This window comes from Ambystoma mexicanum, chromosome 4p, assembly GCF_040938575.1.
Source record: "Ambystoma mexicanum isolate Mex_15411 chromosome 4p, UKY_AmexF1_1, whole genome shotgun sequence".
NCBI lineage: Eukaryota > Metazoa > Chordata > Amphibia > Caudata > Ambystomatidae > Ambystoma > Ambystoma mexicanum.
This window is the reverse complement of record NC_090927.1, coordinates 116,718,043-116,834,071: the sequence shown is the minus strand read 5'-3', so window position 1 is coordinate 116,834,071 and position 116,029 is coordinate 116,718,043. Positions and strand designations below refer to the sequence as shown.

Here is a 116,029-nt window from a genome sequence, read left to right as displayed (position 1 = left end):
AAAAGAAAAAAGCTTTGCGTAAGGCAAAGCTGTGACGAGTATTCTTGGGAAGCCAAGAAAAGTTGTATTAGTAAGTTCCGTACACGGTACAAAAACTGGCTATTTCATTACAAACATAATTTGGATAATGCAAACTGGAAATTTATTTTTATAATATTAAAATCAAATGATAGCAAAACATTCTGGGGGCATTATAGAACATTTCTTGCAGAAGCCGTGCCGGTGGCTCTTAATCGACTTCCTGAAGAACAATGTGTCATATTTCTTGCCTATATTGTGATCACAACACAAGCGATCCTTTTATTGAAAACTATAAGCCCTCACCAAGTCTAAATTCTGGTTTTGAGAGGGAAGAGGTACTGCCAGTTATTAAACAAATCAAGGTATCGCGGGCCGCGGGGCCAGATGGTCTGGCAACTCAGTAATTAAAGAAAATCCTGAATGATGCACTTGCGTCCTTACCTTGGACTATGCTTGCATCCTTAATGATGGAATGATATCAGCCAGGTGGTGGGGATCTGTTTTAGTACCAGTCTTTAAAAAGGGTAGTCGATCTGACCCTATAAATTACAGGCTCTTGGCAATGTCTTGCGGGAAAACCTTCTCAACTATCCGATTGCATAATTTGCAACAGTGGGTATCTAGCCAGGGGCTTTTATATAGGTTACGAACAGGGTTTAGGTCTGGAAATAGTACTTCTTTTAATATTTGGCCACTTCAGTATTTGATGGCGGATGTTTCACGATTTACAAACAAGAATGTATACATCTGCTACATAAACTAACCCAGCACATTCGATTGTGTAACCCTGCCACTTGTATGGGAAATACTCATCCGTCGTGGGCATTGACCTGTTCTGCTGTATTTCATTACGTCTCTGTACTCGAATGCATCAGCCGAGGTATGGGTGCATCAGGATGGACATACCACGCAACCTATTAAGACCAATCAGGGACTGAAACAGGGATGCGTTCTTGCACTTTTTAACACCATTTAGACAGAAACAATTTATTCGAATTACTTAATCCTATGGTCTGAGTCTCTATGTCTAACTAGATATCCCTATATTCGCTAATTGGCACTCTCAACAGGTAAGGGGCTCGCTCTCAGTGGTTACTAATATTACACCTGTCAAGGGTACAAAAAAGGAGGTGAAGTCTATCCATATCCTTGCTCACTACTTTCCTGTCTGCTAAAATGTTGCACACATCATCAAGGTCAATATCTTTACTTTATTGTCATCTCCTTGGATCTGTGTGGCTTACAGTACTCAAAGCCTTGATTTTACTAATCAATTAATTTCTAAAACCAAAAAACAGCTACCAATCGTGTTGGGGCTGCTTATCTTAAAAAGATGCTACTATGTCTGTGCCGTGTCTACCACTTCTGTTTGTATCGAACACAGGATCTAGGTCATCACTCCTGGATCTGTTGTCAACTGGTTTCAGCGGTATCGCATTACTTACCGCTTTCTTCAGGACATATACTGATTTTAGCGTTACTGGTCTCAATTATTAATAACAGAACAGCAGAGCAGAAAAACAACAACAACAACAAGAATGGTGACTATTCTTGTCCTGTGTGGCCACATTCATAGGCTGTGGATACTTTTCCCCAATTTTCTTTAGGCCGTTGCATTCTGGTCACGTGCCCTGTCTTCTCTTTAGTACAGATGATCTTATGTGTGCTTTTCCCAAACGTGTAATTCAGGAATCTATATCTTCCAGGCTCTGTAAATTCCTATTCTCCAGTTATTTTCATCTCCCTGCCCATGTGTGTGGTTATGGATAAGCCAGGCTACTGCCTTCTCGCTGTGCTTCACACTGACTAGCGTTCTTGCACCCCTGCTTTTCAACCTATATGTCACTGATATGGACATCACCATAAGATCCTGCTGCAATGCTCCACCTTGTATTGGGGATGAAAGTGTTCCTTGGATGGCATATAATAATTATAATTTAATTAATTTAGTATTTATATAGCGCTACAAACCCTCAGGTATCTGAGCGCTGCTTATTATTACCCACGGTGTGTGGTGCTCATTTATCGACCTCGGAAGGATGAAAGGCTGAGTTTGGCCCTGTCGGGATTCGAACCTGCGTCAGGCTCTGCACGGATGTCAAAGCGAGCGCTCTACTCGCTGTGCCACTTGACCGGCGAGATGATGATACCATCTTGCTAGATCAGACGCCTATTGGCCTTCTGCGTTCACTGGACGCCTTATTCAGCTATGCCACCAGGAACATTATGAGAATTAACTTTAAAAAAAATTAAGATAATGATTACAGGCAACGGTCAAAAAACAAAAGAGCTTTAACTGGAGGCTAGATAATGAATCCCTTGAAGTCGTGAATACTTATGTATATCTGGGCATCCCAATGAAACATTTAACATTTTATGAAAACTTAATTTCACATAAAGTTTGTAAAAAATGGTCACTTGTAAGGAGCTTTATCGCCAGGAAAGGGGGACACAATGTAGCCGGATATTAGCAAATTTACAAGATCAGTATCATCCAAGGCATCCAATATGGGTTGGAACTACTGTCCTCCCGTTTAGTCTCCCGGTTAGATCGTATTGATGGCAGACTGTTAAGATCTATTCTGGGTGTGCCCAGGTCAATATTTGTTAAAGCACCGAGGTGTGCGCTAGGAAGATATTATTGGCAGCCCTGTGGACAATTAATCCTTGCAAATTCTATACTAAATTAGGCTAGGCTCAGAAGGAGACTAAATCTTTAATGAGTATACTGGCCAAGGGAGTCAGAACACCCTTTATTGGGACTTGGAAGTTTCAGTAAATAACGCACCATAACAATATCGACTTAGCGATCCCTTGTCAAAAAAATTCCATGTTGTTTGTTCAGTTGCTTAAGGCTAAAACGAAGGTGTGTGACCGTGTACGTATCTGGTAAAACCTTGTCTTGTATTTTTGAGGTGCTTTATCTTGGATCTATGTGTAGGCATCCAGCCTACTTTTAAATATTTAGGCACCTGGCAGGGTGTTGAGCGTGATGCGAGATTGTGCCGCTTGTGTGGCCATGGGATTGAGTCTAGTCGACACATTTGACTGGAATCCCCAGCCGTACAGGAAAAATATTGGAAGCAATATGGTAAATTGGTTTTGTGCTCAGAAGGGTGGTCATCTAGCCAATTCTGAAGTTTGTTATACTCGTCTGAGGATTTGGTATGCACTGTGGTTGCCTACCATGTATGCAAGATTGCACTTGCAAAATGTAATGTGAAGTGATGGGTATCCGTAGGGGGTAGGCGGTCCCTATAGAAATGTTCCCTTTTAGAACTGTTTTATTTGTATGTAAATATAGGGGTTAGTTTGTGGTAATATGTAATTGATCTTAAGCAATGTAATTTAGTCTATTGTGAACATATTGAATGTATATTGAATACATTATGTTGATGAATTTATTCAATATATAAAGAATATATTATTTTGATGATATTTTTCTTTTATGATCATATGGAAGTTATGCATTATTTTAGTATTTTGCATATAGTGTGACGGTTTTCTTAGAAAAACTAGAAGCTCTTAATTAAAAAAAAAAGATTAAATAAAAATGAACTGACCCTAACAGACACCATTAGACACACATAACACATAACTGATTCCAAAATATACTGAAATTAAGTGGAATTTCACCATATATGCCAAAAATGGCTGGATTATTTATGTTAATCTTCACTACCCCTAATCCTGCTCTTCCTCGTCGCAGTACTTACCCCTTTGTGGCAGCTGCTTCCATGAAGGCAACACACTTCCAATTCCACCCTCTCTTATGTGGGGGTTTAATGCCCCCACTAACCCACAATCCCTCAGTTACCTTTCCCAAGTAGGATCATAGGCCCTTCCATTCACTGGTACGGTGATAGGGGACATCAGTAATGTGACTAGGAAAAGAAGGACTAGGAGTAATAAATATTACTTGTATGTAAACCAGTCATTATCCCAACATCCCCTTCTTCGTCCCAGTACTTACCTTTGAGGTATGCCAAAGCGCTACAATGCAAGGGCCTCATGACATACAAAACAGACTAAATGAATACTGTTGCACAGCCCTCCGCCAACTCATTCCATAGGAGTTTGCTGCTGGGTCATATGCATTTAACCTATAATATCTGATGAATGCATTAGGATTCACTAATGTGAATGCCTTACACATCTTCTGCAAGAGCACTCCCTGGAAATGTGCCTAGGAAGCTGCCATACCCTCCATGGAACACCCATGCATAGTGCCTGCAAGCTTATATCTTGCTGCTGCTTAAGCTGTCGTAATCACCAGTCTGATCCACCAATTTATGGTCACCACTGATGCCTTTCTTCCAGCTCCTGCTGCCCCAAATATTACCAAACAGTTGTCAGTCGGTTTCAAATGCTTTGTCCATCTGAAATATGTCTAATTCGTGGCATGCCTCATTTTCTGGGTAGGAAATCTCCTGGAAGAAAACTGGTGAGACTATTTCATTGATTTATGTAACTTGGAAACCAGCTTGGGGAGAAAAGCTGGGTTACACCTTAAACGCAAGGCATCAGACAGCATTCTTAGATATGAGAGTCTGCATAGTAGTGCTCCAATCTCTGCTAGTCACATAGCAGAAGTGATTGGTAGCCAAAAAGGCCGTCAAGGGTTTGATATCCGCTTGATATACATTCACTATAAAGGTTTCAAGATAAAAGATCTGGTATATGGGGATTCGATATACAGAATTCGATATAAACACTGCATAGCACTGAGCCCTTGATGACGATATTACCAGTACATTTCATTAATAGAGGGGATAGCCCAAAAATCAAGGGTCCTGTGGGCTACACATGCAATACTATACAAAAAGTGAATACAAACGTTTTTAATAATATTTAAGACCTTGATTGACACTATCTGGGGAATAAACCCGTGTGAGTGCCGTATTGAGGCGATAAACAAATTATTTAAAAGAAGGACATACGCACATGTTGAAAAGTGTAATTGGTAATGGTGGTCCAATATAAAGATATTGAAGCCCATATGAGCGTACAGTTGGAGGAAACATGAGGAGTTAGGCCGGATACATGATATACAGAAATTGTCCTGTTTCTATGCCCATGATGCGAGACTAGCGGATCAGCTGACTTATAAATACGAGTGGATTGTAGTCGTGTGTGGCGTTTACCTTTACAAGGAGGCGTTATATGGCGTTACACAATGAAACAGGTAAGCAAGCGTGTGGAACGCATAACAAAAAAGAGCGTTTTTAAAAATATTAACGCTATAACTAATAGCGGATTGTTTTGAATTCCGGTAAGGCGGGTTGCACTGCTTTAGTCTTTGTATACTCGATTATGATATATCGCCACTACGGAAAAAACCACTGTGATGATATTAAGAAGGGTGCACATGGAGCCCGGGAACAAAAAGTGTTTCTATAGAATAGGAAATAGGCGATCTTCTGTAGATAAATTAAATGCAAATCATTAAAAAGGGCTATCTTTTAAAGAAACAAATGGACAAACTTGTTTGATTGACAACACAGCTTTGAGACAGTTGTGCTTGTTTTCTTCTAGAATACATTTCTGTGAGGGTCACTGATTTCTGGGAGCCCGGTGTGTATTGAAAACAAGGAAACATTCGGTAATTTGTTGCTATCTTTGCAAGATGCTGTAAAAACTAGGTGAGAATGAACAGAGAGACAGGTTGAATTAACTCCCTATTGCTAAAACACCTGACTGACTGATTAACTATGTCCATGTAGGTGTGCCGGACAAACTGGTGACTGGGCATGTGTCCTGCGGACTGAAGATACGGTTCGCACGCGTAAAAAAGATTGTTCAGAAGACGGGTCGGTGGGATTTCCCTTTGGGAATCTCTGCCTGTGTTTTTGGAAGTAAGTGCATTTGCAGGTCAATGAAAATAGACCACATTTATGATTAATAGTTTCAACTATATGCTGTATGGTATCCTTATAGAGTTGTTCTTAGGTTAAGGGACTCTCTGCAAGGGTATGGACAGGATTTATCAAATTTTTGGTTTGTTTTCCATATCGCTAATTATAAGATGAAGATGGAGACGACACTATGTTCTATTAATAGACATTGTTATACAATAATAGTGTGTGAAAAATAAAGAGGATGACAGAAAATAGATATTTAACAAAGGTCTTATGTTTTATTGTTTTTAGGCAATTTGATCCACCCTACTAGATCGAAAAGGGACGCTATTTTTGTTCCTGTTATATGTCCTGAAGATGGTTGGCGTACATAGTGAACTGAGTAAAGTCTAAATACAACCTGAAACACGTGTCGACTCACTGCCTAATTATAGAAGGGCAGTTATCTATATGTGAACATTGTACAGAGGGGAATTAACATTGAACAAAACAATGGATTGTGATCTAATTGTTGTGGTTACAAAGTACATGTATGAATGGTAGTGTGATAAAGTGAAATGAATGGTGTGTAGGGTTGAATGATTGTGTGGATCTAAAGAAGTGTAATTCGTGTACTATGTTTTTAAGCATGTTGCACACCTTTGGGTGCATTTTAGACATGAAATATTACTAAAAACTTTTGTATTGAAGTAGAAAGATTGAATCATTTGTGATTATTTATTTAAAAAAACAAATGTATACTCTGTCATCCTCTAAGGGTTCACTTTTTGTATTGTATGACGATATTACCAGACACTTATGGAATCTGTCTAGTAGAGCCTGTAGAGCCTGTAGGTCCGAGGGAAAACCACACTCCAAGGCTGCTACCTTATTCCCTCAATAGCAAGCTCTGAAGTTTGCCCAATGCCTGCCATAGGTTTTGAGAGTTGAAGGGCACTGCAACCATTGTATCGTCTCGGCCTCTTGACCTAAGAAAATTACCTTCTGCAGCCGCCACCTTCCAATTTCCATCCCAACCTTTAAATGGCATTTGGTGTGGAGACCCCTGACCCTCCCTGTGAAGAGGAGGGAGGCCATTTCAGGCCGTTTCCGACTAGAGTTCTGGCACCCCTGGGAACCAAACCCATATCAGCCAGTATGGAGCCACCATGATCACCTCTGCCTGGCTGGCCTTGATTTTCCTGTGCACCCTGGTTATCAGCGGGATGCAAGTGAATGCATACAGAAACCTGTTGCCCAGTCAAAGACATTGCATCTCTCCCCCGCCCCTCATCATCTACAGCAGGATCTGACCACCTCAGCTGTTCCTGGTGTGGCAAACAAGTCTATTAGCGGGCTTCCAAACCTGCTGAATAACGGAAGGGGCAGTGGTTTCTGCCACATTCTTTTACCCTTTGAGGTTTACTGCCTTCAAGGACCTTAAGTGGATTTCTGCTCATTTCCCAATGTCTCTCGGCTGCCCTTCCAGAGGTGTCCTGCACTGCTGATTTATGCAGGCCAAGACCACTAAATTGTCTGTTCAGACCAGTACTGCCTGATTACATGACACCCTGAAAGTGTCATGGCAATTCACCCCATCCTGCCCTGCGGGGTCCAATTTCTGAATACCCCTCATAACAGTAAGATTAGCATTGGCTAGGCCAAGTAGAATGTAGTGCCTTGAAGGGAACAAGTAAGTGTTTGATACATGCTTAAAGGGCAGTCTAAACTGCAATACTTAGAATAGCAACAGTAGTGCTTCAACCAGCAAAAGTATACTCAAAGCGCGTTAATGTTCAAAAGGGCTCCTAGAGGCCTATATTAGCATTGTATTGAAGAGTAGTGATGTAGCAAGAGAGCTTTAATCTTAGTGTCACACACACATATTGAGGATTGTGTTTTAGTTTTAACACGCATTCATCCATTCATTCATTTATGTAACCATTTATATAAGCGCATAGCAGTTTGATAGCTTAACCATATCATACATATATGCATGCATGCAAAAACGCTTACAAACTTAGTTATGAGCAGGCCAGTGCATTAACCCCCATATGCATACATATAGCCTAGAGCTATACTGAGTAGGCCGTATAGTCAAATACACTTAATTTCCATGTTAGAATAAGTGAGATTTTGCTTAAGAGCTAAGACAAAACAGCTTGTGACGTTGAGTTAGGTCCTTGAACTAGGGACATTTAAAGCATGTAGTTAATTAAGCCTGAACCTTCAGAGATAATTCGGCAAGAAGCTGAGGCTTGAAAAATCGGCAGCAAGCTAAGGGGAAGTACTTACCACATTGTCTACCTACATCACACAAAGGAGAGGAGGACCGTACAAGTAAAAATTAGGTTGTATACTAATTGACCTTTTCACATTTGACCTCGGGAGAATTGACCTTGGGAGAATTGACCTTGGGAGAATTGACCTAATTTAGAAGGTCAATTAGGACATATATGTGGGGGGGACCCTCCCGCAACCTCCCACCCAAACCAAAAGCCCCTGCAACCCCCCACCCAATCCCCTTATATTATTTATAATACAAAACCAACCCAATACATATAAAATAACTAAAATAAAATAAAGGTCAATTGTTCTGAAGGTCAATTAGGACCACTATAATTAGGTCAATTGTGCAAAAAGTCTATTGTAAAAAGTCAATTTGGGTAATACCAAAAATTAGAGTCAGAGGCAGGAGATTTGCCCACCAGGTGACACTATTTTTATGATAAGGGGGATTTCCAATCTAAGGACCCTATACGTATGCTGCCCGCCCCTACACAAGAACTGGCTGGATTGCTGTGGCTGGATTTGCTGAGACCCTGTCAGGGATGTGATAAATCCAATGGAGTCATTACAGATTCTCGGCAGGGAGTTCCTCCCATGTGGCCTGGGGACGGCAGCCGCTGCCTGATCCGGACCCTGGGGGGGGACCTATGGGAGAGGATCACATGGGAGGAGACAACTACCGGGGACACGCTTTGCCTTCATTGGATAAAACCCAGCATTCCGCCCTTTTCCCTGAGGAGGATCCTCTAATACCCGAGTTCTTAATGGTCTATTGTTATTCTGGCCAGGCTCCCACGTGTAACCCAAACACCCACAGCTCACACACAATACCTTTTGCTTCTATTGTGCCTACAGGTGAAGCCTTTATGAAAAACCACCTCAGAGCAAAAAGACCCACGACATCTATGGCCTCCAACTCCCATACCCACTCAGGTACTGAGACGAGGAGGAGGATGAGGGAGTGTGTGCAAAATGACCGGAGCTCAATGTTCAATATGCAGACTAGTTGTTTTCCCAATCTCTCCGTGCACGGAACATTTAAAAATGGCAACCGCACTGTTGGATGTATGAGTGCAGGAGAGGACATCAAACCTCACCGGTGAGTCTGTCCAAAGCAGCTGGTGGCCCCTGGGGCATTGGAACAAGCGCACCACCAAATACTTCAACAATATGGGATTGCTAGTGTAGAAAATATGAATCTAAGTGATTTTCCCGCAGCTGAAACGTTTGCATGAGAAAGGTGTGAACTACCAAAAGTTTGCCCCTTTCTCATGCGAACACACATACATACTCACACCCACACACACAACACACCCATAACACCCCACCACCCACACCCTCAGCACATGCCCACCCACACCACCAACATAAACAAACCCCACTTACCTTCATCTTCACGCTGGGTTCCTGCAGTGGCAGTTCCTTTTCACTTCTGTGATCGGGAACCAGCGCCACAGGGTCCTTTTCTTTTTTTTTTTTTAACGGAAGGCTGCGGGTTGTCCCCCACAACCCCTGCTCACTATACCATGAAGTGTAGTGAGCGGGGCGATGCGGAGGACACCCCGCAGCCCCTGTTTTTTTTTTACAATGCTACCACCAAAGGTTTGAACTTTTGGTGTTCGAACCTTTGGTGGTAGCATTTTTAGAACTTTTGGTCATTGCAACAATTTTGTTTCAGTAAAATCGCCCTATACCGAAAATATCTGGTATCCATTTAAATGCAATTAAGACACAGTAAAAAAACAAACCCCAAACAAATATAGATGCATGCGATGCCAGTGTGGGGGAAGAGTTATCCAAAAGAATAATATTTGAATGCAGACAAGACAAAGCATAAAGCCGAACTCCAATGGAGTAGATACATTAAATGCCAATGTGGGGAAAACGTTTCAACTACTCTAATGATACCAAGTACTCACAGTATGTGCTACTGTGATATAGCTAAAGAACTGTGAAGTTGAATAAAGATACCTGGCAGGGGAGTATACCGGGTAACCCAGAAAACCATAAAAGAAGTGCTGGCATGCGAGTACACCAGGCAGTTGAAGTTGATAAAGATACTTGGCAGGGGAGTATACCAGGTGATTCAGAAAACTACAAAAGAAGTCGTGGCAGGCGAGTACACCAGGCAGCTAAAATTGTATGAAGATTCCTGGCAGAGGAGTACAGCAGGTGATCTATTAAGTTACAAGAATCACTACAGAAAGAGGGCTACAGAATTTATTGTTTAAATAAGAACTCTGTAAGTCCAACAAAGGAGCTGTTATTTACAAGAGGCATCTTTTGCCATCCTATCAAGAGTCCAGGGGAAGGGGGCCAACCTGTGGTTCCAAGGACATTTACCTTGGAGAACATTTTCATTGGAACCATTGGCTTTGAACACATTTTGGGGACGATTCAATGCCTTGTATGATTATATAGGCTGTGTATATATATTCGAGGAGTGGGTAAAGGTATATAAATGTTTTTTTTTCTCCTTCTCTATTTCATTCACCGTTATATCTTTTGGGGGTTTGGTCTGGTGTTGTATGTGTGGTGTTGGTGATTGTGTGTGTGTCCTATATTGGATGTTTTTATTGACTGTTGTATTTTGCTATTTTAATGTCTGCATAAATTGAAAGTTTCTTAGTATGTCAGGGGAGTTACTTGATTGTGATGTTTGTTTATTAGACATGTAATTAGTTGAATGATTTTTAATTGTGTTATTTGGTTTACTATTCATTTCTGTATTAGACTGTTCTGTAATTTATTTGTTGACATACTAATAAAATGATGTTTTAAAAAAAGAGATATTTCCTTGCACACTTTATGTTTTGTTTATAGTGTGAGGGTCAGGTTTGGCTGTTTTGGACACAAGGACAGTTTTAATGATCGACTTCCTGACACAGACAGATCCTTAGTTTTTAGTTCATAGGCAGGGAAACCCCTCCTTAGCATAGGGCGAGAGAGGTATTTTTCAAACCCATTTTTCTTCAATAAATCTCTTCTTGTTAAAGCATGACCTCCTTGTGTCCTGCTCTAATTTCTGACTCCACACAGGGGTTACGTTAGAGAGAGTGTGCGCTCTGCGCTACGCCATAAAAGCTTTTTAAGATGCAATGGGTTATAGCTTGATGAAATAATGTGCAACAATGGTACTGGCTCTTTAGTATTTTGATGCAGGGAATGTGTGCTTTAGATTGAAAATGGTCATTTATTGAAATGCATATGATTGCCTTATTGATTTAAGCTTTTGGTTTAGTTTGGAAATAGCAGGAATATGTTTGAGTACCTTTACATAATATTGCGCCAGACAATATTGCTTCAGTGAAATGAGCAGAGTGATTTTGACTTTAAAAGTGTTGTGCCTTTTCCTTAAAAGAAAGGATGAAGGATGGACAGGGCTTTTGTATTAAAAATGTGAATGTGAATTAAGGCCCACATTGGAATGTCTTGTAATGTGTCAAACAGATGTTTTAGAATTATTTTGTGTGGCATTAGCCAGGAGTATGGAGAGTCATTCAAGACGACAAATGTGTCTTTAACAAGGTTTTGAATTAGCGAGAAGTACTGACGGTTTATGAATGTAAATAAAACACTTATTTTATATACAGTGGTGCTCGTTCTTGACTGTGAAATATATTAGCACAGTGAAAAGCCTATCAACAACATTGCATCAAAGGTTATGTTTTGCCTCTCTTCAAAGGCTTTCTGTTTGGTCTCTCTCTATATACCTACGTGTGCTTCAGGAAACGACACAAGAACTGGCGTGGAACGGTTGCAGAACCAGTGAGTAAACCGTCAGGTTTTGAGGGTTGTAAATTGCTGTGACAGTGAGTTGGCAAGGTAAATACACTTTGAGGCCCACGTATTCTACATGTAATCATTGTAGCAATAGCACAAAATCAGCTCTGAAATGGTCTAGGGGAAATGTCCTGTATGATCAGTCCTCTTGCTGATAGCTTCATCCGTTGCTTTAGAAGACTTTTCTCTGAGGTTAACAGAGAAAAAGGGCAGAATTCTTACTCACTGGGGTGATCTCGTGAAGACACGCGACAAAGGCTTTCAGGGCTCTGCCAATCACTGCCATCTCCCTCCAGTTGGAGCAATGGTGATTCCCACCCAAAACCCTTCCCTCTTTTGTGGACTTGCCCCAAAGGGAGGCTCCCCCATCCTATCTTGCAGGCGTCTGTGGTAAGAATGATCATGGGCGCTTGAATATACTCAACCCCCTTCCTGAGATTGGTCGAACTGAAACCCCACAGTAGCATGGCCCTCGATGCTGGATCTATGGTTTTTAGTAATTCACACTTTTGTGTTTCTGATGTCCAATGATCGTGGGTCTATGTGTCATGATCAATAGCAGAACACAGCGCACACTTGCACACAACAGTGGGGGAAGGCATAGCAATGTGGATAAAGCATGGACATTACAGGTTGCTGGCTGACGCAGAGACCCATTTACAAACACTGGCAGCCTCCATCAAGATGGCCACCAATTCAAGACTTTGTATAGAATGCAAGCTGGCCCCCAGGTAGCCCATTCTGCAAGCATCCTTGGTAGTCTAGTGGTTCAGGGTGCAGCCCAGAGTTATAAAAGCACACCCTGGGGCACACCCTGTGCTTAGCGTTTTCTCTGGCTGACTTTCACGCAGCGTAACGCTTGCCGCTCTGTTCGATCCACATGCTACGATCCACTTGCTACAGAACTTCTGCATTTCGGCCGTCTCCCGGCCTCCTGCTTACCTGATTAGCGGTCTACTCTGATTTCTTTCCGGCTTTCATACTTACCCGGACGCGTGCTTGGAACAGGATGTTTTCCTCGCTCCGCCACAGCGCTTTATTCCTGGAAGTAAGAAAACCACAGTAAGCATTTCGGAGCGCAAAACCACCCGCTTTAGGGCCCCCCTTTAAATCCTGCTTACCTTTGGCTGTGAATTCCGCAAGTCCCGCACTTCATCTTCTAATCCTCCAGTGACTTCCATCACAGCAGCTGTTAGGCTGTTAGTAGATACAGCACCGCAACGCCTATAAAGACAAAAGAGACAAGAACGTTAAGAGGACAAAACAACACGCTTATCGCAGCAATACCCATAAAGACTAGAGCTCAAGCTGCAAAGCAGAAAAGGACATTTGCAGCACAAAACAAGGACACTTACCTTCAGAAAACATCACGTGCGCCGCAGCTGACTCGGCCATCGATCACCAGTGAAGGAACTGGAACTGGATGCTTACCTGACACTTTGGTTCACAACGTTGGTATAAAGGTGAGCCAGTTCCCTCGTCCTGCCAGCCATCATACCTTAGGGGAAGCAAAGGGAGGAGGTGGGAAAAGTAGGAAAATGGATACTTACATTCTCCACTTGCTTACTCTTAGGTTCATCCAGATTTCCTATCATCATGCTTAACACACTGAGGGGTCTTACATCACTCCCAACCATAATGTATGCTGGGCAAGTAGTCTTTCAGCTGACAGGGAGTGGTTTGGACTAAGCATCCCATCGCAGAGGACCACCCATTCCGGCAATCCGGACCAGGCACTCTTGTAGGGCACCAGAAGTAAGCGTTAAAGTATGTTACCGGAGGCCACCGTTGGCATGACAAAGGTTCAAGAAGCCATGTGCTCCTGTATCCTTAAAAAGTGTATTACTAGTAGGACCTCTTTCCTGCAGGTCTGGGTCAGGGAAGGATGTAATTTCCTGGCCCTCACCAATGGAAGAGGCACTTTCACCATATCTATCCCTCTAGAGAACTTAGCCCAAATGAAAATCAGTTATTGAAGAGAAGCCTGATGAGATTTCTCCCAATTTATAAGAACCCCCATTGCTACAGACAATGACAGATCCTCTTGACATGAGTGGTTGTCTCGTTGAGAGCAGTCATGGCCAACCAATCATCCAGGTATGGAAAGAGTAGGGACTGCTCCCTATGCATAAGTCAGACTGGGAGAAGTCCCTTTGTAAACACCCTGGGGGGCGTCCTCAGACCACAGAGCAGTACCCTGAATTGGTAATGCACCCCTCCAAAGTAAATATGAGGAATACCTCATAATCTGCCTCATCAGTATGTGCTAGCATGCACCCTGTAAATATATTATTAATAGCCAGTCCCCTCTTGAGATAAATAGAAGAACCTTCTTTAGGATATACATTTTGGACGGGGTCTGGTCCAGTGACTTATTCAGTAAATTCAAGTCCTGAACCATCCTGTAGGCGCCGATGGTTTGGGCACCTTGACGATCATGGAGTAAAACATGTTCCCCGTTTGTGCATTTGTCACCTTAGAGATTACTTACTTTCATCTTTAGCAATTCCTGGTACTTCTCACTCATGGACTTCCGCTTGGTCAGTTCCACAACGTTGGAGTCACATTTGTTCTTGATGGGGGAGTAGGCCTCTTGAACTCGATATGAGAACCCCCAATTTATTGTCAAGTGACGCAGGCCTCTGGGGAATGTCTGCACTTTCCGCTACCTAATTTGTGCCTTTAATTTTCAGGACTTCTGAGTCTGTACCGGCGAGCTTCCCTTGGCTGAATTACGCTGGAATCTGTCTCTCTTTTTCTAACTTGAACGCCGATTACCTAGTTGTAGGGGCAGCACCGCTATTTATTCTCAGTTAATCGGCATGTTTGTCTGCTTTGAAAACTTTACGGATGCTTCCTCAACAACATCCTTCCTTCTATTGGCAATTGTGGGGCAATGGCCCTCTGTGACCCTTCGGTATGTCAGTCCCTTATGTGAACACAGTGCTGGCCAGAGATTGACAATCTCATTGCCATGGTTGTTCCTCTCACTCCCGCAAAGGAAAGATCTGAAAGTAATTCTACTTGTTCCTCTATATATGACAGAATTGGAACACAGTCTCCACCTTCAACGATGGCTTTCGTCAACTGCTTGGTTCCTTCCAGGACCGTTTTGGAAGAGTAGAAGTAATAGGTATTTCCCCTCAAAGCTACATGAGAACCTGCATAGACCCTTTTTAATGCAGTCTCCATCTTTTTGTCTACTAGGTACTTGACCACTGCCTCTTCAACCACCATAGATGGCCTTCCGACCAGATGGGGCATAATAGGATCCACTTCTACTGCCTCTGGTAACCTTGCTTGTTCCTCCTTTAGAGGATATACTTTGGGCAGTAACCAATGCAAGTAGATGTGTTTGGTATCTTTCCATTCCTTGCAGATCTTGTACTTGATGTTGGCCAGTTTTAGGGGAATGCTTATATAGACGAATTTTCAGATCTTGAGATATGAATGGGATATCCAGCTCAATGATCGGCATGAATTCCAAGACTTGTCTTTAAACTTTTTCGACTGCTTCCCAAACTGGGTATTTGCCTCTCGGATTAGGGTCTTCCTTGGAACTGGATGAAGAGGTAGACGATATGGGGGAGGAAGATGATGTTAAGTTTGATGATGATAAAGAGGTTGATGAGGAAGGTAGAGTCCTCTGTATAACGTTTCTATGCCCCATCATAGATTTCACAGTCTCCTTGACTTCTTTTCTGCATATTCCATGCTTATTATTGTTTTGACTCTTTTGCTTTTTGATTTGTGGGGTTTTAAGTCTCTCAGAGGCCTCTCCCTCTATGTCCTTCACATGCTTCCCGCTTTCTATTTTACCGATTGCGGTATTTCCACTTCTCCTCAGCAGTATCAGCTGAAAATAATGTATTTCGCACTTTGAAACACTTGCGTATAGGCACGTTATACATTTCATATCATATCAAATGCCATATCATACGCAACCAGGTTATCGTGTTCCATTCCATTCATGCCAAGAGAGCCCTGAACTTCCTTCAAGCATGCTCTCTTTCCCAGAGAAACATAGCTGTCACGCATGCAGTCTTTCTGCACAGCCTGCCATGGCAAACCTAACTGGCATACCAGTGCACCACTGCCTCTGGAGCCGTACAATATACCTGCCAGCACCTTACAGTGCCTGTCTGACATGGTACACCCTGATTGGAGCAGTTTGGAGGCAGAGACTCCCGCAGCAAAACCAAGCAAGAGTATTGCGCTAATGAAGCGCTTGGAAAGCGCAGTCGCGTGGCATTATTGGTGAGCAGAGCACCTTGCAGTACCTGTCTGGCATGGTACACCTTGATCGGAGCAGCTTGGAGGCAGAGATTCCTGCAACAAAACCAAGCGAGATGTTTACGCTAATGAAGCGCTTGGAAAGCGCAGTGTGCGTGGCAGTTGAGAGCGAGGAAGAGGTAACCTCTCCAGACCTAACTCTGACCTACTTCTTTGCTAATTCCAAGGTACTACTCCTATTCATCTGCTGAGTGAGACCTTTATTAACTGCAAATCTGACATATAATAGTTTAAAGGACCATGGTAATGTATAACATGAGGAGTAGGGAAGAGACGATAAATGCAGATGCTGTAGTAGGCACCTTACCAATGGGTAAAATTGAGAAATGATGTGCCCCTTTTGGTTTACATATGAATGTGTTACTATATCCGAATCAAGCCCATGAAGATGTCAGGAAACAAATCACAGCACATTTCTATCAATGAAGACGTGTCAGTGATGGAGACGGGCCTACTGAATCAAAATTCGACCCTCTGTTTACAAGAAACGTACCACCGAGACTGCAAATATCACGATAAACGATCTGACACTTCTCCACACGCCACAGCAGGCAGGTGTCGTTACACAGACTGAAGGAGAAACAGGTAGGCTCTGATTTTTTGTCTGCCCCCGCCCCCCCAGATAGATTTAATTCTCCGGTGTCAGAACAGGCCAAAGAAATGAGACCCTCAATGCTGGCAGCGCTAAATTTCATCCTGAATGTAGTGGGCCTGGTGCAGGTAAGGCCAGGAGCAATATATAAAGACACAGACACAGGCTTGTGTCTCAACAAGTCCCCTTCTCCAACTGACGCATGCACCGCAGGGGCCCACCTTTATTGGGCGAACACCATGAATCCCACAGTCCCTTAAAGAGGTACACTACACTATTCCCTTTTCATATTTTCAAACAAACAAATGTAAACCATGCACTTATTGCACAACACAACCATGATATGATATATGATATGGCATTTATAACGCGCCTATACACAAGTGTTTCGAGGCACAACGAGGCAAGGGAGGGGGAACAGAGGGAAGACAGACAACAATCTTACTAGGCCAGGTGTCATTCGGATCGGGCAAGTGCATGGGAAGGGGGAAAGGGAAAAGTGTGTGGGGGAGGGGAAAGTGCAATACATGGGATAGTAGAATAAATAAGATAATAGAACGGCCAGATGGTGGCAAGTGCAAGGTAAGTGCAGACATAAGTGCTGGTAGGGGGACTGTAGGGATACAGAACAACAGTCCCCTGGTGCAGGGGTTGCTAGGGAGGCAGTGCAGGTGTGCAATTGCGTGGCCTGGGCCCAAGATCAGAAAGGGTGGCCAGGTAACCAGTGCAGTTTCAGCCAGGAATTCAGCAGGGGAGAGGGGGAGAGAAAGCAGAAGCAAAGAGGAAGGTTTTGAGGTACTTCCATGTAACATAAGTAACCAAGTCCAACAATTCCATCTGGATAGCTGCACCAACGGGTGCCCGCAGGCATCAGGGGAGATTTACTTGAAAGTCACACAGGTAGCTGGGCTGCATGCAGCACTCTCATACAGGATAGCGCATCTTGCTGCCATTATCGTCCTCTGCAGAGTCCAAGCCTCCTCTTTGGTCAGTCGGGGCGTCTTCCCCGCTACTGGATGCCGATCCTTCCTGGCTGGTTCCTTCTCTCTGGCTGTCTAGGCTCAGCCACCTCGTTAGAGTCTCAGGTCTTCAGCGTTGTTCGGGGGCTCATCCCAGTGACTGTCCCATCTTCCTGAAGATGCCGGAGTTCCTGGTCACCATACTGTTGCCATCCGATGCGGTCACCATCGATCCCTTAATATCCATCATTCTGAGTCTGATCGGATCGTGGGGCAAGGACAACTTCCCTCTCACATTTCTGGTTCTCACCAGCACCCGGTCACCTATCTACAGGCGTTCACTCATCAGTACCCTCTATCGTTGGCTCTTCTTTTTCCCTCGGATACTTCGTCATCATCAATGACTCCGGGTGTTCGTGGTGTGTGATCTGGCAGAAGTCCTCTTGGGCACTGTTGGAATAGTGCCTCAGCTGGGGGTACCCCTGTGGAACAGTGGGGGGTTGCACGATATTCCGCCAAGAACTGCTACAGGGCGTGCTTCTCATACTCCCCTTGTCCATGGGCTAAACTGAAGACCTTGTTCAGTGTCCGCATCAGGCTTTCGGCCTCCCCGTTTGCCCTCAGCCACAGCAGCGTGATCTTTTGGTGAGTAATGCCATGGTCCCACAAGAATTCCGTGAACCCTCAACCGTGAAACATATTTCCACTGGCAGTCCATGCATGGCAAACGCCTTCTCCAACACTGGTTATACATCCTCCAAGGACGTGGAGCCAATGAACTCGACCTCAGGGTACCTCGACCACTGATCGACCACAAAGTGATTGTCCTGGTAGATTGACCCGATGTCCATGTGTATCGTGCCCGAGGGCACACAGCTCCTCTCCATCGACTCAATACGGGGCTCTCGTCAGGATGGCAGCGCCGCCTGGCACCAAACACAGCTGCGGGTGAACTCATCCACCCACTCCTCTAGGCCCGGAAACGGCACCTTCATGCGTACATGCGCCTTGGGTCTTGGCCACGCCTTGGTGACCCTTGTGTGCCAGTTCCAAGGAACTGTCCACAAGGCTAGCAGGAACAACCGTCTCAAAGCCTCTTAACACCAGGCCATCTTCCATGAACATGAGCTGCCCCCATCACTCTCCACATCTGCTCTAGTGCCTTTCTCGCCTCTATGGTGCGTTTGTCAAACCTTTTAAGGACTCTTCACCACTCACTCTTTGTTCCAGCTGCCTGGATTATCTTGAAACACTCATCCTCAACTGAGGCTTTTCTAATGTCATCAATTAACACTGAGATTGGGGGGGGTCACTGATTCTGCAAAGCTGTGCAGGTATTCCTCTGTTTCTGCCCCTTATGTACTCTCGTTCCCACGACTAGGGTGGCATGACAGGTAGTCTGCCACGTTGGTGTTCCCAGGGCGGAATGTCAGTTGGATGTCGTACTCCTGCAGAGCGAGTAGCCACTTTTTGATCCTCGCTCACAGCTTGGAGAAGAGACGGTCCTGCTCGGTATCAGGGGCTTGTGGTCGGGGACGACCTTCACGGGTTTAATGTAGATGCATAGGTGGTAATGTCTGCATCCCCATAGCACCGCCTGAGCCTCCCATTCAATTTGTGAATACCTCTGTTTGGTCGCCGAAAGCGCTCTGCTGGCGAATGCCACTGGTTGATCCGATCCACTCTCATCTGACTGCATAAGCACAGCTCCCAACCCAAACAGGGTGGCGTCAACTGTGATTTCCGACCTCTTCTCCAGGTTGAAAAACACCATTGTGTCCTCTGCTGTTCGGGCTCCTTTTATGTCGTCAAACGTGCTCTGTTCAAGAGCTGCCCACGCACATTCCTTCTTCGTGAGGCTCCTGAGCGGTTCAGCTATGGTGGCTGGGTTCTGTATGAATCTGCCACAAAACGTGGCCATCCCTAGGAAGCTACGCACCTCCGACATGTTCACCGGGGCACATGCCTCTCGTATGTCCTTTACTTTCGTTGGGTCTGGGGAGGTGCCACCTTCCTGGAACACGAATCAGAAGAATTTGCTCTTCCTCTGCATGAGCGCACACTTGTCCCTGTGTAGGGTGCAACCTATATGTTGGATGCTCTTTAGGACATTCTTGAGTCTCTCCAGGTGTTCTTTTTCATACTCTAGACCATAATGTCATCGCTGATATGTATCGCCCCTTTCAAGCCAGCGAGCACCCCTCTGATGGTGGTCTGGAAAAACTCTGCGGCTGACGATATTCCGAAACTCAGGCGCTTATACCGGTACAGGCCGTTGTGTGTGGTGATGTAGCATGATTCGGGATCCAGCACCAGCTAATGGTATCTGGCACAGATGTCCAGCTTGGAAAAGTAGCGTGCGCCCTGGAGGTCTGCCAGGATGTCGTCTAGGTTGGACGTGATGTGTCTCTCCCATCGGATGGCTCTATTCGGGAGGCACATATCCACATAGATGCGTATGGAGTCGGGTTTTTTGGGTTTTCTTGCAACCACAACGGGAGAAACCCATGGGGCTGGTCCATCTACCTTCTTGATGATGTCCAATCTGACCAAATTGTCCAGTTCCTGCGTTCCCTCAGATGGAATGGCACCCCCCGATGTTTCAGTGTGACGGGCTGTACCGTACTGTCAATGTGCAACCGCTCAGGGTCACCCACCAGCTTCCCGATACCGGTGCAGACACTTGCATACCCTGTGAGCAGGGTCTGGACGTCCTCCACGTACACCCCAAATGCAAAATTCACTATGCGTAACGCTTTAGCAGTGGGGCATCCCAACAGGGCCACTTCAACCCACCTTGGTGACAAAGAAGCTGGCACTGATGGGCGCGTCCTCATGACAGACACGGGCCACAAACGCACCTTCCAGGGGCAGTGGGTGTTTCCCATTGAATGTGAATATGCGTACATTAGTCTTGCTTAGGGGTTGGGTATTGTTCAATTTCCAGCAGTGGCCCTCCGCCAAAACGCTCACAGAGGTCCCAGTATCAATAAGTAGAGGGATCGGAGAGTCGCAAATGCGGACCATGCACTTGGGCTGGCGTCGTCTTGACTGTTGCAGCACAGACATGCTCGAGATGAAGAACACATCCTCCTCATCTTCTTCATGCTCCTGTGGTTCGTCCTCCTCCCCCGTCAGTTGTTCCAGTTGGGCCACTTTGCGTTGCGCTCTCTGCAGATGCGAGCAAAATGGTTGGCTATCCGCACACGTGACCCTTCTCTGGGAAGTCCTGGGGATGGGGCAGGTCATTACCGCAGTTGAAGCATGGAGCCATCTCCCCCACTTTTTCTTTTTTGCTGCTTCACTGCTGGTGTCTGTCCCCTCTCTGAAACTGCCTCCGCCCTCCTGTGCAGGCATTGCCCAGACATCCGCCAGCTCGTGGGACCTCCCTAGTCCTAGGATGTGCACTAGCATAATTCCGGGCTTGCACAGTATCTGGCAACTCAATTTGACCGCGAAGCAGCCCTGTATAAGTTGTTGGCGCACCTCATGCTCCACGTCAGGCCAAGCACACGCCACTGACATGCGCCATAGTCTGCTGTGAAAAGCCTTGAGAGACTCCCCCTCCTTCTGTACAGTAGTCCTCATGAGGGCTCTCTCATAGTCCACTTTGCCATGTGCGCAAAATATTCCAGCAGAGCTGCTTTGGCAGCAGTAAATTAACTTTCTGTGGGCCGCAGATTCTCAAAAATGTTGGGGACACCCAGGCCAGCCGAGTAAAGCATGATGGACGTCATTGTCTCATCGTCGTCCTCACCTGTGGGCTTGAAGAACATGTCCAGTCTCTTCACCCATGCGATCCATCTGGGACCCAGCGGCGACAGGGCCCCAGTAACGTCCAATTCTTGCAATGGGGGGAGGTGTGCCGATGTGCGTGGTCTTCTGGCAGGTGCCTCGTCTTCCTCTCCATGACGCACTGCGTTAGTGATCCCTGGCAGGAGTAGGCCCATGGGGGTGCCTAGGCGAGAAATACACTGGCAAAGTCAAGTGTGGGGCCAATGGTGCACAAGCATTCACCTCAGGAGCTGCAACCCTCTGAGATCCTGGCCACCGCTACCTCCGGTGTGGTGGTGGCCTGCTTGGACGCACAAGCACTCCTTTAAAGAGCTGCAACCCAAGCTGTGGTAGAAGCACGTGGTGCTGGAGGAGAGACTGTCCCCAGCGGAAATGCTGGCAGCATGTGGTTCTGGTGGAGGGGCTGTCCCTCCGAAGAAAAGCTGGGTGCCGCGTGATGCGCGCACCACAGAGAGCATAATGGAGAGAGCCTGAGGTCCTGCACACATTCCAAGGCTTGAGCACTGCAATCCAGCATTCCCGGAGTAACTTCACTTTTTTTGTTACATTTTCTTTTTAATCCACGCTCCGGAGACCGAAGTGGGGTGATGTTCCCCACCCCTCAGTCTTCTCCTGGCATGTGGTGCCGAGCCAGGAACCTGTGGCAAGCAGGTATGTGCCACCAGCACACATGCGGGATCACCCGCCTCGTCGCCATTGTAGTGGGCCTTGTCCAGGTCAGGCCAGGAGCAATAAATAAAGACACAGAGGCTTATGTCTCAACGGTCCCCTGCTCCAACTTGCGCATGCGCCCGCCTTTAGTGGGCGAACACCACGTGACCGCGTGCGTCACTCAGTCCCTTAAAGGGGCAGAGTACACTCAACTCCCTGGTCACAGTTCATGACCTGATCAAAGAAGAAGTCATATTGAACTCTACCAATCTGGTGGATATCCAGGAGAAAATGACCAGCTTACCAGTACAAATTGAGGCAAAAGAACTATTGGAAGCGTCAAAGGCTCCGGATTGCGAATTAGTAGTCAATCAGAGAGGAAATTAAGGTGAACTCCCTAAATATGAGCGACATCCTGGAGAAGCTGGTACTTTTACTCGCTGATAGGAAACCGGAGGATAGAGGAAGAGTACGTGGTGATTTGGAATCCCTGTTACCATCAACTTCACAGCCCCAGGTTTACGCACTCAACACTCTGCCATTTCAGGAGTTCTTAGAAGAAATCGAAAGACTGGGGGCTATTTCGAACAAGTTGATGGGACTCCAATGGACGTCAGAAACCCTGAAACATCAGAGTAAAAGGCAGAGAAAGAAAACAGATCATAAACTAGAGAAAAACATCTAATGGAAGTACTTCATTGACATTGTTGCGCACTGTTCATGTACACAAAGAAATGGGGAATAACGCTAACACCAAGGGCACAAGACCCCCAGGGAAAGAGCCCACTTAAAGCCCTGTGTATATGGGAGAAATCAGATTGGGATGACCTGATTATGTGAGAGAGGCTTCAGGCAGTTGGAAAAAAAGACTTGGCTCATAGCAGCTGATCAGCCTTTAAGGAGCCCTAGCAGCAGCCCCGCCTCAGAAACACTTTTTAGACCCTGCTGTGCTGCACCCAGGTAGCCCTGTCCCACTTAAAGCCATTATAGTAAGAGGAGGAAGAGGGATATGGAGGTAATGTCCATTTCCATTTTGGAGACTGCGCTGGTCCGGTTCTTTTTTTCTTTGCATTCTTTCTGGCGCTGAAATTCACTAGAACAAGTCCCAGAATGCAAAAATAAAACCCAGGACTGACCTGGCCTGAGCAACTCGCAATCCAAACCCCGCATGTCATCAAATGGGTCCAGTGAAAACCACGCGCAAGGGTCAGTTCATCGCGAGCGTGAACGCTGTGCAGTGTTACTGGGAGGCTCAGAGGCTCTGCCCCTCACAAAGATGGCTCCGCCAGGAGCAGAGCTGCCCGGGAGGAACGCCTGTCACCGCCGCCTGCGCTGCTTCCACGCTGAATTATCCGGGGCGTGGGGGGAGCACGGTGCACCGGTGAGCTTGCCGCGACAGGCGCCGCCAGTGAAAGAGGCGCCGCATTAGGAGCGGGGAGTCAGGCGCGTTCCGGGAGGCAGCCTGCGGCTCGGCGCCGGTGCGTGCCGTGCAGAAGCGTGCGCTCTTCACTGGCGGGGCTGAGAGGGGGAAGGATGCTCGGGTACTCGCAGATCCTGCACGACGCCCTGCTCCAGAACTGGGGCAAGCCTTTCCCCCTGATTCTGGGGGTCAGCACGGCCTACCTCTGCTACTACTGGACCTGCGTGCCGAAGGTCAGTGTGTGCCTGGGTGCCCGTGGTGGTGGTGGTGGCGGCTCCTCAGCTTCCTGGTCCACTCCCAGCAGTGAGGCCAGTGTCTGACTGTGCAACCTCAGGGAGCAGCCATGGGGGGTGGGGTGGGGTTGGGAATTCAGACCCCCCCCCTTCTCCAGGGCTGAATCCAGCACGTGCACCAGTGGCCCTCTTGGGGGGAGGAAGTGGGAATACAGTATCCGGAAGTTTCGCGATGATACAAGTAGGTAGACGAGGTATTCCGTGTCCTCTCTGGGGGAGTGTAGGTTAGTGTATGTCCCCACACGGCTGTAGTGTATAAGAATGGCACTCCTTGCTCTCTTTTTAGGAGCGAAGGACAGGAATACAGTGCGTAAAACTGGCAGAGCCTTGGGAGCTGGCATCAGTTTCCCCCTCTCGGGACGAAGGCATGCTTCCATCTAGTGTAAGGTTAGCTATGATTGCCACGGTTACTTGCAAGTAATCTTCATTACACTCCTAATCTTCCTGATCACAGTCCTCCTTGCATGCATGTAGTCCCACCTGCCCAGTCTCCAAACCCTTCCCACCATCCTGAGGGATATGGCTTCAATCCCTACTTCCTTATACCACCCCCTGCCCCACCTATTTAATACCAAGCTGGCTGGGGACAGTGAATGGTGAGGGGTCAAATAGGACTGCGACGAGGAAGACTAGGATTTGGTGTAATGAAGGTTATGGCCAGGTAATCTGACCATACCCCCCCTCGTGGTTCTTCCTTGTAACAGTCCATTCATACATGGAAATGAACCATGCACAACCTGTGCTTTCATAAAATAAAAGCATGTAGCTGCCCATAGGACTGCCACACCAGTGTTGTATTGTACATAAATAGTAGAGCTGCTGTAGAAAGGACAGCAGACCCAAAGTACATTGAAAGCAAGTCCTTCACCAACAATTTGAAGAGCCTAATAAGTGTGCACGTGGTTGCCTAAGTGGATGCCTGATACATTTCCCAGGCAGCAGTTCCCCCTCCAAACTCTGCCCCAGAAGCTGCCACGCCCCATGTGGACCTTTCTTCGATCGAAGAGGACAAAGAAAGAAGCGGTGATCAGACGCCTGATCCACATGCTAAGAGGTGAAGGCGAAGGACAAGCACCTTGTTCAGCTGTACCAGAGGTAACAAAAACAGAATCGCCCAAGTGCAGTCTAGGTATATGGAAACAGCCGTGCCATGTTCAAGGGGTGAGGATCTGCCACTTGCTCCTCTCATCCCCCGACGCCCCTGAAATGGCTTCCGTACAATATTCAAGGAGTCGTGAAAGAAGGACACTGCCTTCCCACTAGAAGAGGGAGGTAAACAGAGGGCTAATCCATTTGCAAGTAATTGAGGTTCGAGACATAGAAATGCCCTCAACTTTAAAATGCCGCTCCTTGAAGTTATGGCTACCAAAATCGCCACTCTTGTGGAGAGGAACTTCAGGGGTCCTTCCGCTAGTGCTTCAAATGGAGCCCCCTCGCAGGACCAGTGGAAGAGTCCAAGGGGGAAACGATGGACCTGGTAATGGAGATGAGGTAGCCAGGGCCTTCGAGGCCATAGTCGAATGATTGATACAACTGTTGCCTCCTCCTGCTGGACATTCCTGAGGAGCCTTGGAATGAGGGAATGGAAGGGAAAGCACACCACAGCTCCTTGGGCAAGGGGATTAAGATGACACCCACCATCCATGCCTTCAGAGACGGATGGAAATGATCGTCCTGGTCGGAGGCAAAGTGATCCACTATTAGGCATCCAAACTGGAGACTGAGGAGTTGAAGCAGAGAGGGGTGCAGAGGATAGTGGACTGAGGTGGGAAATAGCCTGTCTTCCAGTAGGCTGCTGAGAGGCTCTCTAGACTGGCTTCCGCCCCAGTGACAGATCTTAATGACTATCTGCTCTAACGATTTGCATCCCAAGGACCCCCGCCCCGACAATAGAGGTCGCTGTGCGAGACCAGGTTGTCGGTCTGCACCGTTGTTGCATGGTGCAGCAGGGAAGGAGCAAAATGCAACAGAACCTCTTGGACTGCTTCGGCTCATGTCAATTTGAAGAATGGGCTGCCTCCACCCACGGCCACCTCTCCTTGACTGGCCCTTTTTCCAAATTTGCCTCCAACCCTGACATACTGGTATTGGGGGATGCGCAGGAATACACCGCTCAACTCAACAGATTGGCTTGGGAAGAGCCACCAGAGGAGGCAGCTCTTGATGGCTCACCATTGGACCCGAGTTTTGTTAGAGGTAGGAAGAAGACCATTGCCCCTGCAGATGAAATTCTACGGCTTCAAATGATGACACGTCTAGGGGATCGCCTTTGTCATTCCTGACATATCAATTTGGACTCCCGTCTATTCATGAGTTGATGGACAGTCGGTCCGGAAGCCTGATCATCCTGCTCAGAGGCAGGAAGACACACGCTAAGGATGTGTTGAACGTGGCTTAGATAATGAGGAGACTGGGAGGGGATATCTGGCACTTATTACAATTGAGGAGAATGCCTACTGCTGGAGAGTTGCACACACAATCATCACATCCTGAGCTTAAAAAGTGGAGATTAGCTGGTCATCCAGGTAGGGAAACTCATTGCTCCGCCACTTACGCAATACATCTCACCTATCAAAGGGGCAAAGATCTTTGTGAACACCCTGGGGATGAAGAGCGCCTACATGGGAGGACCGTGAGCTGGTAGTGTTTGCCGTAGAAAAGAAAATGCAGGAGGGTTTGGTGTTCCCTCCGGACTGGTACATTCAGAAAGGTGGACAGCAAATCGATGTAGGCAAGCCAATATCCTGGATGAATTGGTGGGATAATGGCCTGCAGTGTGACCATCTTGAATCTGTGGTAGGTCGCAAAACCGGGTACCAAATTCAGGTCCATTACTTGCTTGAAGTCGCCAGGTAACCTTTACACCAGAAACCATATCGAATGCACACCTTGTCCCTGCCCTAGTCCTGCGGAGTGACTTTTGAAATTGCGTTAATTTGAAGCAGCTGTGCTGTCTCCTGCATCCCTACCTGGTGTTTGACCAAATTCTGGGAGACTGGCATAACAATCTGTCTTGAACGATGAGGCAAAGATAAGTCTATGATGTACTTTTCCTAAATCACCTACACCATACATGTATCAGTGTTTGAGTCGCACGTACCAGCCGGAACCACTGCAGGTGACCCTCGGGTCGGCCCCTTGTCCCCCCACTGCAGTGTGACAGAATCTCTAGGTCCAGACTTTAATTCTGATGGGATTGGGACAAACCGGGGGTGGGAGGAGGTGTCTGACCAGGATCCGTCCTCTGTAGGGTCCCTGAAGCCACTGCTCCCACCTCGAAAGTCATCTTCCCTAAACATCCTGCTCTGATCCCAACCTCCGTGCCTGAAAAGGTCTCAGAGATGTTGGCCGGAGTGGGTTCATGATGATGATGTTTTCATGAGATCCTCCATCTGTAAACCATGGAGGCCGGAGCGGGTTCATGATGATGATAATGATGATGATGTTTTCATGAGATCCTCCATCTGTAAACCATGGAGGCCGGAGCGGGTTCACGATGATGTTTTCATGAGATCCTCCATCTGTAAACCATGGAGGCCGGGGCGGGTTCACGATGATGATGATGTTTTCATGAGATCCTCCATCTGTAAACCATGGAGGCCGGAGCAGGTTCACGATGATGATGTTTTCATGAGATCCTCCATCTGTAAACCATGGAGGCCGGAGCGGGTTCATGATGATGATGATGATGATGTTTTCATGAGATCCTCCATCTGTAAAGCACACAGTCTAGGATTTAGGAAAGGGAGATGCAGGAGGAGGACTTTCTGATCTGCCTCCATTTTCCAGGGTTGCATCCATAGTTGGGGCCATGCTGCTGAAGGGGAACCTGGTGCTTCAGCCAAGGTACATAGACAATCTCAAGTTACATCTGACAATAATCTGAAGTGTAGCTCCAAACCGGACAGGATCCCCAAAGGGTCCCCCTAGTTTAGATCCATCTCAAACACGTGATGGGAGTCCCTAATGGGGGTTTGCACAATGTAGGCCGAGTATGCTCCTGAGGGTTTCAACTCTACCTCAATCTTATCTGCTGTATACACTGCCATGGCCTTTTCTGGGACAGAAGTCTGGGGCAAGAGATTGCAGGATGAAAAGTGAATTCTTGGGACTCGAGGACATTCAGCCCAACAAAGGGTGAAGCCTCGCCACAAAAAGTAGAACTGGTCTATCTATCACCTTCCGTTCTTTAAGGTGGAGGAACTGTACACCATTGTGAATGGGGCAAATAGGTCATCTATAGGCTTTGCAGCAGGAGCCCCAGGTGTGTGCAGCACCCCTCTTATGTGCTAGAGGGCCACAGTCAATTGTTGCCCTTAAGGTGTCACAAAATGACTGCTGCTCTGCAGGGGTGAGTATTGGCTTAACTGCCTACTCAGGCCCTCGCTAGTATTAAACCAGCAGTGACCCCAATCCTAAAAGTGAAACCGGGAAACCTTGAAGGTTAGAGTAGGCCAAGGGTTGGCTATATCTTCAGGAGGGGTGTAAGCTGATTGACAGTAGGAACCCACAATACAATGGTCCAAAATAAAATAATGTTCAATCAACATTCTATATTATAGAGTTAAATAAATATTAAAATGCGATCAAACAAACCACACCACAGAGAATGCAGACTTTTGTAAAAGGGTACTCTGGGTAGATGAGCTGGGGTTTTCAGGCAATAGACTGGCAACACTATCCCTGTTCAGTTTTGTCTTGGAAGAAAAAGGTAGAGGAAGGGTGTTTAAAAGTCACTATGGTCCCAAAATGCAGACGAAGTGGACAGGGCCTCGTCAGAGCACCTTACTTCTTGTCTTTGTGACTCAACTCCATTGAGCCAGACTTTTCAGCATTGAACCTGGAGTCTGGGCATTTAAGGCACCAGGCCATAGTCATGTTGTGGAGCAGTGACGACAATCCCCAACAATGCGAAAAGGTTGATTACGGGTGCACACCTCAAATTCAATGAAGATTATAATATAATTTGAAAATTGTTTAAGGTTTGTTTTAGGTGCGGGGGAGGAACTGGGGCCATGGCACAAAACCCCAACATTAAAAGACAAAAAAGCAGAGGATTCAGTCTAGGAACCCTCCCGTCCCCTGCGCACTTTCAAATGTGTGGACTGGTTCCACTACTAAATTTAGGTATTAATATCAAGAAAGAATATAAACCAGAGGATCCAGTTCTGTAAGATAAAGTAAGAATTTATATGTTAAATGTTAAAGGTATTTGTACCGCGCACCGTCACCAACGGAATTAGTCCCCATGCACTCTGGCAGATCTGTAAACGATAAGGGGGGGATGGGTTAGTAAGGTGAAGAGGGAATAGGATATTGAGAGGAGTGGTGTTCTGTTGGCAGCTTCAACTCGGTATACACCAGATGCTGAGCTTTGGTGCAGGTATTGGATCGGTGTCAGTCCGCGTGTGGTGTTGCTCCGGCTTATGTGTTGTTGCAGTGTTGTGAAGTGCATGCGGCTTGTGGTGCGAGAGATGGTTGTGTGAGTTTTTGAGTGAGATAAGTATGCAGAGTTTGAGGTTATATTGGTTAGTGGGTTACCTGACCTTTTAGCATGCTAACATTCACAGTATTGTCTAAGTGTGGCACTTGTTGGCCTTCACAATCCTATCTAGATGCGGCGCAGGCCAATGTTCAGAATTCTATCTAGGTGTGGGAATTCCAACATTCACAGCCCTATTTACATGCGGCTCATGCTAACATTCGAGTTTCATCTAGGTGCAGGTATGCTATCCTTCAGTCAAAATCCTATCTAGATGCAACGCAGGCTAATGTTCACAATTCTATCCAAGCGTGGACATGCCAACCTTCACAATTCTATCCAAGTGTGGACACGCTAGCATTCTCAATTCTATCCAGACGCGACGCAGGCTAATGTTCACAATCTATCTAAGTGTGGGCATGCTAATATTCACAATTCTATCTAAGTGTGGACATGCTGATATTCACAATTCCATCTAGATGCGACGCAGGCTAATGTTCACAATCTATCTAAGTGTGGGCATGCTAATATTCACAATTCTATCCAGACGCGACGCAGGCTAATGTTCACAATCTATCTTAGTGTGGGCATGCTAATATTCACAATTCTATCTAAGTGTGGACATGCTGATATTCACAATTCCATCTAGATGCGACGCAGGCTAATTTTCACAATTCTATCTAGGTGTGGACATGCTAATAAGGGAGGTAAGATAGAGTGGCATGGGTTTTCTGGAGTAGAGTGATTGCTCTACTCCCCACCCATGCCACACTCACGGTTTTTGTTGGTGTCTGTTAGCTGGCGCCCCCTGCGGACACCTGCAGACACATCTTGGGGCCGTCCTTCGCCGCAGGGCTGCAGGGCAGAGGGCTGCCCTTGGATGTCCTTGAAGTGGGGTATGAGGACCAATCCGGATGGAGTGGGCGTGTTGGGAGGCGGGCAGAGGGGAACCGGGAAGCGGGTGGGCTGGGGAGAGGGACCACACGCCGAGTGCGCTATGGGGCTTTAAGCAACTTTGCAATGTTGAATTGCAGGGGTTGGGGAGGTGGGGGTCAGGAGACTCCTTACCTTTGGCCTTGGTCCCTGCAAATGGCGGAGAACGTCGGCTGCAGACCATCGCCACAGCCTCTGTTTTTTTTTTTTTTAAATAAAAAGGACCAATCGGGACAGTGGGGAGGCGGGCAGAGGGGAACCAGGAAGCGGGTGGGCTGGGGAGAGGGAGCACGCGCCGAGTGCGCTATGGTGCTTTAAAAACCTTTGCAATGTTGAATTGCAGGGGTTGGGGAGGTGGGGGTCAGGAGACTCCTTACTTTTGGCCTGGGTCACTGCAAAAGGAATGAGAAACATGTTCTGAGTGACAGCCCAGTGCCAAAGGTCCTGCGCCTCGGATCTGGTTGCTCCCCCCCCGATGTAGAACATCTTAGTGGTATTGTCTGTGAAGACCTTCACCACCTTGCCCTTGAGGGGCGAAAGGAACAACTTGAGGTCCCAGAACAACGCTCACAACTCCAGGATGTTAATGGGGAGACCCTTCTGCAGCAGCCACAGGCCTCTGGCGTGGAGATGTCCGGTGTGGGCTCCCCAGCCCTCCAGGGAAGTGTCTGTGGTGACCGTCTCCTGGTAAGGATGACTCTGGAAATCTGTGCCCCCAGCAATGTGGGAGCGCACACCTCGCCACCTTATCGCTCGTCAAAAACAATCTTGTCACCAAAGCTTCCGGACACCTTGATCCAGCGAGCATCCAGGAACTCCTGAAGGGGTCGCATCCACAACCTGCTTTGCCTGATCAGGTAGCTACACAACATTATGCCGAGCAGCGACTTAATGGTCCTCACTGTGGCGATCTTCATTGCCAACAGCTTTCACACCTTGCCCAGAATGGACGCTAGCCTGTCTTCTGAGGAATGCCGCCAGGTAGGACGCCGTGTTGAGCATGGACCCCAGGAACGGAGCGACTTGCGATGGAATCAAGCAGGACTTCGGATAGTTTATGGAGAACCCCTAGCTCTGTCAGCAGCCAGACAGTTCTGATCGACTGCGATCTCCCTTGACTTGGCACGGAGAGCCAGTCGAGGTATGGGTACACATTTATCTCTTGATGGCGCAGATAGACCGCCACTGGTTCCAGGCACTTCGTAAAGACTCTGGGCGCCGACTTCAGTCCGAAGGGAAGGGCCTTGAACTGCTAGTGCTTTCCATGTACGAAGTGTAGGAACTTCAGTTTCTCATGAATGGGGACGCGGAAGTACGTGTCCTCTAGATGCAAAGACAGGAAGTCTCCCTCCTCCAGTTGGCCTAGCACATGTTGCAACGTGACAAGCCTGAATTTTTGGAACTTGATGTACTCGAGTCATCGGTCGAGAATGGGCCTCAAGCCCCCGGTTGTCTTTTTTTACTAAGTAGTAAGAAGAGTAAACCCCAAAACTCTGTAGCCGCTTTGGGACCAGCTCAATTGCCCCCTTTTTTAACATGGTCAGAACCTCCACCTGCAGCCGAGGGATGTGTTCCTGCCGAGCCACCGGTGGCATCTGTGGACACATCACTGAAATTCTAAAGTGTGTCCGTGGGCACGAAACTCCAGCACCCATCGATCGGTGGAGTGTTTACCCACATGTTGACGAAGCTCGCCAGCCGGCCCAATGATTGTGTGGACAGAAACCATGTCCTCTTCATGAGTGCCCTGGAGCACTTACACACACAAACCTACCCCCCTCCCCGCACTGCTCTGTGTCCAGAGGGGTCGGTCTCATGCTTAGGGATGCCATCCTCATCTGCAGAGTCTTTTCTACTCGTTTGGCCGAAGCATCCCGCCTAGGAGGAAAAGCCACTCTGGCCGCCGTCGGAGCACCCTGGACCGGGTCAGCTCCTTTCGCCTTCGAAAGGGTGGCCACCCACAACTCGATAGCCAAGACACCCTTACCCTGTGGCTTGGCCTTCGCTGGTTTCTCCCACAGCTTCCCAGGGGAAGCAGGGGTAGCAGACTTCCTCTTCGACGAAGAACTGGAGTGATGGCTAGAGATGGAGGCCGATGGAGGATATGACCACGCCCTGATCATCACGGGACATGCTTGCGCGGTGACCAACGGAAACGGACTTGCAATGCTTGGCCTGGTCTTTGCCCCCCTCCTCCCCCACGGATGGAGTGTCCTGAAAGGATTTAGAAGCCTGCTCCGACTGGCCGGATCTGGGTGTGGCATGCCCCTGTGAACCACACAGGGTAGAGGCATGCCCCTGCGAACCACACGGGGTAGAGGCCTTGACATTGAGTCATGCTCCCAATCTGTGGCGATACTTCATAGTGTGCTTGGTAAAGCCACAACAGATCACGCAATCCTCCTTGTGCGCCATGTGGAGACCATAGACGCAGTGGGAATGCTTGTCCTCCACGAACACATTCCTCAAACCACAGCTGGTACAGAGCTTAAAGAGGGAAGCCCCCGTAACGCTCTGACAGGGTCCAGCGAACGGTGTAGGCCAGATGGCCTTCTGGAATCTAAGAAAAGACACACTGATTCTGCCCTTGAGGGGCGTTGAAAGATGCCGGCAAACTGATCCCCGTTTGCCGGATGAAGAGCCAAAAAGAGCATACAGGGTCCATCAAACAAAAATTGAAATTTCCTAGCAAAAAAAACAAATAAAAGCACAAAAACACAGAAATAGCTCTAAGAGCGACACACGAGGACTCAACACTTGAACGTGCGGTAAAAATCTGAAGATGGCTGGCAGAGGAGGGGCTTAGGGCGAGGGCAGTCATTGGCTGGGGGCAGTATGACTAAGAGCTTAGTGATTGGTTTAGAGGAGAACATTGATTAATCCCTCCTCCCACATAGTACTTCACCGCAGGACGAAAGAATCCATAACCAAGATATGCTTTACTGTGGATGCTCATACAAACGGCACAGCAGGGTCAGACATCTTGGAGTAATAAATACCTTCAGCAAGCCAAAATACCCACCCTGCAGTCTAACTCGGCATAACTGACATTTTATAAGTAGTAAGGAAAGGCTTTCTTCCTCCTTTGTGTAAGCTCTCACCAGACCCACCCAACATCACAAGGGAGAAAAGAAATCTACGAAGTGGAGACTTCCACCAACAGACTGTAGACTACAACCCAGGTCAGTGGGCTGGGGATAGGTGGGGCTTCACATTTTCTTGTTGCAGTTAGGGATCATGTGGCAATTCGCTCAAGACGACGATTTGACAGACAAGCAACATGAACACCCAGTGACTAGAAAAGTTTCAAGGTGAGTGTGTCTGTCCTAAAGATCCATATAGCCCACATTAAGGACAGTGAGGGATAGTTATGGAAAAGTCTAATTACCAACAAAGGCAGTGTATTCCAAACTCAAGGTGCAGAAAAGATCGAGAATGGTGATTCAGGTAGTGTGATTAACCTCCGCGGGTAAGATCCTCCAACTGGAGAGCGTTTAATTACTGTAGCGACAGGAGACCTAAAAGACAATAGATGGTATGTAAGTAGGAACAAGCTGATGAACAGTAGGAGTAGAACGGCTAGTGCATATCCAAAAGGTATACCTGAAGAATGAATGTAGACAGTGGATTGGTCCCTAATAACGGGAATAGTGAGAGACGGACATTTTCAGATTCAGGCACTCACAAGGCAGCGGTGCTTCAGAAGAACAGCCTGTTATAAGTAGACTGGTCTGCAAGTACAAAAAATATCAGGGGCGTACCTTAACAACCTTATATATAAAGTACAACGATAATCTGAGATAATAACTTCTGGAAGTCGGTAAATAAAATACCTTGTGAATTTGTCCTCAAAAAAATGATTTAGCACGGACTGTCACGCTCCACGAGCTGAGTATAAAGATGCTCGGTCAGGCGGTCCGGTGGCTGTAAATGCGCCGATCAGATTATGTACACATTCGGACGTTAAGCAGCTAAGTGAGAAAACTCACGATATGCCCGTATTAAACCCTGCAAGAATGAAACAATTGGTTAACCCCGCTAACAAGGCTAACGGGCCAGATCTGTGATGGATGTACTATCCCGGGGAGGGAATAGTGTAGTACTGCTAGCGCTTACCTTCATCGAGGGGGACCGATCTGAACAGCAGCTGCTGTGAGGTTAAGCGTCTTTCCTTTGCAACTATGGAGACGGCGCAAGTTCTAAGATGTCTGATAACAGATATGGCGATAGAAAAGGGACTGTAGGAGTCTCATCGGAGTTCGGCCATCTATGACCGGTCTAGTAAAGTTAGAAAACGGCCATCTTAGAGTGGTCTATATCGTCATAGACTGATCTAGTAACGATATAAAGTGGCTATTTTAGGAAGGTCTAGAGCGGTATAAAGCAAGATGTTTGCAAACGCAAATGTGATAAAATAGAGAAGTAAAAGTATGAAAAGAGAACAAGAGATGGTACGTAGTATGGGTACCAGGATAAAGATCAGATAAAGATATATGAAGTTCTACACAAGATGGAATGAATGACTGAAAATAAGAATAGGATTAGATCGATATATGTCATGCTGTCAAATCGTCGGGGCGAGGAATTCTCCAACCTCTGTGGGGCTAACGAGAATTTGTTTTGGACAACTCAGAGGGTCATCTATTTGGTGCAAGAAATGCAAAGATTCACCAGCATAGACATGGATCTAGTGCATATAATGCAAAGCAACATGTCAGAATAATTTTACACAATTTAACCATAAGTAAGACATATCTTGAGAGGATATCGTGGTAAATCAAAGATTACAGTACAAAGTTACTTATTGACACAAAGTTCACAGTGGAATGGTATGCACATAGTTTGATCATCCCAAAAACCATAGGTCTAACACTGGTAGTCTAGTGGTTCCTGTTTACAGGAAACAATTTAAAGTAAAGTCTTCATTGAGGCCCCATGGTTGTAGAGAGCCCATTTTGTTGATCCAATAAGCCTCTCTTTGTAGTAGGAGGGACTGGTAATCCCCACCCCTTGTTGGTCGTTTAACGACTTCAAGTATCTGAAATTTGATTTGTGCAATTGAATGTTTCTCAGGGGTGTGGGTTGAAGATGCTGGGAATGGCAGGCAGTATCGGGTTGGTGGCACTGGAAGACTCTATAACCTCGGAAATGGAAGAGAGAAGATAGCTGGTTGGGCTGGTTCAACATTCCATCGGGACACTGCATTGGCTGGCAGCTCAAAGGTGCTAGTGATGTGGTGGTGTCGAGTTGGGGATACTAGAAGACTCTGCTTGTCTCTGATGTGGAGATGGCTGAGTTTCGTCACCAGCGTCACGCGAACTTAGAGATGTGGAGACTGTTGAGTGTCAAGGATTACTCTGACCGTTTCCGTGCCGCAGCTTTGATGGTATTGAAGGTCCAGCATTGAAGCCATTTCGAAGACTCGGTGAGAGCCAGATATCTCTTCCTTGTTTCTGCAGTTGATGTTCTGCACTCCCACTCCAGGGAGCTTGGCTGGCCCCTGCAGGGATCCTTCTCCAGTGAATGGGTCCTGGTTCCAGTGCATCTGCAGTGAGATCTTGGTCCAATAGCAGTCACCCCCACTGTTACCTAGAGACTGTAAGGGGACACAGCTCCCTACTGCTTTCTGTTTTCACCTCTATAGCAGAGGACTGAAGGAGTGGGTACTTCCAACAGAGGTCCAGTGAATCCTCCTTTTCCTTGTCGGAGTCCAAAGATGAATCAAAGAACGTGTGGGTGCTCCTCTCCTTCTAAAGTCAAAATGCTACAGGGGACTTACCCAAAGCAAGCCTGCTGTAAGGGGTACAATCCCTTTTGTTGTAACAAATGCCCTTTTCCTTATGACATCACACCAAGAGTACTGTGCCAGCAGGAAAAGGAGGGTATAGGAAATGCAAGAGAGCCCAAACAGAAACTAAGATGGTGGGACCCTCCTCCACATCTACCTTCCCTCTGGCTACACTAACTCTTCTCCCTTCCCATTCCTGCTGGCTTCAAGTCGACTCCAGTGGTCTGTACCCTGCTGTGAGTGTGACTTTGTTATATCATTGCTGCCTTTTGAAGCACAGACTCCCAGGAAATTTCCCGGGGGCAGTGTCTATATCCTGAGAGGAGGTGTTGCCATTCCTAGAGGGGAGTCAAAGGCAGCAGCCGGGCCATTGTTTCACATGGCAGCTGTGGAGACAGACCAGACACGAATACACATTGCCTTCACATAGCTGAGCCCTGCTCGCAGAGCTGACACATGTATGATATCAAATTTCTGTGGTTCTATAATTGTGTGCTCTTGGTAGCCACCATGCCACAACCAGGCCGATTTTATGTTTGCAGATTTATGTGCCACCAGGCTGAGTAAGGTACGCAATTACTACAATTTAGAATCGGAGGTCAGTTACAAATCCGCCTCTGCATGCAAGAGCTTAGTGTTTCAGCATCTTTCAGGCGTGAGCATATGACCTTTTTACCCTATCCTGTGCAACTGCAGCACCTTTCAGAAACCGAATTAACTGCATCATTTTATTTTTGAAAATCATAAAAACCAGGCCGTTCATGCCCTCACCAGATGGGCACCTCGTCTTCTTTTGGGAGTGTTCAGCTTGCTCCGTGAACCCTGGATCTTCAGGTGCCAGTTCAGGTTACATAAGTGCCTGATCCCTTAATGCTGTAGCCCCTGCTGAGGCCATTGGTCACAGAGTATGTACCTCTTTCAATGTAATAAATCTGCTGCACAGATGCTTGATTCACTACTCGATGAGGCGTGGCAAGAGTTTCTGCCTCCTGTTCATTGTGCTACTTCCCCATGCGTTTTCTTCTCTCTATAGGCTCCATGCTGCCTGCTACAATCGCACTGGCCAATATTCCTGTTTATAGGTGGTTTCCTAGTAACCAGGCATAAAACTTGCTTGAACCACCAATGTGATTGAGCCCTGCATTCGGATCTATGAATGGTAAGACGTCCTTTCATCACAGGATGTTTTTTCACTGGTTTTCTTTACCACACATTTTTTGCCGAAAAAACTCCGATTGGGTTAGAAAGACTTCGATGAGTTTTTTTCATAAAAAAATCTGCAGTAAACAACCCCACGAAAAAACATCCAGCGATGAAATGACATGGAAGCCTATGAATACGACCCCGCCCGTATAATTTCAACCACCTCAAAAAAATCAAATTGGGGGGAAAAAAGGGCATTTTCTTCACTCCTGCCTGTGCCCGCTCAATAAACACACACACATTGATAGAGCCCCTCTTACACTCCCCTCGTCACTATGGTTAAGGCATATTCCGCTAACTGGAAATGATGTGCCGAAAAGAAGACTTGAGTCATAAAACGAGTATCTCAAGTTGGCCTTTTCTAAACTAAGAGAAAAATGGAGACAAGCGAAATACTCTGATCAGTGTGCGGGGAAGCTGTACTGTTGCACACTTCCTTAAGACGCCTTTATCGCATGAGGGCTGCTTGATGGTGGCAATTAACCCATTGCCTTTCAGGCAGGTGAGTAGCAGGCAGAAATGGCTGGATTTATTCACATTTGAAGGCTAGAAAAGTTCAGGAAACAGAAATTGGGTCTGACCATGCTACAAAGTTACAAGCCAACATATGTTTTCTCTATGCCCATAGTTATTTCTCCTATAGATGGCTGCTGCTGATCATTTGCAATGTTAATTTGTATTCTCTAGCAGGAAGAGTGTATTCCTGAAACTCTAGAGTATGCACTCAATGCACAAGATATACGGCCTCATTAAAACTGTGGTAAAACGGCAGTATATCAGCTGATTTACTGCCACTAATTTCCGTGGCATTATCAAGTGATTACGAGTGGTGGTACAGTGATGTAAATCCCCATTTTCAGAGTCCACAGGGATTTTTGGCAAATTTACTGCAAGCGGTAATCCCATGTGGTGAACCAGCTGATTTTGGAGATCAAGTGGAGGAGTTTACTCCACCTTTCGCCCTGGAAGTAAATCCTCCACTTTACCTCTAAACTCTGAATTCTGTGGTGTGGTAAAAGGTGCCGTAATTCCATTAATGTCCAAAAAGGTGTCGGTAACAGAATTTTCACCACTTTTCTTACAGCACTGCTGAACTTGTAACACAGCCCATTGTACTGAACAGGTGTTTATCGTATGAAGGTGGCATAAAATATGTGGATTTTTAACACAATCGTGTAATAGATTCACTTTTTACGTTTCATTGGTAAAACCGAAGACCATTTGCTGCTTGGACTTGTAAAATGAGGAATGGCAACAAATACCATAGTGATTTATAATCCCTTCCTGGAGTCAACAAGCAGAACTCTACACCTCTACAATCATCTACCAAACCACTGCCCCAGCCAATGCACCTTAGCACGCAGGGGTACACTAGCAAACAAAAGCAGTCCAGAAATAATTCTCAAAGTGACCCTATTTCCCACTTTTACAGCCAGCCCAACCCTTTTCCTATGAGAAAATGTGGAGAGGCCTACTGGGAAATGTCCAGAGTTCCCAATAGGCCAGTCCACCCCTGCTAGCGCGATGGACACACATGGGCCGTCCCAGGTGTCCAGGCCCACACCCCGCCAAAGCACATCACAAAGTGTTGCGGTGGCTGCGGTTTGGGCCGCGGTTAAGGTGAAAGCATTTTGCATCCTGTTATTTGTAGTGCCTGTATTATAATTTAAAAGACTAACCTACAAATCCAAACGGGCAATTGCTTTTGGCAAAAAATAAAACGGGACAGGATTTCAATGATCCTTATGACATTGGGCCAGTTGGCAACTCTGTACGTGTCAGCACAGTCATTCCCTTTAACAACTATCCTTGAAGAGAAGGGCAGGATTACTGGCATTCCTGGAATGCTTTACTCCTTAGGAAGTCACTCAAAAATGGCCCAGTGGAGGTTTGATGCTTTCCAGGAATATGCATAGAGTTCTGGTTGGGATCCAACATTGGAAAAGAGCCGGCCTTGTATGAAACATGCATCTGCAGTTGTTCGTGTTTACGTTGCCAGCAACATCAGCAGTGCCAAAGTCGTGTGTGACTCATTCAACTGAAGAGATGGGGAAGCCTACCACCCCCTCCTACGAAATTCATGACAAGGAAGAAGGCCAGGAAATACTGCAAGCATTCTATTTCGGACGCTTCCCAGTGGTCCCATGGTTGACAAATATGTCGAGAGATACCCCCCTCAGCCAACCATACCCCCTCAACCAGCCCTACAGACCAGGAGCGGTACAGATTTAGCCCAGTGTGGACGCAGAGCCACAGGCCATGGCCAGAGACACCCCTATTGACAGCCTGGACTAAGCACCAAGAATCCCTGTTGCTGATGTCGTTAGAGACATCACAACCAAGCAGCGCTAGACGCAAAGCACATTTGCCATCCAAACTTCAGGACACAAACACACACTCGAATACACAAAGAACATGAGCGTACAGTTCTATAGTTAGTGGACGAAGACATATACAAACTGTCATTGCTTTTATTATTTTTGCCATTCGCCAAACGCAGCAACGCAGAAACCGCAAGAAACGAGAGATCCTGAACATAGCTTGCAGATGCTTACATGCAATTAACCGTATGGAACTGCAGGAGCACATACGGGACCTGACCGAGCCACGTGTGACTAACCTATGGAAATCTAGTATAGTATAGACCCTGTAGAAACTGCATTATAAGGTTTAGGAAAAGTACAGCAGGCCCCGAGAGACAAGCTGAGCTGATTCAGCCTGGACAAAGAGCAAGACGTGTGAGAAAGGACACACAGCCAAGGCCAACAGATACAGATAACATTCCAATCCACAGATGACAAAGGGACTCGCTGCAGAAAAGACTTATAAATATTCATAATTCAGAGCTGAAGCAGACAATGGACAGCGACCAGCGGTGGGAAACTAAACTTGTATATAGGCGCGTTATAAATGCCATATCATATCAAAGGTGAGCTGGTCTCAGGCTCCCAGACACGAACATGCAACAATATGTATCAAGAGTTGCGTTGGTTAGGAGTGCACTCTCATGAGCTAAGGTGGTGTATACAAGTTACAATGCAGACATAGTCATTCTTGTTACCTTGAAAATGTACACAGTGAGCTGAGAACTCTTGCAGATCCCAGGCCTGGATAACGTCCGCTCTAGCCAATCACAGTTTAGTACCCCTGGGGTCGGTAGCAATGGGCAAGAATCAGTGGTAAGCACACCACACTGCAACTTCGTTATAGATAGTAACTCAGCTCGGAAAGTGGTTCCTTTCACAGAAAAGATCTCACTTTCTTTCAGAGATCACAATCTATCAGTCGATGGATCAAAAGCATCCTCTGCTACCAACTTGTTGGGGATGGACCCCCAGGTATACCAGTCTGGAAGTCTGCGGACTTGGAAAGCCCAACTCCCTCATTCCCGGACACACGGAAGACTCAGTCAACAGCAAGTTCAAACTGTGGTTTATTACAGACAAAACCAACAGGGATCAGCACAGGAACAGAGAAAATCCATGCACATCCCGCTCTTCCTCAGCTCGCAGGCAGGTTTTAATGCATTATTTTGTCGGCATGATGTCACAACCTGGGCCTTTCTCCAAAAAACCTATCTCGCCACACAATTGGGTTTTGAGTATGAGACCACTTAAAGTGGACTATATAGATGTTATTCTGACCTGGTCCATCCCCAAGTTACTATCCTATAAAAATGTTGCAGTATGGTGGGCTTACCATTGGTTCTTGCCCGTTGCTACCCACCACTAGGGTACTAAAACTTTGATTGGCTAGACCTGATGTTCCCCAGGCCTGGGATCTGCAAGAGTTCTCGGCTCACTGTGTACCTTTTCAAGGTAACAAGAATGACTATGTGTCTGCATTGTAACTTGTATACACCACCTTAGCTCATGAGAGTGCTCTCCAAACCAACGCAACTCTTGCTACACATTGTTGCATATTCGTGTCTGGGAGCCTGAGACCAGCTCTCCTTTCCCACCGCTGGTTGCTGTCCATTGTCTGCTTCGGCTGGGTCACGTGTTCAGCCACCATGAATTTGAGCTGTGGAGCTCTGAATTATGAGTATTTATGGGTCTTTTCTGAAGCTGGTCCCTTTGTCATCTATGGATTGAAATGTTATCTGTATCTGTTGCCCTTGGCTGTGGGTCCTGTCTCTCACATCTTGCTCTTTGTCCAGGGTGAATCGGCTCAGCTTGTCTCTTGTTCTAAGGATCGAGGCCTGCTGTACTTTTCCTAAACCTTATAATGCAGTTTCTATAGTGTCCATACTATACTACATTTCCATAGGTTAGTCCCACATGGCTCTGTCAGGTTCTGTAGGTGTCCCTACAGTTCCATAGGGTTAATTGCATGTAGGCATCTGCAAGCTGTGCTCAGGATCTCTTGTTTGTTGCGGTTTCGGCGTTTCTGCATTTGGCTAATGGCAAAAATAATAAAAGCAAAGACAGTATGTATAAGTTTGTAACTATAGAACTGTACGCTCGTGTTCTTCGTGTATTCGTGTCCTGAAGTGCGGATGGCCGTGTGCTTCATGTCTTACACTGCTAGGTCGTGGTGTCTCTAACGACGTCAGCAACAGGGCTTCTTGGTGCTTAGTCCAGTCCTGTGGCTCTTCATCCACGCTAAGGGAAATTTGTGCTGCTCATGGTCTGTAGGGCTGGTGGAGGGGGTATGGTGGGCTGAGGGGGTATCTCTCGACATATTTGTCAATCATGTGACCACTGGGAATCGGTCCAAAATAGAACGGGTGCTTGCATTATTTCCTGGCCTTCTTTCTTGTCATGAATTTTGTAGGAGGGCGAGGGGTGGTAGGCTTCCCCATCCCTCTTCAGTCCCCCCTATGGTCGACCTGTCAGCCACATCTTTATATGACAGTCCTTTTGCTCTTGGCTGCCATCCCTATGTTATTCCTCCGAGGTGCCCATAGTAGTTTGTGTCGTCATCGAATGACCAGTGCATGTAACGGCAGACTCCTTCGGGGTAACGCAAGACCCACTTCCCTTCATAGTACTTTGGATCGAATGGGTGGTCCAGCTTCATGGATTCGGTTGGGAATAGTTGGCATTGCGCAATTCTTTCTCTGAGCTTTTCCCTTTCTGCAAAAATCTCGTGTTTTGTTCTTCCTATGTTTACATCCATCAGGATCTGCATTCTGATAGCCTCTTCCGCTGTCTTCTTGCATTTGGCCATGCAGATTTTGATCCCACACATTGATGTTGCAGCCAGCACGAGAGCTCCCATTATCACCTTCAGTCAGTCAGCCAGCCATGATGGCATCCATGACCACAGGTACGCTAGCCAGATCTTGTCCTTCCCTGTTCCTCTTGCTTCATCTTCCATCTTGGCATGCATCAGCAACAGTTGTGCTACTGGTCTGATAAGAGTCCAGTTATCTTCGATGTGCAACAGGAACTCCCTATCTTTGCTCAAACTCCTTCCATAGCTGTGAGGGGATCTAGAACATACTTATTCTGGAGTGCCACCAACCTTATTGCTCTGTGCTCTTCCTTTATGGTATCCAGAGACCTTTCATACATTTACTTTTTTTAAATTGTGCAAAATTAAAAATAAACGAACAGAGTCAAAAAGACAAATCGAGACATTCCAATTGCAAAAGAAAACATTTGAAAAAAATCAACAGAAAACATCGGGAATCCAATGCATTTGGGACATATTGAGTCATATGATGCACAGTTTGCAACAGCGATTCGGAATGAGGAGAGGGGTGGAGATTTAGGGACTTTGTTTGTTTATTTTGAATTTTGCACAATTTAAAAAAATGTAATTTTTTTGGATAACAGCCCTGATTGAAAAAGGCACAGTACGTGCCGAAGCATGTATCTCAAATAAGGGCTACCATGATATAGTAAAATAAATGCTTACTTCAATTAACTGCTGCTGAAGGATTTTTATTTCTATAGTGGCGCAGCCCATGTGTGAAAGGTCTCTGGATACTTTGACTACAACAGAGCAGGAGTAACTCTGTACCTTCACGGGCATGCAACACACTTCTAATATTGGGCGTAGGACACCCTAAGTTGATATTTCAAGACCCCACCAGTCATACTCTTCCTTTATGGCCTTGAATCCATTCACAGTGGAATTAATTGTTACCATCTGCTCACAGCAAGTTTGTAACCACTTTGCATTTGTGTACGTCTGCACCGAAGGTATAATTGATGGAAAGAACATTTGTGTCCTGCTGAACAGCCTGTGTTCTCCTGGAACCTCATCTAGTGCTGCTTCGGATGCTCCTGAGAAGTAATATCCTCTTCTCGTTACTCTGCTCAATCCTGGCTGGGTTCTCTACCTTCCAACCAACAATGAGGAAAAGGGGAATTATACTGTTTAACCAAACTGGCCCCCTAACTTAGGTAAACCTAAACATCATAAACTACAAATGTGGTCAACAGTGTGTCATCACAGGGGGGATGTTCAACCTCCCCTAAGGGAGAGCCTAAATGGGGAAGGGTTCGTAACTCTACAAGCCTAGTAGCCAAGTTTACTGAGGAACTGCACAGCAAAACTGGGCATTGAGTGATCCACATTAAACAAAATATTTGCATATAAATTTTATTTATACATTCAACAATTCTCTACCTTCCCTGTCTTGGCAGTCTATCATTGCCAGTTGGTGCCACTTCAATCAATCTCTTCTTTTGTATGTTGTTGTCCATCTTCGGAAAATCATCGAGCTTCACATCCTTTCTAGGCATGACCAACTAAGGCATGTTGATGTGTTCCAACAAGCAAACTCCTCCCCAGTCAGGTGGAAGCTTCTCGTATGCCTTCGATCCGCAAGCCCAATAGTGATCACTCAGCATGGCTGTTTCCGCCTTCATAGCTGCTAGTTCTTCAATGGTTTTGCACCCAACGTTCTCGCCAACTTCAACTTTGCTGTTGTTCTGATAGCACAGTGCTGGTGTCTTCAGAGGTATTATCGGCATTGGACCAGCTTCATTCTCCACCCAGGTCAGTAACGTTGTACTTGCTTCCCATTCTTTCAGGCACTTGTCATTTTCTTCCTGCACCTTGTTCACTAATGACTGCGCTATTGTCCGTGCTTTGCTTCCCACCACTTCATCTTGCCATCCATCGTTTGTGTAGACTTGGCCATACACTAGTATCTGTGGTCTTTCCCAGCAACCAGGCTCTCCCGTCTCCCTCACTCTCATCCAAGGACATGGCAGTTCCTTCAATGTGTTGGTCTTTGTTTCTCCCTTCTCAGTTCGGTCAGTTATGTACTGCAACCCTACATCTAATTGCCAATAATTGTTCATCATATCCAATGTCTTTAAATAAATTGATTGTATTTGTTACATGCCCAAACTCAAGGGTATCACGGCATAGGTTACTTAAGAGTTTGACTTTTTACGATATTAGGATTGTGGTTACATACAAACATACAGTTACCAACATGTTCAGGGACATTGACGGCTTTACCAGCTATGGTTAAGACCTTAGTCAAATTTGTCAAAGAGCCAGGTTTTGATCATTTTCTTGAAACGCTGGTGCGATTGCAAATTTCTATTGTGAGCTGTGTTCCAAAGCATTGGCGCAGCTACTAGGAAACTAGAGCCTCCCGCCCTTTTACTTTTGTAGCGTAGATCATTCAGGAATGTGCTAGAACAAGATCTTAGCAAACGCGTGGAGACCTTTTGGGTTACGCTGTCGTTCAGGTAGATGGGAGCATCATTAATGATACATTTGTGGGCAGTGATCAGGGCCTTCAAGAGGATTCACGCTTTGACAGGGAGCAAGTGAACTTCTTTTCTAATATGGGAGATGTGATTCTTTCTTTTTAAGCCAAAGGCAGCACATAGAGCTTTGTTCTGGAGTAGTTGCAGTTTGGCAAGATTAGGTTTCGTGGTATAGGCTGTGGAGGAGGATAGGTTGTTGTTTGGTCATGGAGAGGTTAGCATCCAGGTGGACGCTTCGGGTTTTTACTTGTTTCAGAACTGGGATAGGGGTACTATCAACATTTATGGCAGAGTAGTTCTCAACTAGAGATTTTAAGCGGGCGGGAGAGCCTACAATGAGGATTTTCTCATCATTCAGACATAGGCTATGGTTAGCCATCCAATTCTGGATGATTGAGTAGATCTTATTAATAGTGGCCGTGTCATGTTTGTGGTCCCCAGTGATAGAAATCCGTATCTGTATGTCGTCTGCGAAGTTGGTGTAGATAACGCCCATGGCATCAAGTGCTGCAAATAGTAGTTTAGTGTATGTATTGTAGAGTGCAGGTGAGAGGTATGGTAAGAGCCATGCGGGACACCTAGAAGTACTGTGATGGGATTGACAGCCTCATCACCGATAAAGATTCTGGACGTGCGTTCCGATAGAAATTATTTGATCCATAGGGTGGCTTCTGGGGAAAAGTAGACATTTTCAGCCAGAGCAAGGCATAACTTGTCGTGGTCTACCAGGTCGAACGCAGCTGAGAGTTCGAGTAGAAGTAGGATGCCTATGTTACCAGAATCTCGGATGCTGTTCATCTGCATTTTTAAGTCTAGTAACATTGATTCAGTACTATGTCTAGGACGGAAACCTGGTTGTCTGGCTCCTAGCAGGTGGTCTCTTTCCAAGTAGTGTTGGATTTGAGTGTAGGCTACTCTGTCAATTATCTTCAGTAGGAATAGGATGGTGGTGATGGGGCAATAGTTGGTGGGTATGTTGGGATCAAGGGAAGGTTTCATAAGTAGTGGGGTTACCCAGGACGAGTTGGAAGTGAAAGAAGCATTTATAAAATTAGTGATGATGGGCACTAAGGCTGGTAAACGGGGTTTGACCAGTCGGGCTGGGAAGCTGTCGCCTTTGCAGCTGGAGGGTTTGAGGGTGGTGATGGTGGCTAGAACCTGCTCTTGGGATACATTACTGAATTTAAATTGGGAAGTGGTGGTAGTATCGTTAGTGCTAGGTAGGTGTGAGGGCACACTTTTGTCCGCTAATAGTTTTCTCTTGATATTTATTTTCTCTTGTAAAGTGAGGATTTTGTGTGCCAGTGCATGTTGGATGGTGGTACACCAAGCTTTGTCTGTGTGGGCGATTGCTACTGAGGCGATGATTGATTCTAATTCCCTAAGTATGGAAAATAATTCTTTAGTACCTGATGACGCATTACTAATGCAAGTGTTGAGTCATCACTGTTAATTTGTAGGTTTTATTTGCTGCGGCAAGCGCGTTAATTGTTTTGGTAGAAGGGTTCTTTTTGTGATGGTGCTCCAATGCTCTTTTGTTTCGGCGTAAGAGTATGAGTTCTTCATCAAACCAAAGTTTGCTTGCTTCGGTTTGTTTGGAATTTTGGAAGTTAGCAGGGCTAATATGTCTACAGTGGATTTCACACAAGTGTGATAAAGAGTGGAGATACTATCAGGGTTTGTATCTGCGGAGGAGTGAATTTTGAGCGTATCAACAAGTACAGGGATGAGATTTTCTGCGGTGATTTTGCAGGTATTTCTGATGGAGGTCTATGACTAGCGGATATGATATGGCATTTATAACGCGCCTACACACGTGTTTCAAGGTGCGACGAGGCAAGGGAGGGGAACAGAGGGAAGACAGAGACAATGATCTAAATAGGCCAGGTTACATTGTTATCGCGCATGTGCAGGGAGGGAGTGCGAGGGGAAAGGGGGGAGGGGAAGTGCGGTACATAGGATAAACAGTAAATAATAAAAACAATAAATACAAAATATAAATGAGAAGTGCGGCCAGCTGGCGACAGGTACACGGGTTAATGTAGACATCAGGTGTGAAGTGCTGGTAAAGGTCTGTAGGGATACAGAAACAGCCCAAGAGTGCATGGGTTTCCACGGGGGCAGTGCAGGTGAGCAACTGGCAGGGAGGGGACCTGGACCCGAAAACAAAGGGTAGCCAAGTGACTAGTGCAGTTTCAGTTTCAGCCAGGAGTTCAGCAGGGGAGAGGAGGAAAGCAGAAGCAAAGAGGAAGGTCTTGAGGTGCTTGAGGGAATCGAAGATGGTTCTCCTTAATTTTCAGAGGCATGGAGGCTGTTCCAGAGGGAGGCCCCAGTCGAAGAAAGAGATCTACCACCAACTCGTTGCTTGGAGAAGCGACTGACTCCGAGGGAGTTGGAGGCGGATGAGTGAAAGAGCTCGAGAAGGAAGATATTTAGGATGAGAGAGTTGTGAAGGTATTGAGGCCCCAGAAGGCCTTGTGGACAATGCAGAGGGTCTTGAACTTAATCCCCAAAGCCACTGGGAGCCAGTGCCGTGATTTCAGTCCTGGAGAGATACAATCCCTGGGCCCCTGGTCTTGATGCCAAGGACACGACTTGCAGTCCTGTTTTGGATAGGTTGCAGAGGGCAGAGAGTAGAGGCAGGCAGATTTAGAAAGAGGTTGTTGCAGTAGTCCAGGCTAGAGAGAACCAGAGCTCTGGAGATAGTGAGCTTCTGGGGGAAGGAGAGGAAAGGAAGAATACCTCTGAGGAGGTGCAGGCAGCTGTTAGTGTGACTTCTTAGAGCCGTCCAGATATGTGAGGAGAGAAGGAGAGTATGGCGTCGAAGATGACTCGGAGGTTTTTAGCCTCACAGGTGGGAGCAGGAGGAGGGCCAAGAGGCCAGCCAGAGAGTGACAGGAAAGGAGGGAGTGGGTGTGCCGATAAGGAGAATCTCAGTCTTACTGGCATTAAGGCAGAGATCATTGGCGGCTCACCACTCCTGGATAGCAGACAGTCCGAGATGAGAGAAGGAGAAGAGGTGGCTGAAGGGAGCCTGAAAATGAGCTGAGTGACATCCACATAGCACTGAAAGTTGGAGCAGAGAGCAGCAATGCGGTGGGCAAGAAGTGCCAGGCATTGGTTGAACAGCGAGGGAGAGAGGTTAAACCCCTGGGGAACACCAGATGTAGAGATAGAGGAGAGGAAGGACCTATATTCGACCTGGGAGGGTCAATCGGAGAGGAAAGAAGTCAGCCATGCCAGGGCCAGGTCAGTGATGCGCAGGTTATCACAGAGATGGTTAAACAGGATAGCATGGTTGACCTTGTCAAAGGCAGAAGAGAGATAAAGTAAGATGAGGACACAGTGAGTGTTGGAGTCAAGGTTGGAGAGCAGGCCTTCAAGGATGTTCAGGTGACAGTTTCCGTGCTACTGGCGGCTCTGAAGCCAGACTGATGTTCATGGAGACAACCAACAGATTCATTGTGAAGATTAAGCTGGGAGATGGCCAGCTTTTCCAGAAGTTTGCCCAGGAAAGGAGTGATGGAGATTGGGTGATAGTTAGCAGGGCAGGCCGCATTGACAGAGGGTTTCTTAAGACGAGGGTGCACAAGGGTGTGCTTCAGGGGGAAGGTAAGACTCCAGTGGGAAAGTAGTGATTGCAGAAGTCAGCCAGAGCAGGAGCCAGGGTGTCAATGTGGTCCTTGATGGTTTTGGAGGAACAGGGGTGAACCTGTTTTGATGACTTTCAGAGATCGGACTTGTCTAGAAACCTCATCTGGGGAGAACGGGGGAAAGGCATAGAAGGAGGGAGGAGAGGTGGCCGAAGAAGGGCAAGAGGAAGAGCAGGAGAAAGAGAGAGGGGACAGGATGTCCTGCGTTTTAGAGATGAAATGAGAAGCCAGAGCCGTGCAGATGGCCTGCAAGAGGACAGGAGAGGTAGAGACTGCAGCAGGATAGGCTAGTTCCTTGCAGATTTTGAAGAGTTCGGCCTAGTCATTAGATGCCGCAGAGACACGGGCTGGGATGTGAGCTCTCTTCTTGGTGCGAACAGAGAGCCGGTGTTGCCTTTGGAGCAGGCGACGGGCCAGTTTGTCAGAGGATGTACAGAGGCATTTCCTCTCAGCCACCCTGCACTTGCGTTTGAGGGTGACAAGGCCTGAGTAGTGCCACGAGTTGCACTTGGCTTTGGTATTCAAGCGGATCCTCATGACAGGGGCAAGAACATCAAGAGTATCGGATATAGCGGAGTGGAGCATAGAGAGGGCTGTATCAGGGTGAGAGTCAGCCAAAAAGGGAGGAGGGGGTGAGAAGGTGGAGGCGAAAGCCTCATCTGACACACGCTTCATGGATCAGATTACTAAGAAGGTAGGTGGCAGTGCTGGGGGTGGCTTGGCCTCAGGGGTAGGGAGGATGAGCTGGGAGGAAAGGAGAAAGTGATCACTCCAGGAGAGAGTAGTGGGGAGAGGGATAGAAAGGGGAAGGTCTGAAGAGATCAGAACATCCAGAGTGTGCCCTGCAGAGTGAGTCAGGCCAGAGGGAAGAATAGAGAGTTAGAGAGAATCGCAGAGGTCACAAAAGAGTCCGGAGGAAGGACAGGTAGATGATGGGGCCTGTGTTTTAATGGTGAGGAGGTTGAAATGTATTAGGAAGTGGTTTGTCCAAGTAACTTCAGAGATGGATTCTAAGTTTATAGTTACATTAGACGTCAGAATCCAGTCAAGGATTCTTCTTTTAATGTGAGTGGGAGAGTTGACAATTTGTGTGAAGTGCATTTCATAGAGGGCAGAGGTGAGAGCAGTGGCTTTGTGATCTAATGTATGATCAAATCCAAGTTAATATCTCCTAGGATAGTGCATTTGGTGTGTGGTTTCATAAGAGGAGTGATGAGGAGAGGGATGTCGAGTTTAGGATTGGTAGTGTTATTCGGTTGTCGGTATGTAAGGAGGTTGAATGTGGTTTTAGGGTCTGTAGTGAGCTTCAAAAGCAGGAGTTTGTATCCAGGAACAGGGTCGATGGGGCATGGTCTAAGCTGCATAGTGATTTTGGAGATTACTGCTACTCCATCCCCTATGGTATCCTGGGGGTATGTCCCGAAGCTAGTGTAGTCAGGAGGGAAGGCTAGTGCAAGAGATGGGCCTGATGCTGGGTGCAGCCATGATTCCATGATCGCTAAGAAGTCTAGTTGTTGGTCAAACAGTAAATCATGTATGTCAATGGCATGAGCCCCTATGGAGCGAGCATTGATCACGACACCTTTGAGACTAATGTTGGTGGCTACTATGTGGGGCAAGGCGTCCATGTCAAAGTTAGTGGGAATGGCAAGGAAGGGGTCCTTGGGTGTTGTCGTCTCCTGCTCTTGTTTAGATGTGGGGGGGTCCACTGTGTGCTGTACTGGCAGGGTGTGTATATCTGTATGGTGGTAGTGGTGTGTGGTAGGGGGCCAGTTAAGTAAGTGTGGTGGTAGTTCTGGCGTGTACATGGCGCTTGCCTTTCTGATCCTAGTGCCAATAGGGTAATATACTGGGGAACTGAGTTGCACAAGGCGAGTAGTGCCTGTGCACGGAGTGGTAGGCCCTAACTGTTCTGCTATGGGGGGTGTTGTGTGTGAGCAATAGGGGTGGTTTAGCGGATTGAGTATCTGTTTAGGAAATGGGGGAGTTTTAGAGCTGGCCTTGGGGTTGCGCTCTGTGGGCATTTTAGTAGACATAGATGGAGGTTGCTGGATCTGCGTAAAAGAAGGTGGCTGTTTAATTTCGGTAGGCAGGGGAAGCCCAGGAGTAGGGCTAGTGGCTTGGGTGTCTGGAGGCGTGAGTCGAGGGGTGTTTGGGGATTACTGTGGAGGTGGGATTTCTAATTGTTAACTGAACATCCACTAGCGGTGTATAGGGCAGTACAAATGGAGAAACCTTTGGGAGGAAGGGAGTCGGGCATGCAATAAGTAGGTGGCGTGGGCAGTAAAGGTGTGCTAGTCGTTTCCGACCTGCACATATACGCTAGCAGTACAGTGTAACACTCTTGGCTTACCTTGGTGCATGTTATCTCTGTGGGCCGTGGTTTCCATCGATGCACGCGGCGGGCAATGGTAAGCTGGTGAAAGGGGCATCAGCCTTTCCTTCTTGCCTCTGCTTTTCGGCTTTGCCATTTTGTGCGAGGCAATACTGTTTATTGGTCTGACCAAGGGCCAGTTATGGTCCTGGAAGCTAGATTGTTCAGCCCCAGACTGTGGGGTGAGGCTGGCGACGGCCATCTTTGATAGGGGAGTTGGCCTGAGATTACCAAGGTGGAGGGCACATTCTTCTAATATTTTATTTATTTTTATTCTTGATAGAGCGCCAAATAAGTTTGGATACATTGCGGCTCAATGGTATGTAAGGTGCAGAATACTGGCATAGAGTATCCAGTGGGGGCAGTGATCAGTGAGTACATGACAGCATATGACACGCATAGGCAGAGAGGATTGCCAATTACTAACACATCAGCGGGAGGTAGACGGTTTGTATGCAATAAGAATCATACAGGTAAGATTAGGTATGGTTTTAGTGTTTGCAAAATAGATTACTGGAGTAACTGCAATGGAGTAAGGAACTTGGGTGCATTCGGCATCATATAGAGGCATGTCGGAAGGCTATTCAATATGGCATGGATAAATTCAGAACAACCAAAGGGCATAGCAATAAGCAACTCCAGAAGGGAAGCCACGCAAAATGCGGCTGCTCACGGGCACATCTGGTAGCATCATAACATTTAGCATAATACAGATCAACAGGGGTGCAGTTTGGAAACGGTAACTCAGCAGCGTTACTGGGCACTAGTAATCAATGTGGCGCAGCAGTATACTGTACAACAGTACAGGCCACACAACTGTATTTCCTTTAGTGGCCCTGCTAAGAACATGTAAACACTGGCATATGAATTTGCTGCATATAAACACGGCACAACCGATATCAGTCATCGGTATGATGCAACAGGAAGTAGTTAAGGTGTGTGTATATCGGGTGCAGTGTTCATTGGTCCGGTTAAGAATGCCTTGTATCGAGCAGGGTCTGGCTCCTAGTGAAAGCTCACGAAGGCTCGGGATATGCCGCGTGAGTGACAGACCACGTGGTGGGGATTAATTGGATCAGAGTTCTCAGAGAGGAGCCTGGAAAGGCCAAGGTCTTCTTACCGTTATATACGGGAGCTCGTACAAGTGTTCAGGTTTAAGGGTCTGTTCCCATCAACTCTCAGCTCTTCCAGCACAGACAGGGACCTTAGAGAGCGGGCCTTGGAGTGGAGGGGCGGCTTCCGCCTGCCGGTGTCGTTGATTGGCCGAGATTAATTGGTGCAAAGCAATCACGATCGGGTGAGAAGGAGGTGGGTGCTGGTCCGGCTACGCAGGGAAGGAGGCTGTTACTGGCATATGAAGCCAGCAGCCATTTTGGGCAATGCAAAGGAGAATGGGTTGAAGGATCAGAATGCAGAGTTAATCATGCCTGCACAACGGCTGAGCCCAGTGCGGTAGGGTTCAAGTACCAGCAAGAGATTGTTTCAGTTGCGTGTATCATATCACAAGTAATGGCTTTTAGCAAGATTACACAATTGCACACGGTTTCACTCCGGAGTTCATCCCGGGCTTACCTTATGTGCTGGGTGTGGGTTTGCTGCTCCTACGGCGGCGGTGTAGGAGCTCCTGCTCCTGAGCATGTAATTATCTTAATACGGGACTGTTCCCTTGGGCATCCATCTCAGCGTGGCTGTCTTCCCTTGAAATCTCCCTCGAGTTTGCACCATCGAGAGATACATCAGGCATTGTGCCCTTGCTGTAGGTATTTCCGTTGCCATCAATGTTCTGGAGGCACTCATTGCGTAGGGGATTAAAGAGCAGATGTAACGGCTCTACCCGGAGGTTTCCTTACCTATTTTTGTCATGTGTTTGTACCACATGTTATTAGACACTCGAGCAGTGTCGGTGAGATACATGTCAACCCCCTTTATGTCTGTGTCAACAATGCGCTTACCTCTTCTTACCTTATCAGCAGTGTTCTCTCGTCCACCTGACATGGTCGTTCCACCTGCTTGGGTTTGGGGAATGTTAGTAGAGGGAACAGCGGTAGCAGTAACAACAATACATGATTAACAGAATACAAATTCTGAAATAATAGACGCTCCATAATATGTTCTTTATTGTTTCCCTCATTTCTACTTGCGCTGCTTGATCCTTGCAGCCTGTAGGTATAGTTGTCCACCTGAAATGCGCAATAAAATGCATTTCTTTGTTAGCATTGTAAAACACTCTTAAGCCCTGCGGACCAAATAATCACTGATGGCAAAGGCAAACGCCTCATCCCATAGCCTCCTTCCTGATGGGTCTCTTAGAGTGGCAAGTACTGGGGGAACACCAGGCTCAAGCTGGGGATAGGTTTGGGTCAGATACTCTATAAAGGCAAGATAATACACTCCAGGAGATCGGGCTCGGAATCTGCTAGGTCTCCTCACAGCGTGGACAAACTGTTTGGAGAATGTTGCTGGGTGGAGGGCAACATGAATATACACAACAGTAATAGTGATATCGGCTTGCTCGTAGGCTCTGTGTGTGCGGAAGAGAAAAATAACAGTGTACTCCACCAGTTCTCTAGTCTCTAGTCTCTACTTCTGCTGCTTGGGAGCATGTGACCATTGGGTGTCCTGGTCTCCTTAGCTGTGTAAGTTCAGAACGCACTTGTAGCTCTCCTAGGTGCTGAACGTTGGCCCTGTCGGTCATGGTGACATGGTTGCCAGGTGAGGCTGCTGCTTTGCAGGGCTTGATATCTGACAAGTGGTTCCAAACCGTTTTGCCCTCTAGTTTGAAAGCTTGGTCGGCCACTCTTTCCGCGATGTGGGACTTCAGCGCCTCACAAAATTATGCAAAAGTACGATGTTGCACACTTTCACAGTGTTTTTGAGTCCAGAGTCTTGGGGTGCGCCGTCTTCTTTGCTCTCCTTGCTGTGTTCTGGGCCTCCCTGGTATCGTTTTATCTGGCAAGAGATAAAAGAAGCGCTAGCCACCAGAGACATAATGTACTCATTCATTTCCTGACCCAACACATCTGCACTATTCTCACATTTCTTCAGTGCTCTTGTGGGAATAACCAGGGGTAGATGCATGTGCCATCCAGTCACTACCTAATGGGACATTAAATGGTAGTTGGACCCAGGCTTGTTACGCAATGCAAACGGGGCAAGAGGTAAATAGTGCAGCCAATTTTTCTTAGTACTCTGCTGTGTCTTGGCTATGCACTATTTTCAAAAGGCCATTCAGGCGTTCACATACCCAATTTGCTTGCGGGATGGTACGCACAGGCAAATGTGTTGGATGCCTAACAATGTTGTGATATGCTGAAAAACTTTGGCAAAGTGAGGCCCATTGTCTGACAGCAGTACCTCACACACAACCCATCTTGGAAAGACCTCTCTAACGAGGAACTTTACCGCCCTAAGGGCATCAGCATGGGAACAGGGCCCAGCCTCAATCCACCTGGAGAATGGGCATACAAACAACCACTATCACGTAGTGGTATTCTTAGCAGACTTGGATCATGTCCACATAATCTACATGTAAATGCTGGAATGGGCTTACTGGTCTTGGTATGGCTCCTCTCACCACTCTCGAGGCATGCTCTGCTGTAAACTATTGGCATGTCAAGCAATTGCTCACAAATTCAGCCACATGTTTGTTTAAATTGGGACAGACCCATGTTTCTCCAATGCGTGTAGCAATGACCTCCTTCCCTGTGTGTGTGTTGGATAGTCAGACATGCCAACCTTCCCGATTTGGGCAGGAGGCTCTCGAAAATCAGATTACCCTCCCGACTCAACGATTGAAAAGCGTTCCAACCCGATTGGTTTTCATTTCATTCAGTTACACTAATGAAGTCACGGAAAGCCAATCGGATTGTAAAGCAATTGATTGACAGTCTGGCTGTCAGCACTCTCACCACAATATCATGCTTGAGGGGGCGGAACAAGAACCTAATTCAACTGGATTCGGTGTTCCTCCCCGTCAAGCATCTGGTTGGCAGAAAGATGCTTGACACACTTACGATCACTGTCACTGAGCCACTTTGTATATGAGCAATACACAGCACAAGCTCCAGATTGACAACGAGGCCACGTAGCCAGTGAGAACATCCCCGGTACTTAACTGAGCTGTTTCTCGGATATATTACTGCTGTGGATGTAGGCTGAGGAGAACATTCCTCAGGCCAAGGCCAGTCTAGCCCCTCTCATGTGGATTGAGCAGATCGGACTCTGAGGTAGGTCACTGTCATGAGAGTCCAGTTCCACCTTGCTGTTGTCTTTTCTGCCCATGACTAGAAAAGAAAGCACGATGAAGGCGCGAAAAGAGGAAATTAATGATTTCCTCATTTTCCACCTTCATCCGCATTGTGCTTTCTTTTTACTGGCCTCAAACTCCAAAGCCAACATGCCACTGTGAGATTCCTCAGGCCGAGGCTCTGCCCCAGCCCTCACGTTGAGTACCATGAATGCAGAGCAGCAAACAAACCGATGGTGCCAATAGAGTGAACAATGGTTTCTTTTACAAACACTGCAATTTTGCCGGTAAGACTTTTCACACTCGAGATATAAAGAAAACAAGCTTTAACTGAAAACAAACCACAGCTATTCCCGGGGCTCCTGTGGGCCCTCCGCTCACTTAGTCTGTTTACATTGCCAAGCTATTTGCTTACCGGATTGTTTCCCAGCTGATGCATTAAATACGTGGATTTCTGGGTCATCTGTGAACCCATTATTAATCTTCGTGCCCCGCCACTCCTTCGACCCACCCTGTCAGAATGCATTCTCTTTTTTTCTTTTTACCATTAAACATTTTTCCCCACTTACAAATGTTGCTTGCTCTGATTACCATGGGGGCAGACAGGATGGCAGGACCGGAGCCAATTGGTGGGGTTAACCATTGTTCAACAGGAGGTACTAATGAGCGCGGTTAAATGGGTGGCAGCTGTCCCTGGAGGCCAGGGTTTTCAACTCCAGGGACGAGAAGGGTAGGTTTTTACTTGAAGGTCAAAGATTAGTCCTAAACAATAAACACTGCAGTGCACAGAAAATGTTGGTGGGTGTATTGCAAACACTTTACATTTTACATGTGCAATTAGCAACAGTAGGCACACATTGCCCAGATACATAAATCATGTTCTTTAAATATATCCTAGCGTGAAATGTACACCTGTGAAAACATGCATTGAAGAAATACGCTTCTTTATTGCATTAGGACAATGTTTACCCTACTGCTCACTGTTGCAGTGTGTGTAATATGGTTTTAATGCTCACCCCTGTTTTCCAGGGATGCGAAAATGTTAGACATTTGAAGGAATTCGCAGCCCCTACCGCCTCATACACATTGCTGTCAAACATTTTACGGCGTGAAATGGGTAAACCTTTGAAGTATCTCGAGCAGTGTCTGCTATTTGTGTCCCGGGTGGTGTGTAGAGAAGTTCACATTTTAGAGCTGCTGTCACTGGGTTTGGCCCCCTCTGTGTGACATTGCTGTAACAGGCAGTCATGGCACACAAACGTGTGCCCCCACCTCCTCTCGCTTCGGCTTCCCCATTCTTTTGATATATTTACTCTTTGCTCTGTTACCCAGCTTGTGCCCACGTCATCATAATGCCAGAGGAATCGCAACCAACATTAATACAGATATTGAAGAAACTTTTTTCAAAATATGTGAGATGCAGTTATTATAACGATTTGAGCTTCCAAAATACACTTACAAACGAGCATAATTCTTGTCTAGCTCAAATATTTAAATCGGGAATTTCCATGCTTTGATTTAAGCAAATGGAGAACTGGTTAGCTCTGTGTTGGTCATTCAGAGCAAAGTAGACAATACAATACAGTATGGTTTGAGCTTTGTATTTTTTGTTTTTTTTTAAAGGGCGACTTGGTGATTTAGAAGGGTCATCTAATTTAAAATGCCCATGTTTACGTGAACAATAATATAATTAAATTGTATCCTAATTGCAAATGAGGACACATCTCGATGTGTGTGCACTGACAAACTCCTTTCCAACCAATTCCACCACAATGGAACTGCTGTCTGTCTCACATGGATTGAAGCCTCTGAGTCGATATGTGAAATTGCATTGACTGGATAGGAGCATCTGTGCTTCATTCAGCTGCAGCAGGCTCCTCTTTAAGGACAGCATATCTTTGTCAATTACTCACTTTCCAGGTTTATAAACGGGTGCTTCTAAGATCACAGAACCGACTATGCACATACATGGAAGCATACTGTTTTTTAGTGATGGTTATGGTATATCTCTATTTACAGCAAATGTCCTCGCTAGATAATGAAATGCACTTTGTTTTCTTGCATGTTTTTTTAACTCTCCCCCGACATTTCCAGTAAAAGTGCTGCAGGTACGCGTGGGGTTGCACGCGCGCACATTTCTCCCTCTTACAAAAGTTCAAATGTTGGCATGTATGAATATGGTATATCCACGTTTCACTACAAGTTAGTGTATCACTTCTGTTCATGTTCATTTTTTAAGAAGAATACTTTACTTGATGGTATTTAAGTAGGGCGTCTATACGTTTAACCATCTTGAAAGGGAAAACTGCATTACCTTGTCCCCTCCAGTGTGCTACTGGTCTATGGTTTCAAGTCCATTTATTTATTTTGTATTATTTTTATTTTTATAATCCCCTTCGTCTTAGATTGCATGGTGTCATTCATCAACTGCCTCTAACGGAAACATCCATGTGCTTACCCCCGAATTTCATGCTCACAATCTCCTTGGCCTTATGAAGGTCACTTTTCAACCATGTATGCATGTCTCCTACATGGGCCCCATTTATCTGCATATATACCATTCCTACTGCATGTTTTCACCTAATTTTCAACATCATACCATGATTAAAAAATCTCAAGTAATACACAAATTCTGAAGTACAGTCACAACATTTTACAGGTCTTGACATTTTCAACATTCTGTGAAGCACAATTTACAATGATGGCGTGAGACCTGCAAATCATTCAAAGGCTCTTTATGTGGTGTGGTCTACCTGTACTCATTACTTGTCCAGAGGGTAAGTTGGAAGGAGTCCAGGCTGGCGGTGAAGGGTTGCTTGTAGACATTGAAGTGCAAAGAAGATATAGGGGACCTTTGTGGCAAATCCACATGGTGGGGTAGTGGGTGAAAAGGATAATTGGCCCAGCTTGATCCGATAGGATCCATCATTTGGGAATGGAGATTTATCTGGAGGCATTGGATTATGATGTTGTGGTCATAGGTCGCCTAAAGGTCAAATGGGATAAGATCAGCTGTCTGGTTGGTATACACATATGGAGAATGTTTTCTCGAATACCGGTGAGTGTGGTTCCAGTTCCTCTCGCATTCCTGAATCCTGATAGGCCACTGTGAAGTGAGTGGTTTCTTTCAGACTAGAGATTGACTTTGGATAGGGCTACCCTTTTGAGGATTTTGCCATCCTAGTGGATGTTGGCGATGGGTCTTTGGCCAAAATGGAGGGTGTGAGGGTTATTTTTCAGGATTGAGGTGGTGCAGGTGTTCTTCAGTGTTGAAGGTCTTGTTGCCCCACTTAGCAGCCAACACACATAGATACTGGTATCAGAGGAAAAGTCACGGGATTGAACCCAGTTATTGGCCGAGCATCAACCCAACAGTCTAATGGGGACACACATTTAAAGTGTAACAAGCCCCTGATTTGATAAAGGCTTCTGACATAGCGAAACAAGTATCATGACCAAGGGCAACTATTTAAAATAAATACATGTTTTGAACACTGACTTGGCACTGTCTGATATCCGAGTATTTCTGTAAATACTAGTTTTGATAGTGGTTTAATTGTTTTTTTTAACCACAACTCAGTAAGACGCGACAAATGGCCTACCATGTCCAAAGCTAAATGATTCTCGTTGCTCAACCTATTTGTGTTGCCCTGTCAGACCGGACCCCCAAAGCCAAAACTCTTTCTAAACTGAATCTAAATAGTTCACACCGTCTGCCTTGCATCCATCAGTCCTGAATCTGAGTAGAGCACACCTTCTGCCTGAATCTGTTTGGAGCATACCTTCTGCCATGCATGCAGCAATCCTGAAACTGAGTAGAGCACACCTTCAGCTATGCATGCAGTATTTATGAGTAGAGCACACCTTCTTCCATGCATGTAGCGTTCCTGAATCTGAGTAGAGCACACCTTCTGCCATGCATGTAGCGTTCCTGAATCTGAGTAGAGCACACCTTCTGCCTGAATCTGATTGGAGCATACCTTCTGCCATGCATGCAGCAATCCTGAAACTGAGTAGAGCACACCTTCAGCTATGCATGCAGTATTTATGAGTAGAGCACACCTTCTGCCATGCATGTAGCGTTCCTGAATCTGAGTAGAGCACACCTTCTGCCATGCATGTAGCGTTCCTGAATCTGAGTAGAGCACACCTTCTGCCTGAATCTGATTGGAGCATACCTTCTGCCATGCATGCAGCAATCCTGAAACTGAGTAGAGCACACCTTCAGCTATGCATGCAGTATTTATGAGTAGAGCACACCTTCTGCCATGCATGTAGCGTTCCTGAATCTGAGTAGAGCACACCTTCTGCCATGCATGTAGCGTTCCTGAATCTGAGTAGAGCACACATTCTGCTTTGCATGCAGCAGTCCTGAATCTCGGAACAGAGCACACATTCTGTCTTGCATACAGAAATCCTGAAACTGAGCAGGGACGACATTTTGGGGTATGAGGTTTCAACTGCGACCCCTGAGATTTCTCTTGCTACCCCTGTGGTCTCCCTTGCTAACCCTTAAAAAATAATTTGAAAAAAGAAAAGGTTTATTATTTGATTCTGATGATTTTTTTTGTTTTGTTTTGTTTTTTACATTGAAGCTCCTGGGCTGTGGCCAGTGCCATGTGGCTCATTGTTCCTGGAGTGGCTGGAATTTATGTTTAGGCCTCTTGAAAAAGACTGGGGGTTCCACAAGGTAGCACTTTGAGCAGTTACCCTGAATAAGAAAGAGTAGGAATAACAAACAATTTGTCGTTCTGGAATTCTGTACAATAATTCATAGACGCATTAAAGGGGTGAAAGGTAATGTTCTATCGCTTCCCATGATGTTACTTCAGGGTGGGGTCAAATTACATCACTTCCTTTGATGTCAGAGGTCAAGGGTCATGTGATGTCCCTTCTGCTACCCCTGGCATTTTGGTGAAATGACCTCCCGGAAATTGAGTAGAGCACACCTTCTGCCATGCATTAAGCAATCCTGAATCTGAGTAGAGCACAGCTTCTGCCATGCATGCAGCAATTCTGAATCTCTGAGCACAGCACACCTTCTGCCATGCATGCAGCAATCCTGAATCTGAGTAGAGCACAGCTTCTGCCATGCATGCAGCAATTCTGAATCTCTGAGCACAGCACACCTTCTGCCATGCATGCAGCATTTCTGAATCTCTGAGCACAGCACACCTTCTGCCATGCATGCAGCAATCCTGAATCTGAGTAGATCACACCTTCTGCCTTGCATGCAGCATTCCTGAATTGCAGTACAGCATACCGTCTGCCATGCATGCAGCAATCCTGAAACTGAGTAGAGCACAGCTTCTGCCATGCATGTAGCGTTCCTGAATCTGAGTAGAGCACAGCTTCTGCCATGCATGCAGCAATCCTGAATCTGAGTAGAGCACAGCTTCTGCCATGCATGCAGCAATTCTGAATCTCTGAGCACAGCACACCTTCTGCCTTGCATGCAGCATTCCTGAATTGCAGTACAGCATACCGTCTGCCATGCATGCAGCAATCCTGAAACTGAGTAGAGTACAGCTTCTGCCTTGCGTGCAGCAATTCTGAATCTCTTAATAGCATCTTAAAAAAACAGGTGTCTAGGCTTCAAGGTTTACATAGCAAACTAAGAAGCGTCCTCATTAGAATGTTCTGTGTTGCTTTTTATTGTGATAAAACTACTTTCTGAAATTCTCCTTTTTATTCTATTGTTTTCTCTTCTTTAGAGGCCGCGGTTGGTGGCAGCACCGGCCTTCAAGTCCTTCTTGCAGAAGTACTGCCCCGTGGTGACCGAAAAGTTCTATCCCACTCCGTGGTGTTTTGGGGGACGACTCCAGACGGTCTTCAGGGTAATCCTCAAATCAAAGCCTAACCTGACCTACAGGAAGTGAGTACTCAAATCATTCTTAAATAGAAGTGGGTCAGCCCTGGGGGTTTCGGCCAATGTCTTGTGTGGGATCCGGGACTATGTTGCTCATAGGCAGACAAATGTACAGAAAGAGTTGTGAACATTAAGCCGTTTACTGGATACACCTGAGAAGGTAGCGAGGTAGATGCTGGAGATAGCCATTCGTGTGTAAAGTGCGATGTCCCAGAATGCAAAGGAGTTACATTGGAAGGTTAAAAAAAGCCAAACTCCCCACCAGCCCAATAGCATGCACAGGTTATACACTCGCACTCTGCTTCAAAATGAAATCTAGTAAGAAGCTTCCAGGCAAGCGGCATTGTCAAGATATGTCTGTTGTCTGTCAACTTAATCTGTGTTTAAATTCATCGCAGTAGCAATGTAATGATGACCCTTCGGTGACCCCGTAACTGACATGCAGTAGGTCTTCCCAGATTCCCTGAGTATCCATGGAACGCTCGTTGGCACAATGCTTCTTCAGGGCACACCGCCAGCTAGGAGCCCCATCAATGTGAGGCCGGCGCGGATCTCTCTTCACATTGCTGCTTTACACCCTTCTCTCAGCACCATTCGACAAGAGAGGTTTTTCCTATTGGTTATCAAGTGGGAAGCATTTGGTGCCAACTCGGAGGAGTGCAGACTCCTTTTGAATAGTACTTCTGGCCTGCAAGGTTACCATCATTCCAGAGTTGCGGTTAATTGTGATAGTCTGTTTCAGGGCATGTTATTAGAGGGTTTAGAGTTCTGGACAAGACTATAAGGGAACCCTGAAGTTTGTGGGTCTGGTTTTGTATCGTTGGCATCATCCAAAGTGGATGCCGGAGTGCAAGCCAGTGTAGCCAAGATGCAGCGTGCATTTTACAGAATCCACAACAAATGCACAGTGGTTCCTAGGAACGTCTAGTACTTAGCTTCTATTCCAAGGACAGGCGGCATATGAATGGGCAGAGATAGCGTTCTGTTGTATCCTGCCCTGCCTAGGTTTAAGTCCACTGAACAAGAGGACCCAGCCCTACAGGTAAGGGGTGCATAGGCCACTTTTACTCGCTTTAAAATAGGCAAATACACCCCAAAAATAAAAATGGGGAGTAAAAAAATTGATAAAAACATGAGAAATGCACAAATAGGAGCTTTTGCTCCTGCTTTCATCCAAACTACTGCATGGATGGGTTTGGATCGGTAATGCATGTAGTACCACTGGAAGAAACCACTATAATTCCAGAAGGGGTGAAATGTATCTTTTAAAATGTGCAATACAGTATTTCTCGCAAAAAACATTTCTGTTTTATAGTTGAACATATTTTTACTCGTTTATAAAACTCGCATTGGGAAAAGGACTTATGTTTTTACTCCCTAAAAAATCTTTCAAAAATAAAGAGTAAAATACTCTCACTTCAGAATCTAATGTGGAGCACTGAGAGGACCACCAGCAACCAGTGACGCGTGTTTCTGTCTTGTTGGGCATCATCAGTGAGGTGAGGCCGCGTCTCTCTAGGCACATTGAGTAATGGATTACCCTTAAAAACCTAGGGTGAAACCCGAAGGCTTCTAACGTGAGGATAAACTGTGCGAGCTTTCCACACATGATCTGTTACTAAACATGCAATGTCAGTGGTTACACCAGAGCTGGTTTCAAGTTCTGTGAGCATGTAGCATAGCTGCTATGTTTAAGTGGTGGATTTGTGTGTAGCTCTGCAGGTGCACTATCAGGTGAAATGCGAAATGGCCGCCTATCAGACACCAAAGTGCCATGTGCTTCAAATGGGCACATTCAGAAAATAGGTAGACAAGAGAGGTACCTGAGTAAAGGTTAGGAGTGAGTGCCACCTTCATGTGTATATTTACAACTTACTGACTGTTGAATACACCTAGAGGCATCCTCCAGAAACCTGAAAAGCACTATTCCAGGAAACCTAAATGAAAAGGAAATTCTGACCCCTGGATACATAGTTTCCTATTTACTACCAAATGGCGTCTCCAGATCTGAGGATTCAGGTCATCAGGATTTTCCTTAACAATTGAGGTGACCTGCTGAATGACCAAGAGGCTACCCCTGCGTTTGGCACACTGGAAGTCCCATTGCCTTTTTGTGTGTCAAGCCATCTATCCCTGGTATGTGAAGAGCAGAAAAAGGCTCTCATTTTTCAAGGGCACTGGTAAAAGGACCCAGAGCATCCTCAAGTAGGAACGTCGAGAAGCTTTCTTGACTCGGAGCCTTTTTAAAAAGACTGAGGTACGGAACCCGCGGACTAGATGCCGCACTCCCAGGCATTGTAGGTTCCTTGACCACCTTGTCTTTTACTTTGGGCGCTAGAGATGAGGTTCGACTTGACCAATTCAGTTTTGTTTTCTTCTGAATTAAATATGCAGAGTATAAACTTGTAGCCTGCATTACCTGTGTACTTGCCTTGCGGGCGGGTGGGGGAGGTTGGTGGTATCCCAAATAAGTAAAGTGAACATTTGTATGAAACCTTTCTTGGACATTCTTTTTTTTGTACTTACCAGACTATTGTTTGGAGACTTACACTACTCACTCACCAAAGTATGGGGCGGGTATACTTTTCAGTTTCTATCTATTTCACAGTTATGACTGAGACACTACTTGGTCAGGTTGAAGTACAGACAGTTGGGCATAGCACTTATAAGCCCTTTCTGCCCCTGGTGCTGCAGGTGACCAATCTCCATGTTGTCACATTGGGTGTCTCATTGTCCTTGACTTACAGGAGCCATTCACAAGTTTGTGGAAGACTTCAAAAGTCCAGAAAGTGTTAATTTGAGGGAATACCTGATAAGAAAGCACCAGTGTTTTAATCGATGCAGATGTTTTTGTCTACCATGGAGATACCAAGCCATTGCATATGGGGAGACTCTCACACTCGAGTACTCTGAGAGTCTCATACACTATGGTTTATAAACTGATGTACGTGATGGAACCAGTGTAAGTCTCAGGTGTTGCAATTAAGGACAATATTTCAAGCCATGGTTCTGAGATGTACTAGCCAACAATTGTACTTTGATTGTAGCCATGTGTTGCTCTGTCCTGAGACCTTACTGTTTTTTTCTAGTGAGTTAATTGCTACTGCTGATGGGGGACAGATTTCCCTGGACTGGTCAGACAATGAAGAGAGTCTGCGGTACCCAGACTCGGCTACTCGCCCCACTGTGCTTCTACTGCCGGGCCTCACGGGCAACAGCGAACAGACTTATATCTTGCACATGGTGAGGCAGGCGGCCCAGGAAGGATACAGGTAAGTATCTGTATGTAGACTACACAGTGTCGTTGAGTTTATGGAGAACTCTCTTATCATTGTATCAATCCACACCTTTTCTTCTAAAGAGACGGGACTGTGTAGCAAGACTCTCATGCTCAGGCAGCTTTACTTTTTGATACCTCTGCACTCTGCGTTGCCCAGGCAACTCATCTGCCTACCGTTAAGTCACTTCAAACATCTGCCTTATGTGCCAAACGAGTGGAGGTAACCTACTCTCCATTCAGAAGAATTCCTCATCACTATGCACTGGCGAGCCATAAAAATGGCCCTGCAACTGCCTTCACAATACCAGGACCGGCGACTGGTGATGTATATCTCGCTACCTGAATATTTTACACTATCCCCACCTCCATTGTGAAGGTCATTACAGGCGTAGCACTCTCACTTCCAATATTATCAACACATCCCTCACACAATGCAGCTTCCCGATTGCATTGAAAATGGGACAGATCATCCTCCTGCTGAAGAAACCAACACTTGACCCAGGAGACCTGGCCAAATATAACCCCCTCCAGGCATCTACCCTTCTTTGGCAAAGTGATTGAGAAGGCCGCCACCATCCAGTTGTTCGAAAGATTCTCTCGGCACAATCTTCTACAGGACTTCCAATACTGTTTTCAACCATGATGCGGCACAGAGACCGCCACCATCCAAGTAATCAGTGGCATTCTAGACATCCATGACAAATGGAACCACTGCTTACTTGTGCTACTCAACATGTCTCCCACCTTCGATACTGTTGACTATGACGCCCTCCTCAACGTCCTTGGCACATGCCTGGGCTTTGACGGAACTGTCCTTTAGTGGTTTTCCATCTACCTCTTCTTCTGAAACCAACTCATACAGATGGGCCCCCACAGATGCCAGCACCACCGAGTAACCTGCAGAGCTCCCCAGGTTTCCACCCCATCACCATCCTCTTTAACCTCGACGTGAAACCATTGTGGGATCTCCTCGCCAACACAGAAGATACACCAAGGTGCAGATGACGGACAGCTGTTATCTAACGATAATTTGCACCAATGACATCCATCGACTGTCTCTCCCTTATCTAAGCCTGTGTAACAACCTCAAGACCACATCTGTTCACCTGGGAAACTGACATGTCCAAGTCCCCTATTGGCTGACTGTCATGAAGCTCAAGGGATTAGCACCTCACCTGTCACCCAGTGCTAACTCCTTGGCTTTACCATGGACTCTAAAATGCACATCACCAATAATACCCAAGCAGCATTATGCCAGTTTAAGCTCCTCTGCAAATTCACGCCTTTCATCCCTGCCTCAAATTCTGGAACAGTTGTCGAAGCCTTGGTAATCTCCCACCAGGATGATGGGAACACCCTATTTGCAGGAGTTCCAGATGCCACCTTGTCCTCTATGAAAGCCATCCAGCATGCTGAAGCACACCCCCTCACAGGACTAAGAAGATTTGACCACATCGCCCACAGCCTCTAGAACCTGCACTGCCTACCCTTTCAAGCATACATCTTGTTTAAGACAGCCTGCATCACCTACAAAGCAGTAGCAACCAAAACACCACTCTGCCTGATCTGAGAAACTCGCCATCCGTGGAGGGTAGCACAACACCAGAAGCCGCAACATCACTGCCTGGAAACCAAGAACTGCAACAGGGCCAAAATAAAACCAGGAAATTAGCATTTCCCTTCCCTAACAGGTTATCAATGCTGGCTCCTCCATCCTACACTTCAGGAAGGACCTGAAGACCCTACTCTTCAAAGAACGTGTCCCAGATCGCGCCACTCAACCATACTTCTTCCCCTCCAGAGCGCCACTGCTCAACAAAGTTCCTCTGCTACCCCAGCACCTCAAAGCATTTCACTCTGCTGCATCCCAGGTGGGTTTGCCCTTTATAAATCCCATACAGACATACATCTTACATTTGTTACCTGTGCAGCGTCCGTTTTGTAGATTCTGTTCTTTGAGGCTATGAAAGGTAGTATGATTAGTCTGTGTATACTTTTATGGCCGAGAGATCCACTGCTGACTCTGAACAAAGGTATTAACAATTCAAGGGTTTTTATTGTACAAAACACAATACCGGGCATTAGAGAGAACAGTAATGATGTGGTGAAGTATTGAAAAACAATAGAAATAAGCCGGCTGTCGGCAAGCCCGTATTCAATCAGTCGTTCCTTTCTCCCCTCTTCTCTGTTAACTGGCTCAATAGCACTCATGGTCTTTGGGGTTGACGTTCTCTGACACTTCTTACGTAGTTTTTGCGGGTAGATGCCTGGCTTTTATCAAAGTTGTCAGGATGCTGCTCTCCTCCAAGTGTAGAAGCGGCATGACCAGCATTACTGCTTTGCTACCAGACATAAAGTTTCATTGCATCATTACCAACATCATGCTGGGCCCAGGAGTTGGACTTCCTTTTGATCCACAGCTCACCTTGTTTTCTTGGATAGTGTGTTCTCCGTCCTGCTTTCAGTGCAGGGGCGCTTTGATGCAGGCTCGTTGCTGCCTAGTTACTTCACTGGCAAGAGTCCGACAGGTAAGTATAATGAGTCTTTTGAACAGTTCTCTAACTTCGTTCCTTTCCTTCCTTAGATGATGGCCGGCGTCCTGGGATGGGGATGTGCTGCTGAGATGAGTAGCGCTGAAGGTGAGTGAGAGCGCGATGCGTGATGCGACCCTTTCGTATTTGTATTAAACTGAGTTCTTTTTCTGTGTCTTTTAGGTGCCGCGACGTTTTCAGCGTGGATGCCGGTTATGAAGAAGAAATGCGGTGAGTAAGCGCAGTATGCGGCGCCTCTAGATGTTTCCACGCTAACCTGGAGTGTCTTTTCCCTCTTGCAGATGGATGAGAAGTTCCAGAGACAGAGTTCCCTCAGAGCGGCTGGGATTCAGGTAAGCGTTTGAAGCTCGTACAGTCTTTAAAAAATAAGCAAAGATTTGCTGAATGCTTACTAATGCCTTTTTCCTGTTCTTCTCCCTTTTCCTTAGGAAGCGGCATGCCGGGATGGGAATGACACCACCGAAGATGCCCGCAGAACAGAAGGAGCGATGAATGATGGGCAGAAGCGCTGCAAGGTAAGGCTGTTCCTAACTGTGTTCTTATTCTTGCAGGAGCTTGAGCACAGAAGAAAGATGCAGGCCTACTGGAGACCGATCCGAACACGGTGAGTGTCACGCTGCAGGTGCAGAAAACACAAAGCATGTTTCTCAGCCTGGGCATGGCTTAAATAGTCTCTGGGTATCCCAGGTGTCTCTGGGCTGAACCACACCCAAAAGACTAGACTGCACATGCAGTTCTGGGAACCGGAATATGTGGAGGCATCCATCCTGTCCCCATCAATGCACTACAAGTCCTATCCCCAATGTTATCCTATGGGAGTGAGTGAGTCTGGTGCCACAAGCGCCAAGTCTGATTCCAAGTGGGTCTTTGGAGGGATGGAGAGGCCCTTGAGGGCCATGTAGGTGATCGTGGTCTGGCTCCAGCCTGACATCTTGGAGGGCTGGGGACATTAGGGGCAGGAATCATGACACCCATTACCAAAGTTTTGACATTGTGAAACGGGCATTTGCGTCTGGCTGAGGGAAACGCCAAACGAACGGTGAATGTGTGAAGCCTGACTGGGGGCTAAAAGAAAGCCTAACTGGGTCTTAAGAAAATGCCTGACCAGCGGCTGGAAAAAGCTAGGGGAAGTAAATCTTGCAAGGTGTTACAACTAAGTGAACTGTATTAAACTGACAAATGTGAACCTGGCTGAGGGATACCAGCGAATGAGAGCAAAGCATAAATCACTGTAAACATTGTGTCGACAAGTGTGAACCCGGCTGTGGGATGTCTACAATCAACGCTTGTTTAAAAAGACATTGAGACTCTTGAATATTACAAGTTCCTTATATCTTGAACGAAAGGCTGTAGTCGACCCGACTGAGTGAGGCCCACGTTGCAAAAGGATCAGAGCCCGGTAGAGGGGGATCCACGGGTGAAGGGAAATCACCCGACGGGAAGATTGCAGAAAGGAACTTTTGTTTTGTTGTTTATAGCACATCAGGCCCTCTGAGGCAAGAGACTCGGTGTAAAAGAGACTTGGCCACAGAAGGCCCTGATATTTTGGCAACGAACTGTAAGCTTGTGCTGGAGAAGCCCAGGAGTGTGCTGTGCTCAAGAGTCCCACCTTGTCCCGTGCTAAAAACGTGGGGAAGGGAGACCCCAGTTATACCACCCTGACTTATCATTTTGTGAACACTACTTTCTTTTCTGGTGAACATTTCCTAGACTATTTTGTAACTTAGCGGTAAGGATTGGCAACAGTTTATTTTTTTTTTTTGTATAGTCCCTTTTTATTTGACAAGACGCCACTAGGAATGCCTTATTATTATTTGATAGTTGTAGCTTACTCCCCTCTTAGATTTATGTTTAGATTAGGCATTTTTCCTCACCCATTTATACAGTTCAATAAACACCCTTGAACTGTGATCACTTGTGTCTGTCTTTACTGTTGCCACCATGAGTTCCTTATAACACCTATACACACTTGCTGCCTATTGAATCCCTATGGTGTGAGCAGGGCACTATTTCTAGTAGGCAGATTGTGCTCCCAAACTCTTGATTCCAGAATCAACACCACCAGATAAGTGGGGGGTGGCAGGGAGAAACTATTTGCATGTTTGGTCTGGCTGCCAGAAGTCCAGGGGCCATGGGCCAGCTAGCAGAAGTTTCAGTCTCTTGGAGAAGGTACGGTTCTAGGGATCCACTAACTGGTAGAAAAGGACAACAATGAAAAGTGACCAACCTCCACGATGATTGATGACCCCCAGGAGGTTGCATGTAGGGTTAGTTGGCATGACGACCCCAGACAGGGTCAGCAGCCTCCAATCTTGCTGGCAGTAGAACTCTGGTTCCAAAAAAATGCCTCTCTTCTACTGCAATTGACTAGATTCCAAATTCTGCTGTAGCGCCACCCTAGTCCACCAATGGGAAGGTTTGCTCTATTCCAACAGATAGTGGCTGTCCAATAATGGGCAGCCTGCTACTGTAAGGAAAGCATGGTATCAAACAGTAAGACAGACACAAGTGATCACAGTTCAAGGGTGTTTAGTGAACTTCATTTGGGTTTGAAAAACACCTAATCTAAAGATGCGAACAAGCGACGACCATCAAATAATAATGCAGTCCTAGTCGAGTTTGTCAAAATAAAAGGGCCTATACTAATAAACCCATTGCCAATCCTTACTTTTAAACACAAATAGTCTGGGAAACAATGTTATGCAAAAGAAAGAGTGTTCAAGAAATATGTCAGGATATTCAAGCCATTGGCTTCCATTCCCCTCAATGTCAGCACGGGACACGGCAGCACCCTCGAGTTTAGCTCACTCTCTCACTCTCGCCCACTGCATTGCCATTTTCTGCTCAAATTTCCAGTGCTACGATGATGACACTCAACTCATTTTCAGGCTGCCCTCTGCCACCTCCTCTCCCTCTCTCATCTCTGATTGCCTAACTGCTATTCAAGATTGGTGTGCCGCCAATGATCTTTGTCTGAATGCCAGCAAGACGGAGATCCTCCTCATCGGCAAACCTTCACCATCCTTTCCCCTCACTCTCTGGCCGGCCTCCCTTGGCCCTCCTCCTACCCCCACCTGCGAGGCTAAGAACCTCGGGGTCCGCTTTGACTCCACCCTTTCCTTCTCCGCCCACATCTCTTGAGATCTCTAAAAAGTCAAATTTCCGACTGCACCTCCTCAAAGGTACTCTGCCTTTCCTCTCCTTCCCCCAGAAGCTCATGGTATCTCAAGCTCTGGTTCTCTCTAGCTTGGACTATTGTAACAGCCTCTTTCTAAATCTACCTGCCTCTACTCTCCGCCCTCTGCAACTAATCCAGAACAGGACTGCAAGACTTGTCCTTGGCCTCAAGCCCTGAGATCGTATCTCTCCAGCTCTGAAATCTCTTCACTGGCTCCCAGTGGATGCAAGGATTAAATTCAAAACCCTCTGCATTGTCCACAAGGCTTTCTGGGGCCTGGGTCCAAAATACCTTCAGCTATCCCTCCGCAAATACCTCCCCTCTCGAGCTCTTCGCTCCTCTACCTCCAACTCACTCAGGGTCAGTCGTTTTTCTAAGAAACAAGCTGGTGGTAGATCTCTGTCTTCGGCTGGGGCCTCCCTCTGGAACAGCCTCCCTGCCACTCTAAAACTTGAGGAGAACCAGCTCCGGATCCGGAAGCACCTCAAGACCTTCCTCTTTTCTTCTGCCTTCGCTCCCCCTCTCCCCTGCTGATCTGTTCTCTCTTGGCACCGTGCACCTGGCCACCCTCTGTCTTTTGGGCCCAGGTACCTGCTCATCCTGTCGCACTCCCGCACTGCCTCCGGGCCACCCCTTGCACTGGGGTCTGTATCTGTACCCATAAAGCCCCCCCTTTTTCTTCCTGCACTTATCGGACCTACCCTGTCTGCTGCCTTAAACCTAGCACTTGCAAATTGCTGGCTGCATTACCACTGTTTGTTGCCTTTATTATTTATTTATTGTTATTTATCTGTTTCGCCTCTGCTTCGCACTTTTCCCCTCCCCCCTCTCCCATGCACTTGCGCGTTCTCAATGTCACTGGGCGTAGTAAGATCGCTGTTTTGTTCTCCCCTGTTCTCCTCCCTTGCCTTGTCGCGCTCTGAAACACTTGTGTACGAGCGCGATAGAAATAAAATATCAATCAATCAATCTCTGGCTTCTCTAGCATGGGGATGCCGTTCAAAATCTCAACATGAGGGCATTCGGTGGCAAGTGTCTCTGCCATTCAAAGTCTCTTATTTCAGAGGGCCTGATGCAACTCGGCAAACATTTAAAGTTCCTTTCTTCTCAAGGTTTCACATATAAAACTTTTCGGGTGATCTTCTGTTCAACCCGGGTCCCCCTGCGCCGGGCTCAGAGCCACTTTAACACAAAACCTTCTTGGATGATTTACTGTTCAGCCCGGGTTCCCCTCCGCCGGGCTCGTACCCACTGGGCTCGGACCAAATGTATCTACTTTTCCAAACTTTCTTTACTTCATCAAAATCAAACACTTTCGACTGTGCGCAGGATTTTGCTTGACCCGTCACAGGACCACTTCAATTCACAATTACTCATTCTCGCCTTGATATGACCTTTTCTCACTTTCACCTTTGCCACTTCTCAGCTGGATACCTTACAGAGACCTTCGATTGAGCACCCACGAAGCGCCGCACCATTCTGTCAAAGGTATTGCATCTTGCTTTTAAAGTTCAATCACTCATCAGCAGTTCAACTTTCCCTGCGTCTCTTATCACACTTGTATTAACAATGTTTGTTCCAGAACTCGCCATACAGTGTTGTTACTTCCATCCTTGGCTTCAACACAGACCGGTCTTGTGTCGGTCTCCCCAACTCACCGGATTACACTGACGCTGTTTTGTTCTTGGAGCCAAGGACGGTACCACAGCGGCTGCTGCTTCTCCCCGTCCTTGATTATTGATGCAGGAGGGCCTCGAGTATCTCTGACACACAATGTGGGATTCATCAGCCTGGTTTGATGGTCTTAGGCTTTCTATTCTCAAGGGTTTTGGAAAGTAATGGTTCCTTGTCAAAAAGGTGAAGGGAATATCCCTCCTTGAGATCCCCTTCTGTTTTGCCGTCTTTCTTCTCTCGTTAAGCTTCTGTCTCGAAAATGTTGTTTCCTTGTGTGCTTTGCCTCGCTCAAAGTGTGCTCTCATGCTCCGCCTTTTTTCCGTGTAGGAAAGCTTAATGGAAGTCAGGTGTGTGTGATGGTCAGTAATTGCCTGACCATTTTATTGGGACACTTCAGATATACTGCTCGGGTGTTCGTCTGTTTTCTCCCATAGAGGGCTGTCTGTGTGAAAGTGTTTGTGTTATAAAAAGGGGGTAGTGGGTGTGGAGTTCCTAAATATTCTTCCTGATAGGATGGGCTAAAGGTGTTATAGGGAAGTGGAAACCGCATCTCGCTGTCCGGTGTCCCACTCCCAGAAAACCCCTCACCCAGGTGATCCTCTCACACTGGTCCACCCCCAGGAACTGGATCCAAAAGCGATCGCCGTGTCCTGTCCATCTGAATGACATATCCCGAGGACTAGTGGGTGAGACACCTTCTGGTTTCTCACACTGCCCGGCAACATACTTGCCCTATCTGGAATGTGGATTGGGACCAGATAATCAAAGTCCAAGTTCCAGGCCCACAAAGCACTGACTGGGAATAGAAGGCTGGAACCCGCAAAATACTTTAACTTTTTTGGGAGCTTCCAACCATAGAGCAGGCAGATGATTAAAAAGCAGGATGGCACAAAGAGCAGGGTGTGTGCTACGATTAGCAGCCATTTTGAGTATGTTGTACTCAAAATGGCATTATCGCTGTAAAACAGCTGGTGAATGGTAGTGCATTGGGAGAGAGTGTAAAACACTGTTCACTGCCACCAACCTATACACATCAGAAATGGTGTCCAGTCATAATTTCGAAAACATAATTTCGAAAGTCAAAAAAGTCGAATCAAAAATGTCGAAAAAAAAAATGTCGAATTGTTTTTTTTTTTTTTGATATTTTTTTTGGGCTCTAGTTTCTGTGAAAAAAATAGGTAAAAATAAAAAAAGGGGGGAACCCCCCCATTTCGAAAAAAAACGTCATTAAAAACAAATTCGACATTTTTTTTTTGACGTTTTTTTTTTCAACTTTTTGACTTTCGAATATTTTGTATTCGAAATTATGTCTATGAACCATCAGAAATGTAGCAAAAATGTTGCTCGGTAAATAGAAAATGGGACCCACGTGTCCCTGTAACATTCCACGGAAGTTGGCTTGTGTTACTATGTAAACAGGGAAAACTGTCCCATGGGGTAGAAGCCATGGGTACTGACGGTGCCCACAAAAATGTGAGTTGGCCAGATGACTGAGGCTACAAAGGCCACACTCGCCCCAAAAGCAAGTCTATAACAGAGAAAGTTGCAAAAGTTGAGAATTTACCTAACACAAAATTTGGCATCCGTGGAGGACTTGGACGGGCTACTTCCTATTCTGCACTGAGCCATAGATAGTAATAAGTAAAGTGACCCGCCTTTGAGCTAGCAAACTATGCAACCATGCGTGGACTGTGGACACAATGACAGTCTAACTTCTTTAGATTCCTGTTCTATAGTCTTCATTACTGTACTTATACTTATTTGCTTACCATTACTGACTTGTCTGCTAATCCTATAAAAACCATGTAAATGAGCCGAGCCTCCTGCCTGGTTTCAACCTATTTTCTTGTTCTACTGTATGCAACTTTAACTGTAACATTCTGTAACTTGTATGTAAGTTGATGCGCCCGGTTGCCCATGGGCCTGGATGCGCTTTACAAATAAACAATATACAAATACAAATACTCGCATTACAGTAGCGCCATTCCCACATGTGCATGAGGTCCCGCATCCACACTGCCAGGTGCATGCGTTGCATTGCCAAATGCAAATCATGGCTCCTATCTGTGCATCACCTGGAAGGAGTATGCCCTCTTCAAATGCTCCCACTGATCCTGCAGCCCTCCCACCCCAAGAGACATTTTCCATGTATGTCGTGAAAGGAAACGTAGGGTTGTTCTAGTCTTTACAAGGCGTGATAATGACCTTTCTAGCTGCCTACTGACGCCAACTGTTCTTCTTGCCTTTTTACAGAGCCATTGTATTTAACAACAGAGGGTTTGGAGGAGAAGAGCTGCTGGTGAGTAACTTTTTCAATAGTTTCTCGGTTTAGCAAAATACTTGAACAGTCTCTTGAATTGGGCTCACCTCGTTCTTTCTTATCTTCCGGTTTTGCACCTCGTTTGGCAATTTCTAGTTATTTTGAAAATTAAATTCATGCATGTACTGATAGATCGGAAAGTGAGTAACTTGTTAGATGGAGTATTGGAGCATGTGCGACGGTCTCTGGTTTTAAGTACATCCTATGGAATATTAAGGGGATAAGTGAAGAGTTATGACTCTGTACTCTGGTGTGTGACTTTTCCAGGCATAGATAGGTTGTGGAAGCAGCTTCATACAAGGGATTTGCACTGACCATTACTGGCATAGATAGGCTGTTGCCGGAGCCTCATGAAAATGGTATGAAATTCTCCTGTCGGGTACTGGGGGTGACATGGCATGTACTGGATGTTTTCATGTTACCCTAGAGTAGAGAACCAGTTGCATATTGAATGGATTCTTACCTAATTTTTCTAAATTTGCTGGAAAATGCATAATATGAGCACATTATTTAAAAACTGTCTGGGGGAAGGGGGGATTCATGAGAAGGAGAAGGGATGTCTCCTACAAACCCCACCATACCGTCCTTAATTATTTTAGGCTCCCTCACGATGCCTGCTCGCTCGCACTAATATGAGGCAATATTTAGGCCCCTTCACTGAAAATATTCACCACCCGTGAAGGGCTCACCCATGAATAATTTACAATCTTGGTGCCCGTTTAGTAGCTATGCGCCCTCCCCACCAGCACCAAAGCTGCCTCCGCCACTGACCTCGCTTTAGCCTCCTGCCATAGCCGGTGGGGGATGTCTCTTCACTGATCCCATCCCCTGCATGAGAGAGCAGGGCTCGATGGAAGGAGTGACCCGGTCTTTGGCGACTACACTTTTGGGTTTTGCATGCTTGTGTCCTGCCGTGTCCTGGGGACAATGGAGGGCTAACTGCCAAATTTAAGGGAAGTGTTTGGCGTACGTGAGGTGGTCCTGTGCACAGCAGATTGGCGGCACTGGTACCAAGGCATGGGTATTGGGAGCAAAGTACGTGGCATTCTAGTGTCTCTGGGGGGATGTTAGTAGCATGGAGAAAGCCTGGGATAGTCATTTGAGCCATGGGGCAGATGTGAGTGCATTGCATGTGAAGGATAGGGCAATATTGTGGCCTCAATCAGTTACAGGACATTAGGAGCGAGTATTGGGGCAATTGCTGGGCAGAATGATAGCACAGGGCGATTCTGAGGGCAATATTAGTAGCAGGGATAGTTATATGGGCAATTTGAAATTGAGTAGACTAGTCTCGGCAATGTGAACTGCATTTGTGAATTCAACATGAATTACTGTGGGGCATCATTGAAGCAAAATGGGGTAATTCTGGTGGCATGGGGCTACTCTGAGGGTAATGCAGAGCTGTAGGGGGACTTTGACATGCATTCATCTGAGATGCAAGGTGAAGGATGGTCATTTTCCCAGAGCATTGTAGAAACTATTGCGTCCATATGCTCAACTGAGGCAAAGCTGGCATGAACTGTTGAAACTGGCATAGACGTTTTGTGTCTAGTATATAATGTAGCATACACATGGACCTATTTGTGGCAAAGTCGGCATGGAATGTTAAAACGGGTATTTTAAATTTCTGGAGGCAATGTAGCAGCTAGAATGAATGTTTAAATGTAGTTAAACTAAGATGGCGCTATTGGAAATGGCTTTACCATATGCAATTTACTGTGGCACTTTTGAAACTAGCTCAGCAACGTGGAAGTTGGTACAGCAATGTTTTAATCTACAGGCTGGCACGTTGGACAGAACTCTTGCATGCCTCAGAGTGCTGCAATGTACTGGAGTAGCACCATTCGTAGGACTGCGCTTTGAGCATCACATTATTAGCTGCACAATGCCTTATTTGACTTCTACTTGGTTATACTTTGGAAGTCACCGGATATGTGGTGGAGGTACCCTTGTAAATGCTAGAAACTCTTCTGGCATTCCGCTTTGAGTTTTGTTAACTGATACAGAGGGGGTCATTACGTGGTTGGAGGTAAAGGAAAAACGATGCCGGTAAAGGATTACCGGCACTGCATACCGCTCCGGGCTATTCCGACTCAAGAACCCCGTATTAGCGGCGCCGCTAAAACCATTGTCGCTAATAGTGGCATGGGCGCGGGCAAGCGGCCCTTTGGGCTGGCAATACTGGGATGCCGCTAACAGGAGGAGATCACAAGTCAGGCGTACTTGCAAATACCGGCATCATGAAGACACTAAAACGGGATTCCGGCATGCAGGCAATACCGGCACCGCAAACCAACCGTAAACTGCTATGTGCAGTGTTACCAACTGCCACAGGTGCACACAATCAGCACAGTCGGAGGCAATGGAGTCTGGGCCAGCAGAAAAGGAGCACACCCACACACCAAACCCCTTTCCACACCAAAATGATTCCACTAGTAGTAGCTATACTGGGGCTGGAGGACATGGTTGCATTGCTACATCAGCAACAACAACAGCAGGCACCACAGAGGAGAGACAAAGGAGGAGAAGGAGGGTGAGACAGGCCCAGCATGCCCCACCAGTGAAGCCAGTGGTACTACGCAGGCAGCCCCCAATCCCTCCCATCAGAACCAGTCCATTCAACCTAACCTCTGAGCAGACCCACACCCTGTACCGTCTGGACCGGGATACCATCACCACCATAGTGGACGTGATGCACGTCGACATCGTCAGCCTGATTGAAATACGCACTGCCATCCCCCCCTCTACTGAAGGTAGTGTATGTGCACCACTTCCTGGCCACAGGTACCTACCAGCACACAGTGGGCCAGCTGCATGGCATATCCCAACCTCTCCTTCCATGCATGCTGACCCAAGTGCTGGATGCCCTCCTGAAGCACGCACACAACCACATATCCCTACCACGGACTGGCCAGTAGCTCGCTGACACTAAAGATGGCTTGCATGCAGTGGCAGGCATGGCCAATTGCATCAGTGCCCTCTACTGCACCCATGCTGAATTTATGGTCCCACATGCCATAGAGGTTGTGTACCGAAATCATAAGCAATACCACTCCATCAATGTGCAGATGGTATATGACTCCAGCAAGATCACTACACATTGTTGTGCCCGATATCCCGGATCCACACATGATGCCATGGTGCTGCGGAACTCCTCACTACCCCGCTACATGGAGCGACATGTTGGACGATGTGCCTGGCTGCTCAGTAAGCCGCCTGACAGGCCCATGGAAGTGCAGTTGGAGGGGTATGAATACTCCACCTGTGTGGGATTGGGGGGTGGGTGGAGACAGCACATACAGCATAACACTGTGGCCCTACAGTTTCCGACCTGAACGAGACCCAACAATGCCTTACATAAAACCAATGTTTACACCAATGACGATACGCCATACGTAGAAGCAGGCCACATCCCTCAACGCGTCCACTGCACATCAACTGAGCATACCCGCTGCAACACAATCCAGCAACATGCAGTGAGTATGCCTAACACACATGAATGCAGCAAAGCACAATACAGGACATCTGCAAGAGCATGTAAGTAAACACCCTGCAACATCTGGAAAACGCAATCCACACCTGCAGACCATTGTCCAGCACACATTGTGACAAATGTACCTGTATGCATACATCCAGGGACATGTGCATGTAAACACCAAATAGTTGCAGCCATGACAGTGATTACTACAGGTGTAATGCCAGAAATTGAGTCAACCATACCTCATTGTGCTCCCCTGCAGGTGATGGTGGCTATCCCTTGAATCCATGGCTCCTCACCCCTATTCGGATCCCGCAAACCAGGCACGAAGAGGAGTACAATCGGGTTCATACCCATACCCGTGTTGTGATCGAGCAGACCTTTGGCCTGTTGAAGGCACGTTTCCGCTGCCTTCAACAGGCCAAAGGAGCACTCCTTCACGGGCCTGAGAAGGTGGATAAGATCACCATGGTCTGTGCTATACTGCTCAACATGTGCATTCGGTGGAACTTACCCCTGCCACCTGTCATTGGCCAGCAACCACCGGGTGAAGATGGGGATGAGGAGTACATCAGCCATGTGCCAATGCCCATGAGGGACGTGCTGTGCGCCAATCAGTGATGGACATTTACGTTTGATGCACTGTGATGAAGAGGGTGCATCAATTCCCACTCACTGTGCACTGGGATCGGGGGACTCTGGGCAGTGTACACTGTTTGGCATTAAATTCAGACGCACGCAATAAGCAATTGTTTCCAAATGAGATGTATCAATGAAACTATTTACATAGATGAACAGCCCACCCACCATGCAACTGAGTCTACCCACCCACCCTTGTCCCCTCCCACCACCCTCCACCACTCATCCCTCTAACCCCCCACCATGACCCCCAAACACCCCCATCCCTCAACTCCCCCACACACCCACGTCGCGGCACACAATATGATTTCTAACAGCCTCCATCCCACGTGTCTGTCCAGCTACAGTCGGCCTCTTTTGCAAGGAGGCTGAGGCTCCCCTGGCCGGCGCATGGTGCGTAGCGACCTACGCACTGGGCTTGTCTGAGCTGAGCTTACAGGGGTACTGCTCATGGATGGCGGGGGTTGTGACTCGGCAGGTGCTGCAGGGCGTTGTGCCATGGTGGCAGCCAAATGTGTAAGTGCCTGGGTGACTGATTCCATGCCCTGGTGCACCCGCCTGGCAACGTGGTTCACAGCACGGGTGAGTGCCTGTGTGCTGTCACGGTGGGCCTGGCATGTGGCTTCCCCTACTGTGATGAATTGTTGCAACATCTCGCCCATGGACTGCTGACGCTCCTCCATGCGGGTGATGCAGGCCTCTAGGCCACGTATGTCATTGACTGCTGGTGGTCGCATGGGAGCTGGAGTTGGACTGATTTGAGGGCTGAATATGGGTCCAGCAGTCTCCTCCCCCGGAGCTACCACCACACGACCCATTTCCCAGAGAGTGCTGCGGTGTGTGCCCCATGGATGGTGTTCCCTCAGTGTCCTCCGACATGCATTGCCCTGCCGTGTCAGCCTCGTCCTGTTGGACATCATCCTCTGCACCATTTGTTGCGAATTCAGCCACCTCCCCTGGGTCACTAGTGGCCGGTGACTGAGGAGTCTCACCATTGCTGGCTGTTGGTGTACCCTCCTCGTCCACATGAGCTGGCTGCAGTGGGGCAGGGGTCGTTTGGTCTGTGGGCTTGGGGGCAGGTGTGCAGTGATGGCACCCAATTCCCCAGGCCAGTACACATTCCCATGTGTCGGGGGTGGATGTTCCTCAGGGCCTACGGCCTGTGGCCAGGTTTACTGGACCGCTGTGGCATGGGGGTGTTGGTTTTCATTCGCCCGGCCCTTGACGTGGAGGGCCTGGTGCCATCATCTTCACCTCTACATCTGCGTGATGCTGTTGGCTTTGTTTCTGCGGTGGCCAGTCATCGCTGTCTGATACTGTGTCTGTATGGGATGGAGAGACAGGACATGAGTCATGGGTATAGGGACATCCAACATATATTAATGTAAGTACATTTTGGGTCCTGTGCATTGCTGTCTGCATGTTGGAGGGGCAGACATGGTGCTTACAGGTGTTGGGTGTGTGGTGCAGTGCCTGTGCGTCCTTCTAGCGCATCCATGTTGTGCATGCAGTTTGCTTGGTGGATTACGGGTGTGTCATGGTTTGCGTGCAGTGTACATGCCTCAGGGTGTGCGTGCCATGTGATGTGTCCCTAGCGCTCTTGTGTACATTTGGTGGTGGAGATGTCTGCACCGTGCAGTGGGATGTGACACTGGAGGGGCCTGCTTCTCTGCAGTGCTGCATGTGTGTGTCTGCATGCTGATGGTACTTCGGTTTGGAATTGGACACTGGTTTGTGACAGTGGGGTTGGTTGCGTGTGTCTGTGACAGGGGTGTGGCATTTCTGTTGGGCACTCATTAGGTGGGTGGTGATTGGCAATGCACTTGCTGTCATCAACTTGCCATTTAGATTCAGCCATTGGATTTGTGTTGGTTGTGTGTGTACGCTTTTGTGTAGTGCCAACGCTCCCTCACATTAGTCAGCCGATGTTACTCCTGTCTCAGCACGCCTGACCCCATCAATGGCATCCATGTGTGTCGGGGAGCAACACGTTTCCTCCCACTGTGCTAGCTTGATGGGCGCGGATGGTTCGCTTCCTGTTGCCTGGGCCTGCTGACGGTTGGTAGTCAGTATGTTGCTGACATGCAGCCCCAGGTCATCCCACCTTTTCCGGCATTCCTTTGTATTGCGTGTCGTTGTCCCCAGTGTAGACACCTTCTGGGCCACCTCCTCCCAGATCTGTTTCTTGATTTGTGTCGCACGGCGCAGGTCTGTGCTGAACACCACATCTGCATGCTGGACCAGGGTTTCAGCCAGCATGTTTAGCTCCTTGTTGCAGAAACGTTGTTTGTGCAGACGAGGGGTGCCTTTGAGGATGGACTGTGTCATTTTCTGGCAGGCTGGGATCTCGGTAATGGATTTCGGTGCCTGTAGCCATGGGATTGCAATGGATTGTGATTTTTCAAGATGGCCGCTGTGCGCTTTCTCGTTCCGGCGCAATGACGTTACTTCCGGTTCCGCTTATTAGTCGTCACCGCTGATAGCGGTGCCCGCTAATGCCGTATCCATTGATGCGATCACGTTATTTGGAGGAGGACGTCGGCGGTTGTGCTTTCTGCGCTTTCTATGATGCCGCTAAGGGCCATTTTTGGGACTTTAGCAGCATGCCGGTAATGTCGTTAGCGGCATGCCGCTAAGCTCATGCATGCAAACTTGTAATAGCCCTCTATTAGCGGGTTCTTTACTACACAGACACAGTATTTGCCCTATGCCGGTAAGGACTGTTACTTACCTCCAATCTCGTAATGACTCCCAGCGTCCATTATGAGCATTATATCTCCTGTCACTGGATTTAAAACTAGTTTGCTTGTTTTCCCATCTAAAATATTTAAAATCTACTTTCTATTTAAATTCTTTATACAGTCGGTTTTGTAAATATTTTGAGCAACGTTGGGTAAGAAGCCATCCAATATACAACTGGTTCTCTAGGGTAACATGAAAAAATACAGTATATGCCATGTCAGCTCCAGTATGCGACACAGGAGCATTTCATACCATTTTTGTGAGGCTGCGGCCTCCGCCTATTTATGCCAGTAATGGTCAGTGCAAATCCTTTGTCTGAAGCTGCGTCCACAGCCTAGCTATGCCTGGAAAAGTCACACATCCGACTATAGGACCATGCATCTGGCCGCTGTGTGGGTAGTAACGCACTGGTCTTGCAAAAAAGTGTATTATTAGATGGATTAACAGCAGCAAAAAAATATTGACATCGAGTTGTTGATTCAAGTACATGTTATAAGCAGCTATACAGGAAAAATATAAGAACATTTGAAGCTAGGATGATTGGCATATTTGAATAAGATTGGCATGTTTTCACAATTTGGCTATAGCATTCTGAATCAACTCTATTTTATTGATGCGTTACAAATATTTGGATTGTACATCCACCGTTGTTAGCCGGCACAAATTTTTCAAATGACCACATAACGGATCTGGTGAAATGCAGCTACGTACTGTGGCATACTGAACTCTAAAATAATGTCATGTACAACTTCAGAACTGCCTGAAAATTCAATTACTTTATTTCCAGTTTCCTCTGAAGGATTTTGCTATAATGTGCCCCATTTCTTCGAGCGTGGGGTTGGGAGGTCCTTCTTTCACTTGACCAAAGTGGAGGTTATGCTCTCTCACGTGCCTCAGTTGCTTGCCCAAATTCACAGAGGACCACCGCAAATGGCCATGTAGTCCCGCCATGACTCAAAAGTGTATATGAGAGCGGGCAGATGCCCCTATGCTCCTGCGATGCTTCTGTGGATTGTGGCTTTCATGCCTTAAACTGGGCCCCTTTGACCATGTCAAGCTGTTCTGAGAATGGATCTTTCTCTTTATTGTGGCCCTCTAGCTATGTGGTCATATGGCGAATGTCAGCCTTGTTCTTTTGCACAGGTGGGCTGTCATGCTGCGAGTGTCAGTCGGGTTGGGGGCTAGTCCCTGTGGTCTGATGCTCATGATACAGGATTTTGGGTGCTAGTGCTGAGAGGCTCCCTTCTGGGTGCCCATGGTGATACTGGGCTGTTGGGTTTAGTAGAACGATGGATGAGGGTGGTATAGTACCACACATAAATGTCCTTTAGGTGCTTATTGCCCGAACCAGCGGCCGTATGAGGGCTGATGCAGGAGCATGCTCGGTTTCTTTCTGAATGCCCGCTCATTCCAGCCTGATCTCTTGAACTGCTAGGCATGACTTACTTCTGGCTGCGCGTCCCTCGTGTGGCTCTCCATCCCATTTGATCCCATGGTGTTGGCTGGTCCTCGAAGACTCAAACCATGATGCATTCCCTGCGACCGCTCTAACCTTCATACGTCGTGATCTTGTTTTTCAGACTTACCGCACCTTCTGTGCAGCCAACACTGAAGACTTGGAAACTGTGATCTCTCATGTGAAGAGCTTATACCCCGAGGCTCCGGTCCTTGCTGTCGGTGTCTCTCTGGGCGGGTAAGTAGTGGAGTTACTTTATTAATACCGATTTACCATTTTTACATAGCACATAGAATCAACAAAAATGTCTCTTGATGCCGATAACCGGTTTTATCATTACCCAACTCAACAGTGCCCAATTGACCAACCTCAAAAAGACACAAGAGCTGAGTCTGCCTGGCCAGTATTTGAATCTGGTTGCACAGATATTGAAGGAGGACACTTAGCCCTTGGATTTGTTGTATGTTGAAGATATCCCTGAGGCCTGTATCAGCAATGTATGGCCTTTTATGGCCCGTCGATAGGCAGAATGAGGGTGCTGCGGTTGGTTAGTCGACACCAGCTCTAGTTTTACCTGACTCGTGCTGCTCAAAGTTAGGAAGTTATGGTAATGGCCGAGTCATTTATCTAAGTCGCACTAAGTGCACATCACACACCTCTTCCTAAAAAGGAACATATTGCTTCATTTGTATGAGAACCGCTTGAAGAAAGGACCTGCTATCCAAAATGTTTTACTCCAATACAGTTTTTTCTTTCAATATATTTTACGATTTGACTTTATCTTTGGCAGAAACAAAATTCACTTTCAAATTAATTAATTTACACTGTGAAAGTACAGAGCCAGCAATTGGGACCCTACCTCTTCCCCCCCAGCTCATGGGTCTAAACCCCTTCTAATCTGTGTTCCTGGCAATTCACTGTGGGCCCCACGTTGATTTCCATTAGTTACATAAGAGGTTTCTGAATAACCTTTTCCTTGCATCCAGATTATGGATTGTTCCCTTGCTGTTAGCTCAGCGAGGTTTCCGAAAGAAGACCACTGCAATCTGCCCACTCTTTGCTTGAGATACAGTGCCTCGGAGGGTGCCCCCAGATCCCCTGCATGCATCCTTTAGCATTAGGACTGGAAATTGTGAAAAGGCTCCGGGTGTAGTATTGGAAAGCTGCATTCTGATGTGTGTTGGGGCTTGCCTCGATGAGCTAGCGGGAATAATGATTTTCCACTTAATAAAACAAAATCCTAACAAGAAAAACATTCTGAAGTTGGACCCGTAGAATTCATTCATTTATATTAACCACTAGTTAATTAAGCCTGCAGTGAAAGGGTGACTGGCGAGGCTTCATTCAAACAGCTCCCAGCTCCTCGATTGCCACATGGCAGTACAACAAGAGAAGCAATTTAGGGCATCTTCAATATCAAAAAACATCCTGCCCGTTCTAGCCAAGAACATCCTGCCCGTTCTAGCCAAGAACATCCTGCCCGTTCTAGCCAAGAACATCCTGCCCTTTGTAGCCAAAAACATCCTGCCAGTTCTAGCCAAGAACATCCTGCCAGTTCTAGCCAAGAACATCCTGCCAGTTCTAGCCAAGAACATCCTGCCCTTTGTAGCCAAAAACATCCTGCCCTTTGTAGCCAAAAACATCCTGCCCTTTGTAGCCAAAAACATCCTGCCCTTTGTAGTCAAAAACATCCTGCCAGTTCTAGCCAAGAACATCCTGCCCTTTGTAGCCAAGAACATCCTGCCAGTTCTAGCCAAAAACATCCTGCCCTTTGTAGCCAAGAACATCCTGCCAGATCTAGCCATCTGAGTGATGGTTCAGAAGCTGATCCTGCCCATGTTAGAGATTTACAAAGCCCTGTTATCTAGTCTGTCCAAATTCTGTCCTATGTAAGTGCCCTAAACTCTCATGGCTGAATGGTGTTAAGATTAAAGACATATGGCTTGAGCGCCTTCCTCCAATAAAAAGGAATGCCATCTTCTAGGGACTGGCAGGTCGCAAAGAGGCAGCCCAGTTTTTGTCATTCTTGATGAGGTTTTATTGACATTATAAGTGAACAGGCAGAAGTATCCCTAATCTAAGGATTTCCCTGCCTTTCAGAACTAACTAGGGTGCTCGTCATGAAGTATAAAGTCAGTCCAAAAACTAATCTACACTGACCCTACCACTAAGACGAGACAAAACAACAAAGGCCCAGGAGAATGACTTCCTTCTCCTGGATGGCCTTCCCCAGCCTCAGTATATACGTTTTAGATAGTTTCTGTCTGTCTTTTGGATTTGATTATACAGTTCGTCCAGGCGACTGTTCCAAGTCTCTGGTTTCTCCTTCTCTCCCTTTGGGAAACTTCTCCTCGGCGTTCTTGGATTTTGAACCTCTGACTAGGTTTTTCTGAAGCGTCTATGAAAATCTGTCTTTGGGACACATATAGTAGACCCAATGGTTATTCTTATTCTCTTGGATGCTTTGTGTATTGTTGAGAAAATTGAGTTCCGTAGTGATTCTCAGTTTCGTGATTCTGTTGTGTCACTGAGAGGAGTTTGATGGATTCTTGGAAGGGTTTCACCCTTCTTAGTGTTGGGCCATTGACTGTGACGAGTAGCCCGAGTCTCTGAATGATTCTCACTCTTCTTAATGTCTGGCCATTCACTAGGAGGAGTAGACTGGCGGTGCTCTTTATTCCTGTGTTCCCTCCTGGGTCTCCCTACATCCCTGTTACCTTGCTTCCCATGGGTTGACGTCACTGTGTCTGCATGCAGGTTATGGACTTTGCTTTGAGTCAGGACAGCTTCAGCTTTCAATCCATCTCGTTATGCTTCTTGTGCATTCAAAGTGTATGGTAAACACCCTAGGCAGAAGAAACAAAAGACTCTGCTTCTCAACAACTTTGGCGCACAACCTTGCGGCACAACACAATAGGCCAGGATAAGCGTTCTAACAAAAACTGTAGCCCCAATTCCATACTGGTTTGCATTATACTATATATAAAATAAAACTGGCAAACAATAGCCCAAGTGTTGTTTTAAATACCAGCAAAGGTTTATTAATTCAATTATGCCTATTAACTAAATATTCAAAAATTGAAAAAACGTTTGCAAGCTGGTAACTGTGGATAGATGGTCCTCAGAGGTTCATTAATCAATCTTTTGCCATTAATTGTGGTCGAAGTAATTCTTTTTGTGCCATCATAAAAATCTTATTGATTTTGGTGAATCTATTAAATGGCTGTTGGCAATTTCTTTTTTTTTTTTAAGGAACCCATCTTCCCTGCTTGGCTATTTAAATAATACCTGGGGATGATTCTGGACCTAAACGATCTCTACCACTTGCTGTCGGAAGAACCCTTCAAAAAGGGCCTTCCCACGCCTTTGCTTCTCCGTGATTGGGAGCTAGAAGACTGGGTGTGAAGGCGGGCTGGGCATTCGCCTTAAAGCAATTCTATCGTCCCGGGAGGATAGCTCAGCGGCAACGCGCTCGCCTTGGAAACGGACGACACGAAGCAACACAGGTTCGAGCCCCGGGTCCGCGCTTAGAAACTTCAGGGTATCTAAGCGCGCTATAAATACGCAACGAAGACAAAAAAAAACACAATTACCCAACAAAAAAGTCTGGAACATGGAAAACTGGTGATCCAGCGTGCATTTGAGGGAGTCCACAGGAATAACTGGCACTAGGTCTGATACTGGGACCCTCCCTACTGTAGGGCTATCCCCTACCTATCATAGAATGCCAGGCCCTTGATCCATCCTATGAACAGGGGCTGGCCCTAATGCTGAATTTCTTTTCACAACACAGATCTTAAATGTTCATACAGCGTTTTGTGATTTGATATCCGATGGCATATATTCTGTGCTGGTTACCACCGCAGCGGTCTCCCAGCGCTGAGGCTTGGGCAAGATGAGGTTGCATAGTGTTCCCACACCTGGCCTAACAGGGCATGCATTTAGTGGTTACCTGAACACTGAAAGACCCCCGAAGCTTATACCCTTTCTCATCCCCTGATCTCAAAGAAGGACCATCTCAGGCTTGCACCCAGGACCTGTAAGCCATCATTTCTGTGGGAGAGCAGCCGGAGGCAGAGAAAGGGCCTAACTGGACAGGCATGTTTAAGCAGCTCCATGTGTGAAATTCCTGAACCTCTGGTAGTTTGGATCCAGAGTAAACTTGAGATGAACTTCTTCCACTTTAGTGTCCTGGAAGAGCTAGTTCCCTATTGGATGAATTGGCATCGGTGGAGAACCGCTGACCAATTGGATCATGCGGAACACAGGCAGAAACTTCCAAGGTCCGCCCGCCTCCGCCCCGGCCGACAGTTTCCTCTGCGCTCCTGCTCTGGATCCACTCCCTGCTTTCAGTTCTCCATGGTGCCACTGCACCCTCTTTCCTCCCCAACCACCAGCATCATGCCTCCGCTCTGAAGCTCTCCCGGCCTCCATTGTGGCCACCATGAAAATAGTGACGGGATTTACCCCCTTTAATTACTTTCAGGGTGGCAATAGTTTTGTATTTTTAAAAAAAAAAAAGATTTTTAGGGGAGATTCGGAACGTGTTGTGTTGTGGCTTTAATTTCCCAGAGCGAGTGATAAACCCACCTAGGTTGGGGGCTCCTCAAGAGGTCATTGCTGAGACTGTTCAAGCTGGGGGGGCCATGTCCGGCCGGTAAGCCTCACATAGCATGGTTCATCGTTTTAAACAGAACATATATGTCCTTCCTGGTTCTGTTTCTAGTTACTCAATGCTATTAGGCATACTATGCTAACATAATATAACCTGTTCTGTTTCCTCCCCCCTGGCCCCCTTCTCTGCAACGTAGGATGACATTATTGAACTACCTGGCCCGGAAAGGGAAGGACTCCCACCTGATTGCAGGAGTCACCTTCTCAGTCGTTTGGAATACATTCGAGTCCAGCTCTTCCTTGGAGGAGCCACTGAACTTCCTTCTGTTCAACCAGCGCCTGACATCCGGCCTATGCAAAGCCATCAACAGGTACAAGCTGCGCGTGCTGGGGTGCCCATGCCCGGGAGATAGCGCCCGTGCAGAGATTGTGCTTTTGCATTATTCCCCCTTGCGAGGCGCCTCCCAGGCAGTGGCGGCTGGTGCGTTTGAAAGCTGGTGGGGCGTAAATTTCCCAGGGCGAATCTAGTAGCGAGCGTGCGCAGCGCGCGAGCCCACCCCCCAAGGGGGTTGCGTGGGGGTTATCCCCCGCGAAATATTTGGAAAAATGGCCTACAAAATGTGCAATTTACTGTCCAAAAAACCCACCGAAATATGAAAAAAGCATTCGGTTTTACACATTAATGGTGGTACACTATTCTTACGTGTGCAAGTGTGATGGTGTATTTTACAGCAGCTTGTTTTGAGAATAGCTGGTACTATGGTGTATGCATAAAGAAATTCATTATATAGTCAGTAATGATGGAAACATATGTTTGTCATGCAGCCGTTACTGGTTGCCCCTGCTGTTTCGGTTGTGACTCGCGCGAGTCATGGGTTTCTGAGGCTCGGAGCATTGGAAAGCAATTTGTCCAATCTTTCAAGTATTAAGCTGTTTTTGGCTTGATCCTCTAGGCTGAAGAGCATCCTCAGGCTTCTATGCACTTCTGTATAGGTGTGTTACAAATGCCATATCATATCATATAATTTGCAGCAGCTGCCCTCAGCCGAGGTCTAGTCCAAGGAAAATAATGCAAACACTGCCCCTGCTGCTGGTTGGCAAGCTGATGACAAAGCCAGGGGAACAAGGGGCCGAATCGGTGTAATGCAATCAATTATTACACAGATATCCGTAGGAATGATTAAAATGGCGATAGTTGGATGGCAAAAGAAATGAACTCTCACCCCGGCGACGGCTCTCGCATCTCCAGGCAGCACAAAATGCTGCATTTACTTATTTTTCATCTTCTAAAAACATCCTTGATCTCCCTGCTGTGGAAATCATTGCACTGCCTGCCCATCAGGCAAAGAATCGAATGTATGGCTAATGGCTCTTTGTGGGAGCGGGACCTCCATTCTGCTCACTAATATATATTGGCTGGGCCAACATCACATTTTGTGCGCTGAGGAGACAGGAATCTTTCAGTCTTGGCCCCTGGGCCCCATCAGTCTGCGTTGCCTTGATACATTTCTCTAATTTATTTTCTTAATACCACCATGCATATTTTAATAAAGCTTTAATGCAATCCACGTAAAACCTGCGTCCAGATGCAGTTTGTTCTGCCTGGTCTATGCGCATTACAAATAAATAAATACAATGTCAAACACTGGCACACGGCTGCGAAATAAGGTACAGTAAAGTGTACAAAGAGGGCAGCGTTTCCCTCCTGTTCCTTTGAGAAGTCTCTTGACCACGGATTTAACAATGGGAATAATTCATTTTCACGTAAATGGTAAACTGTGGGGGCAAAGTAAGGTGGCCTTGTCCCAGCCGCGGCCTGCGACCCCTGCGAGTCCCGCTTAATGTAGTGCTAGGCATGGCCACTCACTCCTCTGCTGCCCCTCTCCCCTGCTCGCGCGCTCTATCTCCTCTGCCCATCTCTCCTCTGCTACCACTCTCCCCTGCTCGCGCTCTATCTCCTCTGCTCACCCTTCCAGGCAGCCAGGCCTCTCCCTCACGCTGCCAGGGCTCTCCCTGGTGACTTACTTGTGCCGTTTTATATTTTCGGCATTTTTTATCGAAAAATGCACAAAATATAAAACGGCACATTTTGGATGGAGTCGAGATTCTACGCGGCAGTGGTCCGCACTGCGCAGCAGCACGCCTGCCTGGGCCTTGCTGTCCGCGTGGGCCAAGGCCCTTGGGCCTTGGCCCACGGACGGACCGAGGGTAAAGGTCCAGGCTAGGTGGCCCCGGGCCCGCTACCACCAAGGCCCGCGGGAGACTCACTCGAGTGAGACACAAGGCCCCATGCCCCAATGAGTTGACGGCAGTCAGCAACACTGAAAGACGTAGGCCCTGTCCTACACGTCTTTCAGCGTTGCTGACTGGGCCGGCTGTGGACCATGTCCCCGGGCCCTGGGAAACACAAACAACATGCTGGGACCTACTACTTACCCGCCGGCAAGTCGTGTCGTGGAGCAGGGTCCAGGCCGTCTCTGCTGGGCTGGTGGTGGTCTTCAGGGCCAGGAAGCTGGAAGCTGAGCTTGCGTCCCCGTCGACTCGTGACTCCTGCCGTCGTACCAATGCAAAGATACCGTATGTCAATGGCTGTTTGCCAGCCAATGCAAGGGTTGTCATTGGCTGGCAAACAGCCAATGACATTACTGTGTCCATGCAGGGGAGGGGAGGGGAGGGGAGGGAATTTCATTGATGACCCGGACCCTAGTGCGCTGTTTACGCACATTTTAGACTGGCGGGGCCACCCCTGAAGCGCCCCGCCAGCCTTCTAATTAAAGGGGCTTACGTAGAGTGCGTGGAGCTACGAGCTCCACGCACTCTACTATTGAAAGAGGAAGACGTAAAATGGGACGCGCCCCGCTATAAAAGCAGCCGGGCCGGCCCTTTGTTATTGTTGCCTTGCCACAGCGCCCCCGCGCTGTTGGCAAAGGAAATGCAAGCTAAACGAGATTCAATCAGAGAAATTCTCAGATTGAATCTCTTTTAGCTTCCTTTCTTTTCTCCTTCTTTTCTGGGGGGGCGGCGCCCGGCCGCCCTATGATAGCAGCCGCCACTGCTCCCAGGGCATAAGGTGTGTGCAGCTTGGGAGTCAGTTTGTGTTATTGTGTTGTCCCCTGTTCTCAGCATGAATGTGGCATGGTGTCTGCTCTCCCCTTTCTTTGCTTTGGGTATGTTTCGAATGGGAGGGGGCCTGCAATCCTTACCATCTATGTGCGTTTGGTTCATATCTGTTTGCAGCTGTCAGGCAATGTGAAGTCTTTGGTATGCCTATGCACGTGTGAGCACATGGGCGAGTATCAGCTTTTGGCTATATCGCAGCAGACTAGCGTGCCATGATGAGCATTCTGGCATCAGTAAAACATATTGGTGTTGGTCAGCTGGCAGATGCCCTTGGCAGGCCCAGCACATTCCAGTGTGCCTATGTACAGGTGTCTTGTCTTCTTCTAGACACAGGAAGGTCATGGAGAACAAGGTGGACGTGGATCACGTGCTGAAGGTGAGTGTCTTGTGACATCATTCCTTTTGGAGCCTGAGAGTCCACTGTGTTGTGAACTTTGCCCACTCTGTTGCCAGCTTTCCTCTCTCCGGTTCACTCATTGCCTTCGTCTCTGCCACGTTTTTTATCCTCTTCCTCGTCCCCCTTTCAATGTCTACTTGCGCTCCACTTCATTTAAAGAGACCTTCTCCGTTTCAGTTCTTTTAACCTCTTTTTTTCCTCTTTCGTTTCTTTTTGTATAGCTCTTTGCCCTTGAAGCCGTTTTAACCTCTGTGCTCAGGCTCTTTTCTGTCCTAGTGTCACTAGCCAGCATTTGCATTTGTTCCTTGTTGCCCTCTTTCTTTCTCTTTGTGTATCTCTTTGCCCTGTCTTTCACTCCTTTTTACTTCTGATCTCGCCCTTGTCTACTATAGCGTCATTTCCTTTTCTAGGCGGCATTTTCATTTGGTTAGTTTTTTGTTCCCCTCTTCCTTTTCTCTTTGTATTGCTCTTTCCTTTGTTTTCAGTTATTATTAACCTCTGTGATCATGCTCTTGTGTGTCATGGCATCATTTCCTTTTCTAGGCGGCATTTTCATTTGGTTAGTTTTTTGTTCCCCTCTTCCTTTTCTCTTTGTATTGCTCTTTCCTTTGTTTTCAGTTCTTATTAACCTCTGTGATCATGCTCTTGTGTGTCATGGCATCATTTCCTTTTCTAGCCGGCATTTTCATTTGGTTAGTTCTTTGTTCCTCTCTTCCTTTTCTCTTTGTATTGCTCTTTTCCTTGTATTTCAGTTCTTCACCCCATGTATTTCCTGCCTTTACAGGCCGGTTTCATTCATGTTTTTGTGGTTCTTGTTTCATTGCCTTTCCTCGCTTCCCATTTGCATTCCTCTTCTCTTTTTATGTTGCCTTTCCTCCTTGTCTTGGAGCCTGGTAGTCTTTATGGAGCGCCCTTTGCTCTTTGTTTCTCTTACTTGATTCTGTTTTGCCCCTCCCCCCACACCATGTTACTGCTTTTCTCTGGTAACTTGCTTAGCTCGCTAGTTTTGCTTCTCTCTCTACATACCTCCTCTCCTCAGCCCCCTTTCATTCTGCTCTACAGTTCAGTGCATTTGCTCTCTTTGCTTCTATTCTTTCCAGGAGTTTCACTCCTTCCCTGCTCCAGCTGTAGATCTTCTCTCCTCATTGCTGCCCAGTGTGAGCTTCATGCCACCTCTTTATTCTTGCTGCTTTCTGTTTTGTATCTTCCCTACTTCTGTTCCATCCTTTTTACACTTTCCTTTTAACATTTCCTTAATGTTTATTTCACTCTGTTTTCCCCTATCCTTATTGAATGTGCTTCCTTCTCTCCCTATTTTACTCATTCCCTCCCCGTCATTTACAAATTCTATCTTTCTCTGTTGCTCTTACTCAACCTACCCCTTTTCCTGTGTTTTTACCAATGATTCACCATATTTACTGCATCTGTATGTATTTCCTACTGCTTTTTTGTCATGACTTTCTGCTTGAGAAGCGTTGGCATCATGTTACCTTCTCCCGCGTTTGTCTCTGCCTGGTCAGGAATCTCATCCCTGGTGGAATTAGGAAGTCGTATGTCACCAACACATATATGTTTAATCTTGTTCTCTTCCTGTCCTATACCGTATCACGCCCCGTCTTTCACTTAATCTCTTATGCTTTCTAATCCTCCAATCCTATTTTTTCCCTGTTGCTTTCTCATCCTACTTGGTGCCCGTCCAGCCTTATTCACCTTCGCCTCATCCTATACCTGCCCATATTTTAAAATGTTTTTGTGGCAGTCATTTGCACTTGCCCTATAATGTATTTCTCGTCTTGGCTGCTGTGCCTGCATTACTAACATGCCTTCTTATGGATGCCTCAGGCGCGGTCCCTCCGGGAGTTTGATGAACGCTACACCTCAGTCGTGTTTGGGTACAAGACGTGTGAGGAGTATTACCACGAGGCCAGTCCAGACTACAAGCTTAGCGAGATCTCCACTCCCCTGCTCTGCCTGAATGCCAGTGATGACCCCTTCTCACCATGCCACAGTAAGTAAACAAAAAACATGGGCGCTACACCTGCACCCAAGACCTGAGCTCTGATGGGCCCTTTGTGGGGATGTAGAGAAAGACGCAGAGTAACATATCCTCGTTGGGTCCATCCTGAGCACTCTGCATAAGAGGAAACTACAGCAGCTTTGTGAACTTTCACAGGCCGGTAGTCTGCAAGGTTCTCTACTAGGAATCCGGGTCGATACCAATGGTGGAGAGCAAAGTCCAGGAGTGTAGACCTGTTCATGTGGCACCTAGCCCGGCAGAAGGTACTAAAGTATGGCCCTCCATGAGGGGTTTATGATATTGAAATGCAATGGTCTGGCTGACACCGCTTGGAGGATGTTTCTTCGCCAATATGTCTTTTCTTTTTTTTACCAGTAGAAGAGAGATGATGCCCTGACTACAGAATGTTTTTTTTTAATCATGGTAACACTCAAATTGTACCTGATTGGTGCTCGACCAATAGAGCATGGGCAGGATTTCACTTCAGTTAGTTCTGAGTCTCACAGTGGTTGCTGTGGCAGAGCAGTCTTCTTACACTACCTGGAGGGGAGTGGGCAGGCCATACAGTATAGCGTTAACACCCCCATTCCAAGGACTGGAATGGGTGAATGGCCAAAGCAGCTCGAGTTATAGGTCAGAGCGAAGCGAGGGCCTATAACGAGGGCACTGGGACATTACACCCCCCCTCCCACCGTTCCAGTCCTTGGAGGGGGTGTTAACACTTTTAGCACCCCAGGTGTTAAAGTATTTTCATTCAAAGATCGGGTCGCGCCTGGCATCCCGTACCGTTCATTGAATGAAAATACTATGCCAAGATGGCCGCCATGGTTATGTATGGCGGGGCTCCATGTGGAGCCCCTATTCCATTTCCATGGCAATAGTAAACCGAGATGAAGGGAAGCTGATGTGGCAGCGGCAGGTGCCGCTGCAATGATCAGGTAAGGGGGGGCTGGGATAAATAAAACATTTAAAAAGGGAATGGCTTGCCAGAAGATGGCAGCCCGCAGTTAGGGATGCAACCTGCGGGTTCCATTGAACGTGGGCTGAGATCAAAGATTTCAGCTGACGATCTGCGTAACCTTATTGGCTGCGCCCCTCGCCCTGCGTGCTAATACACTTTACACACACATCTACACAGAATAAAGGTCCACAAAGTAGATTACTGAAAATGTACTCTTTCTATAAAGTTGAGCATCAACAAATGCTTAAATTACAATTAAGTACATAACTGTAAAAAAAAAAAAAAAGTAAAGCATGTATTTGTGATTTGGCGCAGTACAAAAGCGCTGTGACATAACATGAAACAATAAAGTGTCCCTAAAAATCCCAAACCACTATCTTAACAATTTTAAAGCTGTGTAGGATAGAAACGCTGGTGGGTGCGCTCTGGCTCTCAAAAGTATATGATGGGTATTACGCATCCTCGACGTAGCGTCACCAATACATAGAGGCTCTACCCAAAGCTTCAAAAGGAGATAAGTTCAGTGGTATTGGATAGTAGTTATGGTACAATAGAGGTTTGTACATTATCGTCTGCTAGTGATACAGTTCTGTTATCTTTTAAATTTATCCATAAAGAACTCAATTTCATCATCGGTGTGATTTATTCAGATTCGGGTGGTATATGACTGCATGAAGCCGACACGTGTTTCGACCATAGGTCGTCCTCAAGGCTGCCATTTCAAACATAATACCGATTACATCATCAAATAAAGCTGTTATAAAAATTGACGAAAGTATTAAATATATACGGAATATAGTTTGTCGTTACATACCATATTTGTGAGTATGTGACCAGCAGGATTGTGAGAGCTGTTATGTTTATGGGGTTGTTGCGAGAAGATGTTCTGTGTTGTAGTTTGGGTATTCCCGGAGACGCAAGGAGTTTTTAATATGGTTTTGTCTTTTAGTCGATTTAGTTCTTTAGCCTGAGGGTTGGTTGGGAGCCAGCATGGCGATACATAAAAGAATAGTGTGCTCTAAAATATTATTGGCTAAAAAGATGGCCCATAATCAAAAATATATCTAAAAAATATTTTTAAACAAAGTCCCTATGTAAAGTATTGAGCAAATGAAGCTCAAACTGAAAAATGTGAAGCACTAGGAGGCATCCATTTTGTGAAATGGATGCCTCCTGTGCTTGCCCTTGCAGCACTAATGAAGCAAAAGCCAGCCAGCTGTAATACACAAAAGCTTTCACTGGGTGGCTTTTGCTTCATTGGTGGCGGAGGCCGGAGACCAATGACTGCAGGTAGGAAAGCAGCATCTGGGTAAGTGCTTATTTCTTAATTTCTTAAGCACTAGCTGCGGTTTGTTTTCTACGTTTTCCAGGCTGGAGGAGCCCGGAAAACTTAGAAAGAAAACCGCAGCTTTTAAAATGTTGTATTTATGTTTGCAGTAGCTTCAGCTTGAAGCCCCCTGGGCTCCAAGCTGAAGCTACCGCAAACATAAATACAACGTTGTTGTATTTTAAAACGCTGCGGCTTTCTTTCTAAGTTTCTAGCACTCCTCTGAGCCAGGGGAGCCTGAGAAACTTAGAAAGAAAAACCGCAGCGTTTTTTAATAAAACTGCGTTGTGTTTCTGCCTGCCGTGGCTTTCATGAGTCTCCTGAGCTCCCCTGGGGAGCACAGGAGACTCAAAGTGAAAGCCGCTGCAGGCAGAAACACAACACGGGTGTGTTTTTGAAATACTGCCGTGTTTCTCACAAGGGCGGGTTTCACGTGGAGTCTCCTGGGCTCCCCCAACCCTGAGGGAGCACAGGAGACTCCAAGCGAAAGCTGCCGCAGTGAGAAATACAACGTTGTTGGATTTGTAAATGCTGCTGTAAAATGAAAGTGAAGGCAGCCTCCTCAGCTCTGCTCTGGCTGATGTAAGCAAAAGCTCCCAGTAGGGGGCTTTTTGCTGCTTGTTTAGTGCCGCCAGGGCAGATCTGAGGAGGCTGCCTGAAATGGCAAAATGGATGCTCCCATGTAAACGCTTTGAGCCTCGCTTGCTCAAAGCGTTTACATAGGCACTTTCATAAAAAATATGTTTTAGTCTATTGCCCATCTTTTAAAGCAATAATATTTTAGAGCGCACTATTCCTTTCAGTTGTCTGTGTATGAGAATTGGTCTATTGAGTGGTGTTATTTCGGTATCCCTACAAAATATCCCCACCAAAAATATCGGCATACATATGGCCGTTTCTCGCCATAGACGATATTTTTTGGGGGGATAATTTGTGGGAGCGGGGGTGTCCCCCCGCACATTTTAAAATAATGCGGGTGTGTCCCCTGCAGGGTCCATGGGTCAAAATCGCCGCAAAAATATGGTGAAATTTTTGAATGGCTATATTTTTGCGGGGATATTAATACATGGAACCGATGATGCTTGATGGCTAGGTTAATGTATGTGTACATTATGCATCAAAGAACCAGGTTTTCAGATGTTCCCAGAATTTTAGGTGGCCCTTTATGGTGCAGATTTCCTTATGTGGCGTGTTCCAATGTTTAGCCATCAGAGTGCCGAATCATCTGGTTTCTAATAGTACTTCTTCTCTTGATTTTAAGACTCTGGTTGGTTGGTAGAGGGAGATTGTTTTTTTTTTTTTTTTAACGAATGCAAGGCTTTGTGGGAGTTGCAGAGGTTCTTTAACTGGACCTTTTTTTTATTGGCCAGTGGAGTGCTCCGAGTGCTGGCATTGAGTCTCGCACTGTGGAGTCCGAGTAGTAGTGTAGCTGCTTTGTTTGTAGTTGCGTTCATTGACTTTTGAAAGAATTAGTGATTACAGCTAGTACTTTGTGTAAAGTAGTGATTATTTTATACAGATTGTAAAAAAGGAGTGATCAAAAACTATGCTACAAGAATGTATCGTGATTTTCATCCTTTGTTGTGATTATATATTGAACGGTGCTAGGGAGTATTTTCATTTCTTGTGCCGATTCCCCTCTACTTGAGACCCCTGGCACTTTTGCTGGACTTCTGGAATGGTTTGCTTTATTCTCCTGAGTGACTGGAACTTTTTACCACTCACTCATTCTTCTGCTCTGAGATGGGAACCCTATTTCTTCTGCTACTATATTCTTTTTGTGTTCACTGGAGTCCTGATTTCTTCCATGTATTTTACTACAGGCATCTGTAATAAATTATTGCAGCACACATCATCCTGTGTGCAGTGTTGCTAAGGAGTCCATTGGGCTTCCCTTCCTGTTATTTATTATTGTTTCCTTAGACCTACTGTTCTCAAGGATAGCAAGGTACTTTTAATCTTACTTGCCTTTCTTTTTGTGGGATCAGCACACACTACCTTATGTGGAGGGCTGAGGGGCTACACTGTAACTCCTTTCACACTGCTCCTGTAACTTACAGTGACAGACACACTTAAATGGCTGGTGGCAGTCGATACTTTCTCTACCTTTTTGTGCACGCTACTTGCAGGGTGTTTCCGTAGCTGCGGTATAGCACCCATGGGTGACCATTTTCCCAAAATGGGCCCAGTCGTCGCTTATCGCCATTTTCGGTTTGTATGTTTCTTCTAGGCCCTTCTTCTACCATTCCAGGTAGGGGTGGGTGCTCTTTGAGATTTGCCTTTGGCAGGATCGCTTTGTGAAGCCCACAAAGGCTCCAGTGTGTCTGCTGAGGCAGGAAGTGAGGGAGGAGCCCGAAACCTCCCTGGCCTTTGTCTTTGTATGCTTGGCTGGAACTAGTTTGAACTGGGCAGCTGGCTGTCCTGCAAGCACCGCCAACCCCAGTGACAAGTCCATAGGACTGAAAGAATGGGTTCCTGCATAAAAGGCAAGGCTTTTGGGACAGAAGGCTAAGTCGACCACTGGAACTGAAGCTCCAAAGAATAAAACAAACCAGAGAGACCTGCAGCACCTCCAGTAACTGCAGAAGCACCTCTGAAATACCGCTGCTGTACTGACCCCGTGTTTGAATCGACAGGGACGCTCCTCTAAGGACAAGTTCCTCCTCTGCGCTATTGGGCATAACCAAATGAGCTGTCCTGCAACTTTCCTGGGCTGCAGAATCCCCATTCTCGGGGAGTGTATCGTCTTGCCGTTGACCAATGTTGTTGGACCTTTGGTGGTATCCATGTGGACCCCCCAGAAGCACGAATCCTCTCCTCAGAGGCCCGCCACCAGAGTGCATGACCGAGAAACAAAGAAGATTCCAACCAGCCGTGATCGTTAGCTTCTGGTGTTGAGAAAAAGGCTCCAAACTATGAACGACGCAGGTGTACGAAGAATTCTGTGCCGGCGAGTCCCTCTCTCGACTAATAATGCAGGAGCACACCCTGGGTCCCCTCCCTCCCCTTTTTGTCTCTACGACCAAGGATCAGGAGACCGGGTTGGCAGCCGAGGAAACCAGAAGGCGTCCAGCGACATCATCATCTTCAATCTCAAGGGACTGTGGGGATTACATGAAGCTGTTTGTGTCGCTCCTCTGCTTTTGGAGCACTGTTTCTACTGTTTGGGTGTGCACCCATTTACAGTCTCCGAGGCCAAGCTGCATGTGCCCCTCCGAGAAGGCTTTTCCTAAAAGCCTGAACTTTTTCCAAGATCAACTAACTTGTTAACTACTTGTACTAGAAAGGTTTGCATCAGAACCATCACATTCCTATTGGCTTGGGCATTGCTGGTTTCCTAACAGTAAATCCTCTGAGCCCCTTGGCTTGGGCATTGCTTGTTTCCCTCCAAAACCTGAACTGAATACCTCCTTTCTTGTTAGGGAAAAGACTGCCAAACCTCATAAGAGTTGATACTAGTATTGCTTACCTGTGGGTGTTGCTCTTTACATTCTTGAATTTACCTACACTTGAATAATTCAGAGTTCATTTAAAATAAGTACTTTTACTGACCCTAATTGAAGCACTCTGTGTGTAGATAAGAAAGGTATCTAACAATGTACTCACCTGCTTTATTCCCTTATTATTCTAAATGAACGTTTCATGTTGCTTTCTTTGAAACTATAACTGCCTTGTGTAGATATAAAATCACTATTTTTGGTATAACTGCAAGTGTGTATTTGTTTCCTTGGATCCATGTATGTTCTGATTCCTTTGTACTGATTTACAGCTTCCTCCTAAAATAAGCCTGGCTTCTTTGCCACTGTACCAACATTGGGTAGTACAGGTCTATAATAGAAGTTGGGGCCTTGGCACCAAGGGATATTTCTTGTAGAGTACAAAACCAACTGGACTGTAGAAAATCGAACCTAACAAACAGTTTGGCATATCTATTTGGCACACTAAATGAAAGGGCTCAGATAAAACTTGGTTTTATCTCAGCACATTAAGTGCCCCTTTTTCCCTCTCTCGTGCAGTATCATGACTATTGTGCAGAGGCCAGTGGCAGAGCTAGTAGAGGGTATGGGTATGTGGCCCCTCCCACCTTCACACATCTGGGCCGCTATTCAGGAATACTGTGCTGCGGCCAGTGGCAGAGCTAGGAGAGGGTATGGGTATGTGGCCCCTCCCACCTTCACACATCTGGGCCGCTATTCAGGAATACTGTGCGGCGGCCAGTGGCAGAGCTAGGAGAGGGTATGAGCATGTAGCCCCTCCCACCTTCACACATCTGGGCCTCTATTCAGGAATACTGTGCGGCGGCCAGTGGCAGAGCTAGGAGAGGGTATGAGTATGTGGCCCCTCCCACCTCCACACATCTGGGGCTCTATTCATGACTACTGTGCAGAGGCCATTGGCAGAGCTAGGAGAGGGTATGAGTATGTGGCCCCTCCCACCTTCACACATCTGGGGCTCTATTCATTTCTGTGTGGAGGCCAGTGGCAGAGCTAGGAAAGGGTATGTGGCTCCTCCCACCTTCACACATCTGGGGCTCTATTCATGACTACTGTGTGGAGGCCAGTGGCAGAGCTAGGAGAGGGTATGAGTATGTGGCTCCTCCCACCTTCACACATCTGGGGCTCTATTCATGACTACTGTGTGGAGGCCAGTGGCAGTGCTAGGAAAGGGTATGCGTATGTGGCCCCTCCCACCTTCACACATCTGGGGCTCTATTCAGGACTACTGTGCGGAGGCCAGTGGCAGAGCTAGGAAAGGGTATGTGGCCCCTCCCACCTTCACACATCTGGGGCTCTATTCATGACTACTGTGTGGAGGCCAGTGGCAGAGCTAGGAAAGGGTATAAGTATGTGGCTCCTCCCACCTTCACACATCTGGGGCTCTATTCATGACTACTGTGTGGAGGCCAGTGGCAGTGCTAGGAGAGGGTATGCGTATGTGGGCCCCTCCCACCTTCACACATCTGGAGCTCTATTCATGACTACTGTGTGGAGGCCAGTGGCAGAGCTAGGAGAGGGTACGAGTATGTGGCTCCTCCCACCTTCACACATCTGGGGCTCTATTCATGACTACTGTATGGAGGCCAGTGGCAGAGCTAGGAAAGGGTATGTGGCCCCTCCCACCTTCACACATCTGGGGCTCTATTCATGACTGCTGTGCAGAGGCCAGTGGCAGAGCTAGGAGAAGGTATGAGCAGGTGGCCCCTCTCACCTTCACACATCTGGGGCTCTATTCATGACTACTGTGTGGAGGCCAGTGGCAGAGCTAGGAGAGGGTATGCATATGTGGGTCCCTCCCACCTTCACACATCTGGGGCTCTATTCATGACTACTGTGTGGAGGCCAGTGGCAGAGCTAGGAGAGGGTACGAGTATGTGGCTCCTCCCACCTTCACACATCTGGGGCTCTATTCATGACTACTGTATGGAGGCCAGTGGCAGAGCTAGGAAAGGGTATGTGGGCCCCTCCCACCTTCACACATCTGGGGCTCTATTCATGACTACTGTGCAGAGGCCAGTGGCAGAGCTAGGAGAGGGTATGCGTATGTGGGCCCCTCCCACCTTCACACATCTGGGGCTCTCTTCATGACTACTGTGTGGAGGCCAGTGGCAGAGCTAGGAGAGGGTATGAGTATGTGGGCCCCTCCCACCTTCACACATCTGAGGGACTATTCATGACTACTGTGTGGAGGCCAGTGGCAAAGCTAGGAGAGGGTATGCGTATGTGGGCCCCTCCCACCTTCACACATCTGGGGCTCTATTCATGACTACTGTGTGGAGGCCAGTGGCAGAGGTAGGAGAGGGTATGCGTATGTGGGCCCCTCCCACCTTCACAGGTATGCGTATGTGGGCCCCACCTTCACACATCTGGGTCTCTATTCATGATTACTGTGTGGAGGCCAGTGGCAGCGCTAGGAGAGGGTATGCGTATGTGGGCCCCTCCCACCTTCACACATCTGGGTCTCTATTCATGACTACTGTGTGGAGGCCAGTGGCAGCGCTAGGAGAGGGTATGCGTATGTGGGCCCCTCCCACCTTCACACATCTGGGGCTCTATTCATGACTACTGTGTGGAGGCCAGTGGCAGAGCTAGGAGAGGATATGAGTATGTGGGCCCCTCCCACCTTCACACATCTGGAGCTCTATTCATGACTACTGTGTGGAGGCCAGTGGTAGAGCTAGGAGAGGGTATGAGTATGTGGGCCCCTCCCACCTTCCCACACCTGGGGCTCTATTCATGACTGCTGTGCAGAGGCCAGTGGCAGAGCTAGGAGAAGGTATGAGCAGGTGGCCCCTCACCTTCACACATCTGGGGCTCTATTCATGACTACTGTGCGGAGGCCAGTGGCAGAGCTAGGAGAGGGTATGCATATGTGGGCCCCTCCCACCTTCACACATCTGGGGCTCTATTCATGACTACTGTGTGGAGGCCAGTGGCAGAGCTAGGAGAGGGTACGAGTATGTGGCTCCTCCCACCTTCACACATCTGGGGCTCTATTCATGACTACTGTATGGAGGCCAGTGGCAGAGCTAGGAAAGGGTATGTGGGCCCCTCCCACCTTCACACATCTGGGGCTCTATTCATGACTACTGTGCAGAGGCCAGTGGCAGAGCTAGGAGAGGGTATGCGTATGTGGGCCCCTCCCACCTTCACACATCTGGGGCTCTATTCATGACTACTGTGCGGAGGCCAGTGGCAGAGCTAGGAGAGGGTATGAGTATGTGGGCCCCTCCCACCTTCACACATCTGAGGGACTATTCATGACTAGTGTGGAGGCCAGTGGCAAAGCTAGGAGAGGGTATGCGTATGTGGGCCCCTCCCACCTTCACACATCTGGGGCTCTATTCATGACTGCTGTGCGGAGGCCAGTGGCAGCGCTAGGAAAGGGTATGCGTATGTGGCCCCTCCCACCTTCACACATCTGGGGCTCTATTCATGACTACTGTGCGGAGGCCAGTGGCACAGCTAGGAGAGGGTATGCGTATGTGGGCCCCTCCCACCTTCACACATCTGGGGCTCTATTCATGACTACTGTGCGGAGGCCAGTGGCACATCTAGGAGAGGGTATGCGTATGTGGGCCCCTCCCACCTTCACACATCTGGGGCTCTATTCATGACTACTGTGCGGAGGCCAGTGGCAGAGCTAGGAGAGGGTATGCGTATGTGGGCCCCTCCCACCTTCACACACCTGGGGCCCTATTCATGACTACTGTGTGGAGGCCAGTAGCAGCGCTAGGAGAGGGTATGCGTATGTGGCCCCTCCCACCTTCACACATCTGGGGCTCTATTCATGACTACTGTGCGGAGGCCAGTGGCACATCTAGGAGAGGGTATGCGTATGTGGGCCCCTCCCACCTTCACACATCTGGGGCTCTATTCATGACTACTGTGTGGAGGCCAGTGGCAGAGCTAGGAGAGGGTATGCGTATGTGGGACCCTCCCACCTTCACACACCTGGGGCTCTATTCATCTTCGATACTCGATGCACCATCCCATCAGACAAGTAGTAAAACGGCATTGAACAATGCACCATCCTTTCACTCCATGGGCCCCTCCACCCCTCACCCCCCCATCCCCGCCACTGATTGAGGTGCTGCTTTTATCTTCCCACCAACCGATGCTTCTAGGCATGCGATTGATCACGAGTCTGCGGCGCTGCCTCTCGCCACCTTCTGTTCCCTCATGCCACTTTGAGCTGCTGCGAGTGTGGTGTCAGAGTAGAAAGCCGTATTTATAGACATAAAAACAGGAGGTGAGAGATTTTCACTGTAACACTGCCGGAAGCGCGGCCGCATCACCAGTAGGAGCAGTGGGGCTTTGCTGCATGGAGGTGGGGGTAGGAGCAAGGAAGAAGGCAAGTGGTGACAGTCTGACAGAAGATGCAATTTCGGAACATGGACCTTTTACAGGACTCGCAAGAGAGACGAAGACATGCAACAGTTTTTGCAGAAATATTTCTGATTTGCATAATGTTAGTCCATGCATCATCCTCAGAAGCGTTGGTTAGCGACCGTCTAGACGTCTTTTTTCCCCTCTCCGCTATGCAAATATGGCGGTATCTGGTCTTTCCATCAGATGCCATTCCATGAAATTTTTTCCATCTAAAAACTTTGCATCTAATGCATTTTGGGGGAAGGGGTAAAGGGTTCATTTTTGTTAAGGTGCATTATAAAGGGTAAAAAACAGGAGTTGGAGGGGCGGGTAACCAAATAAAAAAAAAAAAAAAATGAATTAGATGCAAAGTTTTTAGATGCAATGGTATTAGATGGAAAGACCATAAACCCAAAAGGCAGTGGTACTGAGAAAAGCATCCACGTTCGTCAGCCTCCATTATTTTCCAATGTTTACTAATATGTGGCTTGATGTGATGAGGTTCAATACGAAGAAACACATGTTACTCCAATATATCTTTTATATTTGCGCAAAAGTCATTACAAAACTGTACAAATTATGATACAAGAAATAAAATGAACCTACAAAAGGTCAGAACAGAGTTGCAAAAATGTGGGGGCCTCTACTGAGAATGAACATGGACAAATAACCTGTTCTATGGAAGGATCCTACTCAGGGGCTTTACTTATTTTATTGTTTTAAGCGCAGACCTAGTTCGAGAGCAGCAAAGCGCTGTACAGAGTGGGATAATAAGCACTTGGGCTGGCTTCTATCAGTAGAGCAGTACTGTCAGTTGACATCTGTGCGTTGGTATGTGCGTTCCTCGGAATTAGTCCTTGGTCAGGTGTTGTTGGAAGAGCCATGTTTTCAGAGATTTGCCAAATTGGAGAATTGTGGGGGCATGACAAGTCGTTAATGGGAATCGGGTATTAGAGGATGGGTGCATGAAAAGATTCAAGCGAGTTGGTCGATTTGCTGCACATGGATCGTGTGCCACCAGATATTTGGAGCTTAGCTGGCAGGTCCGCTGCACATGAGTGCTTTGTAGATGATGCATGCAGTCCTGAACAGGATCCTAGCCTGGAGACGAAGCCAATCTAGTTCACGTAGGACGGCGTGATTCGGTCAAATTTCCGTGCACCCGTAATAAGACATGCTGCAGAATGGTGGACTGATTTTAGAGGAGCCAAATGAGTACTTTGGAGCCCCATCAGGAGGGCATTTCCCCCATCGATGTGTGAGACTACAAAGAGCCTGTGCTACGCTCCGGAAGTCCTGGAGGGGATGAAGTGTTTAATTTTTCAAAGGGTGGAGAGTCAGAGCCAAGCTGTTTGGTCCTTCTATGTGTTTCTGGAAGGACAGGTTGGCAATGGTTAAGCCATCTACAACCAGGTTGTGGATCACTCTACTTTACACCAGTTCCACCTTTAGCTAGTAAAAGTAATCCAGACGTTGACCCCTTGCTCTCTGTGTTCAAAGAGGTGCAGCTTCACCTCACTGTTAATGCCCAACATAGCTGAAATATGTGTCTGTGGTTGCTGTTGGTACTCTCGTTAAGAAGAGACTTACTTATCTTTTCGTAGCTGGGCTTCTCTTTTGGCTGGGACCAGACTGATATGCAAATTGTTCCAAATGGATATTTCTCCTCTGTGAAAGGGACCGTGAGCTAAAATATGGTTGTAGACGCTACTGAGGGGATCCCTTCTCAAGGAACAGGTTTCTTGGCAGTGTTCGCTCAAAGCAGAGGTGCACCCACTTTCTTGTAAAGTTTTAGATTTGCTACAGCAATTAACAAGTGCTTCATGCATTACATCCATTAACTCCTTGATTTTTGTTAAGTACAAAACTATTTAAATTCCTAAACATTATTCCTTTCTCTTTCAAACATTTTAGAACAATTTCATTCTTTGCATATTGAGCACTGGAGACTTAATTGTATTGCTGATGACTTTTGACTCACTGAGCGGGTTTGGCTGAAATGTACTTAAAATAAATGTCAGCATGGCCATCCCCTCTTACCCCCAAACTGGAAATTATGTGGAAAATGTATTCAACGGTTGGGGGTAAAAAAGCCTCTTCCGCCCTACTCCGATACATTTTTCTATATTGAATAAGATGATTCCATTCGTCCGACTCGGATACATTTTTCTATATTGAAAAAGATGCTTCCTGTAGCAGAAAAACTGGCTTTGTACCATATTCCTTTTTCGGTTTGGGGTAAATCTGTCTTGTAGTTTTTGAAAAATGTGACTGAAAAGTGGTCCCAGTCTCAAAAAAAGTGTATATCTCCCAAGGTGCATTCCAACACTGAAGCTCTTCGGAAATGAAAAGTCATCCATCGTTTGTTTCCTCAATGTCATGATTCCTGCGGTAACCTTGTGGGAAGCCACAACAAAAAGTCAGAAAAAGATATTTGGAGGAGAGGGAAATTGATGGTTTTGCATCCGGGAAGAGGTGGGCGAGGGTGAAAGAGAACCACATGTGTAGGTGGAGAGTTTGGGAAGGGCTGCTGAACTTGTTTTTGAGGCAGATCATTTTCGACTTACCATGGAAATGCTGTAGGAAAGTCACAAGGCTTACTCAGGGTTGTGGGGGTCTGGGGAAAGGGGAATGCTTTGTGGAACATGGCAGTGAAAGGAGAAAATAAGAGAGGGTCAATGAGGATTTATACAGTGGGAGGGGACCAAACGGGAGGAGAGGGGCACTTGGAGAGTGGAAATGGGAAAGACTTCATTTTTGAAGCATTTTCCCATTATAGCAGGAATCCATAAACACTCCATAACTTTGGAAATGATTACCATGGCAATAGAAGGCATTACGAAGGTGATCGCGGAATGGGTCTGGGGAAACTACCGGAGTAATGAACAGAGGGGCACTGATTTTTACTTATTGGTGCAAAATGCCCCTGGCCAATAACTGGTGGGATCAGATGATCTACTAGGTAATGGGATAAGGGCCCAGGCTATAGGCCATGACCAAAGGAACACAATATTTTATTTTACTGCTTAGTGCCACATGGACATTGGGCCTAGAAGACGATGTAGCATTGCAAAACCATTAACATTGAGTGACTAAACCTTAGTTAAGACTGAGTTAATATCCGATTCATTGCAACAAAGCCCATGAAATTCGGCAGCTGTGGTGGGTATTGACAATGTGAACAGAGTCCCTCTGGGGCTCGGCCTATGAGCACATACAGGAGATCACATATCCCATACGTGAAATGTCCCACTGTTGTGGGAACCTCTAAGGTTCAAATCTTGCATTTTGAGTTGTGTGAGTGCAGCTGACCTATAGCCAGCCTTTAAGTTTGCATCATCACATCCACGTTCTCTAAACCTCAGCATCCTCTCAGCTTATCAGAGTACTAATGTCTCCATCTTATTTATTCAGGGTTTGTACAGTGCCATGTGTCACCTTTCGACAGCCTCTGTGAGCTTGGGATTGGCTGATGCTAGTTGGGCGGGAGAAGTGCATTAAGGAGGATGGGAACATATTAAGGGCCTGATTACAAGTTTGTCAGAAGCAGTTATAGACCACAACCAAAGTAGGGAAATGTGGAAAAGTCCCTCAGTAGTCCCCTTGTCAAACATCTGGTGACGATTCATACATAGACAAGGTAGGAACAAGTTTATGTCCCCATTAGTTTTGGGAGGGCTACATAAAGCTTGTAAAATGGGAAAGGGGACACCTCTTTTTTGTTGGAAGTGGTAAAACATGCAGTACTTTAGAATACCTGATGTGTTACCGCTCCACCAAACTACATGTTTCCGTACTGAAACACCTCTTTCAAGCCATCGTTTCTGTGGAGGTAGCTACCTACACACAAATGCATTACCGCATGCGGTTATCCCTACATACCGTAAAATGAAATTCCCAGTGGAGGACTCTATGGCCCGCTTGACTCTGAATCATGCAGACCCTCTAGGTTGACGCATGCTCACTGCCCATGAACCAACTCGTATTCTGGTCCAAAGAGTTTACACGACCCCAACTCCAATTTTAGCCGTTGTTTGGTGGCATAGTGGATCAGTGGTGAAAGGAACACTCAGTGTTTGCTGTATTGGTATTATCGTTAATAAAGGCCTATTATTATGTCAGTCTCCGATAAGCCTACTCTAGACCATCCCAGTAGTAGGTATTTGTATTTTATTTGGGATTTGTAAAGCGCATTAAACCAAAGAACTGTACAAAACGGTACAATAAAATGGCAAATGCAAGTGACAATAGAACAGCAATTAGCCTTGTAGATTGAAGAAAATAGATCTTCAGTGCGTAACAAAGATGATGAAGAAATAGAACGGGCGAGAGAGTTCCAGTGGAAAGGAGCTAACATAGTAAAGGAACGTAAACGTGAATTAGCAAAAGGTGGAGGAGAGACTGCAAGATGAAATTGAGTCTGGGAACAAAGAGAATGATTAGGAATATAAATAGATACCAGAGAAGAAAGATAGGCAAGCACAAGACTGTAAAGAGATTTAAAGACAAGACACAGAAAGTTGAATTTAAGGTGAGAATAAAGAGAGCCAACCAAGAGTAGATAGTAGAGACAAAGGAGTCCCTCGGAGGAAGAAGATGGAGAAGACAAATGGAAGCATACAAGACAGATTTCAGTGGCGCATGATGAGCAAGGAAGACCAAATAGAGGAAAAGAACAATAGACAATTTGTGAGAAAATAAGGAAATCAGAAGTTTAGTGGCATCAAAGATGAAGAAAGGACCAGCTTTACGGATGTTATACAGGTGATCATGACAGTCACAAGAAGATCGAGAAATGGGATGCATGAATGATGACTCGGAAGCAAAGTAAAGTCCCAAGTTACGAGCCGTGGGAGAGATGAGAAGCAGAGAGGGAGGGAAGGAAATTGGGGAAGGAGAAAGAGAATATGGAATTGTATTTCCAGGAAAAAAAGAGTACTTCGGTTTTGGCAGCATTTAATACCAAAAACGTTCCTGTCATCCAAGAATTGATGGCTGCGAGACATGCTGAAAGTTTATTGGCAGTGTTGTATATGTCGCAATCTACCAAAGATGGGTGTGTCATTTGTTCCATCTCAATTTTAATAGGTGGCTGCTCGGCTCTGCTCTTAAACCAGCCGGCAGCATAATGAGTGCCAGTGAATGGCTGATACCTTCCAAATCGGGGATTCTAAGTGCCCCCGAATCTTAGCACAATGTCATATCCTCCCATCTCACACTGGTCTTTGTCCCTGTCCAAAATAATCTCATCAGTAGGGAATTCTTTTTTTTTTTTCTTTAAAAGGCCTGATATAAAGATTTGGGGAGCGCAGTCATCGATTCAGGTATATGGTACTGATAAGTGAAAGAGGGAGGGAGATGCATCTTTTGATTATTTTGTCTATCCCGGTCACAAAATCATGCCAATAAATAGTGTCTTGCTTCCGGGTTATAATCACTTCTAAATATCTAACCTGCATTGCCTTTAGACAAACCCCTTATCTGTATTTTCGGTTAAATGGAATAATTCGAAATTACTCATATTTATAAAATGGCATTTGTATAATTTGCATAAAATTACAAATGGGCCTAATTACGAGCATGGTAGCACGGCTGCCGGTAATTGCCAATTCGCAGGTGGCGGTAATGCCGGGCTCCCAATCCCCATTCTGCCCGATGTAAGCATGGATGCGCCGGCACCGTTAATAACATTGCTGGCAGCATTACGAGATCTGCTCGCGGGTGTACCACAGCGCACCAGGTCTTACCTGGCGGGCTTTCAGGAACCCGCAAGCAGAACTCGTAATGCGGCGGGACGGTATGAACGGTGTCGGTGCCCTACCGGCACCGTTCATACCGTTCCCGCCACTATTGTAATGAGGGCCAATGTCATCAAAGAGAATCTTAGGGACATGTCACTATCTGCCTCCCTAGTAATGCATTCAAGTTTCTGGTTTCCAGGCCTGAGTAGCAATGGCGACGAGGGACACCCTTGCCTTGTCCCCCATTCTTGACAGGAACCCTGGTTGCACCCCCAGTAACTTCAATCCCATCTACTGGGCTTTTATATAAGAAGCGTCTAAAATAACACATATGAGCAGACGCCCATTTGAAGGACCTGAACCATAAAAGGCTGTGTTCAGCAGCCAAATGCCTTTCCTGCATCTTGAATTGCTTCCAAAGTGGAGGTGTTTGAGTCAACCTGATGCATAATGGGGTATAATGGAGTCGAAATTGTATGAGATTTACCTGTCCAGTGTAAAGCGAACCTTGCCTAGAAAGTACAGACATTTCATTCATCTATTGGCAATTCATTTCACGGGTATCCTTTTTATAAAGGTTCAAACGAGATGGCGGTTACAGGATGAGCAACTGTTTTACGGCTTATTCTGCTTTAGCAAGAGAGGATTTTATATATCTGGGGGAAGCACACCCTTTTTTCGACTCTGAATAGGTTGCTAATAGGTAGGGAATAATAAGGGTGCAAATGCTGCGTGAAATGTGATTGTTAGACTGTGTGTGTGGACCATGTTGTGGGGTAAGACCCAAAAATTCAATAATAAAAGCAATCCAGGTGAGTCAATAAATTGCACAGGAGCAAGAAAAACAAAAATGTTTTACGTGCAACCACGGCCAGTAATAAAGAAAATGGTGGAGATTTGTAGTGAAGTGCAGAGTTTAAACATAAACAATGTTTCAGACTACTTGGGCAATATTATTCTCCGATTGGTTGTTCTTGGTTGCTGTATAGGCAAATCTATACAATTTCTGGCCTTATTGGATTATTCAAACCCTTGTGACCATACTGTGGCGTTAAGCACCCGTTCTAAGGACTTGAATGGGTGGTAATGGACTTGCGGCCCAAGTTAAAGGCCTGAGCGAAGCAAGGGCTTTTAACGAGGGCCCCGGGCCATCATCTCCTGTTCCAGCCCTTGGAACGGGTGCTTAATGCCATTAGCACCTGTCCCATGGGCTGGGATGAGGCTAATTAAAAGTATTTTCTTCCCATGAATGGGTCGCTGCGCGACGTCCCATTCATGGAAAGACAAGACTGTTCCAAGATGGCCACCATGGAAAGGGAAGTAGGCCTCTGTATGGAGGCAAGCAAGGGCAGTGGCAAGGAGCGTCAGCAGGGGCAGCGGCGAAGAGGTAAGTGGGGAGGGGGGAACAGAGGGTGGGGGAAGATGGTGGCCAGTGAAACTGGCCATCAGGTGGCTTAGAACGCGAGCTGAGATCACCGGTTTCAGCCTGCATTCCAAGCCATCTGATTGGCTGGCTCCCCCAGACTTGTTATTGGATAGTTGAAGTGTAATTTTGTTTCATTCGGTTCTTGGCGTTTAATTGGTGGAGCACCTGTGGCCATCATGGGGTAGCCAATGACAGTGTGAGGTGCGGCTAGTGTAGCAACAGTTGTATATTTTACATCCTGGTCTCGTAGGAATGAAATGCTGGCAACATCGTACCATTCTTCCCCCTCCAGCTGTGTCAACCGGCAGCATACTGCAACGTCTGATTGGAAACGTGTGACCTGTTCCTTTCTTTCTCATGGCTGATGTGCATGACTTCATATTCTGTGCTCTGAGCACGTTCTACTTCCATATGATCAAGTGCTATTCTAGCTTAAAACATTACTATATTTTGTTAAGGGGTCCTAATTGGTGCACACCCTTCATGATGTCTTTGTGGTCAATGTAGACTCTCCGAGCCTTTTATGTATTTAGTTCTACCTTGGCGGGAAGCTGATCTTCCATTATGTGTTTCCAATTTTAGGAGGATATTTTCCTACAGGGTCGATGTGGCCATTCTCTCTGACTGACTTTGGCTCAGACCTGTCTCTGCAAGGGGTCTGATTCTCAACAGGACTGTTGTTAGAATGTATTTATAAACTCTGGCCTGATGGACAGAAGCTTGGGAGGACACCATTGTAAAATGAACAGGGGATTCTTCTGGGAAGATAGCAGACCAATTCACGGTAGCTTGGAGAGCAGTCCAGGCTAGGTCTCAGGCAGAGTGACGATGATCAGAGATCCACAATGAGCACACGAAGTGAAACGCCAAGAATTACCATTAGACAGAAGTATAGCACAATATACAATGTATTGGGGGCCCAAGAATCAACACAAATGAATAAAGAAAAGCACTAGCAAAAATACCACAAAAGCAACACTATGTAAAGTATATACATTCACTTGAGTCAGTGCGATAGATAAAACTAATAAGTCCACGAAGGGAAAAGGGTGAATAATCTTTAGAGCACAGACAAACTTCACAGATGACAATCCTAACTTTGAAGTTCGGCCCTATGATGAATGGAGCATTGTTCTCGATGAACACGTAAAAGCTTCGGTCATGTGTAAAAAGTCACAACGTACCTTTTTAGGGAGTTGGAAAAGGTTAGAGTAAGAATTCTGAAGGGGTGAAACAAGTTCTAAGAGATAGGAATGGATCTGCTGTGATGAACAAAGCTATTTCCAACTTTCAGAGAACTTTAGGAAGCAGAGGCTTCCCAAGCCAAAGAGAAGACCACAAGTGATCCTCTTTGTAAAAGCATATTCATGAACAACGGCCACTGGTAAGTGACTTCACTACTCGCCTTCCTGAGGTCGGTTTTGGTCCAAACATGGCAGGTCTGGAAGGGGTCGTCGAAGGTTGGACTTCCGCCCTTGGTTCGGCTTCTATGTGCACAGGGGCTGCATGTTCGGATGTAGGTCTGGTATGGAACAGGAGCTGTAAATCTTGATTCGGTTGATGAAGAAAGAAAACCCTGATGCAGCTGGTCTCAGGGCACAGGAAGGAATGCAGGAAATTCACCTTCAGCGACTATAACACAGTGGCGCAGCGGCTCTCAACTCTTGCGATCTTACCAAACCTTTTATCCTGTGGCTCAAAAGGGCTGGGATGACGAAATTCAGTTGAAGTGTGCTTTGCAGGGAGAGCTAGGAATCCCCAAAGTCTCAAGCCAAAACTTGACCCAGCGACCCACTCCTGCACAGTAACCCAGGTTAGCGCTGGACAGTCCACTGGCTGGCCCTGGGACACTTCCGAACAGGCTCTTTTGCAGGGCAACCAGAAGGTGTTGAGTGATTAGTCCCACCACTCCAAAGGTTTGAAGCACTTTCGCAGGTGTTCTGAGATCGAGCGCAAAGCAGGGCTCCACCGGGACAACAATGGGATTCGGGTGCCAACATTCTTCTGCGTGTCTCAGGATCAAACTTCTAGATACTTGGCCAAATGATAAAATGGCCAAACGACCTCATGGCACGGCCATGACTTATGCTAGCCACAGTCATGAGCCAAATGCGGTAAGCACGGTATGGCTCGGTAAAAAGTTGTAAAAATACAAATAAAAGTTACTGCCTGTTCCTAGGCACACTGTACAATCACCACAAAATCCTTAGAGGGTTTCTAGGGCCAGAAAACACATAGACCCCATTGCGCGGTACAGTAATGTTATTTGCTCCATGATAAACTGCTACCAAAAGTGGCATCAAAGTCGAAAGATTAAGACAAACAAAGTTTTTCAGTACTGACAGCGCCTGAAGGATTTGTCAGTTTCCCCATAGCAATGAGCGAAAGCTCAGTGAATTGCAGCTGAAGGCTGTGCTCCATTGTAGAAAGCCAGGTCTGGATACTGTAACACAAGCACAATGTTTGGGGGGGCGAGGGGGTGTCCATAGATATGGAAGGAAAGTTGCATTTAGAGAATCTTTCCTAACGGCTGTCACATTGTCTTGGTTATTTTTTTAGGAACATGGGCAGAACTTCTATTTGCTATGTTTCACTTGCTGAATGTGTGGGATGGATTAAACTTTCTCCTCCGCAGCCAATCACGCGGGAGAGGCAAACAGTGGCTTTCTAACCCTTCCCCTACAGACCCTGCTTTCCTTAGCAACCTTAGACTAGGTCATGCTTCCTTGTACTTTTGGCTGGGCAAGGGCTTCACCTCATACTCCTGACCAATCGCGGCACGACTTTACACTGTGCTCAAGGCTGCCTGCCTTGCCGTTGCATTCCTTTGCAAGGGCCTAAACTGCCTGGCTTTGCTGTGAAAGACAATTTCTAATGTTCTGATGCCTGTTATTCGAAGGGCTTAGGCCTTGTCTTCACTCTTGAGGCCTACTAAAGTTCAAGCACCTATAGGGTGTTTGAGTGCACGCATATATGTATAGCTGTATCACGTGTCAAATTTTCCTTTACTGCTTGTGTCCGTCTGTGTCTGTGCGTGCGCGTGCGGTTAGGCCCTAATGTCTGTCCCTAAATTATTCTGTCATCTTCATTACTTGCATGGCTTTGCTTATCTGTGTATGTTTTCTCTCCATATCAGTTTGTTTGCTGGTTGATATCCTTCTTGTGTTACATTGAGAACAATCCCTACTACTGGCACATTAAGTTCCTTTCATGGCCTAAATTTATTGCAGCATGCTTGTTTAATAAATGGTTGTTCTGGCTTCTACCGTGCTTCTTGTCTTGCGTGCCTAGTTGCTTACATCTATCCATATGTGCATGTCACATTGACCTTTGGCGAATATTTGTTGGTTCATGATGTCTTCCATATTTTGGCACATCTATACCTCCAGTGTACGTGGCTGGTGCGTTTCCATTTTGATCTCTCAGTGAAGGGGTATGGTAGGAATGACAGGGTAATTTGCGTGTAGCCTGTACCTTTGGCCTTTGATGTGTGTCCTGACTCGTGCTTCATGGGTTTTCTTAGTTTATATTTCCTCTGGGATGTAGGACTCCATCCCAGCATTGTGTTTTACCCCCAGAAAGACCATTGCAGGTCTCTGTTATCGTCTTCTATGAAGTTAGGTTGTTCAAGATTTCAGAGATCCTTCAATAAGTGCTAGCATAATACTCGTATGAACCCAGCGATTCAGTGATCATGACTCTCCATTGTAGAGGCATATGGAATTTGCGCAAATTAGCAGAATTCGTAATTTGTTCCATCAACTCTGGTAGTGGGTTTCATATCTGAGCATTTCACTCCAGTGTGGTTTAAACCCGGTTAGCACGGTTGAGGGAGACGAACTATAAACAAACATTTGATGGGTGGAAGGGTAGGAATGAATCTTAACCATTGGCATTGCTCTAGGAAACCTTCCAAGCTATTTTTTGTTGTTGTATCCCCATTGCACAAGCGGACCAGCCATATGCAAATCAGTCTTCAGCCTGTCAAAAAATGGGAGCAGCCCAGCTTGGAACACCAGTCCAAATTGCCTCTGCATGGAAACAAAAGCAACCCCAAATGTGCTGGCCTTCCTGGGCCTCATCTACTGTAGCTAGAGGCAGCTTCCTTCAGTAAGGCACAGCAAGCAAGGGACCCATGCCCGGGCATACCCTCTCTCACGTAGGGAGAGAAACTATAACCAAATAATGTGATGCATTGTAGGTTATGAAGTCATCTTAACCATTGCCATTGCTCTGGGCAACCTTCCAAGCTGTTGTTTTTGTTGTGCTCTCCTCTGCACAAGGGGACCAGCCATATGCAAATGAGTGTTTGTTATGCCACCAATGGGAGCAGATCCAGTCTGAATCACTAGCCATGCATGCAAACAAAAGCAACTTCAGACATGTGTTGGCCTTGTTGGGCCTAATCAGTGAGTTGAAGCTTTGTTCCCTATGACACACTGAGGAAGGGACCCATGGCTGGAAATATTCTCTCTCCCTTATGTATACAAACTAGAACCAAAATATGTGATGCATTGAAGGTTATGAATTAATCGCAACCATTAAAATTCCTCTGGGCAGCCTTCCGACACCATTGGTTTTTTAGCCCGTCTTTGCTCTTGGTTATAACACATTTAAGGACCAGTGCATGACTGGGTCTTGCTCCAGGGATTTGGCTGAGCATTTGCCTTTGGTGATTCAAAGTGATGAGGGTTGCACTCTTCCAGTATCTAAGTCCTTCTTTTATTTCTCGTTGCAGCGATCCCGTTGGATGTCGCCCAGACCATCCCCAACATGGCTCTGCTGGTGACCATGCATGGAGGACACATCGGCTTCTTGGAAGGCCTCTTCCCGCGGCATGAGAATTACATGGACCGGGTGTACCGGCAGTTCATTGGTGCTGCTTTTGAACACCCGGAAGAACTGGGTGAAATCTGCAGCTCTGGGGACCGCTGGAAGACGGCAACATTGATGGAGGGCATGGGGCTACAGGTCTTACCTCGTCTGAACCCAAGCACTGAATAAGCACTTAAATAGCCCATATGGACAGAAGCCTGGTTCAGTGAACCGCTAATATAATTTAATATTAGAATTTTTTGATTTTTTAAAAAATGTCTGTGCCTACTAGGCAGTGTCGTACAAAAGGGCTGCGCGCCTCACAGAGCACACACCTTTTTGCCAAGCTGGCGGTGCACTTTATAATCTTATAAATGTATTGAACTATAGCATGATCGTAGTATTGGCCCTACAAATTCCTGTATTGGTGTGTGGGGTTGATGCCAGGAAGCCATGTTGGAGGTTTAAAGGTCCCCATCTCCGTTTTATGAAACCAGTAAGCCGCTATAGCATGGCTCAAATTTTTATAGCCGAGGGTGGACTCATGGTTTAGTCTTGCATGATTGAGTGTAGGAGCAAGGGATTTTCAAGCAAGGCAGAGTGCGCACTCATTAGTAACTCTAGAGGTGGCCCCGCGATAGACTTTCTTTGTAGGGATTCACTTTACTTGCATATTAGACTCAGTCAAAACTTGTTTTTGGAGCAATGTCAGCCATGGGTTGTAAAACCAATACTACAAATGAGTGGATATTCTAATTACCTGGGAACTAGCCAGAAAGGAATCCAGTTTCACATGTTGGTCTTGCAGATGGGTGGCTCCCAAGCTATTCATAGATTAATTGTATGCTAAAAATGATTAGGGCAGTACCACTGTTGCAGTACAGACCAATGCCATACTTGCCTGGCACCCTATGGGGTGGGGGGGGGGGGGGTGGTGGTGGTGGTGGTGGTGGTGGGGGGGGGGGGTGGTGGTGGTGTGTGTGTGTGTGTGTGTGTATGTATATATATGTATATATATATACACATATACGTACACACACAAGCACATTTCTTTTTCCCCCATTGCGTCATTGGGAAAAACCACACATTTTGGCACTCCCCCTTTTACCTTAGTCACCACCACCACCACCCTGATGCAAACTTTGCAGAATCAATCTGCTGGGGTCATATACTTCTTTTGCAAAGTTTCTCGAGGATTCATCCGGAAGGGGCAAAGTTAGAAGCCACCCAAAAGGTGCTCTTCCTATGGTTTGAGCAGCTT

General features: G+C 46.7%; 1 protein-coding gene across 3 annotated transcripts; it reads left to right on the top strand.

Annotated features, from left to right (window-relative positions):
- The first annotated feature begins 23,456 nt into the window (after positions 1 to 23,456).
- Positions 23,457 to 115,157, top strand: ABHD1 (abhydrolase domain containing 1). 3 transcript variants are annotated; one of them, XM_069605511.1, is made up of 9 exons: positions 23,459 to 23,601; positions 61,009 to 61,169; positions 64,253 to 64,435; positions 74,101 to 74,146; positions 82,607 to 82,719; positions 87,294 to 87,467; positions 90,544 to 90,592; positions 92,456 to 92,621; positions 114,692 to 115,157. In XM_069605511.1, exons 1-9 carry the CDS (start codon positions 23,497 to 23,499, stop codon positions 114,955 to 114,957), a joined length of 1,263 nt encoding a protein of 420 aa, XP_069461612.1. In that variant the 5' UTR covers positions 23,459 to 23,496; the 3' UTR covers positions 114,958 to 115,157. The 3 variants fall into 3 exon arrangements, with proteins under 3 accessions (XP_069461615.1, XP_069461612.1, XP_069461614.1); XM_069605513.1 differs by having other exon boundaries at positions 23,461 to 23,873; XM_069605514.1 differs by lacking the exon at positions 64,253 to 64,435 and having other exon boundaries at positions 23,457 to 23,601.
- The last annotated feature ends 872 nt before the right edge of the window (positions 115,158 to 116,029 follow it).

Excerpts from the sequence above, each read along its gene's own strand:
- ABHD1 (XM_069605513.1), top strand. The coding sequence starts at position 23,754 with ATGCTCGGGTACTCGCAGATCCTGCACGACGCCCTGCTCCAGAACTGG. Across the intron at positions 61,170-64,252 it reads CCTAACCTGACCTACAGGAA|TGAGTTAATTGCTACTGCTG; the intron begins GTGAGTACTCAA and ends GTTTTTTTCTAG. Across the intron at positions 90,593-92,455 it reads ACGTGGATCACGTGCTGAAG|GCGCGGTCCCTCCGGGAGTT; the intron begins GTGAGTGTCTTG and ends TGGATGCCTCAG.